The sequence below is a fragment of the Mobula hypostoma genome, chromosome 24 (assembly GCF_963921235.1).
Source record: "Mobula hypostoma chromosome 24, sMobHyp1.1, whole genome shotgun sequence".
In the NCBI taxonomy this organism is placed as follows: domain Eukaryota; kingdom Metazoa; phylum Chordata; class Chondrichthyes; order Myliobatiformes; family Myliobatidae; genus Mobula; species Mobula hypostoma.
Genome location: NC_086120.1, coordinates 9,453,267 through 9,597,445, shown reverse-complemented (window position 1 = coordinate 9,597,445; position 144,179 = coordinate 9,453,267). Strand labels below are relative to the sequence as shown.

At 43.1% G+C, this 144,179-nt stretch overlaps 2 protein-coding genes and 1 long non-coding RNA gene across 5 annotated transcripts; 1 reads left to right on the top strand and 2 right to left on the bottom strand.

Moving 5' to 3' along the window:
* Positions 1-31,975: 31,975 nt before the first annotated feature.
* LOC134337536 (protein fem-1 homolog C-like) lies at positions 31,976-35,529 on the bottom strand. The gene has a single exon (XM_063032640.1). It carries the CDS (start codon positions 35,349-35,351, stop codon positions 33,501-33,503), a length of 1,851 nt encoding a protein of 616 aa, XP_062888710.1. The 5' UTR covers positions 35,352-35,529; the 3' UTR covers positions 31,976-33,500.
* A 278-nt stretch (positions 35,530-35,807) lies between these two features.
* On the top strand, positions 35,808-83,342 carry LOC134337346 (uncharacterized). Of its 3 annotated transcripts, XR_010015969.1 has the most exons (5): positions 35,808-36,038; positions 54,350-54,675; positions 58,337-61,567; positions 66,291-68,518; positions 80,263-83,342. It is a non-coding gene; the product is annotated as an uncharacterized LOC134337346 (long non-coding RNA). The 3 variants fall into 3 exon arrangements; XR_010015970.1 differs by lacking the exon at positions 80,263-83,342 and having other exon boundaries at positions 58,342-61,567; positions 66,291-71,051; XR_010015968.1 differs by lacking the exon at positions 80,263-83,342 and having other exon boundaries at positions 66,291-71,051.
* On the bottom strand, positions 47,780-64,657 carry LOC134337344 (cysteine dioxygenase type 1-like). The gene is made up of 5 exons (XM_063032270.1): positions 64,283-64,657; positions 58,136-58,213; positions 57,186-57,346; positions 52,778-52,947; positions 47,780-48,779 (listed from the first exon to the last, which is right to left on the bottom strand). The coding sequence occupies exons 1-5, from the start codon at positions 64,450-64,452 to the stop codon at positions 48,750-48,752; spliced, it is 609 nt and encodes a 202-aa protein (XP_062888340.1). The 5' UTR covers positions 64,453-64,657; the 3' UTR covers positions 47,780-48,749.
* Positions 83,343-144,179: the final 60,837 nt, after the last annotated feature.

Below are 144,179 nucleotides of genomic sequence, written 5' to 3'. Positions count from 1 at the left end.
TCTTCCCGGACCTCCTGTCCCATGATCCTCTCGTATCCCCTTCTGCCTATCACCTGTCCAGCTCTCGGCTCCATCCCTCCCCCTCCTGTCTTCTCCTATCATTTTGCATCTCCCCCTCCCCCTCCAGCTTTCAAATCCCTTACTCACTCTTCCTTCAGTTAGTCCTGACGAAGGGTCTCGGCCTGAAACGTCGACTGCGCCTCTTCCTATAGATGCTGCCTGGCCTGCTGCGTTCACCAGCAACTTTGATGTATGTTGCTTGAATTTCCAGCATCTGCAGAATTCCTGTTGTTTAAGATCTATATCACCATTCTTTTGAATTTCTCTTTGCTATTGTGGAGTGAGTTGGAGATAGTTCCTTGAGGACGTTATGTGGCAGTTTTAAAAAAGCGAGCGGGGCCTTTCAAGATTTATCGATGGAGTGGGAGATCATGGAGTGAGTTGGAGGCAGTTCCTTGTGGACTTTACCTGCTAGTTTTAAAAAGAGAGCAGGGCCTGTTGGAACTTTTCTGCAAACAGGGAGATTGCTTGGGTTAATAGTAACTAGGGTCAGTAGCAAGAGCCAGTAAAAATAAGTGGGGGTTGGGTGGAGTGGACATTGTGGGACTGTCAGAGTGGTCAGGCTTTGGCTCAGCAGATTTGGGCAGGAACAGGTGCAGACTAGAACTTAAGTTTGAGAAGTTAGAGGCATAGCAAATATGGCAATTCCAGCAATGGAAAGCTCCTCCAGTGACATGTTCGAATCTCGGTACCTAATGGTGTCCCTGATGACCACATCTGCAGGAAATGCATCCAACTTCAGTTCCTGACTCACAAGCTCAAGGAACTGGAGCTGGAGCTGGATGAACTCAGGACTATCCAGAAGGCTGCAAACTTCATAGGCGATACTTTCACTGAGGTGGTCACACCCAGCGGGTAGGCTTCAGATAATAAATGGGTGACCACCAGGAGAAGTAAGGGGAGTGAGCAGTCAGTGCAGGGTTCCCCTGTGGCCATTCCCCTCAGCTTCAAGTATATCCCCTTGACACTGCTGGAAGGGATGACCTATCGGGGCACGGCAGCAGCAGCCAGGCCAATGGCACTGTAGCCAGCCCTGAGGCTCGGCAGGAAAGGGTAAGGTCAGACGGAGCGGTAGTGATAGGAGACTCGATACAGGGGACAGGCATGAGATCCTATTGCTATGAAAGAGAAGCCAGGATGGTGTGTTGCCTCCCAGGTGCTGAGGTCCAGGATGTCTCCGAGCAGCTGCAGAAGGTTCTGAAGAGGAAGGGAGGGTAGCCAGAGGTCATGGTGCACGTTGGTACTGGTGACATAGGCAGAAAGGGGGAAGAGGTTCTGCACAGTGAGCATAAAGAATTAGGGAAAAGGCTGAGGAACAGGACCTCCATGGATTACTCCCAGTGCCATGTGCTAGTCAGAGCAGGAATAGAATGATGGTACAGATGAATGAATGGCTGAGGAAGTGGTTATGGGGCAGGGTTTCAGATTTCTGGATCACTAGGATCTCTTCTAGGGAAGATATAACCTCTACAAAAAGAATGGTTTACACCTGAACTTGAGGGGGACCAATACCCTCGTGGGCAAGTTTGTAAGAGCTGTTGGGTTGGGCTTAAACTAAGTCGGCAGGGGGATGGGAACTGGAATGATAGGGCTGAGGATGGGCAGCTGGTATACAAGCCGATGCTGTAGTGAGACTGTGAGGATGGACAGGCAAATGATAGGGCAGAATCGCAGTCAGTGGGATGAGGTGAAGTCAAAATCGAAAAGGGTGATGAATACAGTACTGAAGGTGTTATATTTGAATGCACATTGCATACGGAATAATGTAGATGATCTTGTAGCACAGTTGGAGATTAACAGGTCGACATCACTGTGTCATGGTTGAAAGAAGATCATTGTTGGGGGCTTAACATTCAAGGATATACATTGTATTGAATGAACAGGCAGGTAGGCAGAGGGGGGTGTGGCCCTGCTAGTAAAAAAATTAAATCCTTGGAAAGAGGTGACATAGGATCAGAAGATGTAGAATCCTTGTGGGTAGAATTAAGAAACTGCAAGGGTGTAAAGACCATGATGGCAGTTATATACAGGCCTCTGAACGGTAGCCAGGATGTGAGATGTAAGCTTCAATGGGAAATAGAAAAGGCATGTAAAAAGGGCAATATTATGACAGAAATGAGAGATTTCAATATGGAGGTAGATTGGGAAAATCAGGTTGGTGCTGGATCTCAAGAGAGGGAATTTGTAGAATGCCTATGAGATGGCTTTTTAGAGCAGTTTGTGGTTGAGCCCACTAGAGGAAAGGCAATTCTGGATTGAGTATTGTGTAATGAACCAGATTTGATTAGGGAGCTTAAGGTAAAGGAACCCTTAGGAAACAGAGATCACAATATGATAGAGTACACCCTGTAGTTTGACAGGGAAAAGATAAGGCCAGATATACTGTATCAGTATTGCAGTGGAGTAAAGGGAATTGCAGAGACATGAGAGAAGAGGAAAGGTTCACCAGCAGGGATATCAGTGGAACAGCAACGGCTGGAGTTTCTGGGTGCAACTCGGAAGTGTCAGCATAGATACATCCCAAAGATGAAGAAACATTCTAAAGGAAGGATGAGGCAACTGTGGGTGACAAAGGAAGTCAAAACCAGCATAAAGGCAAAAGAGAGGGTATATAATATCGCAAAAATTAATGGAAAGTTAGAGGACTGGGTAGTTAGAGGAATGGCAGAGCAGACTCGATGGGTTGAATGGCTTAATTCTGCTCCTATGTCTTATGATGTTATGCATAGAAGATCGACTTTTTGGCAGGATGTAAAGAGTCAGAAGAAAGGGGGCCTTTTCTAGTTTGCTGCCGGTGACAAGTGATGTTGCGCAGGGGTTGGTATTGGAACCACTTCTTTTCATGTTATATGTCTATGATTTTGATGACAGAATTGATGGCTTTGTGGCCAAGTTTGCAGATGTTTCGAAGATAGGTGAAGAGGCAGGTAGTGTTGAGGAAGCAGGGAATCTGCGGAAGGATTTGGACAATCTGTGAGAATGGGCAAAGAAGTGACAGATGGAATATAGTGTAGGGAAGTACATGATCAGCACTTTGATAGAAGGAATAAATGCATAGACTGTTATGTCTGTGCAATGCAACTTCCTCTTCTTCATGTGTCTTGTGCGTTAGACGCTTCGGCGATCATGGCTTTCCACATCGGACGATCCCATGCAGCGTCAATGATATCTCGCACACTTAGGTCTGTTAGTTCTTTCACAGTGTCCATATATTTTCTTCTTTGCCTTCCTCTTCCGCGTTTCCCAGGCTTATGGCCTTGTATTGTAAGGCATTCTATTTCTCCCTTTCTGATGACATGGCCCAGGAATTTAAGTTTCCTCTCATTTAATGTTCTCATTCAAGATCTTTCTGTATGGGCACGTTGAAGTACTGTCTCATTAGTTACCCTATCTCTACATGATATTTTCAGCATTATTCTAAGACACCACATTTCTGTTGCTTCTAAGTTTCTTTGGAGTTCTAATGTTATAGTCGGAAGCATACAGCTAGATTGACCAGATGTAACACTTTAGTAGCCTAAGCCTTGTTTTCATAGAAAGTGTCTGTTGGTAAAAATGGGTTTCATTTTTTGGAAGTTGGTTTTGGTAATGGCAGTTCTTATCTTTATTTCTACTTTACTCAACTACATATCAATTAAATAAAAGCACACGTGGGAGATGGCTTCAACTGGTGTATTCACATTGCAGAGAGAGGGAGAGAACAATGTGTGTGCATAGACAACAGATCAATGCGTATATGTAGACAACAGTGCATATATTATGCTAAGGGGAGTCATTGCTCTAAAAGAAATGGATCCATACACTACACTTTCTCCCCTTTAGATAAATGCAACATAAAACTGTATATATACAATAAATTCAATTTCCTTTTCATAAACCATATTCCAAATAAACATGCTTTCACAATTATGGTCCATAACTAAATTCACCAAATATTCTGTCTTCTGGGTGGCACTCTCCTTCTTTCAGGACAGCACCTCTGGACGTGTGGAGTGGTATCAGGTGAGGTAGGTGTCTTGTCGAAGATAACATTCTCAGTTGCCAGTCTCACATTGCGGTCAGTGATATCATCATCTCTGAGAAGTGAGTCCGGTAGACACAGTGTGTACTTCCTCTTGGATGCATTCGACTCAGGAGTGTCCTTCGGTTGAGCATCCAGTATCTGGTCCACATGACGTCCCTGTGTCTGATCTCCAACATCCACTGTGTACGTCAGTGGTCCAGTTCTTGTAGCTGTCCTACCCGGTGTCCACTTGTCTTCTCGGTAACTGCCCGCTAGGACTTCCTGTCCAATCTCAAAGCTCCTTGCTGCTTTACTTGGCAACTGGCTGAACTGTTTATCCTGTATTTCCCTCTGGAGATCTGGTTTCATGAGGTCTATGCGAGATCTCAGATTCCTGCTCATGAACAGCACTGCAGGTGTTTGATTTGTCATCACATGAACAGAGTTCTGATACACAAAAAGGAAATTGTCCACCCTGTGCTGTAGGGAAATGTCCTCCTCGTCCACTGCTTTAATGGACTTCGTGAATGTTTGGATAAACCTTTCAGCTAACCCATTCATTGCTCAGTGGTGCAGAGCTGACCTGAAATGTCTGATGCTATTTTTCTTCATGAACAGCCTGAATTCTTCTGACGTGTATTCTGGGCAGAGCAGCAGCAGCCAGAGCATTAGCACTGTGGTTGGCTCTGAGCCTCAGAAGGGTAGGGTGAAGTCAGGCAGAGCAACATAGGGGGACAAATAGGAGATTCTGCAGCAGCAAAAGAGACGTCAGGATAGTGTGTTGCCTCTTGGGTGCTAGGGTCCAGGATGTCTTTGAGCAGACGCAGAATATTCTTGGGGTAGGGTGAGCAGCTGGAGGTTGTGGTACATATTGGTACCAATGACTTAGGCAGGAGAGGGGGAGAGGTCCTACGCAGTGAGATTAGGGAGATAGGAAGAAGGCTGAAGAGCAGGACCTCCAAGGCGGTAATCTCTGGATTACTCCCGGTGACACAAGCTGGGGAACGTCAGAACGGGAAGATAGTACAGATGAACTAGTGTGCAAGGGACAGGGTTTCAAGTTCTTCGGTCATTGGAACTTTTCTGGGGAAGGGATGACCTGTACGAATGGGATGGATTGCACCTGAACTGGAGGGGAACCGATATCCTGTGAGGGAGGTTTGCTAATGCTATTGGGGAGGGTTTAAACTAGATTTGCGGGGGGGGGTGGGAACCAAAGTGAAGAGGCAGAGGATGGGGTGGTTGGTGCACAAATGGAGACAGCTTGTAGGGAGTTTGTGAGGAAGGATAAGCAGAGAGCAAAAATGCTCTCAGCCAGATGGTTTGAGATGTGTCTATTTTAATGCAAGGAGTATCAGAAACAAGGCAGATGAACTTAGAGCATGGGTCTATATGTGGAACTGTGATGTTGTGGCCATTACAAAGACCTGGATGTCTCAGGGGCAGGAATGGCAGCTAAGTGTGCCAGTGGGGGGGGGGGGAGGCAAAAGAAGTGGGGGCGTGGCATTGCTAATCAGGGATAGTATCATGGCTGCAGAAAAGGAGGAAGTCATGGAGCATAAACTGGGAGCAGATCTTCTCAGGGAAATGTGGCAAATGTTCAAGGAACATTTGCATGGCGTTCTACTTCGGTATGTTCCATGGAGGCAGGGAAAGAATGGTAGGGTGAAAGAACAATGGTGTACAAAGGATGTAGAAAATCTAATGAAGAAGAAAAGAAAGGTTCAAGAAACTAGGTACTGTTAGAGCTCTAGAAAATTACAAGGTTGTCAGGAAGGAGTTTAAGAATGAAATTAGGAGAACTAGAAGAGGCCGTGAGAAGGCCTTGGCGAGCAGGATTAAGGAAAACCCCAAGGATTCTACAAGTATCTGAAGAGCAAGAGGACGAGCCGTGTGAGAATAAGACTAATCAGGTGTGATAGTGGAAACGTGTTCACGGAGTCGGAGGAGGTAGCGGAGGTATTTAATGAACACTTTGCTTCAGTATTCACCAGGAGAAAGGATCTTGGCAATTGTGGGATGACTTACAGCGGACTGAAACACTCGGGTATATAGACATTAAGAAAGAAGATGTGCTGGAGCTTTTGAAAGGTTTTAAGTTAGATAAGTCACTGGGACCATACGAGATATACCCCAGGCTACTGAGGGAAGCAAGGGAGGAGATGACTGAGCCTCTGGTGATGATCTTTGCATCATCAGTCGGGACGGGAGAAGTACCAGAGGATTGGAGGGTTGCAAATGTTGTTCTATTGTTCAAGAAAGGAAGTAGAGATAACCCAGGAAATTATAGACCAGTGAGTCTTATTTCAGTAGTGGGCAAGTTGTTGGAGAAGATCCTAAGAGGCAGGATTTATGAGCATTTGGAGAGACATAATCTGATTAGGGATAGTCAGCATGGCTTTGTCAAGGGCAGGTCATGCCTTACGAGCCTGGTTGAATTCTTTGAGGGTGTAACAGAACACATTGATGAAAGTAGAACAGTGGATGTAGTGTATATGGATTTCAGTAAGGCATTTCATAAGGTTCTCCGTGCAAGGCTTATTCAGAAAGTAATGAGGCATGGGATCCAAGGAGACGTTGCTTTGTGGATCCAGAACTGGCTTTCCCACAGAAGGCAAATGATGGTTGTAGATGGTTCATATTCTGCATGGTCGGTGACCAGTGGTGTTCCACAGGGATCTGTTTTGGGACCCCTCCTCTTTGTGATTTTTATAAATGACCTGGATGGGGAAGTAGAAGGGTGGGTCAGTAAGTTTACTGATAACACAAAGGTTGGGGGTGTTGTGGATAGTGTGGAGGGTTGTCAGAGGTTACAGCAGGACATCAATAGGATGCAGAACTGGGTTGAGGAGTGGCAGATGGAGTTCAACCCAGATAAGTGTGAAGAGATTCATTTTGGTAGGTCAAATTTGAAGACAGAATATAATATTAATGGTAAGACTCTTGGCAGTGCGGAGGATCAGAGAGATCTTGGGGTCTGCGTCTATAGGAAACTCAAAGCTGCTGTGTAGGTTGACAGTGTTGTGAAGAAGGCACATGGTGTGTTAGCCTTCATCAACCGTGGGATTGAGTTCAAGAGCCGTGAGATAATCTTACAGCAATATAAGACCTTAGTTAGACCCCACCTAGAGTACTATGTTCAGTTCAGTACTGCTTTCACCACACTACAGGAAGGGTGTGGATACTACAGAGAGAATGCAGAGGAGATTTACAAGGATGTTGCCTGGATTAGAGTGCGTGCCTTATGAGAATAGATTGAGTGAACTTGGAGCGACGAAGGATGAGAGGTGATAGAAGTGTATAAGGTGATAGAAACATAGAAACATAGAAAATAGGTGCAGGAGTAGGCCATTCGGCCCTTCGAGCCTGCACCGCCATTTATTATGATCATGGCTGATCATCCAACTCAGAACCCCGCCCCAGCCTTCCCTCCATACCCTCTGACCCCCGTAGCCACAAGGGCCATATCTAACTCCCTCTTAAATATAGCCAATGAACTGGCCTCAACAGTTTCCTGTGGCAGAGAATTCCACAGATTCACCACTCTCTGTATGAAGAAGTTTTTCCTAATCTCGGTCCTAAAAGGCTTCCCCTCTATCCTCAAACTGTGACCCCTCATTCTGGACTTCCCCAACATCGGGAACAATCTTCCTGCATCTAGCCTGTCCAATCCCTTTAGGATCTTATACGTTTCAATCAGATCCCCCCTCAATCTTCTAAATTCCAACGAGTACAAGCCCAGTTCATCCAGTCTTTCTTCATATGAAAGTCCTGCCATCACAGGAATCAATCTGGTGAACCTTCTTTGTACTCCCTCTATGGCAAAGATGTCTTTCCTCAGATTAGGGGACCAAAACTGCACACAATACTCCAGGTGTGGTCTCACCAAGGCCTTGTACAACTGCAGTAGTACCTCCCTGCTCCTGTACTCGAATCCTCTCGCTATAAATGCCAGCATACCATTCGCCTTTTTCACCGCCTGCTGTACCTGCATGCCCACTTTCAATGACTGGTGTATAAAGACACCCAGGTCTCGTTGCACCTCCCCTTTTCCTAATCGGCCACCATTCAGATAATAATCTGTTTTCCTATTTTTGCCACCAAAGTGGCAAATGATGAGAGGCATTGATTGTGTGGTTGTCTATGCATGCCACATACAAGCCTGTCCCTTAATGCATCATAAAGTCCATCTCTAAGTCACAGTACTGGGAAAGTTTGTGTAGTTCTGCAATGCATTCAGAAATATTCTCATCCTTTGACTGGTTCCTTTTGTAAAATCTAAATCTCTCAGCTATAACCAGTGGGTCAGGGTTCAAATGATTTTGTAAAATTGTAACAACTTCATTGAACATCTTGACTTTGCTAGTTACGTGACTTCCACTGTATACAATGCTGTCCTCACGCAGTCCTTCATTAGTGCCCATGACTGTTTACCTCTTTCCTCTCGCTGCCCGTAACTGGCAGTGTAGTTTGTGACATTTTTTGATATTTAGGTTCACTCACGTTGCCAATTTGTTGTGTCTGTGCAACTACACATCAATTAAATAAAAGCACACACGCAGGAGATGGCTTTAACTGGTGTATTCACTGCAGTGAGAGAGCAGTGCACATGTGTAGACAACAGATTAATGCACAGTGCTAAGGGGAGTCATTGCTGTAAAAGAAATAGATCCATACATTACTTAAGACTATATTGTAAGTGGGGAGAAGATTCAATAATCGGAGGTGCAAGGGAACTTGGGAGACCTTGCACAGGATTCCCTAAAGGTTAACTTGCAGGTTGAGTAGGTAAGGAAGGCAAATGCAATGTTAGCATTCATTTCAAGAGGACTAGAATATAAGAGCAAGGATGTAATGCTGAGCTTTCTAAGGCATTGTTCAAACTATACCTGGAGTAATTGTGAGTATTTTTGTGTCCCTAATCTAAGAAAAGATCTTGCTGGCATTGGAGAAGATCCAGAGGGGGGTTCACAGGAATTATATCGGGAATGAAAGGAATACATGAGGAATATTTGATGGCTCTGGGCTGTACCCGCTGGAGTTCAGAAGATTGGGGAGAGATCTCATTGAAACCTACCAAATATTGACAGGCCTAGACAGAGCAGATGTGGAAAGGATGTTTCCTATAGTAGGTGAGTCTATAACCAGAGGATATAGCCTCAGAATAGAGGGATATCCATTTAGAACAGAGATAAGAAGGGATTTCTTTACCCAGAGTGTGATGAATCTATGGAATTCATTGCCACAAGCACCTGTGGAGATCTAATCATTGAGGATAATTAAAGCTGAGGTTGATAGGTGCTTGGTTAGTCAGGTTAGTTATGGGGAGGAGGCAGGAGAATGGGGTTGAGAGGGATAATAAATAAGCCATGGAGCAGACTTGACGGGCTTAGTGGCCTGATTCTGCTCCTATCTCCTATGGTGTTCTGTCAATGCTTAATAAAACAATCATGGAGCAATAAGTTTTGTTTTTATTTCTTGACTTCTGAAAGAACCTTGGGTTAAAACATCAGAATCCAACAATTGACATAGTTAATAAGTAGGGTCTTGTGAAGTTTAAGGACTTGGAAGAATTGCAGACAGAGTGGGGTCTGTCCTAGATTTGTCTTATTTGTCCTAGAGAACAAATTAGTTCTGGTGTCAATACATCAGAGAGAAATAGGATTGAAGAACTACTGCATTGTTACTTTGAAAACAGATCTGTGAAAAAGAAATGCAAGCAGGTAGAGCCATGAGCTAGCTAGTAAAGTGCAGATTAAATATGAAAGCTGGTAGAGCATCAAAAATAAATTAAATAACATACAGGCAGTGGAGCACAGATCAAAAAAATTAAATGCATGCTAGCTAATAGAGTGTGTGAGAGAACTTAAATATGTGCAAGCTAGTAGAGCACAGAGAAAACTTTAAACTTTTGGTTGCAACCCATTAATATTTCAAGATAGCGATCAATAAAAGTATGTATGAATTAAGGTTGAATCAAAACAATGGCCAGAAGTTGTGAAACCTACAAAGAACTCTTACCTGAATAAAACATCTCAGTTTGATGAAATGAATGAATAGGTCTGGATGAAATACACCAACAATGCTAAGTTTATTAAGACTAAGCAGGCATGCAATGAATCCAGAGAATGCTTGGAGGGAGAGGAGAAACCTGTAATTTATGATTTAGAAATAAAACCTCTTGGTTGGTTTGGTCTAATGTGGGGGCAAATACAAGGGTTACAGAGGCAAATAAAGGATTTTACTCATCAAAAGATATGTGAAATGTACAATAAACTACAAAGACAGCATAATAGGGACAGTAAAAAAGTCTGAAGAGCAAATCTTTGCACTAACCAAACAAGCAAAGAAGAACAGTAATTCAATCTGAACTCTGAGCATCTGAACTCCGAAGAATTGCAACCTACATTGGACAGTCTTCCAAGACAGCGCCACCTTCTGAACTCCGAAGAATTACAGGATGCTCATGACAGAGATTCTACAGTGGCCCTGAGCGACTCAAGTGAGGCAAATCAAGTCACTTTTTATTGTCATTTCAACCTTAACTGCTGGTACAGAACATAGTGAAAATGAGACAATGTTTTCCAGGACCATGGTGCTACATGAAACAATACAAAAACCACACTGAATTATGTAAGAAAAAACACAAAAACTGCACTAGACTACAGTCCTATCCAGGACTGCATAAAGTGCACAAAACAGTGCAGGCACTACAATAAATAATAATAAATAATAAACAAGACAATAGGCACAGGAGAGGGCAGTAGGTTGGTGTCAGTCCAGGCTCTGGGTATTGAGGAGTCTGCTGGCTTGGGGGAAGAAACTGTTACATAGTCTGGTCATGAGAGCCCGAATGCTTTGGTGTCTTTTTCCAGATGGCAGGATTGAGAAGAGTTTGTATGAGGGGTGCGTGGGGTTCTTCATAATGCTGTTTGCTTTGCGGATGCAGCGTGTGGTGTAAATGTCTGTGATGGTGGGAAGAGAGACCCCGATGATCTTCTCAGCTGACCTCACTATCCGCTGCAGGGTCTTGCGAGGATGACTGATGAAACAAGAAGATTGACAGCTACGTCACAGCTTGCTCCAATTAAGACTGAGGGAGTGAAGACACACAGGACTGAAGATAAAACTACTGCTAATCAATGTATTGACAAGCTAGTGGCAGAGCCATCAACAATTGTGCAACCACTCAACAAGGCAGTAAATGCTGAAGCCACACTGTGACTCTTGATGAAGATCAAATAAAAGTGTTTCAAGTTCTAAAGGTGACATTGTGCGCTGCATCTGCGTTAAGAATCCTTGAAAAAGGTACCATGAAATACTTTGGTTATCAACAAAAAACACATCATGGCAGTCTTAACTCAAGAACATGGAGACCGACAGCGTCCTGTTGGCTATTAATCTGCCAAATGTCTATACCTCAGTGGCTCCTCAGTGATTGAGGGAGGATTTCAAATGATCATTTCTGGAACTGAAGTGCTAGTATCAGGAAGCATGATTGCTGTTCAGCAGGCAGACTGAGAACTTCGACTGAAGCCTGTACGTTGGCGGAAGGAAGATCAGCTAAGCTTTTGGAGTTGTTCATGATCTTGGAAGTTTATGGAGACAAAGAGGATGTCCTAGTGCTGTAGGAACCCCAGTCAAGAATGGCCAACTAGTACAAGAACTTATGTTGTCAGAAGTTTCTGTATTAAAATATAAAAGTTATGATATTAATGAGACGTAATATTAATGTATCAATTGAAAGGACTGGCGCCAACAATAAAGGACGTCTAGCTTTTTGCTGCGCATCCATTCAGGGTAAACAAGTTGCATTCATTAGCCTATATGCCCCAACTATATTCGAGGTTGAATTTTTTCCCTCAAGTGACTACCAACTATACGTTGGTTCAGACATGAATGCTTTAGTAAACATTAACCTCGATAAATCTTCCTCAACTATATCAAGCTCCCAAGAATCTGCTTCCAAAGCACTTAACCTTTTTCTAATGGATTTAAATTTAACTGATGTGTGGAGGGTGCATAATCCATCTGCATTCACGGATGAAATTGCAAAAAAGGCAGCATGAGAAGAAAAACAAGAAGTGAAAGAAATATCAAGAATATGTACAGTGAACCCAACAAATGGAATTATGGAAATGAAGTTGAAGCCTGTTTCACAGGCAAACATACAGGATATTTGAGAGATAGAAGCTGAATGCTCTAGCCAGAGAAAGTGGTTCTGGATGGAGAATGGTGGTGGTAAAACAGTGATGGAATATGGAGATACGGCATTAGTTATAGACTAGTATCTCCAACTATCTTTCTTTCTTATCTGGCCCAGCAGATACACTCCCTAGGACACATTGGAGTGGAAAAGATGATCAACAGATTCTCCCGACGGTGGTGGAGTCCAAAGTTCAGGGCACAAACTGAACTTACATTTGTAAGATGCATGACATGCAGAAAGCAAATCCAGGAGCAGTGGAGAAGTGATCCAGCCCCCGGTCCATTTATACACTTACTTACAAGCGGACTATGTTACTTTATCAAAGTTTCAAGAATACTCTGATGTACTGTTAATATTGGAGAAGTTTTCAAGATGGATGGAAGCTGTTCCAGCAAGGAAAGCCCTGGCCACACACACAGCAAAAACCTTGACCACGGAAGACCTTTCCCTTTGAGTGTTTGTCAGGATTTCTATTGATTGATGAACATTGAATGGTCTTTTCATTGTCCACATCACCCAGGGTCGTCAGGACAACTTGTACAAATGAATGGAACTATCAAACAGTGACTGAGTATCATGAGGAAGGCATACCACAGCCTTCGGCTTCCCCTACAGTCCTACTTAGCATCAGAGCAACCCCAAATAATGAAACTAAATTTATTCCATTCAGGGGAGTGGCGGGGTGCCCTCAGTCTCAGAGAAGCTGACATACACAGTATGGTAGACAGTTTAGTTAACTATTGTGTGAGATTAACTCAAGTTGTTCAATCTGCTGCTCAGGGGGTTTCTGCCAGTTGGAGTGATTCAACAGAAGGAGGGCCGACACTGATTCCTGGTGAGTGGGTCCTGATAAAGAAACCACTGGGAGCTTGAGGGGAAGCTCCTGTGCTGTTAATTACTCACAAAGTGGTGAAGGGAGAAGGTAAAAGCGAGTGAATATACTGTCCACCAGCCTCTGCGAGTGACTAGGACTGCTAGACTGGGTAATAGTTCCTTCCCTCAGGCTGTGAGACTAATGAATACCCGACCACCACCGAGGTCTCCTCACTAGGACAGCTGTTACTGTTTACTGTTTAACTGTGCAGTGCATTACATGCACTTTGAATTACTGTTTATTTTATTAACTTATTTATGGTAATATTTTGTTTATGTGCTGTGTGTGATGTGTTTTGTGGTCTGGAGGATAGCTGTTTTGTTAGGTTGTATATAGAAACATAGAAACATAGAAAATAGGTGCAGGAGTAGGCCATTCGGCCCTTCGAGCCTGCACCGCCATTTATTATGATCATGGCTGATCATCCAACTCAGAACCCCGCCCCAGCCTTCCCTCCATACCCCCTGACCCCCGTAGCCACAAGGGCCATATCTAACTCCCTCTTAAATATAGCCAATGAACTGGCCTCAACAGTTTCCTGTGGCAGAGAATTCCACAGATTCACCACTCTCTGTGTGAAGAAGTTTTTCCTAATCTCGGTCCTAAAAGGCTTCCCCTCTATCCTCAAACTGTGACCCCTCGTTCTGGACTTCCCCAACATCGGGAACAATCTTCCTGCATCTAGCCTGTCCAATCCCTTTAGGATCTTATACGTTTCAATCAGATCCCCCCTCAATCTTCTAAATTCCAACGAGTACAAGCCCAATTCTTCCAGTCTTTCTTCATATGAAAGTCCTGCCATCCCAGAAATCAATCTGGTGAACCTTCTTTGTACTCCCTCTATGGCATATATGTACAGTCAGATGGCAATAAACTTGAACGAGCACTAAAACTGCCGCTTGCCATAGAATATCCATGCTGTGTGCAATTGTGCTAAACCTACTTAACAGCACCTAGTACCCATGTCTTGGCGATTCAAGTGTTCATCTGCATACAAAAATGTGAGAATCTGCCTTCCACCACTCTCAAGCAGCTCCTTCCAGATTCCTCAAGCTGAAAAAAATGTTCCTTAGATTCCCTGACAGCTGAAACCAGTGCCCTCTAGTGGACACACACTGTAATCACAGGAGGAAATCGCAGTAGATCAGGCAGCATCTATGGAGGGAAATGAACAGTTGACGTTTTGGACGAAGAATCGTTGATCAGGAATCTTTGTGTTTTGTGTGTGTTACTCCAGATTTCCAGCAACTCCAGTCTTTATTGTGTATCCTCTAATGGTAGACACCTCTGTTGTAGGCAGCCTTCCTGCTCTTTGCCCTGTTTCTGCCCCTTGTATCTCCATCATCTCGGACAGCGCGCTAGACGCCGTGGAATGCCTGACTGTCGTGGAGGAACTTGATGCACTGCCGACTGCCAAAGAGCTGAGTAAAGCCATCGACAGCCTGCCCACTGGGAAGGCACCAGGATTGGATGGCATTCCACCAGAGGCCATCAAATGTGCAAAGGGCATCCTGCTAAACCACCTGCACGAACTACTGTGCCAGTGCTGGATAGAGGGGGCAGTGCCGCAAGGCATGAGAGACTGCAACACTGTCACCATATATAAGAACAGGGGGACAGAAGTGACTGTAACAGCTACAGGGGAATCTCCTTGCTGAGCATCGTTGGGAAGGTCTTCGCCCGCGTGGTCCTGAACAGACTGCAGAAAATAGCCGAAAGGGTCAGTGCGGTTTCAGGTCGGAACGCTCCGCAATCGACATGATCTTCTCCCTATGACAGCTACAAGAGGAATACAGAGAGCAAAGACAACCACTCTACGTCGCTTTCATTGACCTTACGAAGGCCTTCGACCTTGTGAGCAGAGATGCCCTGTTCAAAATCCTCATCAGGATTGGTTGTCCCCCGAGGCTCCTCAGGATAGTTCAGTCACTCCACACAGACATGAAGGGCGTCGTTCAGTTCGACGGCTCTTCTTCGGAGGCCTTCAACATCCACAGTGGTGTGAAGCAGGGCTGTGTGCTTGCCCCCACCCTGTTTGGCATCTTCTTCGCAGTCACGCCTTTGGAACATCAACTGATGGTGTCTACCTCCACACCAGATCGGACGGGAGGCTGTTCAGTCTGTCCCGGCTGAGGGCAAAACCCAAGGTTCATGAAGTACTCATCAGGGACATGTTGTTTGCAGACGATGTGGCACTGGCAACACACTCTGAAGAGCAACTGCAACGCCTCATGGACAGCTTCTCAAGAGCTGCCAGGACTTCAGCTTGACCATCAGCCTGAAGAAAACCAACGTGTTGGGCCAAGGCGTTGAGCACCCCCCAGCCATTACCATCAACAACTATGAGCTGGAGATAGTTCACGAGTTTACACACTTTGGCTCCACCATCACGGGCAGCCTCCCCCTAGACCCCGAGATCAACAGACAGATCGGACGAGCAGCCTCAACATTCGCCAGGCTGACAAAGAGAGTCTGGGAGAACAGAAAGCTGACAACGCACACCAAAGTTGCAGTCTACAGGGCCTGCGCCCTCAGCACACTGCTTTACGGCAGCGAGACCTGGAGCCTCTACTACAGACAAGAATGGAGTCTCAACGCCTTCCACCTTCGCAGCCTGAGACGCATCCTGGACATCACATGGACTGACTGAGTCACCAACAATGAGGTCCTGGCCCACGTCCAGATACCCAGCATCTTCACCCTGCTCCAACAACGCCGTCTCCGCTGGCTGGGCCACGTACACCGCATGTCAGATGGGAGGACCCTGAAAGACCTGCTGTACGGGGAACTGGCCTCCGGCAAGAGAGCTCAAGGGCGGCCCCATCTTCGTTTCAAAGACGTTTGCAAGAGAGACATGAAGTCACTGAAAATGAACGTCAGGAGGTGGGAGGACATCGCAAGCGATCGCTCTCACTGGAGGCTGGAACTACGCAGAGGTCTAAAAAGAGGAGAAGAGAAGCTGAGGCTTGCTGCTGAAGAAAAGCGCACTCGTCGGAAAAACAGCTCCAAGGTAACACTGGAGGACAGCGCCTTCAAGTGCATTTGATGCAGTTGAGACTGTCACTCCCGTGTGGGCCTCTACAGCCACAACAGGTGCTGCTCTAACACAGACTGAAACAAGACTTTCCAGGCACAGATCCATGGTCTCGCGAGACTAACGGATGCCACCACCATCTCCATCAGGTCTTCACTGAGTTTACTGTACTTCAAGAAAAACAAACCCAATCTGTCCAGACTCCTTCTATATTGGTAACGCTCCTTCTCAGGAACATCCTGGTGAATTTTCTCTCCACCCCCCTCCTGTGTAATCACATCCTTCCTACAGTGTAGTGTCCGGAACTGTACCCAGTATTCTGGCTCGCTTTTCCAACATTTGATAAAGTTATACCACCACTCCAGTGTTTTATGCTGGATAGGTTTTTGCATAGTTGGGGAATTAAGGGTTAAGGGGAAAAGGCAGGTAGGTGGAGATGAGTCCATTGTCAGATCAGCCAGGATCTAATTGAAGGGCAGAGCAGGCTCGGGAGGACAGAGCAGGCTCGGGAGGACAGATTGTTTACTCCTGCTTCTACTTCTTATGTTCTTGTGCTCTAGCCAGTGAAGACAAGTGGGCTCAGTGCCATCACCACTGCTCTACCTGCACTGCCATAGTGTTTACCAGCACTTGGCACATCAGCTTCAAAGCCTTGGCCAAGGGAGTGTTGTCAGAGTTCCTGTTTCCTCCATTGTGGTGTGGAGCAATCGGAAGGGTTTAGCAGGAGCTGGGGTCGTGGTAGAAATTACGGCATCTGTCTGACAACAGTTAGCAGAATAAAATCCTGCTCTAAATATCTCAAATATATGTACCTATAACAACTAACCAGGATACAGAGCACAGGTACGCATGCTATTGTCAAAGGCGCATGTATAATACAATTCTACTCACTGCAATATTCAGGGCCTCCACTGCTACCAGGTGGACCATTAACAGACTGTTCTGCACAGATCACTAAAATCTCTCCAACCGTCCCTGACAAACTGCTCAATCTGAGACAAGTGGATTTGGCTGGACATCGCTATCATAGTTCACTATCAATGGTTCAAAATTGCAGGGTGGCCACTTTCCTCAGAAGGACTACAGCAGTTCAGACAGGTGGGTCACCACTTTTCAAGGGTAGTCATGGATATTGAGTAATGAATATCGGCCTTGCCACAGATAGATGCCTGCAGCATGTAACAAACACTTAGTATTCACTTTATCAGGTACCAATGTTTGTAAACTTCTGCTGCTGTAGCCCATCCACTTCAAGGTTCAACGTGTTGTGCATTTAGAGATTCTCTCCTGCACACCATTATTGTAACATGTGGTTATTTAAGTTTCTGTCACATTCCTGTCAGCTTGAACCAGTCTGGCCATTCTCCTCTGACCTCTCTCATTAACAAGGCATTTTTGCCCATAAAACCGCCGCTCACTGGATGTTTTTCTGGCTTCTTCACACCATTCTCTGTAAACTCTCGAGATCGCTGTGTGTGAAAATCCCAGGAGATCAGCAGTTTCTGAGATACTCAAACCACCCCGTCTGGCACCAATAATCATTCCATGGTCAAAGTCACTTAGATCACATTGTTTCCCCACTCTGATGTTTGGTCTGAACAAGAACTGAACCTCTTGAACCTGTCTGCATCCTTTTACGCATTGAGTTGCTGACTCACAATTGATTAGAAGGTTGCATCAACAAGCAGGTGTACAGGTGTCCCTAACAAAGTGGTCACTGTGTGGATATGGAAATATCTGCTATTGTAGCAGTGAGAAGAATGGATCCAAGCTTCTACTTTAACTTTTTAAAGTCAAAACCAGTTGATAGCTAAAAGTAAAGTTAAATGAGAAACACAATTGTTCAATCGGATGTTAAAGAAAAAGGACAAGTTATTGTTTCAGGTAAAGGCATAAGAGACTGCAGAATCTGGAACAAACAAAGTGCTGGAGGAAGTCAGCGGATCAGGCAGTATCTGTGGAGGTAACATTCCAGATCAGGACCCTGCATCAGTTCTGAAAGACAGAGGGAAGATAACCAACACAGAAAAGTGAAGAAAGGTGCTGGAGAAAGTTATATGTGTGGTGAAGCACTGCTCCAATGCCAGATTTAAGTTTTTCTGATGACACCCCTGTTGTTAGCCAAATCAAAGGTGGTAATGCATCGGCTTATAGGAGGGAGCCTGAAAATCTGATTCCATCTAGACCGTGCTCTCTTTTCACTACTGCCATCAGGAAGGAGCTACAGAAGCATAAGGTCCCACATCACTAGGTTCAGGAACAGTTATTCAATGGTCAGGCTCCTGAACCAACATGGATAACTTCACTCATCCCAACACTGAACTGATTCCATAACCCACAGACTTACTTTCAAGATGTCCTTGAAACTGAGCCCATAGGTTGTGGAATCAGCACAAAGCTCAGTTGAGCGAAGTTATCCTTGGTCCTGTTCTCAGGATTATTTATTTATTTATTTTTTATTCACACAGTTTGTCTTTTTTTACATATTGGTTGTTCATCTGTCTTTGTGCATAGTTTTTCATTAATTATATTGTATTTCTTTGTTTTGCTGTGAATGCCTGCAAGAAAATGAATGTCAAGGTAGTACGTGGTGATATATATGTGCTTCAGAGCCCATGTCTACATTTTGTGCTCTCGGTCTGATTGAATGATCTGGCACTTTTCTGTCTCTGAGAGGATTCCGCGAGGCTTCAAGCAAAGTATTCTGCTTCAAGGACAAGAAGACTGGAGACAGGGCACGAGCCCATGATCGACTCTATTTCTCACAAATTAAAATCATCGATGTGAGTGAGGAAGGCGAGGGGGTGTTCGGGGGTGTCTACCAGCCTCTCGCTTGCTGCCCCTGGAGGAAGATCCCTGCATTCAGATGGTCTCTCTCTCTCAGTGCTGTTGGAGGATGGGTCTTGGGCAAGGTTTAATTGACAAAGTTTGTGGTTTGGACTCTGTAATTCACGTTATGATGTGTTTCGAGTTTCTGGGTGCTCTTTTTTTGTTGCTATTTTGGGTGATTTTGAATCAGGGCAGCCTGCAGGTAATGAACACTGAGCTGTACTGAATATGCCTGGAGACTCTTTCAATTTTATGTTTTATATTCTCTGGTTTTCACTTATTTTTTGTTGCTGTTTGTACAACATTTTTTTTTGCGTGTAGAGGAGAGCTGATGTTTTACTTTGAACGGGTTCCATGGTTTTCTTCGTTTCGTAGCTTTCTGTGGGGAAGATTCAGGGTTGAATATATTGATAATAAATGTATTTTGACTTTGACAATAAATTTGCTTTGAATTTGAGCTGGCAGATGATAGGCGGATCTGTATGAGGAGGCTTGACAGGCTGTTCAAGGAGGGAAGGGTGGAAACAGTGACAGAGGCTGGGAAGTCTTCAGTGGAGGGCACAAATAGCTGCAGATGATGGAATCTGATAGAGAACAAGATGGAGTTAAGGAGACAGGGAGGGCAGGTGGGAACCCTGCAATAGTACATGGACAGTAAATAAGTCAGCATGTTCTGCTGTGAGATACCTGCTCATTATATTTTGGTGAGAAAAGAGAGTGAAAAAAGCCTGCTAAGTATCTGGACGGGAAGGTCTGTCTGACCCAAGGAAGGAAGTTCAGTGCACAAGGCACTGGATAAACAGGTTCAGAGGAAGCTGGACGTCAGCTCCTGGGAATGAGAGTATTGTCTTGCCATGACTGAATAAAGAAATTAAGAAAACAAGATGTCAGGGGAGCTCATTGGGTTAGACACGATCTGTGCAGGGAAGGAGGCAATATTTCAGGTGTGGACGGGGTCACCTGTACTAAAAGACAACGGGGAGATATCCAATATAACAAGGTGAAGGGAACGGGTGGAACGGCAGCTGGCCAGTGATATGTGGATCTAGCTGAGGAAGGGTGACAGGCAGATGGGGGACGGGAGGGTGGGGTTATATAGCGACGGAGGCTGGGAGGTGATAGCTGGATGGAACTAAGGGCTGAAGGTATTGGAATCAGAAAGGAGAGGAGGTTGGGGCATGAATTCAAGTGAGGAAGGTGGGGAGGGCAGATGGGAACCAGTAGGAGTGTGTGAGTGATGGGCAGATGGAGTGGGTGGAGGAGGGGGAGAGAAACCATGTGATAGGGAGAGTGTAGGGAGAACAAGGTAGATCAGGGACAGGAGGGGACCAGTTTACTTGAAATTGGAGAATTTAATGTTCATGTTGTCAGTTTATAGACTACCCAGATGGAATTTGAGGTGCTGTTAATCCGCTTTGTGCTTGGCTTTATACTGGCAGTGAAGGACTGGGAAATAGGAGGTCAACAAGGCATTGGTGGAAGACTAGTCTGCCCCCCGGTCTCACATGTTGAGGAGGTCACATTGAGCACATGGAATGCAATAAGTTTTGAGGAGATGCATGTGAATCTCTGAAGGGCTGTGGATGGTGGTGTAGGAACAGGTGTTACACTTCTTATGTGCCTGGGGAAGGGAAGAGAAGGGAGTCACAGAGAAAGCAGTCCCAGCCGAAAGTAGAGAGGGGTGGGGAGGGGAAGATGTGGCTGGTGTTGGGATCAAGTTGCGGGTTTCTGTCTTGATTAATCTGCTCAAAAGTTAATCGAGAAAGTAGCTGGAAACCATTTGCACTTCAAATAGAACACTGCAGAGTGGGTGGTTTCTTTAAACACGGTGATTGGAAAGAACATCATAATCTTTAGGAAAAACTTCACCTTTCTTTTTCAAGTTATCTAATTATTCAGGATTGCAATCCCTGACCTCAAACTGACATGTGCCCTGTTCCATGTTAAAAGATTGCTGACTTACATTCCATTTCCTTGCAACTGGGATCAGATTAACTGTAGAAGTGTGCTGTTTTACATCAACTGACAATTTCACATAATCCCCTAGTTTGAAAGCTTTTATGTTACAATTTCAATTTGACTGTTAATGTTTACTAGAAATGAATTTTGACAATCCTGGTGAAGGGTCTTGGCCCAAAATGTCGAGTGTTCATTAATTTCCGTGGATGTGCCTGACTTGTTGAGTCTTTCAGCATTTTGTATCTTGCTTTTTTGACATTTGGCTGGTCTGTTTTTCAGTTATATTTTGTCTTTAGGTACTTAATCCATGATCACTTTCTGATGTTTCATGATCTGTTGTGAAATGGTGCTCGTCTTTAAAGCATCTGTCTCGACCTGTCCCTGCATTTTGTCACCAGTTGGTATTTTGCCTGCTCTGTCATCAGAGCTCATCCTAGAATCCAACAACGAGGGACTGAAACTGAGTACCAGCAAAACTGCTTTGGTTCCAGCAACTGGATGCCACCACATTACTGTACTGGCTTTGCTGTGTAAAACTCCCGCAGGCTCATTGGAGACACCAAGAGGTGTGATATCACCATTACTGCACTGATCTCAAAATGCTGTACTTTTAAATCAAATGTATTAATTTCAAAATCCCTATTGTGATTATTTTAGTTTGATGTTGTGATTCAGTACAAATTTTAGTAAAAATCATCATCAAAGCCACCTAAAGTCGGTTGCAGAGGAAGTTTGATACAGCCTGTTGTTCTGGGGCAAAATTGGAATCTCAGGCTGACGAGTAGAGATGTGAAACGACAGTAACAAAATTTCCCAAGTATGTAAAACACCATCAAGGATTAACGATTTTATTTGGGAAAGTTTTGTTCTTCCAGAGCTTGTGGATTCCTTTTTATATTAATACTTGATGAAGAGTTACAGGTGAGAAGATCTACTCTATTTCACCCATCCAGCAAAAGATGCAGTCAATCTCTTGATGAAAAATTGGTTGAGAGAGAGAAGCTTTTTAAAGTGTACAGAAATAGTAAACTCTCGACATGCAAAGGTTGCATTTAGTGCCTTGGCAACTCCAGAGCTCTTTACAGCCAATCAAAGGCTGAAGACGAATATCTGTTGTAACCGAGGAAACGTGACAGTCACCTTGCACATTGTAAGCTCTCCCTTTACAGCATATGAACAACCAATTTGTTTTGAAGATTGATGGATGTTTGAAACAGAAACATAACTTTGCAAACAAAAGTATAGTTTAAAACAAATGAATGGCATCCTCAGAGTTTACATGTGGAAGTTTTTCTTCATTTAATGAGCATCATTGCCCAGAGAATGTGAATTAAAAGGAAATATTTGCTTGTAAAACTTAGAAAACAATTAGTTGGAGCAAAATACTGCAGATACTGGAAATCCAAAACAACAGAAGAACACTCAGTAAGTTAGGCAGCATCTGTGTAGGCAGAAATAGAGTTAACATTTCAGGTTAATGGCCCTTCATTAGAACTGGAAAGCCATAAAACTAAGTGTACAGAAGGGGAAATTTGGAGACAGTGGAGAGACAGGAAGAATGTTTCTGGAAGGGTGGAAACCAAAGTTATCATGGTAATCATTATTTTAAATACCTGGAGACAAAAGAGAAGAAACAAATAGAAAGTGAGCAATCTAGCAAAATAAAAGTTGGTGATCTGAAATTGTTGAATTAAATTTAGAAAGTAGTTAAATCTACTTTGCAAGTTTGACAACTGAATTTGGACTTCCATTTTCTGAATTCTTACACAGTAAGGGCTAATTTTTTAAACTAAACTGAATTTACTGTGTTTTGTTGTTTTTACCCCTGATGTTTAGCATCACACCATTCTTAAACACAGATGGACAGTAGGACTACAGGGTTGTGCTGAGCTGGCCCAGACTGTCTAACTCCACTGAGTTCTCTTGATGTTTGGGGGTTACTTTTAACTCTCTGTGACCCAACAATTTGTTGTCAACTTGTTCTCTTTAGTGTGTTGGTCTCAGGGAGAAAAATCAGAAGTGGTATTGTTCTTTCAGTTAGAAAGCAACTATGTTCCATATCTCTGTATTCCTGAAAACCATACAGAGAACATAACATCCGTCATTTGTCACTTTGTATGCAGATTTATGTTTTAAACAATTAGGAAGAATATAGCTTACCTTATCGTGATTGGATGGAGTACTTTAAGATCTGTGAAGATTCGTGAGCAAATGCCAAATAGTGAACTGGTTATGTTCTCGTAGGTGAAGGGGAGTAATTAGTGGAAGTGTTGAAAGTAACTTGGAAATTGGATGCAAATGCTCATGTTTTTGTGTATTTGACACTTACCAGAGGAGTGATATTTTACCCAGCAGAAAATTGGGAAATTGGCCCAAGTATTCCCATTAAAATTCACCTCGGTGTTGCAAGACTGTTATCTCTTAGCTAATGTCATCCTAGCTCATCCTTTTTCCTACTCTATTCTTCTGCCTTCTCCCTTATCCACCTTAAATCCAAAAACCTATCTAGCTCTGCCTTAAATACACCCAATAACTTGGCCTCCATTGCCCTCTGTGGCAACAAGGTCCGGATTCACCACCCTCTGGCCAAAGAAATTCCTTATCCCAGTTTTAAAAAGACACTCCTTCATTCAGGGGCAGGACTGTGAGATTCCAAACTCTGCTACCAAGAGGCACATCCTCTCCATGAATATTCTGTCCAGGCCTTTTGGTACCTGGTAGGTTTAAATGAGAGTTCCTTCTCACTGACAACAGAAATCAGAGCTTTTGAATGCAATCTGTGGCTTTTAATTTTCAGGCCCGGGAAGAGCAAGTGTTCATTTGCAGGAACGACCACCTCTTTTGTGTTTGTTGCTGAGTGCAGAGTGTGTTGGAGAAGCTGCGATGATTGTCATTGTTTGATGAGATTAAAATCTCTACAAACATTTTCCAGAGGTTTTGCTGCTGAGATTGTAACTACACCCTCGACTGATGTATTCAACCATACCCTGTTCCTGATGGCTGTTGTACCCACCCTTCGAAATGATAAGGAGATGAGGGTCTTCGGATAGGTAATCTGCCTGAGGAGGGAGTAAAAAGAGGGAAGCAAACCTTGGGTCTCGGCCTGAAACGTCGACTGCACCTCTTCCTAGAGATGCTGCCTGGCCTGCTGCGTTCACCAGCAACTTTTATGTGGAAACAAACCTGGTTCATTTAGCTGTTTCCTTGAGTGCACCTCAAACATGAGCAATGTTTGCCGAGGCTTCTCCTCAGGAAGACCATGACCGTGATCCACTATTCATCTGCCACCAAGTATGGACGGCCTTATGCTCTGATCCTCGGGTTCTTTGCTTTGGCCTCTTTCTGGGGAAAACAGCAACACGTTGTAATATGTGGACCATTCTTGCATTCAGGATGTATTAGGGACTCACGTGCTTCGGGTAGAAAACAGCAGGTAATGCACGTGTTCACCAGGATTCCAGTGCCACTGGCTACATTCTCTTAAGGCTTTTTAAATGCATTGGCACTGCCATAGAGAGCATTTAGTCCGTGATCACACACAGTGACATTTACAATCAATGCTGGCCGCCTGGGGAGCAGTTCTACATCCCCTGTAGTTTTGTGCTTGCTAGCTTTTAGGTTTCACAGCAGACCAATGCTGGAGATAACAGCTACCTACCATCCAACTGGCTTTGATTCCACTACAGGCTCAGTTGCCGGCTGGTGGAGTAGAGGCATCAGAGGGACTGATGAGCAGGCAAGGAGATAAGATGAGAGAGGGAAATGGGGGTGGGAAATGGTGAAGCGCGGGTGGGTGACATTACTGGAAGTTCGAGAAATCCGTGTTCATGCCATCTGGTTGGAAGCTACCCAAACAGAATACAAAGTGTTGTCCTTCCAACTTAAGTGTGGCCTCATCATGACAATGGAGGGGGCCATAGATAGACATATCGGAGTGGGAATGGGAAGTGGAATTAAAATGGGTGGCCACTGGGAGATCCCACTTTTTCTGACAGATGGAGCCTAGGCTCTCGATGAAGCGATCTGCCAATCTACATCAGGTCTCACTAATAAACAGGAGGCCACACTGGGAGCACCAGGCACAGTATATGACCCCAACAGATTCACAGGAGAAGTGTCGCCTCACCTGGAAGGACTGTTTAGGGCCCTGAATGGTAGTGAGGGAGGAGGTGCAGGGGCAGGTGTAGCACTTGTTCTGCTTGCACACTTTGCCTCCTGCCAATTAGCCAATCCTCTATCCATGCTAGTATCTTTCCTGTAATAATATGGGCTCTTATCTTGTTAAGCAGCTTCATGTGTCGTACCGTGTAAAAAGGCCTTCTGAAAATCCAAGTACACAACATCCACTGGTTTATATCCTGCTTGTTATTTTCCAAAGAATACCAGCAGACTTGTCAAGCAAGATTTTCCCACAAGGGAAATACTGACTTTGGCCTACTTTATCATGTGGCTCCAAGTACCCTGAGATTTCAACCTTAACTATCGACTCACTGACATCAGGCTAACTGGCCTATAATTTCCTTTCTTCTGCCTCCCTTCTTGAAGGAGTGGAGTGACATTTGCAATTTTCCACTCTTCTTGAACCAAGCCAGAATCTGGTGACTCCTGAAAGATAATGACTAATGCCTCCACAATCTCTTCAAGCTACTTTCAGAACCCTGGCGTGTACTCTGTTAGGTCCAGGTGACTATCTTCAGTCCTTTCAGCTTCCCAAGCACCTTCTCCATAGAAATAGCAATTACACTCACTTCTGCCCCCTGACACTCTCAAATTTCTGGCATACTGCTAGTGTCTTCCACAGTGAAGACAGAGGCAAAATCCTTATTTAGTTTGCCCGTCATTTCCTTGTCCCCCATCACTACTTCTCTTTTTCTCTTTCTATATCTGAAAATAATTGGCATCTTCTTTGATATTATTGGCTAGTTTGACTTTATATTTCATCTTTCCTGCTTATGGCTTTTTAGTTGCCTTTTGTTGGTTTTAAAAGCTTCCCAATCCTCTAACTTCCCACTACTTTTTGCTCTATTATATGCCCTCTTGCTTTTATGTTGCTTTGACGTCTCTTGTCAGCTACAGTTGTGTCATCCTGTCTTTAGAATATTTCTTCTTCTTTGGAATTTATCTATCCTGTGTCTTCCAAATTTCTCCAAAAAATTGATTTTCTACCTTCATCCCTGTTAGAGTCCACTTTGTATCATCTTTGGCCAACTCTTCTCACGTGCCTCTGTAAGTCCCTTTGCTCCACCGTAATGCTGATGCATTTGTCTTTAGCTTCTCCTTCCCAAACTGCAGGGTGAATTCTATCATATTATGATCACTGCCTGCTAAGGGTTCCTTTACTTTAAGCTCCATAATCAAATCTGGTTCTGTCCTCTAGTAGGTTCAACCACAATCCGCTTTAAGAATCTATTTTGTAGGCATTCTACAAAATCTCTCTATTGGGATCCAGCACCAACCTGATTTACCCAATCTACTGGCATATTGAAATTCCATATATGACTACCATAACATTGCCCTTTTGACATACATTTTCTATCTCCTGTTGTAATTTATATCTCACTTCCAGGCTATTGTTTGGGGGCCTGCATACAATTCTCATCAAGGTCTTTTTACTCTACATCTTCCGATCCTATCTGACCTCTTACTACAGATGTCATTTTTTGCCAATAGACTATCCCACCCACTCTGCCTACCTGCCGGTCCTTTTGATACAATGTGTATCCTTGGATATTTGCTAGAGCTTTTGCTGAGGGTTTAAACTAATTTAACGTATAATCTTCTTTCAGCCGTGACTCAGTGACGACATATCTACCAATCTCTAACTGTGCTACAAGATCATCTACTTTATTCCATATACCGTCTACATTCATATAACACCTTCAGTCCTGTATTCACCACCCTTTTCAATTTTGTCCCAACTCATCCCACTAACTACAGTTTTGCCTGATCATTTGCTTGTCCTTCCTGACAGTCTCACTGCACTCTGCTTCTACTGCCGCATCCTTAACACTATAACTCTGGTTCCCACCGCCCCAACAAAAAAGTTTAAACCCTCTCTAAACTCCTCCCTTTTGTACAGGTTATATCTTCCCCTGAAGAGATCTCAATGATCCAGAAATCTGAAGCCCTGACCCCTGCACCAGTTCCTCAGCCTCATATTCATCTGCCAAATCATTTTATTTTGTCCTCACTGGAGTGTGACGCAGGCAACAATCCAGAGATTACTACCCTGGAAGTCCTGCTTTTCAACTTTCTACCCAGCTCTCTAAATACTCTCTTCAGGTCCTCTTCGCCTTTCCTATCCAATATGTACCAAATCTTCTGGCTGCTCATCCTCCCCCTTTCAAATGCTGTGGACCTGATCTGAGACATCCCTGACCCTGACACCTGAGAGGCAACATACCATCTAGGTGTCTCTTACACATCCAGAATCTTGAGTCTGATCCTCAAACTATGAAATCCCCTATCATTACTGCATTCCTCTTCTCCCCCCTTCCCTTCTGAGCCATAGTGCCAGACTCCGTGCCAGAGACCCAGTCGCTCTCCTCCCCAACAATATCAAAAGCGATATACTTTTTATTGAGGGGTACTCTGCCCTGCCCATTTTCTTTGCCTGTCCTAACAGACACCCTGCTACCTGCCTCCTGCAACGTGTGGGTGACTACCTCCCTTAGCTCCTAACCATTACCCCCCAAGTTCCCCGTATGAGCTGAAGGTTATGCAGCTCCAGTTCCTTAACACATTCTCTGAGGAGCTGCAGCTTGGAACACCTTGGTGCAGATATGGTTACCTGGGAGGCTAGAGGTCTCCCAGAGTTCCTATATCTTCCACGAAGAACACAGCCCTGCAACGCCTCTCACTACACCAACTATGAATGAAAAAACTTACCTCACCCTGGCCTGTTGAGCCAACGTCTCCCAACTCTAACACTGGTTCACTCACATAATGGCCTCTCCACTTGTCCTACCTTATATTTATTTGCCCTTGCTAATGAATTGATTTGATTTTGATGCTGGAAAAAGCTGAACGCCCATGAATGCAGCTTTTTATCACCCACCCTTACTTGTGTGTAGCTCCTCTCTCAATTCGATTGTGTTGCCTGAAAAGAGCTTGTGAATGCTCCTTTTTAAATTTCTCGCTCCAACCTGTGTGCAGCCTCCTCTCTTGATTCAATTAGGCAGCTGGAAAAAACTGACCACCACTACTGATAATTTTAGCTATCAGAGATTGAAGGACTTAAGAGGATGTGATCAAATTTTTGAATGTTTTATTGCCAATTATGAATGTGAAATAGTGTAAATATAGGTACATAGGGATGCTATAGGTTAGTAATTGGGGAAGGGGTCTGAAGTGATCGAACGTGAAGGGCATTTTTGCTGGTCTACTTAATCAGGTTCTCCTTAAAGTTTGGCTATCCTGGGGCAGATTTCTGTCCAGGAGCCAAGAGGAGGGTATATTAGGGAGTATTCTGGAGTTATGTAAATGTAGCAGATATTAATTCAAATATGAACCAGGCTTCAGCTCTTATTGTAAATGTAAATAAATTAAGGAAACTTGCAATTAGCCTTCAGGCTTTTTTTTAAATTGCAAGGATTAAATTGAAGTTACAAGCACAGGCTGCTCCAGAGACTAAGAAATTGCATATGCAATTCTGTATCACTGAAGCTGTATTAGCAGGTGACTTCAGTCACAGGGGCACCACACATACCTGGGCAGTTTACACATCATCATGAGAAGCCAGTGTGCGGCTGTACTGAAGTAACTTGGCCAGAGCGACAGATAGTTCAGCAGGCCAGAGAAAATCTGCAGATGGTGGAAATCAAAGTAATACACACAAAATACAGGAGGAACTCAGTAGGCCAGGCAGCATCTATGGAAAAGACTAAACAGTCAACTTTTCAGTTCAAGACCCATCATCAGGACTGATAATTCAGCAGCATGTTTTTAATCATTGTGGGGGCCCATAGACTTTGCTGTATCTGTCTCAGCTGTTTCTTTACATCACACGGAATGGTTGAGAACCAGCTTGTGTGATGGTAAGGGTCCCTGGGACAGGCTTAGAGAAATCCGCTTGGTGTTTCTAATGACACCACATTATGCCACCTTTAGAGCTGTGGACCTCCATGGAGCTCACCACCTACTGTTCAATCATCCAGCCCCATTCATGCCTTGAGGCGGTAGGACTGTTCAGTTTTGACCTGAATGTCCTGCACCCTGCTTCATTTCAGCCTTGTGCACAGCTGGGACTCTGGGCATAACAAATTCATGACACAGGGAGCCAGCCGGCCCATTATGTCACTGTAGTTGAAGAGTTGTCCAAGAATCCAGCACTGGGTCTTTTGCTCTGCAGATTGCAGCCCTTCAGGTATTTTTTCATGTTATTAGGGCTTCTACTCTTCCACTCTTTCAAGCCACAAGTTCCAGAAATTTGCACTTCCTCACTTCATTGGCCCTCTAATTCTTCTATGAATTACCTTGAATGGTTTATTATCTGTTAAGGAAAACAAATCCTTTATAGTGATCCTGAAAATTTTATATAAAGGTACCTTAACTAAATTTCCTATCATCCTTTTCCATTTCATTCCACTCCAAAGCAAACTGAACTTATCAAATCACACACACACACATTAATTTCAATGGAAATGAATAAGCAGTTGATGATTTGGGCCGAAGCACTTCTTCGCATTAGGACTGGAAAGAAAGAGGGAAGACACCAGAATAAAAAGGTGAGGGAAGGGGAAGAGGGATAGCTAGGTGATAGGTGAAGCCAGGTAGGCAGGACAAGTGCAAATTGATGACAATTTAGGAAGTTAAGACAGAGGACAAACACAGTAAATGACAGAGCCGTAGGAAATGTTTTAAAAACAGAGATACCTTGGGGTACACGTATATAGCTCCCTTAAAGCAGTAACACATGAAGAATAGGTAGGGAAGAAAGTGTATAGCATGCTTGTGTTTACTGGAGAGCGCACTGAGCTCATTGCAGCTGTACAGAACATTGTGAGGCTGCACTTGGGAGTATTGTGTGTAGCTCTGGTTGCCTAGCTATAGAAAAGACGCCATTAGTTGAAAAGGCTGCAGAAAACATTCACAAGAACATTGCCAGGACCAGAGGGTGTTATAAGGAGAGACAGGACAGGCTCACGGCTGTTTTCCCTCAGGAGACCATAGAGTGACCTTAGAGGTTTATAAAATCTTGCAGTCATTGATAAGGTGAATGGTCACAAGCTTTAAAAGGGACCTCAGTGCAAACTCTCCCCCACAGAGGCTGGTGGACATATGGAAAGAGCCGCCAGAGGTGTTGATAAAAGCTGCAGTGTTTAATACACGTGTATATGATTTTTTAAAAATTCATTTACGGCATGTGGGTATCATCAGCTAAGAGCATTGATTGTTCATCCCTAGTTGCCCTTGAGAGGGTGGTGATGAGCTGTCTTATTGAACCTCTGCATTAGAGAGGTTTAGAGGGATATGGGCCAATCCTAGGCAAACGGGACCAGTTCAGGTAGGCACAGACGGTTGGGCCAAGGGACTCATTCCCATGCTGTGTGGGTCTATAACCTCCTACAAGTTTCCTGCAGGAGTGGAGCTAATTTGCAGGACAAATAGAGAACTGTTCAGCCCATGTTATATTGCACTATTATAATGAGATGATCTGTATGGATAGCATGCACATTAGTATGTGTGAGACTAATAAACGAATGTACTGAAAAATGTAAGAGGCTGGGCATTGTACCCATCACACATCTCCCAAAATAAAGGGTCACAATGAGAGTGAGCCACATCTCACTGACACCCAATGACACTCACTTGGCTGTTGTGGGCATGCATGACTATACCAGAATTGGGAAATTTATTCTATTCTGAGCACTGTCATAGGAAAAGGTAACCAGGTGAACAGAGGAAAAAGCTTTAAAGAGGTTCTCAAGGCTTCCTTGGAAAAGCCCCATGTCCTCCAATCCCCCTAGCCACTGACCCCTGAGATTCTCTCTGGCCCTGACCACTCAGTGGACAAGGACGTTCAGATGGTACATGGACCACTCTTTGGGAGTAGACAGATTCCATATATTACTGTTGTTACGCTGCAAGAGGATGGTTCAGTTTACCTGACATGACACCATCCTTTTACCTAAAGAACTTAATTATCTGCAAATCCATTACTTTGACATAACCCCGTCATCAGGAGATTGTTTCTGCGACTCCTTGAGGCTCTTGGATATGAAGAAAAATCTATCCTTTCCAGATTTCTTTCAAAGTGATATTTTAAGTTAAATTATCATTCAACCCATACATGAATACAGCCAAATGAAACCGCATTCTTCTGGGGCCAAGGTGTAAAACACAATACCAACAGTCATACAGAAAAAATATAGAGCCCAAGTCCCTGAGTAACATCTCCTGTAACTGAAGGTGCAAAGTTGTTAGCAAGATCAAGCAGTTCCAGTCTGCAGACAAATATATATATACACACACATACACAGTCCAGCTTGTCTTCCATTGAGTGACCACTGGAGGGCAGCACCAATGGGCGGGACCACCCCAACCCAGCATGGACATCGTGCCACACTGCCCCTGGCTTCTCCCCTTCTGGACTGCTACAATAGGCAAGCCTGAGGCACAAGGCCTAGTCCTCACTACAACCAAAGCCCCCCCCACCTTCCCCACCGGTCTCACCAATAAACCAGTGAACTGGACTTGCAGTATTTTACATTCTCAATGTCCAACAGGGTATTGCAATCACAAGAAAATCACAAGGACGATCACTTGCTGTTAAACTGCACACTGACTCTGGTGCTGTTCTGTAGCAAGCAGCAACACGGTACTAAAGTCCTAAATATTGGCTTTCTTCTCCTGCATCTCAAATGATTTAAAGCAACGTGCACAATTGCTACCCCAATTTCCTTTTAGAGTATTAAAATTTTTTAATTTCTGCCCTCCCTTCCTCCTGCAATACGCTCCACCTCCGAAACAGATCAAGGGACTAAAGTGTTCAACAGTAGTCTGTTCTGAATGTATTGTTTTATTATAAGAGCCATTCGATAGATACATACAGCTTAGCAGCAATTTGCATTTAATATGCTTCAAACCAAACAGTGTAAACTCTAAACCGGCAAAGAATGTGGTAAAATAAATAGATTCAAAAGCCAGATTTCCAAACATAATTACGAAATGCTTCAAAAAAATGAGCATTCTTTTGCAGTGTGAAAACAAAGTTCCACTGCTGGCTTGCAAGTTGTTTTTTCTCCATTAAGTAAAACTCTAGTAAAACAAATTAGATCTATACATAGTGCCTTATTAAACAGTCCCAATATTTACAATAGAATTTGAAGTGTTTGTATTCCTTCAACCCAATATGCACTGCAGTTATACTTTAACAGTATATTTTAAAATGTTTTGCTTTTTCAGAGAACATGGACTTACAAGCTGTCTTGTGACTGAGCAGTGATCTTAAATGACACTTACAATAGCCAGTGTTAAGGGAAAAAATATTTTGGCAAATAAATGTGCAAGGTCCAAAATACATTTAATGCTCAAATGGGTTAATCTGCCCCTTTTCATATCTATGATGTATGATTGTTCTTTCCAGTACTTCAACCCTTTTACTGATCTACCAAATACCCTTTCAAGTTTCAAACAAAGGATGCAGGTCATGTAAAGATTTGGAATACAGGCTGCAATGTTTGTAGATATAATGTCCTCGTTGTTTGCAATTAAAAATGTAGTTTTACTAAACATTGTGCCCCAAAATGGTCAAGATCACCAAGCCTTTATTATGATCATGAAAAGACTCATTTAAACATGAAAGACTCATTTAAAATTGGGATAGTGAATGACAGAGAGCAGACTGGTTTGAACCTGCAAGGACAGATCTCATGCTCCCCAATTTTGAGAAATACTGTTTATTTGCTACATTTGTGGTTTTTGACTTTATCTTTGTCCCATTGAGGCTGTTATAAAGCTAGGTATTGAAATTTTAAATTTCACTTGGTAGCACTGTGTTAATCCACACGTCCGGTCGAGCGTACGTTTGCTGAATCCTAGAAAAGATGCCCGAGTAAGATAATCACTCACATTTAATCATCTTGGAAGCTCTAATTTTCCAACAGTTTTGAAGTAGTCTGGGGAAAATGCTTATAACTACCCAATTGAAATTTGGAATTCTGGTAGCAGTCACTGCGTTATGCCCTTATACAGGCAAGGTTAGAACAGTGGGAACAGAAGTAAATCAACTGGAGGAACAAAACAACAACAAAAATTATTTTAAGTGTTATTTAGCAGTCATACGCAAGAACTTGCCTTTCAACCTTAGCTCTAGCCCAACATTTAGCCTCCATGACAGAAAATACAGAATAATCTACAAACCTGATTGTTCTACCTTTAAGTCTTAGCCCTGCAATATATAAATAGCCCTTCAATAGACAGACTGATTTTAGTCTCACTCTGCTTTCTGGTATCTTTACATATCAAGTTTTTGAAGCTCCATTAGAAGCACCTTTGCATGCATCCAAATTTGTTGACACAATTTTGCACTTCAGTGTAGTTGAATGAAAGCATCCAGTTCTTCTGGAATTAATCCTTTATAAACCACCTTATGTTTTTCAATCGCACGAGCAGCAAGGCACTGGAGGGTGATGTGGTTGATGGGCTGAATCAAATTCTTGACCATCTTCTTCTCATCCAGCAAATCCCAAGCAGTTTTCTTGGAGGAATTAGTGGCATCAAAATGTGCACCAGTGTCAATTAGCATGTTCATGATATCGAGATTGTTGTTGAATGCAGCAATGTGCAAGGGAGTGTTGTTCTCATAATCTCTCGAGTCAATATCAGCACCACATTCCAGAAGAACAGAGGTCACTTGCAATGAAGGAAATTTGCAAACTGGATAGCGACCAACTGATGTTGTATCCTTATCAACCGCTAGATGTAGTGGGGTAAACCCACCTTTTCCTCTTGGGTTCAACTTCAAGAGCCTATAAATGGTTTGTTTCTTGTAGTGCTCCTGGTCAGGGCTACACTTTACCTTTTCCAACAAGGAGATCAAGTGCAAAATAATGGACAAAGCTTTGGTGAATTGTGCAACCTCTGGTGGGTTCTCTCGTTGGTTCACTGCCCGTTCTACTTCACGAACGCTTTTGCACAGGATACCCATAAGATCATTGAAAGACACCTTCATGGCCAGGTTACCCTTTGAACGGTCTTGCAGGACAAATGAAAAGAGCTCAGCGAACGATAGCAAGCTACTTGCAGTCATAGGGCTCAAGGGGTCTAAATTGTTCTGCTGCATATTTAGTGCATACTTCCACAAATTGATGCATCGTTCAAAGTTGCCAGAGTCAGCATAGACAGCACCTCGGTAACGGATGTAGTAAGAAGTGTCTGGATGGGATGGACCAAGAATTCTCTCTCTGATCAGTAAAGCCTGCATCCTCATTTCATCAGGGTCTGTTATCAGGGCTTCTAATTCTTCAGAAGTCACTACTTCCTTTGCATAATCGTAGGCCAGCACCAATTGTTCTACTTGTGGCTTCTTAACTATTTTAGTCCTATCACAGTGTCTCATCTCCATTGCTCGCTTCCAAAACTTCATAGCTCCAAGTAAATCCCTTTTCTTATCAATAAAAGTCGCACCCAGAAGCTCGAGCGCATCAATTCGATCTTCCTTCTTAGTCTGCGAGTGATTTATAAGAAACTCCACTATGTTCATGTGACCTGTGACACTGGCTGCCAGCAAGGGGCTCATTCCATAGCCATCCTTTTCCATCTTAGCTCCACACTTTAACAGCATCTTCATGATTTCCAGGCTTCCTGATTCTGCACAATCATGCAAAGCCGTGTTCCCCTTCACACTTTTCCTATTTACATCGGCCCCTTTCTCCAGCAGATACTTAGCAATCTCTTTGTGGCCTTTGTAGCAGGAAATCATAAGGCAGGTGTGGCCGTGCCTGTTGGCCACCTCCATGTCCGCCTTGTGCTCGATCAGGTACTTGACGATCTCCAGGTGGCCATCGAAGCATGCGGCCCGCAGAGGGGTGGAGTTGGTCAGGGTGGTATTGTTGACGGAGGCGCCGTGCTCCAGCAGGCTCCGCACCACCGACAGGTGCCCAGCGGCCGACGCCGCCCACAGTGGCGGGGCGCCCTCGATGGTCTCCCCGTCGAAGTTAACGGAGCCGCCGAGCTCCACCTTGGCCTTGCAGTGCTCCATCAGGTAGTCAACCACCTGCAGGTGTCCGTACCTGGAGGCGATGAGCAGCGGGGTGCCGCCGTTGGTCTTCTCCAGAGTCACCGCCTCCAGCTCCTCGGCGGTCCGGTTGCTGAGCAACTTTTGCATAAGTTTCAATTTGCCATCCCGAGCTGCGTTGAACACCGCCGTCTTGATGTCCATCTTCGGGCCGCCTCTGCCATTTAAACATTGACCGAGCCACCGAACCAGCAGCCGGGGTGGGGAGGTTGGAAAGGGAAGGCCGCCGCCAACCCCCTCAGACTTCGCCTCGGCCCAGACCCGGGTGCAAAATGGAGATCGTCCGGCCGAGGGCTCCAGCAGACCTCAGCGCGCATGCCTAGCCAGGCTTGCTGGGACATCATCCCGGCCATCTTGACATGTGACACATGGACTACAATGTCCAGAACACACCGCAATTTCATCTCGTCCAGCGATTGGCGGGGAGGCAGGGGACAGGATGTTGGCGGCACCTTTGATTGATGGCCATTCTGGCGAATGCGTTCGCCAGCTGATAAATTTAGCCAATCGATGCAGAGAAGAGGTGGGTTTATATCCCAAACAAGGCAGCTAGCCAGCCAATGGATGGAGTTGCAAGTTCTGGGTGTCCTGTATCAAATTCGTATAGTCTGTGCAGGGAAATGAACAGTCGACATTTCGGATCGAGTCCCTTCTACTGAACATGTCTTCATGCCTCTTCTCTTCCTTAGTAGAAGAAAAATCTGCAACATTTTAATTGACTGAGTAGTTAAGTCCGAAAACACGAGGAATTCTGCAGATGCTGGAAATTCAAGCAACATACATCAAAGTTGCTGATAAACGCAGCAGGCCAGGCAGCATCTCTAGGAAGAGGTACAGTCAACGTTTCGGGCCGAGACCCTTCGTCAGGACTAACTGAAGGAAGAGCTAGTAAGAGATTTGAAAGTGGGAGTGGGAGGGGGAGATCCAAAACGATAGGAGAAGACAGGAGGGGGAGGAATGGAGCCAAGCGCTGGACAGGTGATTGGCAAAAGGGATATGAGAGGATCATGGGACAGGAGGCCCAGGGAGGAGGAAAAGGGGGAGGGGGGAAACCCAGAGAATGGACAAGGGGTATAGTCAGAGGGACAGAGGGAGAAAAAAGGAGAGAGAGAGAGAGAGAAAATATATAATAAAAAAAATAACATGGGATACGAGGGGGAGGTGGGGCATTAGCGGAAGTTAGAGAAGTCAATGTTCACGCCATCAGGTTGGAGGCTACCCAGACAGAATATAAGGTGTTGTTCCTCCAACCTGAGTGTGGCTTCATCTTGACAGTAGACAATAGGTGCTATTCAGTAGGCTATTCAGCCCTTCGAGCTAGCACCGCCATTCACTGTGATCATGGCTGATCATCCACAATCAGTACCCTTTTCCTGCTTTCTCCCCATATCCCTTGACTCCACTATTTTTAAGAGCTCTATCTAACTCTTTCTTGAAAGAATCCAGAGAATTGGCCTCCACTGCCCTCTGAGGCAGAGCATTCCACAGAACCACAACCCTCTGTGTGGAAAAAAAAACCCTCCTCCAGTACAGGAGGCTGTGGTAGACATATCAGAATGGGAATGGGAGGTGGAATTAAAATGTGTGGGCCCCATTACATTTTTGTGAAATTTGTTGAAATGTTAATGGAATTTAGTAGCGGCTCAATTTTCTACACTCACTTTATTAATCCTTTTGTTCCCAAGTTGTGGAAGATATAACATGCATAAATTTGACTTCATCCTAATTTTCCCATTTTTTAAATGCAGACAGGAAAGTTCATTATGTAAATTCCAGCCTCTTCAGGAGTTGTAGGAAAGGGTTATCAGCTAGTAGCTAGTAGACTGCTAGTCTTCAAAACTAAGTGGTTTGCATGTAACTTATGCTGTAATTAAACATATACTTTGTTTTAAGTTTATATAAGTTGTAGCTGTCGGTTAGAAAGCTGCTAAGATATGGTTTGGAAACTGATGACAAATGTATTGATTATACTTCATCAAACAATGTAATAACCATTGATACTTTAAGGCCATGAAGACTGAATATGGGATACTATGATTCTAACACTTTCAATACACAGGCAATAACAAAGAGTTCATGTTACTTGACCCTCATTGAAATTGTTCACTTCTGATGTACAAGAAAATTGGTTTACTGGAACATAACCCTTATATAACCTGGATACTGTTTGTATTTATTTTTCACTGGATTTCGCTGACAAGGGCAGTATATATTACCCGTTCTTATTTGCCTTCAAGCAGGTGATGCCAGTTTCGTAGGTCCTTCCCCATGTCCTGATCACAAGTGCTTACAATACTGTTGTGCAGTGTCTTTAGACCCAACGAATAAACTCTTTTCAGGCTTCCAGACGAGTACAGCTATTGATTGTAACCGATGTTTTGATGACAAACTCTGCCATCTTCATCAGGGATGATGCCTGGGCTGCGGCTGCTTCTATTTCCGGCAGTTTAGAAGCATCTAAGTGTATTACTGCCCTCCGCAGGATGTCTAATTAATTACAGAATTTCAAGAAACTCAAATTCTCGAATATAAACTAGTCACACGTATAAACTGAATAATAAACTCTTCAATCAGATGGTAGTTCTCTTGGTGGTCAAACAAAGATTTAATAGAAAAACAAAATACATTTAAGTCAGACAGTCTCTTGAACAATATGCTTGTTTCAATTTTATATCGATTACAACTCAGCAAAACATGCTGGACTGTCTCTGGACTACCACAGTCACATAATCCAGTAGGATGTTTTCCTATTATCTTTAAATAATAGTTTAGCCCACAATGCCCCAACCTAAGTCTTGTTAATTTCACCATATCTCTACGATTTAAAAAGTAACAGTCTGAGAGCTTTTTAACTAGTGGGTGACTAGAAAAGAAATGCCTTCCCTTTAATTCATTTTTCCAATCTCCTGCCACTTCTTCTCTATACCTGCTTTTATCCTATTTCTCAATTCTGCTCTGCCTTGCCTGCTCTATAAGGAAGACTTTGCAATGCCATCCACAATTTCATTTCCCTCCACCCCAGCATGTCCAGGTATCCATGTAAATCTGACAGCACAACCCATCTTCCCTACACTAAACAATACTAAGAGAATCTCAATAACTACGTCAGGACGAGCTTTTGATTTATTCCCTTTTATAGCCTCTAAGGCAGCAGCAGAATCCGAACAGATGATAACCCTGCATGGTCGAGAGTCTTCTATCCACCATAAGGCCCAGAGGATTGCTAATAATTCTGTTGCAAAGACAGAATCACCATCTGAAACCCGGTGACCAATCTTAACTCCAAGTTGAGTCACGTACATCCCAAATCCTGTCTTACTGCTCTCTGGGTCCACTGAGCCATCAGTAAAAATCTTCAGATAAGATCCCCATTTGTTATTTAAGTATTCGTTTATGATTGATGCTGTTGAAATTGCTCTGCTTCCTTGAAGCACGTACTTCTGATGGGGACAGATGCCTGGGCTTGTCTGGTCTGGTGGTATTTATAACCCACCTTCCTGATTGGTTTGTCCTCATCCAATCAGGTTTCCACTTTCTAATCTTGTTTACAATCAAATTTCAGTTGTTACTTAGAGCAAGACCTTTGTCTTTGTTAAAATTCTTTTCCTCTAGTTTTATTTCAATGGCTCCCTTCACCAGACCAGGCGGTCCCAAGAGCCATTGGCACAGCGCAGTAGTTTTATGCCTTGAAGTCAATCCTATAGCCCTTGCCAATGCAATGTTCTGCTACTGCCAGTTCCTCCGGGTAACCCAAACGGATATGCCTCTTGTGCTCCTTGATGCAGATTTCCACCGTAGGTCCTGCCTGGCTGATATATACTGCTCCACATTCACAAGAATCCTGGAAACGCCAGCGGACCTAAATCCCAGGTCACCTTTGACCTGCATAAGCTGTGACTTAGGCTTCCTTATGAGTTTGTGGATGGTATTGATCCGGTATTTCTTCAGAATCCTGGTGATCCTTCCGGAAACTGTGGAAATAATGGGAAGACAGGCGATAGTAGAGCTACTAGGACTTGATGTTTCAATCCCTATGGTAAGGCAGCACTCTCGATGTTGGCAGTGGGCTTGGAGTGGTGACAAGGAGGGTAGGTACGTCATTGGGGTCATCAGGTGGGCACCCTCCATCTTTGACGTTTTGTTGATAAGCCCGTGACGTCTCCAGAGGGCTGTAGGTGGTAGTGACGTATTCCTCTTCATTGTTAGGTTTCCTGGTTTTTCCGCTGGCCCCTTTAAAGGCCTGATTGATTTACTTTGTCACGAACCCCGTGACGGGAATAAAGAACCAGCAGAAATAGAAACCACTTTGGAATCTAGTATTGCTATAAACTAACAATATTTATTAATAACTACACAATACAGTAAACTAAGTGAAGATAAATCAAACAGGTTAGTAAGAATTATATATATAAGTACGTAAATCAGTAAGTGTGGAAAAATAAGTATGAAAAACCAAGCTTCTTTAAGTCTAGGGGTAAAAAGATACAGTCTTACAATGTTGAGTAAAGTTCAGTTCAGTTCAGTTGGTATTTAGTTGAGTAGCGATGGGGGGAGAGAGAGAGAGAGTGATTTGAGTTTTCAGGTGAGCTGTTGCCATCAATCTTCTCGTCGTTCTCCAAAATCCTTCACAAGTCACTGACTGTGACTTAACAACAAAGGGGTCCATACTTCGGTGTGGTTGAGCTGTCTACCCAGGCTGGGGTCGGACACATGGACAGCTCCCCACTGGTCTTGCCTTTGAATTTTCACTGGCAGAGCAATTGGATCGATCTGCCTGATCGATCCTCCGAAACCCACTTTCTCTGCGGGCACAACAATGCTCATTCAGTGTCCCGATCATGTGTCTGAGGTCCGTATCATCTGACCTCCTATTTATCTCACCGTGCTGAGCATCACCTGTCATTCAAAGAGTCCCTCCTTCCTTTGTCTGTAAAGAAATGTAAGCAAGCAACAAGTCCTTGAAAGTAACATCAACAATGTGCTGTCGGTCACCATAGCAACCTTCGAGCGGCTTAGTGTTATCTCCAAAGTAAAACTCCAAAGTTACCTCCCGTGACAGTCCAACCGTCAATCTTCATCCCTCTGCAAAACAAACCATCGATGATAAATGACTCTCTCTGTTGCTCTTCAAACAGTTAATAGAGGGGCACTCCTGGATCTCCTCACAACTTCACCTTGTAGCCATTCTGTAGGAACATCGTGCATAATTGTCTTATTACCTTGGGGGGGAAATTTAGACCCAGTAATAATGAGAGACCAGCAATATATTTCTAAATGAAAACATGTGATATGATGCCTTTTGTTCCTGGTGGGAGAGATTTGTATCATATTAGGCTACGTCCATATTACGCCGGATAATTTAGAAAATGAAGCTTTTTCTCTTCGTTATGACTCTCTGTCCACACTGAAACGGCGTTTTCATCCCCCGAAAATGGAGATTTTCAGAAACGGTCTCCAGTGTGAATAAATCTGAAAATGCCTAATATCCGTTGCAGTGTGTACGGGGTAACCGGAGCTTTTTAAAACCGCTGTCATGACGTGCCGGAACAGATGGCGACAGCCCGGCATTTCATTGTTTTCTTCTTATTCTTCTTCTTCTTATTATTATTACTACTTTATTGTCGCCAAAGAATTGATGCCAGAGCGTACAATCATCACAGTGATATTTGATTCTGCGCTTTGCAGAACCTAACAATTTCAGAACAGACGGCAACGAGACTGAAGCCAGAAGGGTTAGAAATGTACTCACCAAATACTTTGACCCATAGCTTACTGAATAAATAAGTATACTCACTTCGCCCTGTTTTCTGTCCTTGTTTGTGTGAAGGTGGTTTACCTATTCATGCAAGTACTTCTCTGACAATAGATATGTAACAGTCTAATGTAACATTGTATGGAAATACAAAATAACACTGATGCAGACATGTATTATACATTTAACAAGGTGCTTTATTAATGCAACAGATTTAGTCAGTTTTTCAATGTTCGTCATCAGCCGGGTCATACTGTCCGTGAACTCCTTGTGGGTTGCCTCCATACGCTCCAGTATTTGTTTTAGTTTTAAGTCCTCCTGCACGAGAGCCAAGAGCAATTCCTTTTAAGTTTTTCTACTTGTAACTGGACAAACGCACACTAAGTATATCGTTTCCTCTTCGCTCGTTTTCTGTGTGTCCTGTGCGTGCCCAGTAGAGGAGATTCGCCCAAATATCCGTGTTAGTGTGGACAGAGATATTTTGAAAAACGCTTAGTGTGTGCGCCTGTCATTTTTACTGGAAACCGGCGTTTTCAAAATTATCCGGCATAGTGTGGACGTAGCCTCAGATTTTGTAAATCATTGAATGAATGTCTAGCAGATCAAGTGACGATCGGGCTCTTTCTGATCTTGTTGCATGTGGGGTCTGTTAGTGAGTAATGTTTGCAGAGTGTACAAAGTACTGTAGGTCTGTTAATGTCTGAAAAGTATTTGTTGATAGTAGCTGGATTCTTTCTTTGTCTCAGGCACCATTAAAATATGAATGTCTTGTCTTCATTTGGCCTCATTGTTTATGTACTGTATAGACTTTAATGTGCTTTTGAAAGCCCAAGGAATGCAAGAAGTAGTCATGACAGTGTTTAATTGATTTATTGGGACCGTGGTAATGGACGGAGTGTGTGTTGTGAGTGAACACACTGTAGTCAGTGAGCTTCTCCATTTCTGATGGAAGAAAGATCATCGGTGAAAATCAGTGAGCCTAGGACAATGCTCAAGGAAGAGATACCTCAGAGCTGTATGATCAACTTCCATCCATCAAAACATCTTACTCTGCCAATTGGATGCTTGTTTTGTAATGACCATTGACTTCATTTTTATCAGGGCTTCTAGATACTGTATCTGGTTCAATGCCATCTCGATCTCAAGGGCACTCACCTCACCTCACCTCGAATTCAGCTCTTTGGTTCAAGTATGTGATGGTGTCTGGGGTGGAGTGGTTGTAGTAGGTTTCTGCTGGATTCCCTCTCCAACCCCAGACACGCAGGCTGGCAGGTTAATGGACTGCTGTTAATTAGATCTGGTGTGTAAGTGAATGGTAGAATCCGGGGGGGGGGTGGAGGAGTCATAGAAAACCTACAGCACAATACAGGCCTCTTGGCCCACGATGCTGTGCCAAACAATAGACAATAAGTGCAGGAGTAGGCCATTCAGCCCTTCAAGCTGGCACCGCCATTCACTGTGATCATGGCTGATCATCCACAATCAGTACCCTTTTCCTGCCTTCTCCCCATATCCCTTCACTCCGCTGTCTTTAAGAGCTCTATCTAACTCTTTCTTGAAAGAATCCAGAGAATTGGCCTCCACTGCCTTCTGAGGCAGAGCATTCCACAGAACCACAACCGTCTGTGTGAAAAACTTTTTCTTCAACTCCGTTCTAAATGGTCTACCCCTTATTCTTAAACTGTGGCCTCTGGTTCTGGACTCCCCCAACATCGGAAACATGTTTCCTGCCTCTAGCGTGTCCAATCCCTTAATAATCTTATATGTTTCAATCAGATCCCCTCTCATCCTTCTAAATTCCAGTGTATACAAGCCCAGTCGCTCCAATCTTTCAACATATGACAGTCCCGCCATCCTGGGAATTAACCTCGTGAACCTACGCTGTACTCCCTCAATAGCAAGAATGTCCTTCCTCAAATTTGGAGACCAAAACTGCACACAATACTCTAGGTGTGTCCTCACCAGGGCCCTGTACAACTGCAGAAGGACCTCTTTGCTCCTATACTCAACTCCCCTTGTTATGAAGGCCAACATGCCATTAGCTTTCTTCACTGCCTGCTGTACCTACATGCTTACTTTTAGCGACTGATGAACAAGGACACCGAGATCTCGTTGTACTTCCCCTTTTCCTAACTTGACACCATTCAGATAGAAATTTGTCTTCCTGTTCTTGCCACTTATGCCACTTACAAACATGTACTTACTTTAGAAATTACCTGGGATTACCCATAGCCCTCTATTTTTCTAAACTCCATGTACCTATCCAGGACCCTCTTAAAAGACCCTATTGCATCCGCCTCCACCACCGTTGCCGGCAGCCCATTCCACCCACTCACCACCCTCTGCGTAAAAAAACTTACCCCTGACATCTGCTCTGTACCTACTTTCAAGCACCTTAAAACTGTGCCCTCGTGTGTTAACCATTTCAGCCCTGGGAAAAAGCTTCTGACTATCCACACGATCAATGCCTCTCATCATCTTATACACCTCTATCAGGTCACCTCTCATCCTCTGTAGCTCCAAGGAGAAAAGGCCAAGTTCACTCAACCTATTCTCATAGGAGGTGATGGGAGGGGTATGGAGGGATATGGTCCGTGTGCAGGTCAGTGGGACTAGGCAGAAAATGGTTCGGCACAGCCAAGAAGGGCCAAAAGGCCTGTTTCTGTGCTGTAGTTTCTATGGTTCTATGGCATGCTCCCCAATCCAGGAAACATCCCTGTAAATCTCCGCACCCTTTCCACATCCTTCCTGTAGTGAGGCAACCAGAGCTGAGCATAGTACTCCAAGTGGGGTCTGACCAGGGTCCCATAAAGCTGCAACATCACTTCTCGCTCTTCATTGCTAGAGGGATTGAATTTAAGAGCAGGGACGTTATGCAAAATATGCATAGGGTAATGGTGAGGCTAGATCGGGAGCACGGGGTGCAGTTCCGGTCTCCTCACTTCGATGGAGGATGTGAGGAGAGAAGAAAATGAAATTGATTTAGGATAGCATAAAAGGATGATTGTTATCTGAGAGGTCTCAATGGGTCAAAGTGCTATGTTTGTCTATGAATTTGTGTTTAACAGTGTAAGGCTGTCCTGTCAGAGTACCCATCATTTGGAATAGCTAGGACAGCAAGAATGTAGCAGGATGTGCTCCCTGTTCTATGGAAACTGGTCTATTTTGATCATGATGTGACCTCTAGTACTGATGGAATTGTTGGTGTTGTAAACTGTGTACCTGCCAGCTGGAGAAGGGCAGACCTACAGCTGTAGATTGTTACCAGAAGAGCCAAGTCTACTTTTGCAACTTGCACAATTTTACCTGAAAGTGATTGCTAATACAGTATCTTCTAGGTAAAACTTATATATATAGTGCTTAAAGCCCAGTGCTCTGTGATCCAGTTTCTAGTTGACTTACTGCCCATTACACCACTAGCGTTTAGGGCAACAATGAAGGTCCTCCATCTCTGGCAGGGTTCACAGACATCCCACCCTGCAAAAACTCATTTCAGGGAGGTAGCACCCCCGCCCCCCCCGCAACGCCATATCTCCCCCCCCCCCGCCACGTCGACCTCCAAGGATGTATGTAATACTTTGTTTAGTGGTTTTGTCTAATCTGTAAACGAAGTTGGGTATATGCAGAGAATGTGACATTAAAATATGTACTTATATTATCATGTTTACTCTATTACAACTTTAAGCAAGTCTACAGGGAGTTTGGCCTCATCACGTAGGACATCAATAGCGTAGCTCCTTAACAGCCAGCCAGCTAGTCTAAATAATATTAGCTATGCTAATGAACGAATGACACCTGTTAAACTCACCTCAACATGTCTTTTACATTTTAACCCACCATGGGCAATAGAAAAGTCACGGTTGCAAACAGGGCAGCGAGCAACACTCATTATTTTTGAGGTCGACTGTAAAGCCCGCCCACAGAGAAAACTGATAGGTCTACTTATCAGGGGTCCCCAACCCTTTTTTGCACCGCGGACCGGATTAATATTGACAATATTCTTGTGGACCGGCCAATCAGGGACGGGGGTGTTAATCACGACTGGAATATAGGCAATAAGTCAATTATAAGTCGATAGCATCATAACATTTTAAGTAACGTTTGGATATTAAACACACAGCGCATATTTTCCTCGTATGAACATATAAAATCATTGCAACACACCAATATCGCTGAATCAGTGGGAGCCCTGGGCTTGTTTCCCTGCAACATCGAGGGGTGATGGGAGACAGCGATACTCGAAGGGGGTTCCCTATGTCCAGTCTAGTCCGCAATTTAGTTTTCGTTGCATTCATTGCAGAAAACTCCGCTTTGCAGAGATATGTTGGAAGTGGAAGCAAGATTTTCAGTGCTTTTGTGGCTCTCTCAGGATATTTAGCCTTGAATTTGATCCAGAATGCCAGCAGAGATGTTATGTCAAACATACTTTTCAGCCCGTCATCATGTGCAAGCTTGAGTTGATATTCCCGCGCTGACATGGATGACACGTGTGTAATGACCTCGCGTGCGTTCAAGTTCAACAGTGGACAGGGAATGAGGAAAGGTGCAGCTGACTCATATTGTTTCATAACAATATAACAATATGAAGCCAGTGCTGTTGTGGGGATGGAACTGGACTCTCTGACGGTGGTGTCTGAAAAGAGGATGCTGTCCAAGTTGCATGCTGTCTTGGTCAATGTCTCCCATCCACTACATAATGTACTGGTTGGGCGCAGGAGTACATTCAGCCAGAGATGCAACACAGAGTGTCATAGGAAGTCATTCCTGCCTGTGGCCATCAAACTTTACAACTGCTCCCTTGGAGGGTCAGACACCCTGAATGGTCCTGGACTTATTTCCTGGCATAATTTACATATTACTATTTAACTATTTATGGTTTTATTACTATTTAATTATTTATGGTGTAACTGTAACGAAAACCAATTTCCTCTGGGATCAATAAAGTTTGACTATGACTATGACAAGGACTATATCGCCAAATCATATTGTTTCCTCGCGAATGGGGACCACTCTTAGCACGAAGAGAGACCAAGCAGTATGCTCGCTCTCCCTCTCCCTGTCAAAAAAATCGATTTCCGGGAAATTATAATTTCCAGGTGTCAGGGAGCCACCATCAATATGTGGGAGACTCCCGGAACTTCCGGGAGAGGTGGGATGTCTGGGTTCAGGATTTATTTTATCATGTCTGTAGCTTCTTCTTGGTTTTCACTACAGTCCCTCACGCAAGTCCTGGGTAGAGACTCAGGAATACCATCACACTCAGCTGTAGAAAGAATCTTCACTGCTGTTTCTGTAATAATTTTGTTTTACCGGTAAGGGTTGTTAGCCCTGAGCTGAACTCCCAAACTTGGAGGACAGTTGGACCACTATGAGTCTGACCTCTGGGTATGGGTGACCCTACCAAGAGCCAAAGCATGAAGTCCTGACTCCAGCCAGTTTCTAGTTTAGCTAAACCAGAATGATGATAACACAGTTTTTGCTAATGTTGAGCATGATAATAAGTGCCCCAAGGTCACAGAGCTGCTGTGGTGCTGAGAAAGGCGGGAGAAGGCGGGGGATTAGTCTGTCCTCCAAGTCCCAGCTTCATTCTACACAGAATGAGGGCCTCTGTGCCACATGCAGGAGCTTTAAGCCTCCAGGCATTGACATGTTCCACAAGCTGGCTGCTTAGCTCACTGTAAGAAGCAGTAAAACCAGAAAATAGAGCAAGGCAAATGCATATCCTGTCAAGATGAAAACTGACATTTCAACCACCCCTCATGTGTGCTACCATCCTGACACCTTAGACAGCAACCTGCACAACCTGACACTCAAAAACAGGCGGGCAGACACCAGTGCCGCTTGTCCTGAGCACTTCACTGTAACGTGTTGAAATCTTAGTGAAGGGATTTGATATAAAACTAGTGACTGCACAAATATATCAATGAAGGAGCAAGGAACCAATTGCACAAACAGACAAGCATGCACATACTTGTACTTGTGTACACGTTCAGTCACACTGTACTGTGCAAAAGTCTGAGGCGTGTAAAAAATTGTAAAGCAGAGATGCTTTCAAAAATAATGAAAAACTTCTAAATATTAAAAAGAAGATGAAGAGCAGTAAACAGTAAAAAACTAAATCAAATTTTGTGTGACCACGCCTTGCCTTTAAAAACTGCATCAATTCTCTTTAGAACACTGTTGTGCAGTTTTCTAAGAAAATTGGCTGGTAGGTTTTTTCAAGCATCTTGGAGACTTCGTCTCGATTTCCAGGTAATCCCAGACAGCCTCAATGGCGTTGAGATCAGAACTCTGTGGAGTCTGTACCATCTGAAAACATATACAAAAAAAAATCTGGAGTGCCTAATACTTTTGCACAGCACTGTACATGTACGTACACACACACACACACACACACACACACGTACACCCAAGGAGCTACTGGCTGGGGCATCAAGCAGGACGAGAACCATTTGAGCTCTGAGTCTAGCCCAGGTTTATGTCCTTTATCTTCACAGAGATGACACAAACCAAGGAGGTTGTGAAAAGGAGGAGGGGGAGGAATGATAATGAGAATAAAAAAGAGGTGGAAGACCATTTATGCAGGTTGCAGTTTTTTTTTGTCTTCTATGAACACTATTGTTTTTTGTCTTTTATGAACACTATTATTTTGTTTGCTTTTTTCTTATCATTTGTGTTTATAAATCATCTTTAGGATTACTTGCCGATTGAGTTGTCACTGAAGCAACATTTTAGTGTATCAAAAAAAAATAAATGCAGTAACAGGGCAGGTGCACCCCACACAATAATAGTAACAAAGTCATATAAAAGTCATGTAAACTTTATTTTTCACTTTTAGTAAATATCACAATAAAAGGAATGGTGAGTTTTGAAAGGTTTTTATGATGGCTTGTCAGATCAATTTAGAAATTGCTGTTTGATTATTAGCGAGTAAATAGCACACAGTTGTCCATACTTTTTATTGGGTGTTAGCCTGTTCATTTTAATGGTTATTAGCCAGGCTGAAATAATACTTTGGTAACATAGTATGTTACTGCAACTGACAACATTCAGATTGGTGCAAGAAAGAATTTTGGTAAAAAAGGTGAGCATAGCATCTAAAAAAAATCTCTGAAAAATCTTAAAAATAACTTGTATGTTCCTAACATTGATAAACTGGCAGAAAATCTGAATTGGCTGAAGATCTGTTTCCATTTCTCATTCAGCAGTTGAAAGGCCAATTTCTATGGTGCACAGCTCTATAACTGTATGTTGTTATGAGATGTAAGTCACTTATTTCTCACAGTGGATGCATTAACAAAAATGTGTTAATTTGTAAATATTACTGAATATTTGTTAATATTTCAGATCATGTCTGAAAGCAGAAACAGTTATTGATGGATGGTGGGTTGCAGTCCATATGATAGTAGAGAGAATCTTGCCTGTCTAGTTACTTGCACCAGGCAAGTAGTGGAAAATAAAAGACATCTGCATTAACATTTCAAAGCTTTAACTTTCCACTTACAAAGTGGCTCCGTCAGCTAGTTGTGAATACTCCAGTGATGAACACAACTGGAAAGATACCTTTTAGGTAAAATTAAAAGATCTAAAGCTAAAAAAAGTTATTTGAAGTGATAATGCAAGAGCTATTTGAAACTGATGTATATACAGATCATTGAAAAATAGGGTTCTGTCATTCATTTAAAGAAGGTAAGTCTATGTGGAGCAAACAAAATCACAAAATCACTCTGACTTCAGCCATAAGCACCAGTGATGATCCTTTATGCCACAGTTTATCTCAGTCCATTTTCTTAGTTGTTTTCCTTCGATTCTGCAGTTTCCTTGGAGTAATAGAAATGTTTTGTTATTGTTATGTTTGAGTACACTTTAACTTTGCAGTATGCTTTTAATCTGCCCTCCCACTGCAGCACAATTGTATCACAACATTCTCCAATATATTGAAACTTTTTTAGCACACAAACCCTGAGAAAGGCCCATTATGTATCCCATTTTGCTTTTATCCTCCTGCTCCACAGACATAATATATAATAATTCTCCATGTGATATTTCCTCCATCTCCTTGGAAAAATGTTGTCCCATTAAAATTGTTCTAGCCTCAGAGATTTAACTTGTATAACTGTATCACTTCCCAAGAGATAACATTACTTCAGCTTTAATTATGTATGTATGTGATCACTTTATCCCAATCCATTCTCAACATGTTGCAGGCCAAAAATGCGACACTTGGTATCCATGTCTCTCATTAGTGGGTGCTTTGGGCAAATAACTCTTCATGGTGATAGCTGTAATGCACTCCAACAGGGTTCTAAATGGTCACATCAACGCCCTGTGCTGTTGTGCTATGCTCATTCAATGCCACCATGTCCACGTCACTCCTGATTCCATCACAGCCCAACTTTACTCAGCATGACTTCTCTCAATCACACTAATCTAAATACAGATTGATACACCTTATCCAAAAACTTCTGAAATCCAAAACTGAAAATTCCACAAGCACTGGGAAGGTTCCCAGGTGATATGCAAGTCTCTGCACATCACAGACAGTTCTGAGAAGTGACCTCACATATGTAATGAACAGAATTTAATGAAAAATAGAAAAACATTGCATAAAGCAAAAAATGAAGATCTCAATTGTGTAGGGTGGATTTGAAAGAGTGGATTTGCCAATGTTGGAATGAACATATGCCGCTTTAAGGTTTGCTGATCATGAAACAAGCAAAGATCTATCATGATGAATTTAAAATTGAAGATTGCTGTGAATATTCAGCAGGCTGATTGCAGAAATTTAAGAAAAGACACAGAATTAATTTTTTAAAGATTTGTGGTGATAAAGCGTCTGCTGATTACGAAGCAGTAAAGAAATTCATTGATGAATTTGCCAAGACCGTTGCAGATGAAAATCTAACACACTGAATGGCTGCATCAGTATATATGTGATGAACAAATGTAAGAAAAAGAGTTGGAAATGATGGCGATCCCAAACTATCTCATTATATATTTCAAAATTTGAAAAAAAATTTGAAATCTGAAACACTTGTAGCCCCAAGCATTTCAGATAACGGGTACTCAATCTGTACCCAGCTATGTTGGGCTGTGTGTTTCAGTTCTCAAATGTGGGCTGAAGCCAAGCAATTCTTAGAATGTAGAATGTTTCAGCACAGGAATAGGCTCTTTAGCCCCCGATGTTGTGTTGAACTAATTCCGCTAATGATGCCTAATTGTACTAAACTTTTCTGCCTGAATATATCCCTCCATTCTCCGCACATTTATATGCCTAAGGGCCTCTTAAGCACCTATATTGTATTTGTCTCCACTACCACTACTGACAGTGCATTTCAAGCACCTAGTGCTGTGTTAAAAAAGCACTTGGCCCACACACCTCCTCTGGATTCCCCGCTCACATACTTCTTAAAATAGGAGACCTGAAATGAATGCAGATGTGGCCGGACAGGAGTTTTATGAAGTTGCAATACTTTGACTAATGCAAGGCAAGCATGCCATTTATCTCCTATACCAGTCTATCAACTTGTGTGGCCACATCCAGTAAGTTATGGATTGGGATCCCAAAATCCTTCTGTACATCAACGCTTAATAGTAACATAAGAGATTCTGTAGATGCTGGAAGACTTGAGCAACACACACACAAAGTGCTGGAGGAACTCGGCAAATCCAGCAGTATCTATGGAGGGAAATGGACGGATGACATTTCAGGCAGAGACTGTTCATCAGGACTGGAAAGGAAGGGGCCAGAATAAGAAGGTGAGGGAAGGGGAATAAATACAAGCTGGACTTTTGAACACCTGACGAGAAGATTTAAACTTCTTCATGGTGGGCGTAACCTGATTAGATAAAAAATATTTCACTTTATTTCACTGTGATCACATACATACTTTAAATGATGTATGTGATCACAGCTTTACCACAATCCATTCTCAATATGATCCAGGCCAAAAATGCCCTGTGGTATGCATGTTTCTCATTAGTGCAAGCTTAAATCTTCATGATGATACACTCCAGCAGTGCTCTATATAGTCATACCTATGGTCTGTGTTGTGTTGCTTAAGATTTCCGCATGTACAAAATCTTGCATTTATGAGTTGCTGCTTCACTGCGAAGTAACTTTCCCTCCACTGAAGTTTAAATCTTCTCTTTGACGGTAGTTCAATGAGATCCTCTCTCACTGCTCCCCATCTGTGATCTAGCTTTAACTTCTCCCCCACCCCCACCTTCTTATTCTGGATTCTGCCTCCTTCCTTTCCAGTTCTGATGAAGGGTCTTAGACCAAAACATCAACTGTTTATTCCACTCCACAGATGCTGCCAGAGTTGCTAAATTCCTCCAGTGTTTTGTGTGTGTTGTGTGTATTGTCCTTTAGCACTTGATCTCTCAAAGTGCCACACCTCACACTGGCCAGACTGAACTCCATCTGCCATTGTTCTACCCATATCTGCAATTGATCCATATCCTGCTGTGCCCTTTGGTAGCCTGCTACAGGATCCACAACATCATCAATACTTATGAAATCTGCAAACTTACGAACCCACCCTTGTTTTCATCCAAGTAATTTTTATGTATATCACAAACAGCAGATGTCCCAGCATAGATCCCTATAAAGCACCACTCGTTATGGACCTCCAACCAGCATGAGACCCATTGATGAATACCGTCTTCCTTCCACGGGCAAGTCAATTCTTGTGGTGACATCCATCCTACACCTGTTACAACCTAATAGCCATTATACCGTGTTGACAAAACAAATGCATATTCTATAAAAATGAAGCATGTGGTCTAGTCCCTCCACTTTTACAAAATAGGTTATTGACTGCAATTTCCAAAGAATTTCAGTCTCATACTGAGTGCAATTGCTATAGATAAATATAGTCAAGACTTAACAGAGTTCATATCTGCTTTCCCCTGCATGAAGTGATGAGAAGTGGCAATGCATTGAATTTGTAAGTAGTTAACTGTGGGACAATGGCTGGGAATGCATTCTGACATTAATCACCAATGCAAAACATTATGCAATACCAGTGAATGTTGGCAGGTGGTGGTATTGCACTGTGGTGTGGAGAACATTTCCAGTCGTCATACTGTAGAATGCCACTGTACGGATTCAACATTGTCTATCCATTGGGCATTGTTTCACTCACAATTCCTACATACAATGTTGAGTTTCTCCTTTTTGCTGTTCCTACATGAAGGTTAGATACTTTCTCAATGTCCCCCTCCAAAGGAAATCAAAATTAGATTTTATAGTGGGCAGCACAAAAGGATGTGAGACTCTGAATGGTAGCAAGGTTATATTTTTTTGTACAACTTGTGTTTCAATTACTTTTACTTTGCTCCTGAATGTGCTAAGACTTGTTGGAGAACAGTTTGTCTAAATGGTTTAAATGTCATCGAACATCACTGCAGAAGGAAAGCTTGGAGAACATCACGGCTGTCTTGTCTCATTCTCACCTTAAAACCTTGCATATTGTACTCTAAGTAAAAGTCACTGAATAACTGGGAATGGGGTACTACATCCAGTGTTTTGTCTCCAATGAAAAGGGAAATGAGGGCCATTTTAGGATCTATACCACCAACCTGGCTAAGAATGCAGTGTGGAAAAGGAACCTTTTTAGAGCTACCAGGGAGAGACTGAGTTACTTATCTTATATCACTGTTCTAAGAAATAGGTCAATGGAGAAGAAACCATAGTTGCAGTTATAAAATTTGCATGGGACTTCTTAGGTGTAAGTGTGCAGAGAACTCTAGAACTGTACATCTCACATTTTATCTGCCGGTTCTTCATCCCAATTTCTTTGTTAAAACTTACCGAAGGAATTATTTCACCATATCGGCTCCAGAAAGTCATTTTGACCTTTTGCTTGTGGCCTGTTTTTTCATCAAAACAATGGCAGCTGTCAAATGGTGGACTGTACAGGTGAAGACTGATAGCACCCTCTGTGTGACTCTCATTCTCCACACGGTGCAGTCCAATCTTGTCTGTGATTGGTGGCGATCGGGGAGTGGACGTGAAGAGAAAGCACATATCAGTTAGTTTAGTGGAATACTTTGCAGTTTACCAAATATTTTGTTTTCTGTTTAACCTGGAATGCAAGTCTTGATGAACCCTTGACATCCTGCACAAGTGATATTGATTGTCACCAGCAGCCGTTCAGTTTCAAATAGATTCGCGGGCAATTGAAACAGTGCTATCACCCATTCACAGTGGATAGGATGTGCTAACCTTCACAAACCCAAAGGCATTCAGTCCATCCCTGCTGCCCTGGCTTTGTCATTAGTGCTCTACCACCCAATCTGATATCATCTTAGTTTCTGGGAACTATTACCCTGACATCTGTTTACATTGGGGGACTTGACATTGAAAGACAAGGAGTTAAAGCATGATGTCAGCCATCAAAAGTGAAGTTGGCGAAAGACAGGCAGCAAATTGTGACTGTGAATGTGACTGTCTAACTCCTGCTTTATAAGTCTTGAGCTGCGAAGTAAGGAACGGTAGGGTAGCTCAGCCAAGCGCAGTTTGCGTTCCTGTGCCATGTTGAAAGTGGTGGACATCTCCAGTGACCTCGATGGCCAATATGTGCAAGAATAGTCTCCAGCTCAAGTCCTGGTTATGAAGGAGCAGCTGGGGTCATTGTAGTGCATCTACAGCTTGAGAGCTTTGTAGACAGCAGGTTTGGGTCACATTGCAGCTTAACAACAGGTAGGCAGATACGGAATAGGTGACCACTGTGCAGATCTGAAGGAGCAGACAGATCCTCTTTTTGGATATTAGTGAGGCCATGGCTGCTCAGGAGTCAGAGCTGGAGGTTGGCAGCATGTGGCTCACCTACAGGAAGTAGGATGAAAACAGTAACAGGGTTTATAAGTTAGAGGGAAATGTCTGTCATTTCTGTGGTCATAGATGTGACCCACCTCCTCCCCCAGTGTTGGTATGCTGCCTCGCTGCTGCAGCTGGGGTCAAGGATATGACTGAATAATGACAGAGCAAGCTGGATGTGGGGTATGAGTGACCAGAAGTTGTGGTCCACATGAATTCCAATGACATCGGTTGAAAAAGGGATTTGGTCTTGCAAGCAAATTTAAAGGAATTTAAAGAGTTAGGCCACAACAGGTTATACTTTTAGGCTTCTCCCCACTGCCATGTGACAACTGGTATAGAAGAAGGAATACTGCAACTGGATAATTATCTGGCGGGATGGTACTGGAGGGCAGAGCTTTAGATATGAGACATCAGAACCTTTTCTAGAGTAGGTGAGGACCAATACAACCGAATTGGAAAGGTAAAGCGAAGTCAAGGTGGCGCTAAATGGTGACTCCTTTGCTCGCATCTTCGGAAACAGCTCTATTTCTATCTTTGTTATCTCTTTTTTCCACTTTAAAGGTTCTTTTGAAGACCCTGACCGAGAGATACACTCTGACTTCGGTTCTTTGCGGGAATGGGATCCACTTTCAAGGCCTCACGATTGGTCGCTTTTTGATATCCTAAGGATGCGGCCTGGAAGGGTATTGGATTTTCGTGGCTGTGGAGACGGCCTGATTCTAGGCCGGGGCCCCTGCCTGGAGCGTCGTGGGAGAACATGGAACATCAGGAGCAGCGGGTTAGCTGCCAGAGGTTGTGTGCCCAGAGAGCTGCGCCTTTCTGGTGCTGACTCTCTGGGCACGGAGCTCAGTAAAAGCAACGCAACAGACTTCTAACATCGTAAATCAGTGAGTTGTCTGTTATGTCTCTCCTCTCACTGTGAAACAGGGATACCTCTTTTTCCCTTTTTAGGGAGAAAGAGAGCCTGTGGTATGTCGAATACTGGGTGAACGGGTAGTTTTTGGGGTACTGCAAGTCTGTGTCTTTATTGAAACTTTGCTGCACGCTTGAGTGTTCTTTTTTGCTGGTGGGAGGGGGTCACTGCCTTGCTGCTGCTTGTTCTTGGGGGGCGGGTAGCTAGGGCTGCTTTGAGGTTCTAACATTTTAACTGTCATTCATTCTTTGGGGCACTCCACTGTTTTTCTGGATGTTTGCGAAGAAAAAGAATTTCAGGATGTATATTGTATACATTTCTCTGACATTAAATGTACCTATTGAAACTTATTGAACCTATTCTACCTTGGCAGGGTGGGTTTGATATCCTTACAGGGGTGGGAGTGGGGGCTGCTAGATTACTGGAGTGGTTTGGATAGGTTTAAACTAATTAGTAAGAGGTGGGGTGGTAGGAATCTTAAGGGAAGTGCAGGAAGGAGAGAACTAAAGCAGGAATTGGTAGGTTAGATAAGTAATAAGGGAAATAAATAGGCAAAGGTAAGCAGTACAATGAATCAAATGAAAAATGTTGAAAGAAACTAAACTAAAAAATACTATTTCTAGATGCATGTAGCAGCCATGAATTAATGGCAGAAATAAATGAACGGGAATGATCCAGTTGTCAATACTGTCAGAGTTCTTATTGATCTGTAAAGATGATTTACTAGCAAGAACAGATTTGGGTTTCCTACAGATAGAGTTGTTAGAATTTATAACGGCAGAGAAGGAAATGCAGATGAATGAAACAAATATATTATGGCTGCCTTCACAAAACTCTGCCAGAAGTACTAGAGAACTAAAAGTCTGAGAACTGAAGGAAATTAGAACTGACATACACAGTATAAAAAAGAAACTACCGAAAAGGTTGGTGAAACTGAAAGCTGATAAATCCCAAGGACCCGATGATTTACATTTCAGAATTCTAAAATAACTGACTTTAGAGATAGTAAATGTATTGCTTATTAACTTTGGAAGTTTTCCTGATTTTGGAATGGTTGAGATTAGAGAACAGAAAATTTGACTCCACTGTTCATAAAAAGAAGTACCACCCTGACTGACTGATAATAGTAATAAATTAATAATGTTCTGACGGAGCACCCAGACCTGCAGTGTTAACTGCTTCCCTTTCCACTAATGCTGCCGGACCTGCTGAGTGTTTCCAGCATTTGCTGCCTTTATTTGAGGCTAATAAGAGTGGAAGGGAAAACGCAGGAATTTATAATGAAGTTATAACAGGTCATCTGGAAAAGAATAACCGGATTGAGCAGAGTCAGCACAGGTCTATAAAAGGGAACTCACTTTTACTATTGGAATGGAGTTTGTGGAGGCTGTGACCATTAGAACAGATAAGGAAGAAACCTATGGATATGGTTAACTGGATCTTCCGATAAGGAGGTTGATCAACCAGGTAACAGTATGTGGAACTACTCTGGCAAGGAGTGACAATTGGTTAGCAGAGAAAAAAAAAGAAAAGAAAGGAAATAAATGGTCCTTTTCTGGTGGGCAGGTTGTGACTAGTAGGTTACTGAGAGATTGGTGCTTGTGCCCCACAGACATCTGTATCAATAATTGGGATGAAAGACCAATTACATACTTTACAAGTTGCTGATGATACAAAATGATGTGGTGTTGTAAGTAGGGAGGAGGATGTAAAGAGGTTTCAAGGGGAAAATAGCCAAGCTGAGAGAATGGAGGAAGAACACGGCAGATCGAATGTAATGGGAAAGAATATGTGTTTATGCACATGGGTGCATAAAATTGGTGGGCAAAGGCCTATGACATCATGACTGTGGGGTATCATTGGTTGCAGGTTAGCAATAAAAATGTCTGTTATTAGAAAACCTTCCATGCAAATAGTCAACGTGTCAAAACCTCCTCAAAAAAGCAGGGAAAAGAATGCTGCTTAACAACTCTTAATTTTTCTGCAATTAATACTGGCAGTAATCATTTTAAGACTAATATGTCTCAACTAAATGTTTCCTCACCACCTTAATGGGCATGTGTATATACAGCATTTGCTGAAATACATACAAGGTGCTAACATAATGTATCATGTGACATTCCACAGACCAGCTAGCTGATGAGAAATATTGACAGTATATAGAGGTTTGTGAAGGTTAAATCATTATTCTATACATGTTAGTTTTGCTGAGAATGCAAAAATGCAAGTACTCTTACTGAATTTCATTCAACTTCCTGAACTTTTATGCTTCTTCTTAATTTAAGATCTGCTACAAGGGTTTTGATTTATGAAATATGAAATATGGGTGTTTCTTTAATTATTCTGTTAGTGCTACTCACATAACTGACCACTCAAGCCAGGGACTGCAGGCAGTGAGCAAGTTGTTGTTAATACGACTGTGTGTACAATTCTTGTCACTTTGGGCATATCAGAAGTGATACTTGATATAGTGGAGAAGCTTACCACTGATGTAGGTACACTGATTTTCATGAAAGGTTTTCGACCATTTCTTGGTCAGCTCTTGGTTCTCTTGATTAGCATCTGGGAAATTAAACTGTGTTTCTTTCAGCTCTCCTTTAAGTAGCTTCAGGAAGCAATGTGCATTGGAGTGGTCATGGACACTGCTGCGAATAAACCAGAAGGGAGGTACTCAGAAAAGTAACACAGTGGCTGGCATGGTTACATTTCATTGGAACAGACAAAAGTATGAGTAGAGATAGGCCTGCCCCACTCTTCAATATAATTATTGCCTCAAGGCCTCAATTTCTCTTCTGCGCCAGTTCCCATAGTGAGAGAGTATTTACTTCTTCTGTAAGTACCTCCAATCCAGCCTCCATTGCTATGTTTTTAAACTGCAGCCCCTAACAGTAAAGGTAAATATGCTGTTTTCCTTTTTAATTACAACACTTACAGATCGATTCTTGGTGTTTTATGGACAAAATCACCCACAGATCTCTCTGCATTCCATTCATTCCCAGTCTCTCTCCAGTTAGATAAGAAGCTGCCTTTTGATTCCGCTGACCAAAGGGCATTGCATCACACTTCCCAATATTAAATTCCATGTGCCAAATTTTCATCTACTCACTCAACCTATTAATATCCTGTTCAAGTTCCAAGTGTTCTCACTGCAACATGTCCAGCCATCTGTTTTCCTCACATCAGCAAATCTGAATTCCTATAGCCTGTCCCCTCCTTTCTGCTGTTTCATGAAAATAGCCAACATAACCAAGCCTCCAACCCTGATCTTTTTATTTCCTGTTGGACAGAAGAAACAAAAGCTTAAAGACATGTACCGCCAGAGTCAAGCACAGTTTCTATACACTTAAAAATTACTTGACCCCAAAAGAGAAAATATATTAAAGTAAGAGTTCTATTGAAAGGTGATACCAATCTTCTCTTTGGCTTTCATGTACCTGCCATGGCCTTCTCCCCAGCATAGGATCAACAGGTTAAACTTTCCATTGCCTTCATCCACCAGGTTGCGAGTATATCTGCAAAAAGAACATCGATTTCATTTAATTATGGAGATTAGCTAAAAGTGGATCTTTAAAAAAATGACAATCTTCCTCCGTTGAAAGATCATGGGCCTGAAAGATTAACTTTGTTTCTTTCAGCACAGATGCTACCTGACCTCCTGAACATCTCCATTCCCAACTCCTGATTCCTCCAACTTGGATGTATTTGCTCCTGTTTCAAGTCCGCATAGTGCATTGCAGAATAATGGCTTCGTGGATCACCCAGCCCAATCCATCAACAGGAGGTGCTGCCTCAAGAAGGCAGTATCTGCCATCATGGATCCCTGCCATCTGGGTCACGCCCTGTTCTTGCTGCTTCCATCAGGCAGGAGGTAAAGAAGCCTGAAGTCCATCGCCGCTAGGTTCAGGAACAGCTTCGTTCCTACAATCATCAGGTTCTTGAACTGACTTGCACAACCTTCTGACCATGACAGTAAAGCTGAACTTGACTTTCCTGTTGCCAAAGTGAACTGAACCTTTGACTGCACCTCACCAAGTTCCTGCACCTCAATGCACTTAACCCCACTCCCTGGCTCTTGCCCCCTGCCATCTCCACCAGCTTCCATGTTCAACAGATCGTCCTTTGCAATTTCAGCCAGCTCCAGGAAGATCTTACCACTCAACTGATATTCCCCTCTCCTGCCCTGTCGGCATTTCAAAGGGATTACTTTCTCTGTGATTCTGTCATCCACTATTCTCCCTCCATCAAGTGCTTCCTATTGTGTAGCGCTTTCCCGTGCAACTGCAGGAGATGTAACACTGGTCCCTTCACCCCTTCCCTTCCCACCATCCAAGGGCCAAAACATTATTTACAGGGCAAACAGGGACTCACTTGCATTTCTCCCAACCAAGTAAACAGCATTTGGAATTTAGCAGGTGAGATTGGATAGGCTGGATTTGATTTCTCTGGAGTGAAGAGGCTGGGGATGACTTGACAGAGGCACACATAATTATGAGAGGCAAAGAGAAGATTAATAGTAGAAATGTTTTTCTACATGGTGGATATATATATATATATAAAAGAGTTTTAAGAAGAGTTTAAGATGAGAGACAGGGGGTTTAGAGGCGATCAAAAGGAAGTTTTTTCACACAGCATTGTTTTCTGTCTGGAATGCATTGCCAGAGGTGATGTAGTCAGAACCAATCCCAACATTTAAGAGGTACCTAGACTGGCACTTGTTCAGTCTCAGCACAGAAGGCTACAGATACAATGTGCATTAATGTAGATATGTGCAATGGTTGGCTGGATATGATGAACCAAATGGTACATTTCTCTGGTCTGCTGCAGGACTCTATATTAATAAATGTGGAAGACAGTGCAGAGGTGATTTTGTAAATCTGCTCTCCTATTGGGGACGTATGAATAACACGTAGTTGCAGTGCTGGCTGAGAGAAGGTAAAAGCTTTTTAATTACAGCTGACCACTCTGGAGTTAATGCAGGAAAAGATTTGTGAAAAGAAATGTAGGGGCCGGCTGGTGGCGCAATAACAGCGGGTTCGAAACCAGTCGCGTCCGCTCCCGAGTCATCCGTGCTGGGTTGAGTATCGAGAAATATAAAAGGGAAAAATAAAATAAAAGGTTAAAATACTGCGAAAATGTCTGTTTGAAGAGTGGCGCAGTCTCTCTTTCGAAAGACATCATCACGGACGCACAAGATAAACAAAGTACATGCTGCTTATCGATGACTCATTCATAGCCAGAAGCCTCACCCACTCAGAACTGATTTAAGCTTTGAAGAGTATATTCAACGTTCAAGTGAATTAATTATCACCATATACAAGCCTGAGATTTGTTTTCTTGTGGGCATACTCAGTAAATCAGAGAACCATGATAGAAGCCGGCGCACAACGGGACAGACAAACAGCCAGGTGTGCAAAAGACAACAAATGTGCAAATGCAATAGTAAAATAATAATAATGATAATAATAATCCAGAATGTGAGACAAAAAGCCTTTGAAAATGAGTCCATAGGTTGTGGGAACAGTTTAGTGATAGGGCAAATGAAGTTGCGTGAAGTTATCCACTCTGGTTGAAGAGCCTGATGGTTGAGGGGTAGTAACTGTTCCTGAACCTGGTGGTGCGAGTCCTGAGACTCCAGGTACCTTCTTCCTGACGGCAGCAACGAGAAGGGAGCATGACCCAGGTGATGGGGTTCCCGATGATGGATGCTCCTTTCCTGTGACAGAGCTCCATATAGATGAGCTCACTGGCGGGGAGCGGAGGGCTTTGCCCATGATGGACTGGGCTGTATCCTCAACTTTTGTAGGATTTTCGTTCACAGGAATTGGCATTTCCATACCAGGCTGTGATGCCCCCGCCACCGGTTACAGTCATTTCCCCCGCGCATGATTTTGTTTACAAATGTAATATATATGTAGTTGTGCACAAACAACAGGGGGCACTCCTGATACAGCAGGCATCATTCATCCTTAACCAATTGTATGAGATCTTCCACACTTTGCTATCATGTTTATAGAGTTATAAAAACAACGAGACAACTCTCAACATGCGGAGTTAAGGCCATAAAGCTTATCAAAGTCACTTTAGCCTTCTTGGCAAATGGCTGGAGTGTATCACCCTTTTCAAATGTTTCTTTCATCTTCCGGAACAGAGTAACACCATAAGTAGCTTTTTCAGTGTCTTTCACGGAATTGTTCCTGCAATCTTGATGGTTTCATGGCTTCATTGGACAGCATAGTATTACAAAATGATTCTTGTGATGCGTCTAATGTGGTAGTATAGTGGTTAGTGCTTGTCGCTCTCACTTTCAGCTGAATGTGTAAATCTCTCCCTGCCAGTCCATAGGCTCTGCAACAGCCAGCCCCATGTAGTGCCTCCTTGCTGGTGACACACGGAAACTGAACTCAGGCTGACCTACGGAGGAGGGAGAAGGAGATCTGGCCATGCACACATAGCATGCAGACCCACCGGTGGGTGGACACACCCTTGTGCCCGAGAACCAGGTCCCCAGCTGTGGGTAAATAGCCCCACTACATTGTAGGCAGGCTCGCGAGAGACGAAGGCTACGGGAATGGACCCAGACTGCAAATCCGGAATGGGGCGCTAGGGCGGCTGGATGTCATTGAACATGCTTCCGGCTGCTCCTGCAGCCCAGTTGGTGCCGAAGTTTCCTTTGTACCAAACGTTTGAGGCCGAGAGGGGGATCTTGATGACTGGGGGCATCTCAAGATCTCCAAACCTTACACCCAAGCTTGTGATGATGATCGTCATCACCCACTGTCCTTCGAGAAAGGCAGATGTCAACCATTAACAACCGGACACATGGGGCGTCGCTGACCTGACGGGAACGGAATAAAACCGTACTCCAGGTATGTAACATCGTTTTGACGCACTTTCTGGAGTTACTGTTTCTTAGCAGGATTAGAATTCAAGGCTCCACCGCCTTCACCCACCGAGATCACGCTGTACGTATGTATGCATCATTAACAGGGCTAAATTAAAATAAAAACAATGACGCAACTGGGGAATGTTGACGAAGTCAGCGAGTTGACACGGCCGGTCATGTCTTGTGCATCAAGTTAGGGTGCCGCTTACTGCCCCCCCCCCGAAGAATCTTGAACGCCGCCTGCGGACTTCTATTTCCCCTAACGCCCCTTAGGGACACGTAACCGCCTCCGTGGGAATCACTGGCCTAGCGTTTATTGTCTCCCCCTCCTTTAAATTCTGCAACAGTTTTCATTAAAGTCGGTGACTGTTGTCTCGCTTCAGCGTCCTGCTCGGAACTTGGGCCACATCCGAACGTTTTGACACTTTCAGTTTGTCTCAGATTTCCAATTTTTTAAAATTAAAAGGAAGTACCTCAGTCGGATATTTCAAGCAGGTTTAAAACAATAATTTCCTTTAAACAAAATCTGACTACTTAGTTGTTGCGCAGATGACTGACACCGTGTGACTAGCTCGTTGGGCGAGAGATGAGATGGGAAATAGAACTACATGATCCCTGATGTAGTTATTACGCATTCTGTTGCTGAGTATTCTGTTACCGCAACAAGACTTTGACGCTGTAATTTTCATAAGGTACTTAAATTTATCTTTGACGAAGTGTCGGTATTAGGGTAATGCTAGACAACGGGGTGACCCGTTGGGGCACCCTTTGAGAGAAGGGTAGTGAGTCTGATGTGACCAGAATGAACATTAAATTTTCCTGAATGCTATTGGTATAGCTTTGCTTTGGAAACTGAAGTAGAAAACCTCAGTTTATTAAAGAAGAACTACCGTAGCAAAGCAAATATAGCTGTTCCTCATTTAATGAAGGGCACTTGATGGCATCATTTCTGGTTTATCTGCCACCCTTGTGCCTCTCATTGTCATTCTGGAGAAGTGCAGCCCTTTCATCCCCCGTCTCTTCATCTCTTCTGCTGTTTGTTGTTTGTCTCTGATCCTGGAGACGTGCATGCCTCTCCTCCTCTGTCTCATCTTCTCTCATCTTTTTTTGTCCTGGCTCTTTGATCCTGGAGTCGTGCAGCCCTGGCCTCATCTGATTCTTGTTCTCTCCCTCTCCTTGCCGCTTCCCGACGACGTTTGGCGCCACCTCTTGACCATAATGTTCCCCTTCCCTTTCCACGCGGCATAATTAGGCTGACCATTTTTTTTACCCTAATGCTGGATAGAAGATACGAAGCACTGACACCAAAGGATGCTGATTATTCTTGATAATGTGGTTGGTGCTCTCCTAAATGGATGTGATATAGTCACCGCTGTCCTTTGACTGCAGCAAAGGGTTTTATGGGTGTCTCGGAGTACGTACGTCATTACAATAAGATTTAATTATCTCTTACTGGTGGGTGGCAGCTAGATCAGTCCCAATCCTGCACATGCTGATGGTGATCAGCAGAATGTGACCTGACCCCTCGAAATAGAGCTGCCCTGCCCTTTTGGTCCGGTAGGTGTCTCTGCTGAGGCTGGCCGTGCGCATGCGTCGGGCTGTCGCGTACGGATTTCCATGATGGCCGATGGGGTCTCGGGTGAAAGCCAGCCTGTCTATTTTTGGCGAATGAGCAATTTTATACGAATATATAACCCTGAACTTTGCCTGCATTCTGTAAGATAGCGCATTTTAATTCGATTGAACAAAAAAAGTGCCGCTGTAATGCACCGTTTGCGCTAATTGGAGGTCACTAACAGACAGACAGAGCATGAGAGTAGTATACTGAGTAGATGTCTTGCTCCAAAAGAGCAATTTAAAACCGTGGATTCCTCTAACTTCGTTTTCAACGCCTGGAATTATAATGCAAAATCTCTAAATCCTGCATTGCTCCATTACAGTGTTTGGAGAATGCAAAATGCGTGGTTTGTTTAAGACGAAGAACACTTGACGGGTGTGCACATATTCGGCATCTCTTGCTTTCATTTACTCTAATACCAGTTACTAAAATAAATGCCATACCATATTATATCCCGACGATGAATGCAGCCCTTTCTCCTTAAACAACATAAACAGCTTCAGGATTTTTCAAGTGGGATTAGTGATTTCTTTTTAAAAGTACCTCTTTCGAATGGTATCACCTGTGCTTCAAATATAATGAGGTTTTATTAATAATAAAAATGTAATGTTGCGCCAAAATTATTAGTCCCACTCGCAAAGCCAATGTAGTAGGCACTTTAACAAACTTTGATTGTTACGCTTAACCTTGGATTAGTCAACCAATCTAGATTTCACCCATAAGCAAACGGACGTGTGAGCTGGGACAACAGAAAGAAGCCGATTATAAACTGCTGTTACATATGACTGTGAAATTCAATCAATTCATAACAAGGAAAAGAAAATGTTTCGAAATTCATTTTCAGGAAACAAGCATACACAGCCCAGTGTTCCTGATTCTAACCCAGGTTCCGAAGTCTAACTCTAGAGAACTTTTGAACTGAAACAAAAACATTGCAACATCCTCACACCAGATTTCTTCTTTCTAATTTATGATCTATCTGTGCAGTTTCTGAAATTCCAAGACAGGTTTCCGAGGCACTGTTGAGACTACCGCTCTGCAGAATACCTTCTGCCTATTTCTATTAATTTAAATTGTTACCTGTGTTTGTCGAATTTTGCGTATTTGGACCAGTCTGCGGGGTTACTTTTATAAGATTCCATCAGCGTCTTCACCTCCTCCACATTGATTTTATCGCTGGAGAATATAATATGGAGTTGTTTGATCAGGGCTTCAAGAGTCTGAGGTACCTGGAGTTCTACCTGAGACATATTGCTGTCTTCTTGATTCTTGTCCTCTCGGTGGGCAGATCTGATTCAAAAACGAAATGTGAGACGAAGGAGCTGCAGAAACGTTTATAAACAGTTTGGGCAAAGGTATGGGCGGGCCTTAGAAAAGAGGGCGGAGCCGGAATGCATTAAATTGGCTCCTGTTACTTAATCGCCGGCAACAATTGACTCATGGAACCTGCATTCTGAGCCATTGACTCAAAATATGGTCCGCAGGTTCGCTGAAATATGTCTTTGTATCAAAGTAATCTCAAATTATGCTAAAAGCGCTTTGAATTTGTGACTGTCAACACATCCTCGATGACGTAGTGAAATTGTATAAATTATTTACATTCTCCAGGTTCTAGGATATGGAATGCATTCCACAGCTACGGCAATGACTATATTATTTCACTTTTAAGGGATTGTAGGATTCGCCTTCCCGTAATTTATTCTGTTTAATGGAAAAGGAAATCGGCACGTCCCAGTCTCTGGACTTTGGACTTGCTTCATCTGCAGAGCGTGTGCATCACGATCACTATCAGTTAACCATGCGAAGCATCTGGTCTGCAGGTTGACAGAAACATGTTTTTGTATCAAAGTATCTTAAATTGCGCTAAAAAGCGCTTTAATTTTTTGTTGTTTTTAACGAGCCTGACGGACACAGTGACATTTTATAGTTGAATTGCATTGTCCAGGCTCTTGAGAGAGATACTGCTGAAGAGCCACTGCGCAGCAATGATACTCAGCGAAATGTAACATGTAGTCTCACTAATCTAATCTATTAATGGATTGTAAGATTCGCTTTCCCATAATTTACTCTGGCTGATGCAAAAAGAAACCAGCATCTCCCAGGCACCAACGATTTGGATTTCCTTTATTTCTGGTGCGCTAAATAATTGACATGAATACCACAAACACCATCCGTTATCCAAGCATGAAAAAAGTAATTTGACTTCAAGCACTTTATTTTATTTACGGATTGCCTTGCACCCAGAATCACCCATTAAAAGGGGACTTTTTGTTTCCCGAATTACACCTTCCCACTCTGCATCGCTGCTGATGATTAGCTGCTCATCACTCCAACACGGCCCCCGCCTGAAGGCACACTCCCGATCGCATGCAAACAGCAGGAACGCGTATTGGGATTGCTAGAGTGAAACAGAGGCTTAGAGGCGAAGGTCAGAGATGGGCTGGATTCAGGAAATATAACACTACTTTGTGGTTACTGAGGAAGGGTGTTGGTGCAAGAATCTGACAAGACTGTATGTTGCAAAGTATGGGTGCAGATGGCTGGGATTTTGCCTTAGCAAGAGAGACCCAACCAATTAAATCTTGGATGTCACCATTTGACCAGGTACGTCATGGAGATCTGTACATATATGCTGACATATATGTATATTCTTGTGTCACAGAATGACGCAACTTGGAAACAGACCCTTTGATCATCTCAACTGAATTAGTCCCGTTTCGAGTCATAGGGTCATAGTCATTTGCCTGTATTTGACCCATATCCCTCTAAACCTTTTCTATTCATGTATCTGTCCAAGTGCCTTTTAAATAACATCACTGTAATTGGCCCTACAGCTTTATCCAGCAGCTTGTTTCATCTACCCGCGCAGCTTCTGTGTGAAAAAGTTACCCTTTAGTCCTTTATAATGGCTCCCCCTTAAAAGAATGCCCTTTACTTTTAGACTCCACTACCTTGGGAAAAAATTGCAGTCATCGGAATTATCTGCACAGCTCATGATTTTATCTCGCTCTGTAGGGTCACAGACCTTATATAAGAGAATGCTGTCCTTGGACTACAGTGTAACATTCAACTCCATAATTCCCTGCAGGCTTGACAAGAAGCTCAGAAACCTCATCCTTGACGCTGCCTTGTGCAGCTGGGTCCTGGACTTCCTGCAGATCACCGGCAGCTGGTAAGAGTGGGCCCCGTCACCTCTGCCCTCCGACACAGGAGCCCCCAGGGCTGTGTCCCAAGCCCCTCCTTTACTCTCTGTACAACCATGATTGTGACACCACTCACAGCTCCAATCTGCTAATTCAATTTGCAGATGATGCTAGATTCATTGGCCTTATCTCAAAAATCATGAGGCAGCCTGCACAGAAGAATTCATCACCTTGACACAGAGGTGTCAAGAAAACAACCTCTCCTGCAATGTCTCAAAAAGAAAGGAGCTGGTTGTGGACTACAGCAGGAATGGAGATTGGCTCATCCCTATTGACATCACTGGATCTGGGGTTGAGACGGTGAACAGTTTCAAGTTCCTTGGTACACACATCACCGAGGATCTCACTCGGTCTGGATGTATGGGCTGTGTGGTGAAAAAAGCACAACAGCACCTCTTTCACCTCAGACGGATGAAGAAGTTTGGCATGAGTCCCCAAATCCTAAGGACTTTCTGCAGGGCTACAATTAAGAGCACCATGACTGTCTGTATCACTGCCTGTGCTTCCCTCAATCGCAGGGTTCTGCAGAGAGTGACGCAGACAGCCCAGCCCATCTGTAGATGTGAACTTCCTACTATTCAGGACATTTATAGTGACAAGTGCATAAAAAGGGCCCAAAGGTTCATTGGGGACCCGAGTTACCCCAACTACAAACTGTTCCAACTGCTACTATCCGGAAACAGTACTGCAGCGTTAAAGCCAGGAGCACCAGGTTACGGGACAGTTTCATTCACCAGGCCATCAGACCGATTAATTCACGCTGACATAATTGCACTTCTAACCTACATTGACTGATCTGTTGTATAACTTACTGAACATAATATTTATCAGAAATGACTATAATTTACACATTGCACATTGAGACGGAGATGTAATGTAAAGATTTTTACTCCTCACATATGTGAAGGATATAAGAAATAAAGTCAATTCAATTGACATATCCATTTTGGGAAAAAGTGTCTGACATTTAACTCTCATATGCTTCTCATAATGTTTTTCGAGGTCACCCCCTCTGCTTCCAATGCTCCAAAGAAAACAATCAAAGTTTGACGAACCTCTCCTTATAGCGAATGCACACAAATCCATGGAACTTCCTCGTGAATTTCTTCTGCACTGTGTGGTGGTCACAATTGTCCCTGTTACTGCACCTGTGGCCTGACCAAAGCTTTCTACAGCTGCAATATTATTCCCAAATTTTACACCCATTAATTACTCCAACTGCTGAAGGCAAGCAGGCCACATTCCCTCCTTACCAACCAAACTACTTACGTTGACACTTTCAGAGAATTATGGCCTTGCACCACAATATCCCTCTGTACCGCAATCTTCATGCTATTTACTCACACTTTCCTCTTGCATTTGAACTCCTTTCATATTTCTCAGAGTTAAGCTACATCTGTCATTTCTCTGCTGAAAATATCGACTTATCTATATCATGCTGTATCCTTTGACAGCCTTGTTTTTTAATCCATAAATCCACAAGTGTTGGAGTTATCTGTGGACTTACTCAAGTCATGTCAAGGTTATTGTCATTTATGTCATGGTCCGATCCATGAAGTCTGCATTCCAGATCACCATCCAGTCCATTGATTCCTTATCCAGGTTTTCCTGTTTTCCCTTGTTCCATTGGGTGCCTTAATTGAGGCACCTGATTCTTCTTGTGGGCTGGCACATAAATACCTCTCAAACCAAGGATTCCCTGCTGGACTGTTCCCTTCCCTTCTCCTTCCTTCTGAACGTTCGCCTGCCACCTCGTCAGTATCCCCATCAAGTTCAATTGCCGGAGTGAGACCAGAGCCTTGCCATGCCAAAAGAAGAAACTATCTATGGTTGAGTTTGGAATTGTCTCTTTGTGTCTCCGTGTTTAGTGTACGTGTTCTGTGTACGAGTCCCGGCCCTACAGCCCTGTCCAGAGAACATCTTCAGTTTACCCGGGGCAGCGTTTCAAAACGTCCCCCATGGGAAAGAGCTTGTCGTGGTTCATCAAAGCCAGTTGTGAGAAGATAAAGAGAAGTGGAACTGCCTTCATGGAAGGAGACAATAGACAACCGTGGACTTGCTCTTCAGGGCTAAGATTTGTAAGCCCGCTGATAAATGGCGAAGCACAGAGATAGTAAGGAGTTTAGTTTTAATAGAAATTGCTGCTTAATACTTACACGTGAATTTGTCTGTTATTGTTATGAAGCTCTTAGAATATTCCTGCCCTTTTGAAGTGCTCGATCTGATTGAATCTGTGATCTTTGAATTTTTGTTGTCAGCAAGTCCTCAATAACAAAGTGAAATCTTATAAATGATTTACGCCTTCCAGTTTGTATTATATCAGTAATGTTGTTTCACTATTTAGGGATTGTAGGTTTCACTTTATGGTAAGTCACTCTGGTTATCAGAAAAGGAAATTAGCAGGCCCAGGCACCTGGTATTGTGATTTCATGCATCTCTGGTGCACTGGATCCAGAATCACCCATTAACAGGGGACTTTTTGTTTCCCAAAATTACATCTTTCAACTTTGCATCGCTGCTGATGCTTTGCTGCTCATCACTCCAACAGGGGTCCCGCCTGAAGGCACACTCCCGATGGCATGCAAACAGCAGGAATGCGTATAGGAGCTGCTAAAATGAAAGAGAGGCTTCCAGGTGAAGGCCAGAGATGTGCTGGGTTCAGTTAATATAACACTACTTTGTGGTTACTGAGGAAGGGTGTTGGTGCAAGAATCTGCAAAAGACTGTATGTTGCAAAGTATGGGTGTAGATGGCTGGGATTTTGCTTTAGCAAGAGAGACCCAACCAAGTAAATCTTGGATGTCACCATTTAACCAGGTACATCATGGAGATCTGTACATATATGCTGCCACATATGTATATCCTTGTGTCACAGAATTATACAACTTGGAAACAGACCCTTTGACCATGTCAACTGAATTAGTCCCGTTTCGAGTCACAGGGTCATAGTCATTTGCGAGTATTTGACCCATATCCCTCTAAACCTTTTCTATTCATGTATCTGTCCAAGTGCCTTTTAAGCAACATCATTGTACTTGGCCCTACAGCTTTATCCAGCAGCTTGTTTCATATACCCGCACCCCCTGTGCGAAAAAGTTACCCTTTAGTCATCCAAATTATCTGCACAGCTCATGACTTTAGAAACCTGTATAAGGTGACTGACCTTCTATAAGAGAACATTGTTCTGCATTCAACACCATAATTCCCTCCAGGCTTGACAAGAAGCTCAGAGACCTCAGCCTTCACCCTGTCTTGGGCAACTGGCCCCTGGACTTACTGTCAGATCACCGGCAGGTGGTAAGAGTGGGCTCCCCCACCTCTGCCCCCGACCCTCAACACAGGAGCCCCTAGGGCTGTTTCACCACTCACGGCTCCAATCTACTAATTAAATTTGCAGATGATACTACATTCATTGGCCTTATCTCAAATAATAATGAGGCAGCCTATAGAGACGAAGTCATCACCTTTATACAGTGGTGTCAAGAAAACAACCTGTCCCTCAATGTCTCAAAAACAAAGGAGCTGGTTGTGGACTGCAGGAGGAATGGAGATAGACTCATACCCACTGACGCCAATGATCTCGGTTGGAAGGGTGAACAGCTTCAAGTTCCTTGGAGTTCCACCGAGGATCTCACTGGGTCTGTATAACGGCGCCTCTTTCACCTCGGTTGGTTGAAGAAGTTTGGCATGAGTTCCCAGATCTTTAGGACTTTCTATAGGGGCACAGTTGAGAGTATTGTGACTGTCTGTATCACTGCCTAGTATGGGTACTGTACATCCCTCAATCGCAGGGTTCTGCAGATAGTGGTGTGGACAGCCCAGCTCATCTGTGTATCTGAACTTTGCACTGTTCAAGACATTTACAATGACAGGTACATACAAGGGGCTCAAAGGATCATTGAGGACCTGTGTCCCCAACTACAAACTGTTCCAACTGCTACCATCTGGGAAATGGTACCACAGCATTAAAGCCAGGACCAACAGTCTCCAGGACAGTTTCTTCCAGCAGGCCATCAGACTAATTAACTCATGCTAACACATTTGCATTTCTAAACTATATTGACTGTTCTGTTGTATATCTTACTGTACATAATATTTATTAAAAATTACTGTAATTTGCACATTGCACATTCAGACGGAGATGTAATATAAAGACTTTTACTCCTCAAGTATGTGAAGGATATAAGAAATAAAGTCAATTCAATTCAATTCACCCCAGAATCTTGTATACTCCAGGTAGAAAGGTCTCAATCTGTTAAGTCTCTGCTGGTAAGCCAAGCTCTCCAGCACCAATAACATACTCTGAATCTTTTAAATACCCTTTCCAGGTTAAAAGACGTCCTTCCAAAATGCACATCTACATGCGCACATGCATTCAGACCTGTATACACACATCCGTATATGTAGAAGTTCACGTGCACATATTTACACAAGAGTGTGACTTCATTCACACTCCTCACTTCCTCCCACACAAGTTTACTCTCATCTCACTATTGCCAACCCACCTCTGACATCACCCCACACAGAAGTTAAAGGGAAACACAACGACGTTTGTACGTTACTTCCTCTGTTATTACAAAAGTTATTAGTAACTGAAGGGAGGCTAGCTGCATTGAAGCCATCCCCTGCCACGACCCCTTCTGCCCAGAGGTCAGTGTCTCATTTGAACTGATGGTCAGAGAAGCCACCAAGTTTCCACCGGAACTGCAGTAGCTACCCAAAACCTACCAGATATTTCCTTAACAACCCCCCACCGATCGGATCTGCAGATCCTCATTGTCCTCAGAGAATTAAGGCAGAGCAATGTATCGCCTTGCAGGAGAGTCAATGGCGGGAGGTGAGAAACAAGAGTGTGAAGAAGATCGGGGATGATTACACCGTGTCCTTAAGCCTGAAACAGTAGCCTGCTGTCCAATCTCGGCCACATGGGTACAGTTTTGTGTTCTGTGGCGGAACATCGAATACAGAAAAATGCAAGACAGGAGCAGGCAGTTCAGCCCATCATGTCTGCACCAACCACGATGTCAATCTAACTCATCCCATCAGCCCACACATCCTTCTATTTCCTCCCTATTCTTACGCCTGTCTGAATGCCTCTTAGAAGCTGTTATGCATCAGCTTTTACTACTCTCCTGTCAGCACGTTTCAGTAACCTACCACCTTCTGTGTAAACAAAGGAATGTCTCATAAATCTCCTTCAAAAATTTGCTTTCTTAATTTGACCTATGTCCTCTATTTTTTGATATATCCATTTTGGGAAAAGGTCTCTGACATTTGACACTTTTCATAATGTTATACCAGGTCAGCCCCAGCTGCTTCCAATGCTGCAAAAAAAACAATCAAAGTTTCACCAACACCTCCTTATAGCTAATGCACTCAAATCCATGGAACTTCCTGGTGACTTTCTACTGCATTCTCGCTGAAGATTACACATCGTTCCGATAGTGTGGTTGTCAGAATTGTCCGCATTTCTCCATCTGTGGCCTGACCAAAGCTTTCTACAGCTACAATATTATTTCCAAATTTGATACCCATTAATTACTCCAACTGATGAAGGCAAGCATGTCACATTCCCTCCTTCCCACCCAAACTACTTACGTTGACACTTTCAGAGAACTATGGCCTTGCACCACAATATCCCTCTGTACCGCAATCTTCCTGCTATTTGCTGCACTCTTTCCTCTTGCATTTGAACTCCTTTGACATCTCACCCTTCTCTGGATTAAGCTACATCTGTCATTTCTCTGCTGAAGATATCCACTTAATCTATATCCTGCTGTATCCTTTGACAGCCTTGTTTCTTATCCATAAGTCCACAAGTGTTGGTGTAATCTGTGGACTTACTCAAGTCACTTCAAGTTTATTGTCATTTCTGTCATGGTCCGATCTGTGAAGTCCGCATTTTGGATCACGGTCCGGTGTGTTGATTCTCTATTCTGGGTTTTCCTGCTTTCTCTTGTTCCATTGGGTGCCTTAATTGAGGCACCTGATTCTTGATGTGGACTGGCACATAAATACCTCTCAAACCAACATTTCCCTGCTGGACTGTTCCCTTCCCTTCTGCTCCCTTCTGAACCTCCGTCTGCAACCTCATCAGTATCCGCATCAAGTTCACCCGCTGGAGTGAGACTGGAGCCTTGCCACGCCAAGATAAGGAACCATTTATCATTGAGTTTGGAACTGTTTATTTGTGTCCCCGTGTTTAGTGTCTGTGTTCTGTGTATGAGCCCCGACCCTATGTCCTGTGTCTCGCAAGGAGGGGTCCCGGCTCTGTGTTCTGAGTTCCTGTGCTCAAGTCCAAGGCTCTGTGTTCCTGTGTTCTAAGACCAAGTCCAGGTGCCGTGTTCCAGCCCTGTCCATGTCTGAGCTTCATGTTCTCGTCCAGCCCAGGATTACCTCACCCAGCCCGGTGCTGGAGATTCCTCGTCTTGTGCTAGATCATCCCCATCTGAATTCTTGGCAGTTTACCTCAGCAGTCATCCCGGTCCTGTGTCCTAGAAAGGGTCCCGGCCCTGCATTCCAAGGAGGAGTCCTGGCCCCGTACCCAAGAGCCTAACCAATCCGAGTCAAAGAGCCACATCCTGCGCTGGAGGTTCCTCGTCCTGTCCTGCAGCCTCGTCCTGTCCTGTAGCCATGTCCTGTCCTTGCCAAGATCCTAGTCCCGGGTCCTAGCCCAGGCCCGGGTTCCCAGTCCCAACCAAGACCCAGGTTCCTGGTCCTTGTCCAGACTCTGGTTCCGGAGTTCCGAGTTTCTCGTCCAGGCTCCTTGTTCCCAGTTGCATGTCCGGGTCCCGTGCTTCTAGCCCAGGCCCTGAATCCTAGTCTCGTCCAGGGCCTGTGTCAATGTCCAGCGTCGTTTCTTCCTGACTCCGTTTGCTTTCTTGACAAACATAGAAACATAGAAACATAGAAAATAGGTGCAGGAGTAGGCCATTCGGCCCTTCGAGCCTGCACCGCCATTTATTATGATCATGGCTGATCATCCAACTCAGAATCCCGCCCCAGCCTTCCCTCCATACCCCCTGACCCCTGTAGCCAAAAGGGCCATATCTAACTCCCTCTTAAACATAGCCAATGAACTGGCCTCAACAGTTTGCTGTGGCAGAGAATTCCACAGATTCACCACTCTCTGTGTGAAGAAGTTTTTCCTAATCTCGGTCCTAAAAGGCTTCCCCTCTATCCTCAGACTGTAACCCCTCGTTCTGGACTTCCCCAACATCGGGAACAATCTTCCTGTATCTAGCCTGTCCAATCCCTTTAGGATCTTATACGTTTCAATCAGATCCCCCCTCAATCTTCTAAATTCCAACGAATACAAGCCCAGTTCATCCAGTCTTTCTTCATATGAAAGTCCTGCCATCCCAGGAATCAATCTGGTGAACCTTCTTTGTACTCCCTCTATGGCAAAGATGTCTTTCCTCAGATTAGGGGACCAAAACTGCACACAATACTCCAGGTGTGGTCTCACCAAGGCCTTGTACAACTGCAGTAGTACCTCCCTGCTCCTGTACTCGAATCCTCTCGCTATAAATGCCAGCATACCATTCGCCTTTTTCACCGCCTGCTGTACCTGCATGCCCACTTTCAATGACTGGTGTATAATGACACCCAGGTCTCGTTGCACCTCCCCTTTTCCTAATCGGCCACCATTCAGATAATAATCTGTTTTCCTATTTTTGCCACCAAAGTGGATAACTTCACATTTATCCACATTAAATTGCATCTGCCATGAGTTTGCCCACTCACCCAACCTATCCAAGTCACCCTGCATCCTCTTAGCATCCTCCTCACTGCTAACACTGCCGCCCAGCTTCGTGTCATCCGCAAACTTGGAGATGCTGCATTTAATTCCCTTATCCAAGTCATTAATATATATTGTAAACAACTGGGGTCCCAGCACTGAGCCTTGCGGTACCCCACTAGTCACCGCCTGCCATTCTGAAAAGGTCCCGTTTATTCCCACTCTTTGCTTCCTGTCTGCTAACCAATTCTCCACCCACACCAATACCTTACCCCCAATACCGTGTGCTTTAAGTTTGCACACTAATCTCCTGTGTGGGACCTTGTCAAAAGCCTTTTGAAAATCCAAATATACCACATCCACTGGTTCTCCCCTATCCACTCTACTAGTTACATCCTCAAAAAATTCTATGAGATTCGTCAGACATGATTTTCCTTTCACAAATCCATGCTGACTTTGTCCGATCATTTCTCCGCTTTCCAAATGTGCTGTTATCACATCCTTGATAACTGACTCCAGCAGTTTCCCCACCACCGATGTTAGGCTAACTGGTCTATAATTCCCCGGTTTCTCTCTCCCTCCTTTTTTAAAAATTGGGGTTACATTAGCCACCCTCCAATCCTCAGGAACTAGTCCAGAATCTAACGAGTTTTGAAAAATTATCACTAATGCATCCACTATTTCTTGGGCTACTTCCTTAAGCACTCTAGGATGCAGACCATCTGGCCCTGGGGATTTATCTGCCTTCAATCCCTTCAATTTACCTAACACCACTTCCCTACTAACATGTATTTCACTCAGTTCCTCCATCTCACTGGACCCTCTGTCCCTTACTATTTCTGGAAGATTATTTATGTCCTCCTTAGTGAAGACAGAACCAAAGTAATTATTCAATTGGTCTGCCATGTCCTTGCTCCCCATAATCAATTCACCTGTTTCTGTCTGCAGGGGACCTACATTTGTCTTTACCAGTCTTTTCCTTTTTACATATCTATAAAAGCTTTTACAGTCCGATTTATGTTCTCTGTCAGTTTTCTCTCATAATCTTTTTTCCCCTTCCTAATTAAGCCCTTTGTCCTCCTCTGCTGAACTCTGAATTTCTCCCAGTCCTCATGTGAGCCACTTTCTCTGGCTAATTTGTATGCTACTTCTTTGGAATTGATACTATCCCTAATTTCTCTTGTCAGCCACGGGTGCACTACCTTCCTTGATTTATTCTTTTGGCAAACTGGGATGAACAATTGTTGTAGTTCATCCATGCGATCTTTAAATGCCTGCCATTGCATATCCACCGTCAATCCTTGAAGTGTCATTTGCCAGTCTATCTTAGCTAATTCACGTCTCATACCTTCAAAGTTACCCCTCTTTAAGTTCAGAACCTTTGTTTCTGAATTAACTATGTCACTCTCCATATTAATGAAGAATTCCACCATATTATGGTCACTCTTACCCAAGGGGCCTGTCACGACAAGATCGCTAATTAACCCTTCCTCATTGCTCAAAACCCAGTCCAGAATAGCCTGCTCTCTAGTTGGTTCCTCGACATGTTGGTTCAAAAAACCATCCCGCATACATTCCAAGAAATCCTCTTCCTCAGCACCTTTACCAATTTGGTTCACCCAGTCTACATGTAGATTGAAGTCACCCATTATAACTGCTGTTCCTTTATTGCACACATTTCTAATTTCCTGTTTAATACCATCTCCGACCTCACTACTACTGTTAGGTGGCCTGTACACAACTCCCACCAGCGTCTTCTGCCCCTTAGTGTTACGCAGCTCTACCCATATCGATTCCGCATCTTCCCGGCTTATGTCCTTCCTTTCTATTGCGTTAATCTCTTCTTTGACCAGCAACGCCACCCCACCTCCCCTTCCTTCATGTCTATCTCTCCTGAATATTGAATATCCCTGAACGTTGAGCTCCCATCCCTGGTCACCCTGGAGCCATGTCTCTGTGATCCCAACTATATCATAATCATTAATAACAATCTGCACTTTCAATTCATCCACCTTATTATGAATGCTCCTTGCATTGACACATAAAGCCTTCAGGCGCTCTTTTACAACTCTCTTAGCCATTGTACAATTATGTTGAAAAGTGGCCCTTTTTAATGCTTGCCCTGGATTTGTCGGCCTGCCACTTTTACTTTTCTCCTTTGTACTTTTTGCTTCTACGCTCACTTTACACCCCTCTGTCTCTCTGCACTGGTTCCCATCCCTCTGTTGTGAACTAACCTCCTCACGCCTAGCCTCTTTAATTTGATTCCCACCCCCCAACCATTCTAGTTTAAAGTCACCTCAGTAGCCCTCGCTAATCTCCCCGCCAGGATATTGGTCCCCCTAGGATTCAAGTGTAACCCGTCCTTTTTGTACAGGTCACGCCTGCACCAAAAGAGGTCCCAATGATCCAAAAACTTGAATCCCTGCCCCCTGCTCCAATCCCTCAGCCATGCATTTATCCTCCACCTCATCGCATTCCTACTCTCACTGTCGCGTGGCACAGGCAGTAATCCCGAGATTACTACCTTTGCGGTCCTTTTTCTCAACTCCCTTCCTAGCTCCCTATATTCTCCTTTCAGGACCTCATCCCTTTTCCTACCTATGTCATTGGTACCTATATGTACCACGACCTCTGGCTCCTCACCCTCCCACTTCAGGATATCTTGGACACGATCAGAAATATCCCGGACCCTGGCACCAGGGAAGCAAACTACCATCCGGGTCTCTGGACTGCGTCCACAGAATCGCCTATCTGACCCCCTTACTATCGAGTCCCCTATCACAACTGCCCTCCTCTTCCTTGCCCTACCCTTCTGAGCTACAGGGCCAGACTCTGTGCCGGAGGCACGGCCACTGTCGCTTCCCCCGGGTAAGCTGTCCCCCCCAACAGTACTCAAACAGGAGTACCTGTTGTTAAGGGGCACAGCTACCGGGGTACTCCCCATCACCTGCCTTTTCCCCTTCCCCCTCCTAACCGTGACCCACTTGTCTGCCTCCCATGGCCCCGGCGTGACCACCTGCCTTCCACTCCTCTCTATCACCTCCTCGCTCTCCCTGACCAGACGAAGGTCATCGAGCTGCAGCTCCAGTTCCGTAACGCGGTCCCTTAGGAACCTAGTCCTGTTTCTAGAACTGCAATGTCTGTGTCTTGCATTTGGGTCGGCTGCCAGCGCCCCCTTATAACAATTTGAACTGAAAGCTGCTGCTATAATGCACAGTAAAAATGAAACAACGTTCCTCCCGGACCCATATGCTCCATGAAACAATTCAGAACTACACTAAACCTTGTGAGACAGCACAAGGCTACAGTAGACTACGTAAAAGAACATAAAAACTGCACTGGACTACAGCCCTGCACAGGACTACATAAAGTGCACAAAACAGTGCAGGGCAGTACAATAATTAATAACCAAGACAATAGGCACAGTAGAGGACAAGCTACAATATAATAATAAATGATGTAGATGTCAGTCTAGACTCTGAGTATTGAGGAGTCTGATGGCTTGGGGGAAGAAACTGTTGTGCAGTCTGGTTGTGAGAGCCCGAATGCTTCAGTACCTTTTGTCAGATGGCCGGAGGGAGAAGAGTTTGTGTGAGGGTGTGTGGGATCCTTCACAATACTGTTAGCTTTGCGGGTGCAGCGTGTGGTGTAAATTTCACTAATAGCGGAAGAGCGACCCCGATAATCTTCTCAGCTGACCTCACTATCCGCTGCAGGGTCTTGCAATTAGAGACAGTGCAATTCCCGAACCAGGCTGTGATGAAGCTGTTCAGGATGCTCTTGAGACATCCTCTGTAGAATGTGATGAGGATGGGGACTGGGAGATGAACTTCTCTCAGCCTTTGCAGAAAGTAGAGATGCTGCTGGGCTTTCTTGGCTATGTAGCTGGTGTTGAGGGACCAGGTGAGATTTTCTGCCAGGTGAACACGAAGAAATTTGGTGCCCTTAATGATCTCAACGGATCAGCCAACATATACTTTCCTCCATATCCTCAGCATACAACTAAGAAACAACGTGATATCTGGAGAAATTGAACCCAGATTGCTGGTGCTGTAATACCTTTGTGCTAACCGTTAAGCAAATGCAACACCTCAGGAAATTGCTTCTCCCAGAACAGTGAGCTGCCAATCCTGAGCAACACACATAAAACGATGGAGGAAATTGGCAGGTCAGAATTTCTTGTGTTTATGATTAACTGCCAATCCTGATGAGGTTGTTGCTGTCAGTGGACAGCAGCAGTGTACAGTGCTCAAAAAGCAAAAAGATAACTTTTCTGTATGAGCAGAGAGATGCTACATGTCATTAGATCACTCTCATAGAGGGGAAAGGCAATGACATTCCGTAACTGAGTTGTGCACCCTTCTGGGCACATATCCTTGACTACACACGGAGCTGTCTTTGAGGAGAGTAGGCTCAGATCCCGGTCTAGTGGAGCAATCTGAAAGCCATTATTTCCTCTGTCCTGTCCTCCATGCAGTGGTCTGGTGTGCAGTATCAACATACCAATATCTCATCTCAAGTCAAATGGCACCATAATCTCCCAGGCATCATGCTCTGCAGCCTGTCAATACAGAGAACATCTTCAGTTTACCCAGGGCAGTGTTTCATAATGTCCCCCATGGGAAAGAGCTTGTTGTGGTTCATCAAAGCCAGTTGTGAGAAGATAAAGAGAAGTGGAGCTGCCTTCATGGAAGGAGACAGTACATAACCGTGGACTTGCTCTTCAGGGCAAAGATTTGTAAGCCCGCTGATAAATGGCAAAGCACGAGGGACAGTAAGGTGTTTAGTTTTAATAGAAATGGTTACTTAATACGTACATTTGAATTTGTCTGTTATCGGTACGTCCCAGGCACTGAGGATTTGAGTTTCCTTCATTTCTGGTGCACTAAAAGATTGACATGTGCTCCATGAACACCATCAGTTATCCATGCGAAACATCTTGTCTGCAGGTTGGCAGAAGTAAGTGTTTTAATCGATGTGCTTTAAAGTTGTGAACAAGGATGTAGTGAACTTTTACATGTGAATAACATTCTCCAGGTTCTTGAGATACCAGTGAATTAGCACATGACAGCTCTGTTACTGTGCTGAATGTAGCATGTTGTTTCACTATTCAGGGTGTGTAGGTTTCACTTTACAGTAATTCACTCTGGTTAATAGAAAAGGGAATCAGCACGTCCCAGGCAATTAGAAGTGTGATTTCAAGGAATTCTGATGCAATATATCATTGTGTAAAATAAAGCTGACCAAAAACATTTTTTTCAAATTTACAGGCTGCACTGGATCCAGAATCACCCAATAAAAGGGACTTTTTGTTTCCCAACTTGCACTTTTGAACTCTGCATCACTGCTGATGATTATCCGCTCATCACTCCAACAGGGCTCCCGCCTGAAGGCACACTCCCAATTGCATGCATACAGCAGGAACGCGTATTGGGACTGCTGGAGTGAAACAGAGACTTCGGGCTGAGTGTCAGAGATAGATTCAGTTAATGTGGTTACTGGGAAAGAGTGTTGGTCCAAAAACCTGCCAACACTGTACACTGCAGAGTATGGGAGGAGATGGCTGGGATTTTGTCTCAGCAAGAGATACCCAACAAATTATAAATCTTGGATGTCACCATTTGACCAGAAACATCATGGAGATCTCTACATATATGCTGACATATATGTATATTCTTGTGTCACAGAATGATGCAACTTGGAAACAGACCCTTTGATCATCTGAACTGAATTAGTCCCGTTTCGAGTCATAGGGTCATAGTCATTTGCCTGTATTTGACCCATATCCCTCTAAACCATTTTTATCCATGTATCTGTCCAAGTGTCTTTTAAACAACATCATTGTACTTGGCCCTACAGTTTCCTCCGGCAGCTTGTTTCATCTACCCTCACCTTCTGTGTGAAAAAAATTACCCCTTAGGTCCTTTATAATGGTTCCCCCTTAAAAGAATGCCCTTTAGATTTAGACTCCACTACCCTGGGAAAAAACTGCAGTCATCCGAATTATCTGCACAGCTCATGATTTTATCTCGCTCTGTAGGGTCACAGACCTTATATAAGAGAATGCTGTCCTTGGACTACAGTCTAACATTCAACTCCATAATTCCCTGCAGGCTTGACAAGAAGCTCAGAAACCTCATCCTTGACACTGCCTTGTGCAGCTGGGTCCTGGACTTCCTGCAGATCACCGGCAGCTGGTAAGAGTGGGCCCCGTCACCTCTGCCCTCCGACACAGGAGCCCCCAGGGCTGTGTCCCAAGCCCCTCCTTTACTCTCTGTACAACCATGATTGTGACACCACTCACAGCTCCAATCTGCTAATTCAATTTGCAGATGATGCTAGATTTATTGGCCTTATCTCAAAAATCATGAGGCAGCCTGCACAGAAGAATTCATCACCTTGACACAGAGGTGTCAAGAAAACAACCTCTCCTGCAATGTCTCAAAAAGAAAGGAGCTGGTTGTGGACTACAGCAGGAATGGAGATTGGCTCATCCCTATTGACATCACTGGATCTGGGGTTGAGACGGTGAACAGTTTCAAGTTCCTTGGTACACACATCACCGAGGATCTCACTCGGTCTGTATGTATGGGCTGTGTGGTGAAAAAAGCACAACAGCACCTCTTTCACCTCAGACGGATGAAGAAGTTTGGCATGAGTCCCCAAATCCTAAGGACTTTCTACAGGGCTACAATTCAGAGCACCATGACTGTCTGTATCACTGCCTGTGCTTCCCTCAATCGCAGGGTTCTGCAGAGAGTGACGCAGACAGCCCAGCCCATCTGTAGATGTGAACTTCCTACTATTCAGGACATTTATAGTGACAGGTGCATAAAAAGGGCCCAAAGGTTCATTGGGGACCCGAGTTACCCCAAACACAAACTGTTCCAACTGCTACTATCCGGAAACAGTACTGCAGCGTTAAAGCCAGGAGCACCAGGTTATGGGACAGTTTCATTCACCAGGCCATCAGACCGATTAATTCACGCTGACATAATTGCACTTCTAACCTATTTTGACTGTTCTGTTGTATAACTTACTGTACATAATATTTATCACAAATGAGTATAATTTACACATTGCACATTCAGACAGAGATGCAATGTAAAGATTTTTACTCCTCCCATATGTGAAGGATATAAGAAACAAAGTCAATTCAATTGACATATCCATTTCGGGAAAGGATGCCTGACACTTAACTCTCATATGCTTCTCATAATGTTATACGAGGTCACCCCCTCTGCTTCCAATGCTCCAAAGAAAACAATCAAAGTTTGATGAACCTCTCCTTATAGCGAATGCACACAAATCCATGGAACTTCCTCGTGAATTTCTTCTGCACTGTGTGGTGGTCACAATTGTCCCTGTTACTGCACCTGTGGCCTGACCAAAGCTTTCTACAGCTACAATATTATTCCCAAATTTTACACCCATTAATTACTCCAACTGCTGAAGGCAAGCAGGCCACATTCCCTCCTTACCAACCAAACTACTTACGTTGACAGTAGTGTTTGTTATCCACTGGTGTTGGTGTTGGTGTTTGTTATCCACTAGTATTAGTGGGAGGAGATGTTGGTGGTGCGACTCGGTGCGTGCAGCTCTCCGGTGAAATGATATCGTATTTGTAAGTAGGATGCCATGCACAATTCTGATTTGATGGAGACAGACGTGAGAAGACACAGAGGAACATCTTGAGATATTTCTGAACGCTGGTTCGCTGCCGCTGTTACTGGGTGATCGAGAATCTTCCGGAGGGAAGGCCCCAAACTCCCCGGCTTTGCCTGCTGCTGGCGACAGAGGCTGAGGTCGAAGCGTTCGGCAGAGATGGTGCTCGGTACTCTGTGTGGGAGGGCTGATCGGAGGCTCGAAGTTTTTGGACTACTCAGAGTGGGACTGTGGTCAGGCATGGCAGGGGGAGTTTTCTGCCTTCTCCCATCTGCCTGAGATGTGGGACTTTCGAGAGACCTTTAACTTTTTTACTGTGCCTATGGCCTCTTCTTCATCAAGTTATGGCTTGACTACACACGGAGCTGTCTTTGAGGAGAGTACGCTCAGATCCCGGTCTAGTGGAGCAATCTGAAAGCCATTATTTCCTCTGTCCTGTCCTCCATGCAGTGGTCTGGTGTGCAGTATCAACATACCAATATCTCATCTCAAGTCAAATGGCACCATAATCTCCCAGGCATCATGCTCTGCAGCCTGTCAATACAGAGAACATCTTCAGTTTACCCAGGGCAGTGTTTCACAACGTCCCTCATGGGCAAGAGCTTGTTGTGGTTCATCAAAGCCAGTTGTGAGAAGATAAGGAGAAGTGGAACTGCCTTCATGGAAGGAGACAGTACATAACCGTGGACTTGCTTTTCTGGGGAAAGAGTTGTAAGCCCGCTGATAAATGGCGAAGCACGAGGGACAGTAAGGAGTTTAGTTTTAATAGAAATTGCTGCTTAACACTTACACGTGAATTTGTCTGTTATTGTTATGAAGCTCTGAGAATATTCCTGCCCTTTTGAAGTGCTTGATCTGATTGGATCTGTGATCTTTGAATTTTTGTTGTCGGCAAGTCCTTAATAGCAAAGTGAAACCTTATAAATAACTTACGTCTTCCAGTTGCACGACATCAGTAATGTTGTTTCACTATTTAGGGATTGTAGGTTCCACTTTACAGTAATTCACTCTGGTCATTAGAAAAGGAAATTAGCAGGCCCAGGCATGTGGTATTGTGATTTCATGCATCTCTGGTGCACTGGATCCAGAATCACCCATTAACAGGGGACTTTTTATTTCCCAAATTACATCTTTCCACTTTTCATCGCTACTGATGCTTTGCTGCTCATCACTCCAACAAGGCTCCCGCCTGAAGGCACACTCCCGATGGCATGCAAACAGCAGGAATGCGTATAGGAGCTGCTAAAGTGAATGAGAGGCTTCGAGGCGAAGGTCAGAGATGGGCTGGATTCAGTAAATATAACACTACATTGTGGTTACTGAGGAAGGGTGTTGGCGCAAGAATCTGCCAGGACTGTATGTTGCAGAGTATGGGTGTAGATGGCTGGGATTTTGCCTTAGCAAGAGAGACCCAACCAATTAAATCTTGGTTCTCATCATTTGACCAGAAATATCATGGAGATATGTATATATATGCTGCCCCATATGTATATTCATGTGTCATAGAGTTATACAACTTGGAAACAGACTGGGGTGCAGTGCTGCCAGAGCTGACTGGAGCACTGCTCCGGCACCTCTGTTAAAAAAAGTCAAAATAAACATCGGGGAATTTAACAGCGGCCGCATATTAAATAGAGGGAATTTTACAGAAGTGGGGGTTGGGGAGAGGGTGGTGGCTGGTAGGGAAAATACCACTAATAACATTGGGATATTTGATCGTTGTTGGTGAAATCCTGGAACTGTGACTGTTCTGTAAAATTCCTCCTCGCTCGACCCGTTGTCCCAGCATACCCTGCTGTACCCTCCCGCCATTTCGCAGATCCTCAGTCTTTCTCCAGCACTCGTTGTTTGATCATTATTCGCATAGAAAATGAAAATCTTAGATCTTTTGAAAAGTGGCATGTTGCTTGCTGAAGTGGGCCGTAAGGTCGGTAAGAACGGATCGAGCGTTTGCACAATACAACAGAAAGAAGCTAGAATTCATGGAAGTTTTAGTGCTATCCCTTCAACGGCAAAAATGGTCTCTCTGGTTCGTGATAAAGCGCTTTCAAAGACTGAGAAAGCATTAAGTATGTGGCTAGAGGACATGTCACCGAAGCATATCCCTGTTGATGGCAAAAGTATGCGTGAAAAGCACTTAGCTTCTATAAGTACTACTGTGAGGGGGTTGAGGAGAGCGAGAGGAAGGAGTTTATGGCTAGTAAGAGATGGCTGGCTAGCTATGTAAAGTGCTACAGCCTCAGGAACTTAAAGATCACGGGAGAATCCGCATGGCTGATGTACGAAGTATTGTATTATGGAGTCGATCGAAGTACACGCTTGAAGTCTCTCAGAAAAAAAACTATCAAAAGCTCACACTGCTGCTCTAAGTGTTGAAAATATAGCTGGTGAAGAAGCTGTTGGAAAATTGTGTGACACCATGAATACTTTGCATCTAAAGGCAACTTGTTCAATTTTTCATTCTGCATATTATTTAGCTCAGAATGACAGACCATACTCTGATCACTTTGGCTTATTGGAACATCAGAAAAAATGGTATTGACATTGGAATTGGACTGTATTCCGACACTTGTGCTACAAAGATAATTAATCACATAGCCATTGATATGAAAAAGAAAATTTGCCAATATATCAAGCAGATAAATGGCAAATTTTCTGTTGTCATTGATGAATCAACAAGCCCGAGCATTAAGGCCACCCTAATAGTTTATTTGAAATGTAAAAGTGATAAGGAAGATGATCCCCATTTTATGTTTTTAGATCTAGTTGAACTGCCTGATCAGAAAGCTGCAACTATTGCTAAGCATCTATTGAACTGTCTCAATAACCATGGGTTTGATGACTCTTACTTGAAACAGAACCTTGTAGCATTTGCTAGTGATGGGGCGAGCGTAATGCTTGGTGTCAAATCTGGTGTTGCTACAATTCTCGATGAACATTACCCTGATGTGATAATCTGGCACTGCCTTAATCACAGATTAGAATTTGCAGTAGGTGATTCGGTGAGAGAAGTCCATGGAATAAATCATTTTCAATCATTTATGGACAAATTGTACACTGTTGACAGTAGATCACCTCTAAATCAAAAGGAACTGTCTGAATGTGCCTCACAACTAGAACAACAAATGTGCAAAATAGGCCGTGTTCTGGGTACCAGGTGGGTAGCTAGATCGTTTTGAAAAACATTTCAGCAGTGTGGCAAAATTATGAAGCACTGTGTTTTCATTTCGAAAAAACAATGAAGGAAGAAACAAGATCTGGGAGTGACAGAAAAACCCATGAAGGTTTGCTGAAAAGACACTCTCCAGAACAGTTTGCATTGGACTTAGCTCTAACGTATAACACGTTGCATGAACTTGGCTTACTGTCAGAGTGTTTACAGAAACACACTACTACGATTGTTTGTGCAGACAAACTGATCCAATAAGATCACTGCATGGACTGAAAGAGCAACCTGGTACAAAAACTCTAGAAGCTCAAGAGGCAGTTTGAAAAAGGGAACTTTGGAGAAATTACCTTAACAAGCAACAACAAAATTGTCTCCATTAATTATCTACAGTTTCGTTACTAGTCATATAAACAATTTGCAGCACCGTTTCTTCACGGCAATATCTTTGAAAGGTTCTCAAACTTCTAAACCTCAAAGTATGTATAAATCCCTGCTAAATGAAATGTGTGTCCTTGATAAAGATAATTGGCCTGCTGAAATACTGCCTAATTATGGAGAAGCTGCAATATCATCTCTCGGTAAGAGGTTTAAGCTTTTTTCTTCCTCTGTAATAAATGCCTTCAAGGATTACGTGGAGGATTGTGGACGCCGCATCCCTCAAGATTTTCGCCCATTACTGAGCTGTTCACAAGTTATTCCTATTAGTACTGTTGTGTGTGAGAGAGAGTTCAGTCACAGGAACTTGATAATAACAACAACACGCTCAAGAATTCTCATAAATCATGTATCTTCACTTACGTTTGTTAAACTATGCGGACCTCCTCTAGTTCAGTGGAATCCTGAGCCGTATGTCACATCATGGCTGCGGTAGCACAAATCGACAGATGACACCAGGACAAGAGATGCTTCAGACCCCCGAACACATATTACGCCTGACCCTTTGTGGAAACTATTGTGAAACTTCTCATTGGTGGCATTTGGTAAGTAGGTAATTTCTTTTAAGTTGGTAAAATACATGATTACTGTCTTTTTTTTACTTGCTTGATAATTATATTTTATGATAATTAGTGAGTGCAACTGTGTAATACTTTGTCATATTATTAAATTAAGTATTATATGTTTTATTGTACCAGTTATACACTGAAATGTAGTGATAGGCTATAATGTTGTTAATGTCTTAACCATCACTATATTTCTGTGGAGCTCTGGAATTCATGTATTTCTTTCATCTTGGTTTACTGCTTGACATTATAAGAAGCCCTATTCATATATATATATATATGTCACACCCAGTTTGTGTACCCGCTCATTACATGAATGGGACAAGGAAGTTGCCTAGTACATGAAATGAGCAGCTACAGAAATTGGGTGTGACGTATATATAGAGAGGATATAGGTAATGGCAGGCATTTTGTCAGGTTCGGCACCTAACAACTTAGTACTGCACCCTGGAAACAGACCCTTTGACCGAACTCATCCATGTCAACTGACAGACACAAAATGCTGGAGTAACTCAGCAGGCCAGGCAGCATCGATGGAAAAGAGTACAGTTGATGATTTCAGGACTCTGCTGAAGGGTCTAGGCCCCAAAATGTCGACTGTACTCTTTTCAATAGATGCTCCCTGGCCTGCTGAGTTTCTGCAACATTTTGTGTGTTGCTTGGATTTCCAGCATCTGCAGATATTCTCTTGTCCATGTCAATTGAATTACTCCTATTTGAGTCATCGGGTCAAGGTCATTTTCTGTATTTGACCCATATTCTTCTGAATCTTTTCTATCCATGTATCTCTTGACGTGCCTTCTAAACATTATCATTGAACTCAGCACGACAGCTTCCTCCAGCAGCTTGTTCCATACACCCCCACCTCTGTATGTAAAAGTTATCCATAAGGTCCTTTACAATGGTTCTCTTCATACTTTAAAACAATGCCCTTTTGTTTTATACTTTCCCACCCTGTGAAAAGACTGCAGTCATCCAAATTATTTGCACAGCCTCATGATTTTATATATACCTCTATAAGGTCACACCTCACCAAACTCCCCCACCATGCTCCAGGGAAAAAGGTCTCAAGCTATTGAGTCTCTCCTTGTAAGCCAGGCTCCCCATTCCCGATAACATACTCTGAATCCTTTCTGCACCCTTTCCAGCTTAAATGACATCCTTTCCATACCTAGGTGACCAGGACCGTACATGTGTGGTCTCACCAACAACCTGTAGAGCTGCAACATGACATCCCGACTCCTGTACCCAACGTACTGAATGTTGACAGCGAGCACACCAAGCACTTCCTTCTCCAGACTGTCTCGCTGTGTCACCACTTTCATGGAACTTGGACCCTCTGCTACTGGTGTCTCATTTGAACTGATGGTCAGAGAAGCCACCAAGTTTCCACCAGAACTGCAGCAGCAACCCAAAACCTACCAGATATTTCCTTAACAACCCCCCACCGATGGGATCTGCAAATCCTCATTACCCTTAGCTTTGCTGCATAAATATGAAAGAGTTTTTATTTTGTCTCAGCAGAGAATTAAGGCAGAGCAGTGTATTGGAGAGTCAATGGCGGGGGGTGAGAAACAGGAGTGTGAAGAAGATCGGGGATGATTACACCGTGTACTTAAGCCCGAAACAATAGCCTGCTGTCCAATCTTGGCCACATGGGTACAGTTTTGTGTTCTGTTGGGGAGCATCGAATACAGAAAAATGCAAGACAGGAGCAGGCAATTCAGCCCATCATGTCTGCACCAACCACGATGTTAATCTAACTCATCCCATCAGCCTGCACATTCTTCTATTCCCTCCCTATTCATACGCCTGTCTGAATGCCTCTTAGAAGATGTTATGCATCAGCTTTTACTACTCTCCTGTCAGCACGTTTCAGGAATGTACCACCTTCTGTTTAAACAAAGGAGTGTCTCATAAATGCCCTTTAAAAATTTGCTTTCTTAATTTGACCTATGCCCTCTAGTTTGTGATATATCCATTTTGGAAAAGGTCTCTGACATTTAACACTTTTCATAATGTTATACCAGGTCAGCCCCAGCTGCTTCCAATGCTGCAAAGAAAACAATCAAAGTTTCACCAACACCTCCTTATAGCTAATGCACTCAAATCCATGGAACTTCCTGGTGACTTTCTTCTGCATTCTCTCTGAAGTTTACACATCCTCCCGATAGTGTGGTGGTCACAATTGTCCGCATTTCTCCATCTGTGGCCTGACCAAAGCTTTCTACAGCTACAATATTATTTCTAAATTTTACACCCATTAATTACTCCAACTGATGAAGGCAAGCATGTCACATTCCCTCCTTCCCACCCAAACTACTTACGTTGACACTTTCAGAGAACTATGGCCTTGCACCACAATATCCCTCTGTACCGCAATCTTCCTGCTATTTACTGCACTCTTTCCTCTTGCATTTGAACTCGTTTGACATCTCACACTTCTGTGGATTAAGCTACATCTGTCACTTCTCTGCTGAAATCTATGTCCTGCTGTATCCTTTGACAGCCTTGTTTTTTATCCATAAATCCACAAGTGTTGGTGTTATCTGTGGACTTATTCAAGTCAAGTCAAGTCAAGTTTATTGTCATTTCTGTCATGCTCCGGTCTGTACAATCCACATTCCGGTTCATGGTCCAGTCCATTGATTCCTTATTCTGGGTTTTACTGCTTTTCCTTGTCCCATTGGGTGCCTTAATTGAGGCAGCTGATTCTCGTTGTGGGCTGGTACATAAATACCTCTCAAACCAAGGATTCCCTGCTGGACTGTTCCGTTCTGCACCGCCGCATGCAACCTCATCAGTATCCGCATCAAGTTCAACCACTGGAGTGAGACCGGAGCCTTGTCACGCCAAGAGAAGGAACTATATATCGTTGAGTTTGGAACTGTCTCTTTGTGTCCCCGTGGTTAGTGTCCGTGTTCTGTGTATGAGCCCCGGCCCTACGTCCTATGCTCCCCAAGAAGGGGTCCCGGATCTGTGTTCTGTGTTCCTGTGTTCCAGGACCAAGTCCAGGTGCCGTATTCCAGCCCTGTCCATGTCTGAGCTTCATGTCCTTGTCCAGCCCAGGAGTACCTCGCCCAGCCCGGTGCTGGAGATTCCTCGTCCTGTGCCGGATCGTCCCCATCTGAATCCTCGGCAGTCTACCTCGGCAGTCATTCCGGCCCTGCGTCCTAAAAAGGGTCCTGGCCCCATACCCACGTGTCTAACCAAGCTGAGTCCAAGAGCCTCGCCCTGTGCTGGAGGCTCCATGTTCTGTCCTGTCCTTTGCAAGATCCTAGTCGCGGGTCCCGGGTCCCGGGTCCTGGTCTCCTAGAATCCTAGTCTCGTCCAGGGCCTGTGTCAATGTCCAGCATCGTTTCTTCCTGACTCCGTTTGCTTTCTTGACAAACCTAGTCCTGTTTCTAGAACTGCAGTGTCTGTGTCTTGCATTTGGGTCGGCTGCCAGAGCCCCCTAATAACAATCTCATCCAAAAGCTGCTGGTACAGTACACAGTAAAAATGAAACAACGGTCCTCCAGGACCCTGATGCTACATGAAACAACACAAAACTACACTAAACTATGTGAGACAGCACAAGGCTACAGCAGACTACGTAAAAGAACATAAAAACTGCACTGGACTACAGCCCTGCACAGGACTACATAAAGTGCACAAAACAGTGCAGGGCAGTACAATAATTATTGAACAAGCAACAGGCACAGTAGAGGACAAATTACAATATAATAATAAAGGATGTAGATGTCAGTCTAGACTCTCAGTATTGAGGAGTCTGATGGCTTGGGGGAAGAAACTGTTGCGCAGTCTGGTTGTGAGAGCCCGAATGCTTCAGTACCTTTTGTCAGATGGCCGGAGGGAGAAGGGTTTGTGTGAGGGGTGTGTGGGGTCCTTCACAATACTGTTAGCTTTGTGGGTGCAGTGTGTGGTGTAAATGTCTCTAATAGCGGAACAGCGACCCTGATGATCTTCTCAGCCGACCTCACTATCTGCTGCAAGGTCTTGCAATTCGAGACAGTGCAATTCCTGAACCAGGCAGTGATGAAGCTGTTCAGGATGCTCTTGAGACATCCTCTGTAGAATGTGGTGAGGATGGGGACTGGGAGATGAACTTCTCTCAGCCTTTGCAGAAAGTAGAGATGCTGCTGGGCTTTCTTGGCTATGTAGCTGGTGTTGAGGGACCAGGTGAAATTCTCTGCCAGGTGAACACTAAGAAATTTGGTGCTCTTAATGATCTCAACGGATCAGCCAACATATACTTTCCTCCATATCCTCAGCATACAAATAAGAAACAACGTGATATCTGGAGAAATTGAACCCAGATTGCTGGTGCTGTAATACCTTTGTGCTAACCGTTAAGCAAATGCAACACCTCAGGAAATTGCTTCTCCCAGAACAGTGAGCTGCCAATCCTGAGCAACACACATAAAACGATGGAGGAAATTGGCAGGTCAGAATTTCTTGTGTTTATGATTAACTGCCAATCCTGATGAGGTTGTTGCTGTCAGTGGACAGCAGCAGTGTGCCGTGCTCAAAAAGCAAAAAGATAACTTTTCTGTATGAGCAGAGGGATGCTACATGTCATTAGATCACTCTCATAGAGGGGAAAGGCAATGACATTCCGTAACAGAGTTGTGCACCCTTCTGGGCACATATCCTTGACTACACACGGAGCTGTCTTTGAGGAGAGTAGGCTCAGATCCTGGTCTAGTGGAGCAATCTGAAAGCCATTATTTCCTCTGTCCTGTCCTCCATGCAGTGGCCTGGTGTGCAGTATCAACATACCAATATCTCATCTCAAGTCAAATGGCACCATAATCTCCCAGGCATCATGCTCTGCCGCCTGTCAATACAGAGAACATCTTCAGTTTACCCAGGGCAGTGTTTCACAATGTCCCCCATGGGCAAGAGCTTGTTGTGGTTCATCAAAGCCAGTTGTGAGAAGATAAAGAGAAGTGGAACTGCCTTCATGGAAGGAGTCAGTACACAACCATGGACTTGCCCTTCAGGGGAAAGAGTTGTAAGCCCGCTGATAAATGGTGAAGCACGAGGGACAGTAAGGTGTTTAGTTTTAATAGAAATGGTTACTTAACACATACATTTGAATTTGTCTGTTATCGGTACGTCCCAGGCACTGAGGATTTGAGTTTCCTTCATTTCTGGTGCACTAAACGATTAACATGTGCTCCATGAACACCATCAGTTATCCATGCGAAACATCTTGTCTGCAGGTTGGCAGAAGTAAGTGTTTTAATCGATGTGCTTTAAAGTTGTGAACAAGTCTTCAGGGATGTAGTGAACTTTTCCACGTGAATAACATTCTCCAGGTTCTTGAGATACCAGTGAATTAGCACATGACAGCTCTGTCACTGTGCTGAATGTAGCATGTTGTTTCACTATTCAGGGTGTGTGGGTTTCACTTTACAGTAATTCACTCTGGTTAATAGAAAAGGAAATCAGCAGGTCCCAGGCAATTAGAAGTGTAGTTTCCTGCATTTCTGATGCAATATATAATTGGCCGGTTAACCACAAACACCATTGCTTATCATTGTGTAAACTAAAGGTGATCAAAAACATCTTTTCAAACTTACAGGCTGCACTGGATCCAGAATCACCCAATAAAAGGGGACTTTTTGTTTCCCAACTTACACCTTTCAACTTTGCATCGCTGCTGATGCTTTGCTGCTCATCACTCCAACAGGGCCCCCGCCTAAAGGCACACTCCCGATCGCATGCACACAGCAGGAACGCGTATTGGCACTGCTAGAGTGAAGCAGAGACTTTGGGCTGAGTGTCAGAGATAGATTCAGTTAATGTGGTTACTGGGAAAGAGTGTTGGTCCAAATACCTGCCAACACTGTATATTGCAGAGTATGGGAGGAGATGGCTGGAATTTTGCCTCAGCAAGAGATACCCAACAAATTATAAATCTTGGATGTTACCATTTGACCAGAAACATCATGGAGACCTGTACATATATGCTGACATATATGTATATTCTTGTGTCACGGAATGATGCAACTTGGAAACAGACCCTTTGACCATCTTAATTGAATCAGTCTCGTTTCGAGTCATAGGGTCATAGTCATTTGCCTGTAATTGACCCATATCCCTCTAAACCTTTTCTATCCATGTATCTGTCCAAGTGTCTTTTAAACAACATCATTGTACTTGGCCCTACAGCTTCCTCCGGCAGTTTGTTTCATCTACCCTCACCTTCTGTGCAAAAAAGTTACCCTTTAGGTCCTTTATAATGGTTCCCCCTTAAAAGAATGCCCTTTAGTTTCAGACTCCACTACTCTGGGGGAAAAAACTGTAGTTATCCAAATTATCTGCACAGCTCATGATTTTATCTCGCTCTGTAGGGTCACAGACCTTATATAAGAGAATGCTGTCCTTGGACTACAGTGTAACATTCAACTCCATAATTCCCTGCAGGCTTGACAAGAAGCTCAGAAACCTCATCCTTGATCCTGCCTTGTGCAGCTGGGTCCTGGACTTCCTGCAGATCACTGGCAGCTGGTAAGAGTGGGCCCCGTCACCTCTGCCCCTTGACACATGAGCCCCCAGGGCTGTGTCCTAAACCCTGTCCTTTACTCTCTGTACAACCATGATTGTGTCACCACTCACAGCTCCAATCTGCTAATTCAATTTGCAGATGATGCTAGATTCATTGGCCTTATCTCAAAAATAATGAGGCAGCCTGTACAGAAGAAGTCATCACCTTGACACAGAGTTGTCAAGAAAACAACCTCTCCTGCAATGTCTCAAAAAGAAAGGAGCTGGTTGTGGACTACAGCAGGAATGGAGATTGGCTCATCCCTATTGACATCACTGGATCTGGGGTTGAGACGGTGAACAGTTTCAAGTTCCTTGGTACACACATCACCGAGGATCTCACTCGGTCTGTATGTATGGGCTGTGTGGTGAAAAAAGCACAACAGCACCTCTTTCACCTCAGACGGATGAAGAAGTTTGGCATGAGTCCCCAAATCCTAAGGACTTTCTACAGGGCTACAATTCAGAGCACCATGACTGTCTGTATCACTGCCTGTGCTTCCCTCAATCGCAGGGTTCTGCAGAGAGTGACGCAGACAGCCCAGCCCATCTGTAGATGTGAACTTCCTACTATTCAGGACATTTATAGTGACAGGTGCATAAAAAGGGCCCAAAGGTTCATTGGGGACCCGAGTTACCCCAAACACAAACTGTTCCAACTGCTACTATCCGGAAATGGTACTGCAGCGTTAAAGCCAGGAGCACCAGGTTACGGGACAGTTTCATTCACCAGGCCATCAGACTGATTAATTCATGGTGAACCAATTGCCCTTCTAACCTACATTGACTGATCTGTTGTATAACTTACTGAACATAATATTTATCAAAAATGACTATAATTTACACATTGCACATTGAGACGGAGATGTAATGTAAAGATTTTTACTCCTCACATATGTGAAGGATATAAGAAATAAAGTCAATTCAATTGACAATATCCATTTCGGGAAAGGATGCCTGACACTTAACTCTCATATGCTTCTCATAATGTTATACGAGGTCACCCCCTCTGCTTCCAATGCTCCAAAGAAAACAATCAAAGTTTGACGAAGCTCTCCTTATAGCGAATGCACACAAATCCATGGAACTTCCTCGTGAATTTCTTCTGCACTGTGTGGTGGTCACAATTGTCCCTGTTACTGCACCTGTGGCCTGACCAAAGCTTTCTACAGCTGCAATATTATTCCCAAATTTTACACCCATTAATTACTCCAACTGCTGAAGGCAAGCAGGCCACATTCCCTCCTTACCAACCAAACTACTTACGTTGACACTTTCAGAAAATTATGGCCTTGCACCACAATATCCCTCTGTACCGCAATCTTCATGCTATTTACTCACACTTTCCTCTTGCATTCGAACTCCTTTCATATTTCTCAGAGTTAAGCTACATCTGTCATTTCTCTGCTGAAAATATCCACTTATCTATATCATGCTGTATCCTTTGACAGCCTTGTTTTTTAATCCATAAATCCACAAGTGTTGGAGTTATCTGTGGACTTACTCAAGTCATGTCAAGGTTATTGTCATTTCTGTCATGGTCCGATCCGTGAAGTCTGCATTCCGGATCACCATCCGGTCCATTGATGCCTTATCCAGGTTTTCCTGTTTTCCCTTGTTCCATTGGGTGCCTTAATTGAGGCACCTGATTCTTCTTGTGGGCTGGCACATAAATACCTCTCAAACCAAGGATTCCCTGCTGGACTGTTCCCTTCCCTTCTCCTTCCTTCTGAACGTTTGCCTGCCACCTCGTCAGTATCCCCATCAAGTTCAATTGCCGGAGTGAGACCAGAGCCTTGCCATGCCAAAAGAAGAAACTATCTATGGTTGAGTTTGGAATTGTCTCTTTGTGTCTCCGTGTTTAGTGTACGTGTTCTGTGTACGAGTCCTGGCCCTACAGCCCTGTCCAGAGAACATCTTCAGTTTACCCGGGGCAGCGTTTCAAAACGTCCCCCATGGGAAAGAGCTTGTCGTGGTTCATCAAAGCCAGTTCTGAGAAGATAAAGAGATGCGGAACTGCCTTCATGGGAGGAGACGGTAGACAACTGTGGACTTGCTTTTCTGGGCTAAGATTTGTAAGCCCGCTGATAATTGGTGAAGCACAAGGGACAGTAAGGTGTTTTGTTTTAATAGAAATGGTTACTTAACATGTACATTTGAATTTGTCTGTTACCGGTGCGTACCAGGCACTGAGGATTTCAATTTCCTTCATTTCTGGTGCACTGTGTGATTGACATGTGCTCCACAAACACCATCATATTATCCATGCGAAACATCTTGTCTGCAGGTTGGCAGAAGTAAGTGTTTTAATCGATGTGCTTTAAAGTTGTGAACAAGTCTTCAGGGATGTAGTGAACTTTTACACGTGAATAACATTCTCCAGGTTCTTGAGATACCAGTGAATTAGCACATGACAGCTCTGTCACTGTGCTGAATGTAGCATGTTGTTTCACTATTCAGGGTGTGTAGGTTTCACTTTACAGTAATTCACTCTGGTTAATAGAAAAGGGAATCAGCAGGCCCCAGACTTTTTGTTTCCCAACTTACACCTTTCAACTTTGCATCGCTGCTGATGCTTTGCTGCTCATCACTCCAAAAGGGCCCCCGCCTGAAGACCCACTCCCAATCGCATGCAAAAAACTGGAACATGTATTGGGACTGCTAGAGTGAAACAGAGGCTTCGGGCTGAGTGTCAGAGATAGATTCAGTTAATGTGGTTACTGGGAAAGAGTGTTGGGCCAAAAACCTGCCAACACTGTACATTGCAGAGTATGGGAGGAGATGGCTGGGATTTTGTCTCAGCAAGAGATACCCAACAAATTATAAATCTTGGATGTCACCATTTGACCAGAAACATCATGGAGATCTCTACATATATGCTGACATATATGTATATTCTTGTGTCACAGAATGATGCAACTTGGAAACAGACCCTTTGATCATCTGAACTGAATTAGTCCCGTTTCGAGTCATAGGGTCATAGTCATTTGCCTGTATTTGACCCATATCCCTCTAAACCATTTTTATCCATGTATCTGTCCAAGTGTCTTTTAAACAACATCATTGTACTTGGCCCTACAGTTTCCTCCGGCAGCTTGTTTCATCTACCCTCACCTTCTGTGTGAAAAAAATTACCCCTTAGGTCCTTTATAATGGTTCCCCCTTAAAAGAATGCCCTTTAGATTTAGACTCCACTACCCTGGGAAAAAACTGCAGTCATCGGAATTATCTGCACAGCTCATGATTTTATCTCGCTCTGTAGGGTCACAGACCTTATATAAGAGAATGCTGTCCTTGGACTACAGTGCAACATTCAATGCCACAATTCCTTCTTGGCTTGCCAAGAAGCTCAGAAACCTCAGCCTTGATGCTGCCTTGTGCAGCTGGGTCCTGGACTTCCTGCAGATCGCCGGCAGGTGGTAAGAGTGGGCCCCGTCACCTCTGCCCCTCGACACATGAGCCCCCAGGGCTGTGTCCTAAACCCTGTCCTTTACTCTCTGTACAACCATGATTGTGTCACCACCCACAGCTCCAATCTGCTAATTCAATTTGCAGATGATGCTAGATTCATTGGCCTTATCTTAAAAATAATGAGGCCACCTACACAGAAGAAGTCATCACCTTGACACAGAGGTGTCATGAAAACAACCTCTCTTTCAATGTCTCAAAAACAAAGGAGCTGGTTGTGGACTACAGCAGGAATGGAGATTGGCTCATCCCTATTGACATCACTGGATCTGGGGTTGAGACGGTGAACAGTTTCAAGTTCCTTGGTACACACATCAATGAGGATCTCACTGGGTCTGTATGTATGGGCTGTGTGGTGAAAAAAGCATCCTTTCACCTCAGACGGGTGAAGAAGTTTGGCATGAGTCCCCAAATCCTAAGGACTTTCTACAAGGGCACAATTCAGAGCACCATGACTGTCTGTATCACTGCCTGTGCTTCCCTCAATCGCAGGGTTCTGCAGAGAGTGACGCAGACAGCCCAGCCCATCTGTAGATGTGAACTTCCTACTCTTCAGGACATTTATAGTGACAGGTGCATAAAAAGGGCCCAAAGGTTCATTGTGGACTCGAGTGACCCCAAACACAAACTGTTCCAACTGCTACTATCCTGAAACGGTACTGCAGCGTTAAAGCCAGGATCACCAGGTTACGGGACAGTTTCATTCACCAGGCCATCAGACTGATTAATTCACGCTGATATAATTGTATTTTAAAGCAATATTGACTGTTCTGTTGCATACCTTACTGTACATAATATCTATTACAAATTAATATAATTTGCACATTGCACATTCAGGTGGAGATGTAATGTAAAGATTTTTACTCCTCCCATATGTGAAGGATATAAGAAATAAAGTCAATTAAATTGACAGATCCATTTTGGGAAAGGGTATCTGACATGTAACTCTCATATGCTTCTCATAATGTTATACGAGGTCACCCCTTCTGCTTCCAATGCTGCAAAGAAAACAATCAAATTTTGACCAACCTCTCCTTATAGCGAATGCACACAAATCCATGGAACTTCCTCGTGAATTTCTTCTGCACCCTCTCTGATGTTTACATAACCTTTTGATAGTGTGGTGGTCAGAACTGTACATGTTACTCCGAAGTTACTAAAGTTTTTTTTTACAGCTGCAACATTATTTCCAACTTTTATTCTCATTACTCCAACCAATGAAGGCAAGCATGCCAGATGTCATCATTACCACTGCAACAGAGAGCAATGGACTTGTACCACAAGATTCCTCTGTTCATGAATGTTTCTGCTATTTACTGCATATTTTTCCTCTTGCATTTGACCTCCTTTGAAATCTCACTCTTGTCTGGGTTAAACTTCATCCGTTATTTCTCTGCTGAAATCTATATCCTGCTGTATGCTTTGACAGGCTTGTTTGTTATTCACTACTGTTGGTGTTATCTGTGAATTTGCTGATTAGCCAACACATACTTTCATCCAAATCTTCAGCATGCAACTAGGAAACAGCTTGATATCTGGAGAAATTGAACCCCGGTTGCTGGTGTTGTAAATCCTTGGCGTTAACCGTTAAGCAAATGCAACACACAAGCAAATGGCTTCTCCTGGAACAGTGAGCTGCCAATCCTGAGCAACACACACTAAAAGCTGGAGGGAAATCAGCAGGTCAGAATTCCTAGTTTATGATTAACTGCCAATCCGAATGAGATAGCTGCTGTCAGTGGACACTGGATTGCAAACCAGGAGCAACACACACAAAATGATGGACAAACTCAGTGGCCAGGCAGCATCTACTGAAAAGAGTACAGTCAACGTTTGGGGCCTAGTCCCTTTCAGCAGAAAACATCAACTGTACTCTCTTCCATCGATGCTGCCTGGCCTGCTGAGTTGCTCCAGCATTTTGTGTGTGTCTGTTGACATGGATGAGTTTGGTCAAAGGGTCTGTTTCCAGGGGTGCAGAGCTAATTTTTTAGGAGCCGGAGCTGACAAAATGCCTGCCATTTCCTACATCCTCTCTATATACAGGTATATGTCACACCGAATTTCTGTACCTGCTCATTTCATGTACTGGGCAACTTCCTTGTCCCATTCATGTAATGAGCAGGTACAGAAATTGGGTGTGACATATATATATATGAATAGGGCTTCTTATAATGTTAAGCACTAAACCAAGATGAAAGAAATATTTGAATTCCAGAGCTCCACAGAAATATAGTGATAGTTAAAACATTAACAAGATTATAGCCTATCACTACATTCCAGTGTATAACTGGTACAATAAAACATATAATACTTAATTTAATAATATGACAAAGTATTACACGGTTGCACTCACTAATTATCATAAAATATAATTATCAAGCAAGTAAAAAAAAGACGGTAATCATGTATTTTACCAATTTAAAAGTAATTACCTACTTACCAAATGCCACCAATGAGAAGTTTCACAATAATTTCCACAAAGGGTCAGGCGTAATATGTGTTCGGGGGTTTGAAGCATCTCTTGTCCTGGTGTCATCTGTCGATTTGTGCTACCGCAGCCATGATGTGACATACGGCTCGGGATTCCACTGAACTAGAGGAAGTCCGTGTAGTTTAACAAACATAAGCGCTGATACATGATTTATGAGAATTCTTGAGCGTGTTGTTGTTATCATCAAGTTCATGTGACTGAACTCTCTCTCACACTCATCAGTACTAATAGGAATAAATTGTGATCAGCTCAGTAATGGGCGTAAATCTTGGGGGATGCGGCGTCCACGATCTTTCACATAATCTCTGAAGGCATTTATTACAGAGGAAGAAGAAAGCTTAAACCTCTTACAGAGAGATGATATTGCAGCTTCTCCATAATTCAGCAATATTTCAGCAGGCCAATTATCTTTATCAAGGACACACATTTCATTTAGCAGGGATTTATACATACTTTGAGGTTTAGAAGTTTGAGAACCTTTCAAAGATATTGCCATGAACAAACGGTGCTGCAAATTGTTTATAAGACCAGTAAGAAACTGTAGATAATTAATGGAGACAATTTTGTTGTTGCTTGTTCAGGTAATTTCTCCAAACTTCCCCTTTCCAACTGCCTCTTGAGCTTCTAGAGTTTTTGTACTCGGTTGCTCTTTCAGTCCATGCAGTAATCTTATTTTCATTTTAAAATATTTTTTATTAATTATTATTGAAGATCAAGAAAAAATACATTAAAGTAATCAAGTCAACATGTCAATATGTACAATGAGGAATTAAATTACCAAATAGCTGATTAACAAAGCTAAACAATATATCAATAATAATAAGAAAAAAAAACCCTGTTAACAAGAAAAAACGAAAAAAAAAACATTGGGAGCACAACCCTGGAGCTATACAAGCTTCCATAAAAGAAAAACATCAATCTGCCAACTCAAATCCATTTAAACAAGGATCAGAAGGAAACCATATTAATTAACTCAAATCAGATGATAGTAGCGGGCAAAAGAACCCCAACTTTTCTCAAAGTCAAATCGAGGATCAAAAGTTCGACTTCTGATTTTAGATTACATTAGATTATGAGGACACGCAGTCCTCTTTTATTGTCATTTAGTAATGCATGCGTTAAGAAATGATACAATATTTCCTCTGGTGTGATATCACAAAACACAGGAGAGACCAAGACTGAAAAAAACTAACAAAACCACATAATTATAACATATAGTTACAACAGTGCGACAATACCATAACTTGATGAAGAACAGTCCATGGCACAGTAAAAGAGTTCAAAGTTTCAAAAGTCCCACATCTCACACAGAGAGGAGAAGGAAGAAACCTCTCCCTGCCATGCCCGACCACAGTCCGACTCTGAGTTGTCCGAAAACTTCGAGCCTCTGATCAGCCCTCCGACACCGAGTACCGAGCAGCATCTCTATCTGAACGATTCGACCTCAGTCTCAGTCGCCAGCAGCAGGCAAAGCTGGGGATTTTGAAGCCTTCCCTCTGGAAGATTCTTGATCACGCAGTAACAACGGCAGCGAACTGGCATTTGAGAAATTTCTCCAGATGTTCCTCTGTGCTTTGACGTTCGTCTCCATCAAATCAGAATTGTCCACGGCCCTTATTTAATGGATACAATATCATTTCCACCGGAGAGCTGCGCACGGAAACGGAGAGCTCCAAACTAAGACGTAGCATCACCTGAGAGAACCATTGTATCAAAGAGGGAGCAGAGGCATCTTTCCATTTCAATAAAATAGCCCTTCTGGCCAATAATGTAACAAATAATGTAACATGTTGATCTGATATAGAAATACCATGAACATATTGAGAGATTATACCAAACAAAACTGTCAATTTATTAGGTTGTAAATTAATTTTTAAAGCTTTAGAAATGATAGAGAAAATAGATTTCCAAAACTGTTTCAATACAGAACACGACCAAAAATACGTGTCAATGTAGCTGTCTCGGTCTTACATCTGTCACACTGACTATCAACATTAGGAAACATTTTAGACAGTCTCTCCTTTGTCAAATAGTAACGATGAACAATTTTAAATTGAATTAAAGAGTGACTGGCACAAATCGAAGAAGAGTTAACCAACTTCAAAATTTGCAACCAATCCTCTGTTATCCGGGTCATGTTAAGCTCTCTTTCCCAATCTTGCTTAATCTTAAGTGAAGGGTAATTGTACTGTGGTAACAGTAAATTATAAGTTTTCCAATAAAACCTTTCACTAAAGGATTCATTTTAAAAATAAATGTCTAGCAGGTCAGAATCCTGTGTACATGGAAAATTACTGAAATATTCTTGTATTTACAAGAATAGTTAAGTGAACCTATGCTCCGTTAGATCAGTTTGTCTGCATAAACAATCGTAGTAGCGCGTTTCTATAAACACTCTGACAGTAAACCAAGTTCATGCAACGTGTCATACATTAGAGCTAAGTCCAATAGAAACTGTTCTGGAGAGTGTCTTTTCAGCAAACCTTCATAGGTTTTTCTGTCACTCCCAGATCTTGTTTCTTCCTTCATTGCTTTTTCGAAATGAAAACACAGCGCTTCATAATTTTGCCACACTGCTGAAACGTTTTTCAAAACGAGCTAACTACCCACCTGGTGCCCAGAACACGGCCTATTTTGCAAATTTGTTGTTCTAGTTGAGAGGCACATTCAGACAGTTCCTTTTGATTTAGAGGGGATCTACTGTAAGCAGTGTACAATTTGTCCATAAATGATTGAAAATAATTTATTCCATGGACTTCTCTCACCGAATCACCTACTGCAAGTTCTAATCTGTGATTAAGACAGTGCCAAATTATCACATCACGTTCCTTGAGAATTCATGTTCCTTGAGAATTGTAGCAACACCAGATTCCAATAGAAACTGTTCTGAAGAGAGTCTTTTCAACAGACCTTCATAGGTTTTTCTGTCACTCCCAGATCTTGTTTCTTCCTTCATTGCTTTTTCGAAATGAAAACACAGTGCTTCATAATTTTGCCACACTGCTGAAACGTTTTTCAAAACGATCTAGCTACCCACCTGGTGCCCAGAACACAGCCTATTTTGCAAATTTGTTGTTCTAGTTGAGAGGCACATTCAGACAGTTCCTTTTGATTTAGAGGGGATCTACTGTAAGCAGTGTACAATTTGTCCATAAATGATTGAAAATAATTTATTCCATGGACTTCTCTCACCGAATCACCTACTGCAAGTTCTAATCTGTGATTAAGACAGTGCCAAATTATCACATCACGTTCCTTGAGAATTCATGTTCCTTGAGAATTGTAGCAACACCAGATTCCAATAGAAACTGTTCTGAAGAGAGTCTTTTCAACAGACCTTCATAGGTTTTTCTGTCACTCCCAGATCTTGTTTCTTCCTTCGTTGCTTTTTCGAAATGAAAACACAGTGCTTCATAATTTTGCCACACTGCTGAAACGTTTTTCAAAACGATCTAGCTACCCACCTGGTGCCCAGAACACAGCCTATTTTGCAAATTTGTTGTTCTAGTTGAGAGGCACATTCAGACAGTTCCTTTTGATTTAGAGGTGATCTACTGTAAACAGTGTACAATTTGTCCATAAATGATTGAAAATGATTTATTCCATGGACTTCTCTCACCGAATCACTGACTGCAAGTTCTAATCTGTGATTCAGGCAGTGCCAAATTATCACATCAGGGTAATGTTCATTGAGAATTGTAGCAACACCAGATTTGACACCAAGCATTACGCTCGCCCCATCACTAGAAAATGCTACAAGGTTCTGTTTCAAGTAAGAGGTCATCAAACCCATAGTTATTGAGACAGTTCAATAGATGCTTAACAATAGTTGCAGCTTTCCGATCAGGCAGTTCAATTAGATCTAAAAACATAAAATGGGGATCATCTTCCTTCTCACTTTTACATTTCAAATAAACTATTAGGGTGGTCTTAATGCTCAGGCTTGTTGATTCATCAATGAGAACAGAAAATTTTCCATTTATTTGGTTGATATACTGGCAAATTTTCTTTTTCATATCAATTGCTATGTGATTAATTATCTTTGTAGCACTAGTCTCAGAATGCAGTCCAATTCCAATGTCAATACCATTTTTTTTTGCTGTTCCAATAAGCCAAAGTGATCAGAGTATGGTCTGTCATTCTGAGCTGAATAATATGCAGAATGAAAAGCTGAACAAGTTGCCTTTAGATGCAAAGTATTCATGCTGTCACACAATTTTCCAAGAGCATCCTCACCAGCTATATTTTCAACACCTAGAGCAGCAGTGTGAGCTTTTCATAGTTTGTGATCAACAATGTTTTTTCTGAGAGACTTCAAGCGTGTCCTTCGATCGGCTCCACAATAGGATACTTGGTACATCGGCCATGCTGTTTCTCCCGCGATCTTTAAGTTCTTGAGGCTGTAGCACTTTACACAGCTAGCCAGCCATCCCTTACTAGCCGTAAACTCCTTCCTCTCGCTGTCCTCAACCCCCTCACTGTAGTACTCATAGAGGCTAAGTGCTTTTTCACGCATAATTTTGCCATCAACAGGGATATGCTTCGGTGACATGTCCTCTAGCCACACACTTAATGCTTTCTCAGTCTTTGCAAGCACTTTATCATGAACCAGAGAGATCATTTTTGCCGTTGTAGGGGTAGCACTAAAACTTCCGTGAATTCCAGCTTCTTTCTGCTTTATTGTGCGAACTCTCCATTCGTTCTTACTGAACTTAGGCCAACTTCGGCAAGCAACATGCCACTTTTCAAAAGATTTAAGATTTTTATTTTCTCGGCGAACAATGATCAAACAACGAGTGCTGGAGAGAGACTGAGGATCTGCAAAATGGCGGGAGGCTACAGCAGGGTATGCTGGGACAACGGGTCGAGCAAGGAGGAATTTCACAAAACAGTCACACTTCCAGGATTTCACCAAAAACGATCAAATATCCCAATGTTATAAGTGGTATTTTTACTGTTCGAAATGAACTAGCTACTCACCTGGTGCCTAAAATATGGCCTATTTTGCAAATTTGTTGTTCTAGTTGAGAGGCACATTCAGACAGTTCCTTTTGATTTAGAGGGGATCTACTGTAAACAGAGTACAATTTGTCCATAAATGATTGAAAATGATTTATTCCATGGACTTCTCTCACCGAATCACTGACTGCAAGTTCTAATCTGTGATTCAGGCAGTGCCAAATTATCACATCAGGGTAATGTTCATTGAGAATTGTAGCAACACCAGATTTGACACCAAGCATTACGCTCGCCCCATCACTAGAAAATGCTACAAGGTTCTGTTTCAAGTAAGAGGTCATCAAACCCATAGTTATTGAGACAGTTCAGTAGATGCTTAGCAATAGTTGCAGCTTTCTGATCAGGCAGTTCAATTAGATCTAAAAACATAAAATGGGGATCACCTTCCAGGATGAGGGAAATGTCCTCCTTTTTTAAAGAAAGGGGCTTCCCTTCCTCCACCATCAACTCTGCTCTCAAAAGCAACTCCCCCATTTCACACACATCTGCTCTCACTCCATCCTCCCAACACCCCACTAGGAATAGGGTTCCCCTGGTTGTCACCTACCACCCCACCAGCCTTCGGGTCCAATATATTATTCTCCGTAACTTCCGCCACCTCCAATGGGATCCCACCACTAAGCACATCTTTCCTTCCCCGCCCCCCCCCCGGGCTTTCCACAGGGATTGCTCCCAACGCAACTCCCTTGTCCATTCGTTCCCCCCATCCCTCCCTACTGATCTCCCTCCTGGCACTTATCTGTGTAAGCGGAACAAGTGCTACACATGCCCTTACACTTCCTCCCTTACCACCATTCAGGGCCCCAGACAGTCCTTCCAGGTGAGGCAACACTTCTCCTGTGAGTCGACTGGGGTGATATACTGTGTCCAGTGCTCCCGATATGGCCTTCTATATATTAGCGAGACCCGACGCAGACTGGGAGATTGTTTTGCTGAACACCTACGCTCTGTCCGCCAGAGAAAGCAGGATCTCCCAGTGGCCACACATTTTAATTCCACATCCCATTCCCATTCTGATATGTCTGTCCACGGCCTCCTCTACTGTGAAGATGAAGCCACACTCAGGTTGGAGGAACAACACCTTATATTCCGTCTGGGTAGCCTCCAACCTGGTGGCATGAACATTGACTTCTCTAACTTCCGCTAATGCCCCACCTCCCCCTCATACCCCATCCGTTTTTTTTATAGACACACATTCTTTCTCTCTCTCCACTTTTTCTCCCTCTGTCCCTCTGACTATACCCCTTACCCATCCTCTGGGTTTCCCCCCCTCCCCCTTTTCCTTCTCCCTGGGCCTCCTGTACCATGATCCTCTCATATCCCTTTTGCCATTCACCTGTCCAGCTCTTGGCTCCATCTCTCCCCCTCCTGTCTTCTCCTATCATTTTGGATCTCCCCCTCCCCTTCCCACTTTCAAATCTCTTACTAGCTCTTCCTTCGTTTAGTCCTGACGAAGGGTCTCGGCCCGAAAGGTCGACTGTACCTCTTCCTAGAGATGCTGCCTGGCCTGCTGCGTTCACCAGCAACTTTGATGTGTGTTGCTTGAATTTCCAGCATCTGCAGAATTCCTCATGATCACCTTCTTTATCACTTTTACATTTGAAATAAACTATTAGGGTGGTCTTAATGCTCAGGCTTGCTGATTCATCAACGAGAACAGAAAATTTGGCATTTATCTGCTTGATATGCTGGCAACGTTTCTTTTTCATATTAATGGCTATGTGATTAATTATCTCTGTAGCACTAGTGTCAGAATGCAGTCCAATTCCAATGTCAATACCATTTTTTTTTGAAGTTCCAATAAGCCAAAGTGATTAAAGTATGGTCTGTCATTCTGAGCTAAATAATATGCAGAATGAAAAATTGAACAAGTTGCCTTGAGGTGCAAAGCATTCATGGTGTCACATAATTTTCCAAGAGCATCCTCACCCGCTATATTTTCAACACCTAGAGCAGCAGTGTGAGCTTTTGATAGTTTGTGAACAACGATTTTTTTTCTGAGAGACTTCAAGCGTGTACTTCGATGGGCTCCAAAATAGGATACTTGGTACATCAGCCACGCCGTTTCTCCCGCGATCTTTAAGTTCTTGAGGCTGTAGCGCTTTACATAGCTAGCCAGCCATCTCTTACTAGCCTTAAACTTCTCCCTCACAGTAGTACTCATAGAGACTAAGTGCTTTTTCACGCATAATTTTGCCATCAACAGGGATATGCTTCAGTGACATGTCCTCTAGCCACACACTTAATGCTTTCTCAGTCTTTGCAAGCACTTTATCATGAACCAGAGAGATTATTTTTGCCGTTGTAGGGATAGCACTAACACTTCCATGAATTCCAGCTTCTTTCTGCTTTATTGTGCGAACTCTCCATTCGTTCTTACCGAACTTAGGCCAACTTCGGCAAGCAACATGCCACTTTTCAAAAGATTTAAGATTTTTATTTTCTCGGCGAACAATGATCAAACAACGAGTGCTGGAGAGAGACTGAGGATCTGTGAAATGGCGGGAGGCTACAGCAGGGTACGCTGGGACAACGGGTCGAGCGAGGAGGAGTTTCACAAAACAGTCACAGTTCCAGGATTTCACCAAAAACGATCAAATATCCCAATGTTATAAGTGGTATTTTTCCCACCAGCCACCACCCCCTCTCCCCAACACCCACTTCCGTAAAATTCCCTCTATTTAATATGTGGCCGCTGTTAAATTCCCTGATGTTTATTTTGACTTTTTTTAACAGAGGTGCCGGAGCAGTGCTCTGGTGAGCTCTGGCAGCACTGCACCCCAGTCTGTTTCCAAGTTGTATAATTCTATGACACAAGATTTAATTGAAGCTGCAGAAGATCATGAACACAGCCCAGCACATCATACAAACCAATCTTCTGTCCGTGGACTCACTTTACACCGCACGCTGACGGAGCAGTGCTGCCAGGATAATCAAGGACACGTCCTACCCAGCCAACACACTTTTCGTCTCTCTTCCCTCTGGGAGAAGGCTCAAGAGCTTGAAGACTCGTACGGCCAGACTTGGGAACAGCTTCTTTCCAACTGTGATAAGACTGCTGAACAGATCCTGACCCGGATCTCGGCTGTACCCTCCAAATGTCTGGACCTGCCTCTTGGTTTTTTTGCACTACCTTACTTTAACTTTTCTATTTTCTATTTATGATTTATAATTTAAATTTTTAATATTTACTATGGATTTATACTCCAGGGAGCGCAAAGCACAGAATCAAATATCGCTGTGATGATTGTACGTTCTAGTATCAGTTGTTTGGCGACAATAAAGTATAAAGTATAATTGGTTGGGTATCTCTTGCTAAGGCAACATCCCAGCCTTCTAAACCCATACTCTGCAACCTACAACGTTGGCAGATTCTTGCACCAACACCGTTTCTCAGTAACCACAAAGGAAGTAGTGTTATATTAACTTAATCTGCCCATCTCTGAATCTCACCTCTCAGCCTCTGTTTCACTTTAGCAGCTACACTACACGATTCTGCTGTTTGCATGTGATTGGGAGTGTGCCTTCAGGCGGGAGCCCTGTTGGAGTGACGAGCAGCAAAGCATGATGCAATGATGCAAAGTTGAAAGATGTAATTTGGGAAACAAAAAGTCCCCTGTTAATGGGTGATTCTGGACCCAGTGCACCAGAGATGCTTGAAATCACAATTCCAGATGCCTGGGCCTGCTAATTTCCTTTTCTCCAACTGATGAACTGATTAAGCTTCATCTGTAATTTCTCTGCTGAAAATATCTACTTATCTATATCCTGCTGTATCCTTTGACAGCCTTGTTTGTTATCCATAAATCCACCAGTGTTGGTGTTATCTGTGGACTTACTAATCAGCCAACATTTATTTTCCTCCAAATCCTCAGCATGCAACTAAGAAACAACTTGATATCTGGAGAAATAGTCATAGTCATAGTCATACTTTATTGATCCCGGGGGAAACTGGTTTTCGTTACAGTTGCACCATAAATACTAAATAGTAATAGAACCATAAATAGTTAAATAGTAATATGTAAGTTATCCCAGTAAATTATGAAATAAGTCCAGGACCAGCCTATTGGCTCAGGCTGTCTGACCCTCCAAGGCAGGAGTTGTAAAGTTTGTTGGCCACAGGCAGGAATGACTTCCTATGACACTCTGTGCTGCATCTCGGTGGGATGAGTCTCTGGCTGAATGTACTCCTTTGCCCAACCAGTACATTATGTAGTGGATGGGAGACATTGACCAAGATGGCATGCAACTTCGACAGCATCCTCTTTTTAGACACCACCATGAGAGAGTCCAGTTCCATCCCCACAACATCACTGGCCTTACGAATGAGGTTTTTGATTCTGTTGATGTCTGCTACCCTCAGTCTGCTGACCCAGCACACACAGCAAACATGATAGCACTGGCCACCACAGACTCGTAGAACATCCTCAGGATCGTCCGGCAGATGTTAAAGGACCTCAGTCTCCTCAGGAAATAGAGACGGCTCTGACCCTTCTTGTAGATAGCCTCAGTGTTCTCTGACCAGTCCAGTTTATTGTCAATTCATATCCCCAGGTATTTGTAATCCTCCAACATGTCCACACTGACCCCCTGGATGGAAACAGGGGTCACCGGTACCTTAGCTCTTCTCAGGTCTACCACTAGCTCCTTAGTTTCAATCACATTAAGCTGCAGATAATTCTGTTCACACCATCTGACAAAGTTTCCTACCATAGCCCTGTACTCAGCCTCATCTCCCTTGCTGATGCATTCAACTATGGTAGAGTTATCCGAAAACTTCTGAAGATGACAAGACTCTGTGCAGTAGTTGAAGTCCGAGGTGTAAATGGTGAAGAGAAAGGGAGACAAGACAGTCCTCTGTGGAGCCCCAGAGCTGCTGATCACTCTGTCACAGTGTTGCAAGCACACGTACTGTGGTCTGACCGTCAGGTAATCAAGAATCCATGATACCAGGGAAGCATCCACCTGCATCGCTGTCAGCTTCTCCCCCAGCAGAGCATTGAACCCAGGTTGCTGGTGCTGTAATACCTTTGTGCTAACCGTTAAGCAAATGCAACACATAAGCAAATTGCTTCTCCTAGAACAGTGAGCTGCCAATCGTGAGCAACACACATAAAACGATGGAGGAAATTGGCAGGTCAGAATTTCTTGTGTTTATGATTAACTGCCAATCCTGATGAGGTTGTTGCTGTCAGTGGACAGCAGCAGTGTGCTGTGCTCAAAAAGCAAAAAGATAACTTTTCTGTATGAGCAGAGGGATGCTACATGTCATTAGATCACTCTCATAGAGGGGAAAGGCAATGACATTCCGTAACAGAGTTGTGCACCCTTCTGGGCACATATGCTTGGCTACACATGGAGCTGTCTTTGAGGAGAGTAGGCTCAGATCCTGGTCTAGTGGAGCAATCTGAAAGCCATTATTTCCTCTGTTCTGTCCTCCATGCAGTGGCCTGGTGTGCAGTATCAACATACCAATATCTCATCTCAAGTCAAATGGCACCATAATCTCCCAGGCATCATGCTCTGCAGCCTGTCAATACAGAGAACATCTTCAGTTTACCTAGGGCAATGTTTCAAAATGTCCCCCACGGGAAAGAGCTTGTTGTGGTTCACCAAAACCAGTTGTGAGAAGATAAAGAGATGTGGAACTGCCTTCATGGAAGGAGACAATAGACAACCGTGGACTTGCTCTTCAGGGCTAAGATTTGTAAGCCCGCTGATAAATGGAAAAGCATGAGGGACAGTAAGGAGTTTAATTTTAATAGAAATTGTTACTTAATACTTACATTTGAATTTGTCTGTTATTGTTATGAAGCTCTGAGAATATTCCTGATCTTTTGAAGTGCTTGATCTGATTGGATCTGTGACCTTTGAATTTTTGTTACTGTCGGCAAGTCCTCAGTAACAAAGTGAAACCTTATAAATGATTTACATCTTCCAGTTTGTTGAACATTGGTAACGAAGCATTCCATGACAATAACAGCTGCTAAATATAGCATGGTTTCACTTTTCATGGATTGTACAATTCAGTTTCCTGTAATTCATTCTATTTAATGGAAAAGGAAATCGGCACGTCCAGGCACTGAGGATTTGGATTTCCTTTATTTCCGGTGCACTAAATGATTGACATGTACTCCACGAACACCATCAGTTATCCATGCGAAACATCTAGTCTGCAGGTTGGCAGAAGTAAGTTTTTTAATTGATACTCTTTATAATTTTGTTCTTGTTGCTAACAAGTCTTTAGGTACGTAGTGAAATTTTGCACGTGAATTACATTCTCCAGTTTCTGGAGATACCGCTGAGTTTTCTCTCATAGGAGCTGCTAAAGTCAAAGAGAGGCTTAGAGGCAAAGGTCAGAGATGGGCTGATTCAGTAAATGTAACACTACTTTGTGGTTACTGAGGAAGGATGTTGGTGCAAGAATCTGCCAGCACTGTATGTTGCAGAGTATGGGTGTAGATGGCGGTGTTTTGCTTTAGGAACAGATACTCACCCAGTTAAATCTTTGATGTCACCATTTGACAAGAAACATCATGGAGATCTCCCACATATGTATATTCATATGTCACAGAATTATACAACTTGGAAACAGACCCTTTGACCAAACTCATCCATGTCAACTGACAGACACAAAATGCTGGAGTAACTCAGCAGGCCAGGCAGCATCGATGAAAAAGAGTACAGTTGATGATTTCAGGACTCTGCTGAAGGGTCGAGGCCCCAAACGTCGACTGTACTCTTTTCAATAGATGCTCCCTGGCCTGCTGAGTTCCTCCAGCATTTTGTGTGTGTTGCTTGGATTTCCAGCATCTGCATATAATCTCTTGTCCATGTCAACTGAATTAGTCCTATTTTGAGTCATAGGGTCAACGTCATTTTCTGTATTTGACCCATATCCTTCTGAACCTTTTCTATCCATGTATCTCTCAACGTGCCTTCTAAACATCATCATTGAACTCAGCACGACAGCTTCCTCCAGCAGCTTGTTCCATACACCCCCACCTCTGTATGAAAGAGTTACCCATAAGATCCTTTACAATGGTTCTCCTCATACTTTAAAAAAATGCCCTTTAGTTTTATACGTACTTCCCCACCCAGTGAAAAGACTGCAGTCATCCAAATTATTTGCACAGCCTCATGATTTTATATATACCTCTATAAGGTCACACCTCACCAACCTCCCCCACCATGCTCCAGGGAAAAAGGTCTCAAGCTATTGAGTCTCTCCTTGTAAGCCAGACTCCCCATTCCCGATAACATACTCTGAATCCTTTCTGCACCCTTTCCAGCTTAAATGACATCCTTTCCATACCTAGGTGACCAGGACTGTACATGTGTGGTCTCACCAACAACCTGTAGAGTTGCAACATGACATCCCGACTCCTGTACCCAACGTACTGAATGTTGACAGCGAGCACACCAAGCACTTCCTTCTCCAGACTGTCTCGCTGTGTCACCACTTTCATGGAACTTAGAGCCTGTACAGAAAGCAGAACGTCATGGTGGAAGGAGTACGTTCGGACTGGAGGGGTGTGACTAGTGGTGTCCCACAAGGATCGGTTTAGGACCGCTGCTTTTCGTGATTTTTATGAACGACTTGGATATCGGGGTAAAAGGATGGGTTGGCAGGTTTGCTGATGACACAAAGGTTGGTGGTGTTGTAGATAGTGTCGAGGATTGTCGAAGATTGCAGAGAGACATCGATAGGATGCAGAAGTGGGCTGAGAAGTGGCAGATGGAGTTCAACCTGGAGAAGTGTGAGGTGGTACACTTTGGAAGGACAAACTCCAAGGCAGAGTACAAAGTAAATAGTAGGATACTTGGTAGTGTGGAGGAGCAGAGGGATCTGGGGGTACATGTTCACAGATCCCTGAAAGTTGCCTCGCAGGTAGATAGGGTAGTTAAGAAAGCTTATGGGGTGTTAGCCTTTGTAAGTTGAGGGATAGAGTTTAAGAGTCCCGGGGTAATGATGCTGCTTTATAAAACTCTGGTTCGGCCACACTTGGAGTACTGTGTCCATTTCTGGTCTCCTCACTATAGGAAGGATGTGGAAGCATTGGAAAGGGTACAGAGGAGATTTACCAGGATGTTGCCTGGTTTAGAGAGTATGCATTCTGATCAGAGATTAAGGGAGCTCGGGCTTTACTCTTTGGAGAGAAGTAGGATGAGAGGAGACATGATAGAGGTGTACAAGATATTAAGAGGAATAGATAGAGTGGATAGCCAGTGCCTCTTCCCCAGGGCACCACTGCTCAATACAAGAGGACATGGCTTTAAGGTAAGGGGTGGGAAGTTCAAGGGGGATATTAGAGGAAGGTTTTTTACTCAGAGAGTGGTTGGTGCGTGGAATGCACTGCCTGAGTCAGTGGTGGAGGCAGTTACACTAGTGAAATTTAACAGACTACTAGACAGGTATATGGAGGAATTTAAGGTGGGGGTTATATGGGAGATAGGGTTTAAGGGTCAGCACAACATTGTGGGCTGAAGGGCCTGTACTGTGCTGTACTATTCTATGTTCTATGTACTACTGGTCTGTCTGAGGATGACTGTCCACAGTCACAGATTATACATGCACACTTGCATTCAGGCCTGTTTACACACATCCTTATGTGTAGACATTCACACATATATGTACACAAAGTGTGACTTCATTCACATTCCTCACTTCCTCCTACACAACTTTACCCTCATCTCACTATTACCAACTCATCTCTGACATCACCCCACACAAAAATCAAAGGGAAACAAAATATTTGTCCTTTACCTCATCTATTAATACCGAAGTAGTTAGTAACAGAAGGTAGTCTATCTGTACTGAAGCCATCCCCTGCCACGACCCCTTCTGCCCGGAGGTCAGTGTCTCATTTGAACTGATGGTCAGAGAAGCCACCAAGTTTCCACCGGAACTGCAGCAGCAACCCAAAACCTACCAGATATTTCCTTAACAACCCCCCACCGATCAGATCTGCAGATCCTCATTGTCCTCAGAGAATTAAGGCAGAGCAGTGTATTGAAGAGTCAGTGGTGGGAGGTGAGAAACAGGAGTGTGAAGAAGATCGGGGATGATTACACCGTGTCCTTAAGCCTGAAACAGTAGCCTGCTGTCCAATCTCGGCCACATGGGTACAGTTTTGTGTTCTGTGGGGGAGCATCGAATACAGAAAAATGCAACACAGGAGCAGGCAGTTCAGCCCATCATGTCTGCACCAACCACGATGTCAATCTAACTCATCCCAGCAGCCCGCACATCCTTCTATTTCCTCCCTATTCTTATGCTTGTCTGAATGCCTCTTAGAAGATGTTATGCATCAGCTTTTACTACTCTCCTGTCAGCACATTTCAGGAATGTACCACCTTCTGTGTAAACAAAAGGGTGTCTCATAAATCCCTTTAAAAATTTACTTTCTTACTTTAACCTATGCCCTCTATTTTGTGATATATCCATTTTGGGAAAAGGTCTCTGACACTTCATACTTTTCATAATGTTATACCAGGTCAGCCCCATCTGCTTCCAATGCCGCAAAGAAAACAATCAAAGTTTCACCAACACCTCGTTATAGCTAATGCACTCAAATCCATGGAACTTCCTGGTGACTTTCTTCTGCATCCTCTCTGAGGTTTACACATCCTCCCGATAGTGTGGTTGTCCGAATTTCACATGTTACTCCATTTGTGGCCTGACTAAAGGTTCCTACAGCTACAATATTATTTCTAAATTTTATACCCATTAATTACTCCAACCGATGCCACATTCCCTCCTTACCACCCAAACTACTTACGTTGACACTTTCAGAGAACTATGGCCTTGCACCACAATATCCCTCTGTACCGCAATCTTCCTGCTATTTACTGCACACTTTCCTCTTGCATTTGAACTCCTTTGACATCTCACACTTGTCTGGATTAAGCTACATCTGTCACTTCTCTGCTGAAGATATCCACTTGTATCTACATCCTGCTGTATCCTTTGACAGCCTTGCTGGTTATCCATAAATCCACTGGTGTTGGTGTTGGACTTACTAATCAGCCAACACACATTTTCCTCCAAATCCTCAGCATACAACTAAGAAGCAACCTGATATCTGGAGAAATTGAACCCAGATTGCTGGTGCTGTAATACCTTTGTGCTAACCGTTAAGCAAATGCAACGTCCAAGCAAATTGCTTCTCCCAGAACAGTGAGCTGCCAATCCTGAGCAACTCACAAAAAATGATGGAGGAAATTGGCAGGTCAGAATTTCTTGTGTTTATGATTAACTGCCAATCCTGATGAGGTTGTTGCTGTCAGTGGACAGCAGCAGTGTGCCGTGCTCAAAAAGCAAAAAGATAACTTTTCTGTATGAGCAGAGAGATCCTATATGTCATTAGATCACTCTCAGAGAGGGGAAAGGCAATGACATTCCGTAACAGAGTTGTGCACCCTTCTGGACACATATGCTTGACTACACACGGAGCTGTCTTTGAGGAGAGTAGGCTCAGATCCTGGTCTAGTGGAGCAATCTGAAAGCCATTATTTCCTCTGTCCTGTCCTCCATGCAGTGGCCTGGTGTGCAGTATCAACATACCAATATCTCATCTCAATTCAAATGGCACCATAATCTCCCAGGCATCATGCTCTGCCGCCTGTCAATACAGAGAACATCTTCAGTTTACCCAGGGCAGTGTTTCACAACGTCCCCCATGGGAAAGAGCTTGTTGTGGTTCATCAAAGCCAGTTGTGAGAAGATAAAGAGAAGTGGAACTGCCTTCATGGAAGGAGTCAGTACACAACCATGGACTTGCCCTTCAGGGCAAAGATTTGTAAGCCCGCTGATAAATGGTGAAGCATGAGGGACAGTAAGGTGTTTTGTTTTAATAGAAATGGTTACTTAATACGTACATTTGAATTTGTCTGTTATCGGTACGTCCCAGGCACTGAGGATTTGAGTTTCCTTCATTTCTGGTGCACTAAATGATTGACATGACCCATACAGTTTCCAGGTCCTTTAAAAGAATAGAATCGCTGTACACTGCCACGCATGTTGTAAAAGGCAACTAAGGAGGGTTGGGCATTGGGTTAGCTGCCCTATCCTGTAAAAATAATTATTGCTACAGAAACATCAGCAGCATCAAAACCAAGCCAGCCGGTCTTGGGAGAGGTAGGGCCTCTTCTGGAGAACCGTATGATGTGGGGAAGTGAAAGCCAAAAGGAAGCTCCTTCACCGAAAAACCTACTGTCAACCAAGCAGACCTCCAGAATTGGCATCTGGAATGTGAGGACCATGTATGAAGCTGGGAAAACCCTACAAGTAGCAAAAGAATTTCAGAACAATAAATTAGATATTTTGGGACTCTAAGAAAGGAAGTGGTGCTGAATAGCACATAAATTGAGGAAGCCCCCGAATAGTATCACCAGACAAGCTCTCACATGGAATCCTCAGGGCAAGCGAAATCGAGGTAGGCCCAAGTCCACATGCAGGAGGGAAGTGTTAACTGATGCCAGGAGAGTGGGAATGACATGGTCACAGCTGGAGAGATATGCATAAAACAGGTTGATCTGGAAAGAGGTTGTTGATGACTATGCTCACTAGTGAGCTGAAAGACAGAAGGAGAAGAAGAAAAAACGATTGACATATGCACCACAAACACCATCAGTTATCCACGCAAAACATCTAGTCTGCAGGTTGGCAGAAGTAAGTTTTTTAATTGATGTGCTTTAAAGTTGTTAACAGGTCTTCAGGGCTGTAGTCAAGTCAAGTCAAGTCAAACTTATTTATAAAGCGCATTTAAAAACAACCCATGTTGACCAAAGTGCTGTACAAACCATAACAGGTAGTTAAGATCACAAATACAAGAAACACAGATATGAAAAAACAGGCACACAGCTTATAGGCACAAAATAAACAACACATGAGCCTAGGCACAAGCCAAAAATCAGCCACATCAGGAAGATTCAAATGCTAGTGAATAAAGGTAAGTTTTGAGCCTGGATTTAAAAGAGTCAATGGAGGGGGCAGATCTGATAGGGAGGGGAATGCTGTTCCGTAGTCTAGGGGCTCCAACAGCAAAGGCGTGATCACCCCTGAACTTAAATTTAGATCGTGGGACAGCCAGGATCCCCAAGTCAGCCGACCTGAGGGACCTGGAAGTAGAATAAGGGGTTAGAAAGTCTGTGATATAGAAGGGGGCCAGCCCACTTAGGGCTATAAAAACAAACAGGAGAATCTTACGATCAAATCTGAACCGTACTGGTAGGCAGTGGAGAGAGGCCAGGACAGGAGTAATATGGTCCCTCTTCCGGGCACCTGTTAGGAGCCTGGCTGCAGCGTTCTGGACCAGTTGCAGACGGGACAGGGACGACTGACTAATCCCAGTATACAGGGAGTTGGAGTAGTCCAAGCGGGAGGGTATAAGGGCGTGGATGACTTTCTCGAGATCTTTGAAAGAGAGAAGCTGCTTGATTTTGGCAATAGTACGAAGCTGGAAAAAACTGGGTTTTACTACAACATTAACTTGCTTGTCAAACTTAAAGTCGAAATCAAATATCATACCAAAGTTTTTGACATGGGGTTTGACAAGGGTGGACAGGTTACCAAGACTGTTGGTAATCACTTTGATGGAGTCAGGGGGGCCAAATAGGACAACTTCAGATTTGCCTTCATTCAGCTGTAGGAGGTTTTGTGCCATCCAACACTTTATGTCCTCAAGGCAGTTCATGAGGCTGACTAGATTTGACTGGTCGTTTAGTTTCAAGGGGAGGTGAAGCTGTGTGTTGTCAGCATAACAATGGAAAGAAATGTCGTGTTGTGTAATTTTGTAGTACTTTTGTTGTGCAGTGAACTTTTACACGTGAATTACATTCTCCAGGTTCTTGAGATAACAGTGAATTAGCACATCATAGCTTTGTCACTGTGCTGAATGTAGTATGTTGTTTCATAGGGATTGTAGGTTTCATTTTACAGTAATTCACTCTGGTTAATAGAAAAGGAAATCAGCAGGTCCCAGGCAACAAGAAGTGTATTTCATGCATTTCTGGTGCAATATATAATTGGCCTGTGAACCACAAACACCATCACTTATCATTGTGTAAAATAAAGATGACCAAAAACATTTTTTTAACCTTAATTGGATCCAGAATCACCCATTAACAGGGACTTTTTGTTTCCCAAATTACATCTTTCACCTTTGCATTGCTGCTGATGCTTTGCTGCTCATCACTCCAACAGGGTCCCCGCCTGAAGGCACACTCCCGATCGCATGCAAACAGCAGGAACGCGTATTGGGACTGCTAGAGTGAAAGAGAGGCTTAGAGGAGAGGTTCAGAGATGGGCTAGATTCAGTTAATATAACACTACTTTGTGGTTACTGAAGAAGGGTATTGGTGCAAGAATCTGCCAACATTGTACGTTACAAACATAGAAAACCTACAGCACATTACAGGACCTTCAGCCCTCAGTGCTATGCCGAACATGTACTTACTTTAGAAATTACCTAGGGTTAGCTATAGCCCTGTATTTTTCCATGTATTTTTCCAAGTTCCATGTACCTATCCAGGAGTCTCTTAAAAGACGCTATTGTATCCGCCTTCACCACCGTCGCCGGCAGCCCATTCCATGTACTCACCACTCTGCGTAAAAAACTTACCCTTGACATCCCCTCTGTACCTACTTCCAAGCACCTTAAAACTGTGCCCCCTCATGTTAGCCATTTCAGCCCTGGGAAAAAGCCTCTGACTATCCACACGATCAATGCCTCTCATCATCTTATACACCTCTATCAGGTCACCTCTCATCCTTCATCGCTCCAAGGAGTAAAGACCAAGTTCATTCAACCTATTCTCATAAAGCATGCTCCACAATCTAGGCAACATCCTTGTAAATCTCCTCTGCAGTATTTCTATAGTTTCCACATCCTTCCTGTAGTGAGGTGGCCAGAACTGAGTACAGTACTCCAGGTGGGGTCTCACCAGGGTCCTGTATAGCTGTAACATTAACTCTCAGCTCTTGAATTCAATCCCATGGTTGATGAAGGCCATTACATTGTATGTCTTCTTAACCACACAGTCAAACTTAGCAGCAGCTTAGAGTGTCCTATGGACTCAGACCCAAGATCCCTCTGATCCTCCACACTGCCAGGAATCTTACCATTAATACTATCTTCTGCCATCATATTTGGCCTACCAAAATGAAGCACCTCACACTTATCTGGGTTGAACTCCATCTGCCACTTCTCAGCCCAGTTTTGCATCCTATCAATGTCCCGCTGTAACCTCTGACAGCCCTCCACACACTGCCCACAACACCCCCAACCTTTGTGTCATCAGCAAATCTACTAACCCGTTCCTCCACTTTCTCATCCAGGTCATTTATAAAAATCACGAAGTGAAGGGGTCCCAGAGCAGATCCCTGAGGCACACCACTGGTCACCAACCTCCATGCAGAATTTGACCCGTCAGAACCACTCTTTGCCTTCTGTGGGCAAGCCAATTTTGGATCCACAAAGCAATATCCCCTTGGATACCATGCCTCCTTACTTTCTCAATAAACCTTGCCTGGGCTACTTTATCAAATGCCTTGCTGTAATCCATATGCACTACATCTTCTGCTCTACCTTCATCAATGTGTTTAGTCACATCCTCAAAAAATTCAATCAGGCTCGTAAGGCACGAACCGCCTTTGACAAAGCTATGCAATCAACTTACCAACCACTGAAGTAAGACTCACTAGTCTATAACTTCCTGGGCTATCACTTCTCCCTTTCTTGAATAAGGGATGTTACGTACCCCGTAACTGGGTTGCCAAACCAGCAGAAATGGATCACTCAGTTGCAGTCTGGAGTACTAGAACTAAGAAAGTTTTATTAAAGAAATAAGCAACACAGTAATCGAAAGGATAATAAATGCAACAGTTCAGCAATGATAAACACACATGTGCACAGAATTAAGATAACAGCATCAATCAAGCTCTATCGTTGTCTAGGGGTAAATGACCAAATTTCAAAGTGACTCAAAGTTCAGTCCAGTTTAGTAGTTCAGTTCGCAGTAATTGTTGCCATGGCAATGGACAATGTGGGGGGGGGGAGAGAGAGAGAGAACAGGAACAACTGATCATTCAGACACGGCTTCACTCACAGACCGGCGATATGGCTCACAAGCAGCTTTTGGGCGGGTCCTTGGTGATGTCACCTGAGGTCACCGACTGTGACCCCTCCTCCAGATGCGGTCGATCCTCTGCAGTGAACCCGGCACCCAGGCAAGGGCGGACACACACCGGGTTCCCGCTGATCGTACCTTTCCACCCTGGCCGTTGTCTGATACTTCTCACCGACTCGTGAGAGGTGTACCGCTTCCAGGGTCTCGTTACCTCGGGTGGCGTGTGTGTCCTGCCTTAGAGAACCGGTCCCTTTTTATCCCCCTGCTGGGGTATCGCCTGTCCATCACTTCAAACAGTTCAAGGTTCAAAGGGGGGAGCTGCTCCAGACAGCTCTCTCTCCCCCATCCCTTTATTACACATCTCCAGATGCTGCTCCATTGTTCCTTATCTCTCCTTCCCCTGGGGACAGGTGGCAGACCACTTGCTGATGTCACTGATGCTAACCCAGGCCAGCAAACATCTTAATTTTATGTGTATTCTCGTCACAGGGAACAATATCTTTAACCCTCCAATCCTTTGGAACCTCTACTGTCCACATTGATGATGCAAAGATCATTGCCAGAGGCTCAGCAATCTCCTCCCTTACCTCCCACAGTAGCCTGGGGTATATCTCATCCGGTCCTGGTGACTTTCCAACTTGATGCTTTCCAAAAGCTCCAGCACATCCTCTTTCTTAATATCTATCTGCTCAAGCTTTTCAGTCCACTGTAAGTCATCCCTACAATTGCCAAGGTCCTTTTCCGTAGTGAATACTGAAGCAAAGTATTCATTAAGTACCTCTGCTACCTTCTCCAGTTCCATTCACACTTTTCCACTGTCACACTTGATTGGTCATATTCTCTCACATCTTATCCTCTTGCTCTTCACACACTTGTAGAATGCCTTGGGATTTTCCTTAATCCTGCTCGCGAAGGCCTTCCCATGGCCCCTTCTGGCTCTCCTAATTTCATTCTTAAGCTCCTTCCTGCTAGCCTTACAATTTTCTAGATTTCTATCAGTACCTAGTTTTTGGAACCTGTTGTGTGCTTTTCTTTTCTTCTTGACTAGACTTTTAACAGCCTTTGTACACCATGGTTCCTGTACCATACCATCCTTTCCCTGTCTCTGCAGAACTCCATGCAAATATCCACTGAACATTTGCCACATTTCTGCCATACATTTCCCTGAGAACATCTGCTCCCAATTTATGCTTCCAAGTTCCTGCCTAATAGCTTCATATTTCTCCTTATTCCAATCAAACGTTTTCCTAACTTGTCTGCTCCTATCCCTCTCCAATGCGTATGGTAAAGGAAATAGAATGATATCACTAACTCCAAAATGCTCTCCTACTGAGAGACCCGACACCTGACCAGGTTCATTTCTCAATACCAGATCAAGTACAGCCTCTTCTCTGGTAATCTTATCTACACATTGTGTCAGGAAACCTTCCTGAACACACCTAACAAACTCCACCCCATCTAAATCCCTTGCTCTAGGGAGATGCCAATCAATACTGGGGAAATTAAAATCGTCCATCATGACAACCCTGTTATTATTGCACCATTCCAGAATCTGTCTCCCTATCTGCTCCTTGATGTCCCTGTTACTATTGGGTGGTCTATAAAAAAAAACACCCAGTACAGTTATTGACCCCTTCCTGTTTCTAACTTCCACCCACAGAGACTCAGTAGACAAACCTTCCATGACTTCCTCCTTTTCTGCAGCTGTGACAATATTTCTGATTGGCAGTGCCATGCCCTCACCTCTTTTGCCCCCCCCCCATCCTTTTGAAACATCTAAACCCTGGCACTCTAAGTAGCCATTCCTGCCGCTGAGTCATCCAAGTCTCTGTAATGGCCACAACATCATAGCTCCAAGTACTGATCCACGCTCTAAGTTCATCCGCTTTGTTCATAATACTCTTGCATTAAAATAGACATATTTCAAACCATCAGTCTGAGCGCATCCCTTCTCTATCACCTGCCTATCCTCCCTCTCACACTGTCTAAATGCTTTCTCTATTTGATACCAACCGCCCCTTCCTCCGTCTCTTCAGTTCGGTACCCCCCCCCCTTAGCAAACCTCCCCGCCAGAATATTCGTCCCCTCAGATTCAAGTGCAACCCATCCTTATTGTACAGGTCACGCCTGCCCAAAAGAGTTCCCAATGATTCAGAAATCTGAAACCCTGCCCCCTGCTCCAATCCCTCAGCCACATATTTATCTTCCACCTCACTCTATTCCTATACTCACTGCTGCGTGGAACAGGCAGTAATCCTAAGATTACTACCCTTGTGGTTCTGCTTCTCATCTTCTTTCCTAACTCCCCATAGTCTGTTTTCAGGACCTCCTCCCTTTTCCTATCTATGTTGTTGGTACCAATATATACCACAACCTCTGGCTGTTTACTTTCCCACTTCAAGATATAGCAGGCGCGATCAGAAACATCCCGGACCCTGGCACCTGGGAGGCAAACTACCATCCAAATTTCTTTCCTGCAGCCTGTCTAACCCCCTAACTATAGAGTCCCCTATCTCTGCTGCCATCCTCTTCCTTTCCCTACCCTTCTGATCCACAGGGCCAGACTCTGTGCCAGAGATGCAGCCACTGTTGTTTCCCCCAGGTAGGTCGTTCCCCCCCCCCCCAACAGTACTCAAACAGGAGTACTTATTGTTAAGGGGGACAGCCCCTGGGATGCTGTCTAGTACCTTGAGAGACTTTGAACTTTTTACTGTGCTTATGGACTGTTCTTCATCAAGTTATGGTATTATTGCACTGCTGTAACTACATGTTATAATTATGTGGTTTTGTTAGTTTTTTCAGTCTTGGTCTGTCCTGTGTTTTATGATATCACACCGGAGGAAATATTGTATCATTTCGTAATGCATGCATTACTAAATGACAATAAAAGAGGACTGCGTGTCTTCATAATCTAAACCTTTCTATCCACGTATCTGTCCAAGTGCCTTCTAAATGAAACACTTTGGTTTCCTTGGCTGCGTAAGCCTAGGGAAGGCAATCTCCAGCACTGCCAAACGTGTGAGACTGAGGTGCAAGCCCACCCCAAAACCCCCCGTTTGTGTGGATGCTGTGTAATTCACTACCTTGTTAGCAATTAGTGCCACAAAACAACAGACAGCACACTGCATACAATTAAAATATATAGCTTTATAATTCTTCTTTTCTTTTTAAATCTTTTTATTGAATTAGTCCACAAAGAGTAAAACATATAGCAACCAATACGTTGTTAGGATATAAATATAAAAGTAATATTAATACAAAAAAAACAATACAAACAATGTATGTTAATTATAGAATAACAAGGTAATATAATTGTATACTAATATTTCATATATACCTAATAGAACGGAAAAAAAACCCCAGAAAAATAAACCTACTGTGCAACTAACCTAATAAAGCAAAGCAATGGGCTAACTAGGTATATACTAGACTCTGAACAATTAAACAATCGCGTCCTCAAATCTGACCTCCGCTAATAACAGATAAAATCCACGAAGGAAATGTATATATGGTCAGAGAGAAAAAAATAGTTACATTAAATGAAAATATTGAATAAATGATCTCCAGGTCTGTTCAAATTTAACTGAAGTATCATAAAGATTACTTCTGATTTTTTTTTTCCAAATTTAAACACAGTATCGTTTGAGAGAACCAAAAAAACGTAGTTGGGGCGTTAATCTCCTTCCAATGTTGTAGAATACATCTTTTCGCCATTAAAGTAAGAAATGCAATCATTCTACGAGCTGAGAGGGGTAAATTACTAGAAGTTTTAGATAATCCAAAGATAGCAGTAATAGGATGGGGAGAAATATCACTATTCAAAACCTTTGAAATAATATTAAAAATTCTTTCCAAAAAGTTTCCAGAGTAGGCCAAGACCAAAACATGTGGGTCAAGGAAGCTATCTCCCCATGACATCTATCACAAAGAGGGTTAATATGAGAATAATAGCGAGCGAATTTATCTTTAGACATATGTGCTCTATGGACAAATTTAAATTGAATTAAAGAGTGTTTGGAACAGACAGAGGAAGTATTAACAAGTTGTAAAATATAGGCCCAGTCCTCAGCCAGGATAGTGAGGCCCAATTCCCTTTCCCAGTCAGTCCTAATCTTGTCGAATGGAGCTTTCCTAAATTTCATGATCATCTTATAAATAGTAACCGTTACACCTTTCTGAAATGTGTTAAGGTTAATGATAGCGTCTAAAATATGTGTGGGGGGTAACGCCGGAAAGGAACAGAGTATGGTATTTAGGAAATTTCTAACTTGCAAATATCTAAAAAAATGTGTACTTGGTAAATTGTATTTATTAAATAACAGTTCAAAAGACATAAGGGAGTCATCTGAAAATAAGTCAGAAAACTGTGATATACCATTAGTCTTCTAAATTTGAAAGGCACGGTCCTTAGAGGAGGGGAGAAAAAAATGTATTACCAATAATAGGAATCGCTAGCACAAATTGATTAACATGAAAAAATTTTCGGAATTGTAACCAGATACGTAAGGTATGTTTAACTATCGGGTTGCAACCCTGCTTATACCGTTTCAAATTGGAAGGAAGAGAAGATCCTAATATAGAGCCAAGGGCATAGCCTTGAACAGATTGTAATTCCAATACTACCCATTTAGGAATGGATAGTGTATCATGGTCAAGTAACCAAAATTTTATGTGTCGAATATTAATTGCCCAGTAATAAAATCTAAAGTTAGGTAATGCCAAGCCTCCATCTCTCTTAGCTTTCTGTAGATGTATTTTACCCAAACTCAGGTTTTCATTTTGCCAAATAAATGAAGAGATTTTAGAGTCTACTGTATCAAAAAAGGATTTTGGAACAAAAATTGGTAATGCCTGAAATATATATAAAAATTTTGGCGGAATAAACATCTTAACAGCATTAATACAACCAGTCAAAGTTAAATAAAGTGGAGACCATTTAAAGGAAAGTTGTGTGATATGGTCAATTAAGGGTAAATAATTAGCCTTAAATAAATCCTTATCTTTACAGGTAATTTTAATCCCAAGATATGAAAAATGATTATTAACCAATCTAAATGGCAGGTTCTGATATAAGGGAACTTGCTTATCAACAGGGAAAAGTTCACTCTTATTAAGATTTAACTTGTATCCTGAAAAAAGACTAAATTGGGCTAATAAATCTAGAGCTGCTGGGATAGATTTTTGAGGATTGGAAATATTTAAGAGTAAGTCATCAGCGTGAAGTGATACTTTATGAGACTTTAACCCACGAGTTATACCAATAATGTTAGGAGATTCTTGAATAGCAATTGCTAGTGGTTCTAACGCTATATCAAATAATAAAGGGCTAAGAGGACACCCTTGTCTGGTACCTCGAAATAGAAGAAAAAAAGGTGAGTTTTGAGTATTAGTACAAACTGCCGCCATAGGAGAATGGTATAACAATTTAATCCAGGATATAAATTTCGGACTGGTTAAACTTTTCAAGCACCTTAAATAAATAGGGCCATTCAACCCTGTCAAAGGCTTTTTCAGTGTCTAGGGAAATGACGCATTCAGAATCGGTTTGTGACGGGGTATAGACAATATTTAAAAGTGTACTAATATTATAAAAAGAATAGCGGTTCTTAATAAAACCCGTTTGATCTTCCGAAATAATATAAGGAAGTGCTTTTTCTAGTCTATTTGCTAATAATTTAGAAAAAATCTTGGAGTCAACATTTAACAAGGATATTGGTCTATAAGATGCGCATCGAGCGGGGTCTTTATCCTTCTTTAATATTAAAGAAATTGATGCTGTATAAAAGGATTCTGGTAGTTTACCAAGTTTTAATGAGGCCTCCAGAACCCTGTATAACCAGGGGACTAATGAGGGTGCAAAAGATTTTAAAAACTCCACGGTAAACCCATCAGGGCCAGGAGCTTACCCCGAGTTCAAGGAAAAAATAACATTCTTAATCTCATCAGCAGTAAAGGAAGTTTCTAACATAGAACATATATCGTGTGATATCTTAGGGAAGATCTAAAAAGTCACACATATGTTTAGAATCTCGTGGAGATTCTGATTGATATAAAGAGAAATAAAAATCAAAGAAGGATTGATTAATCTCAGCTTGATCAAACATCAGTTGATCTTCTTGATTATAAATCTGATTAATTTGAAGTTTAGCAGAGTTAGTCGTCAACCGATTAGCCAATAGTTTGCCAACTTTTTCACTATGTATATAAAATTCACTTCTTGTCTTCATTAATTGATTTGCAATAGAGGACGAAAGTAATAAACTGTGTTCCATTTGAAGTTCAGTTCTTTGTTTATACAGCTTCTCAGAAGGAGCTGTAGCATATTTCTTATCTATTTCCTTAATCTTGTCCACAAGAGCAAGCTCTTCCTTCTTCAACCTTTTCCTCAAAGCAGCAGAGTACGAAATAATCTGGCCATGAATATAAGCTTTGAAGGTATCCCAAAGGATGTTCATGGATATATCCTCCGTACTGTTAATTGTAAAAAAAAGATCAATCTGTTCATTCATGAAGTTAACAAAATCCAAGTCCTGAAGCAACAGCGAATTAAAACACCATTGTCTATTGTTATGAGCATTGGCCAATAATTTGATTGAAAGCTTAAGTGGAGCATGGTCCGAAATGGTTATAGAGTCATATTCACTTTTAACTACTGAAGAAATAAGACATAGAAACATAGAAACATAGAAAATAGGTGCAGGAGTAGGCCATTCGGCCCTTCGAGCCTGCACCGCCATTTATTATGATCATGGCTGATCATCCAACTCAGAACCCCGCCCCAGCCTTCCCTCCATACCCCCTGACCCCTGTAGCCACAAGGGCCATATCTAACTCCCTCTTAAACATAGCCAATGAACTGGCCTCAACAGTTTGCTGTGGCAGAGAATTCCACAGATTCACCACTCTCTGTGTGAAGAAGTTTTTCCTAATCTCGGTCCTAAAAGGCTTCCCCTCTATCCTCAAACTGTGACCCCTCGTTCTGGACTTCCCCAACATCGGGAACAATCTTCCTGCATCTAGCCTGTCCAATCCCTTTAGGATCTTATATGTTTCAATCATATCCCCCCTCAATCTTCTAAATTCCAACGAGTACAAGCCCAGTTCATCCAGTCTTTCTTCATATGAAAGTCCTGCCATCCCAGGAATCAATCTGGTGAACCTTCTTTGTACTCCCTCTATGGCAAAGATGTCTTTCCTCAGATTAGGGGACCAAAACTGCACACAATACTCCAGGTGTGGTCTCACCAAGGCCTTGTACAACTTCAGTAGTACCTCCCTGCTCCTGTACTCGAATCCTCTCGCTATAAATGCCAGCATACCATTCGCCTTTTTCACCGCCTGCTGTACCTGCATGCCCACTTTCAATGACTGGTGTATAATGACACCCAGGTCTCGTTGCACCTCCCCTTTTCCTAATCGGCCACCATTCAGATAATAATCTGTTTTCCTATTTTTGCCACCAAAGTGGATAACTTCACATTTATCCACATTAAATTGCATCTGCCATGAATCTGCCCACTCACCCAACCTATCCAAGTCACCCTGCATCCTCTTAGCATCCTCCTCACTGCTAACACTGCCACCCAGCTTCGTGTCATCCGCAAACTTGGAGATGCTGCATTTAATTCCCTCATCCAAGCCATTAATATATATTGTAAACAACTGGGGTCCCAGCACTGAGCCTTGCGGTACCCCACTAGTCACCGCCTGCCATTCTGAAAAGGTCCCGTTTATTCCCACTCTTTGCTTCCTGTCTGCTAACCAATTCTCCACCCACACCAATACCTTACCCCCAATACCGTGTGCTTTAAGTTTGCACACTAATCTCCTGTGTGGGACCTTGTCAAAAGCCTTTTGAAAATCCAAATATACCACATCCACTGGTTCTCCCCTATCCACTCTACTAGTTACATCCTCAAAAAATTCTATGAGATTCGTCAGACATGATTTTCCTTTCACAAATCCATGCTGACTTTGTCCGATCATTTCACCGCTTTCCAAATGTGCTGTTATCACATCCTTGATAACTGACTCCAGCAGTTTCCCCACCACCGACGTTAGGCTAACCGGTCTATAATTCCCCGGTTTCTCTCTCCCTCCTTTTTTAAAAAGTGGGGTTACATTAGCCACCCTCCAATCCTCAGGAACTAGTCCAGAATCTAACGAGTTTTGAAAAATTATCACTAATGCATCCACTATTTCTTGGGCTACTTCCTTAAGCACTCTAGGATGCAGACCATCTGGCCCTGGGGATTTATCTGCCTTCAATCCCTTCAATTTACCTAACACCACTTCCCTACTAACATGTATTTCACTCAGTTCCTCCATCTCACTGGACCCTCTGTCCCTTACTATTTCTGGAAGATTATTTATGTCCTCCTTAGTGAAGACAGAACCAAAGTAATTATTCAATTGGTCTGCCATGTCCTTGCTCCCCATAGTCAATTCACCTGTTTCTGTCTGCAGGGGACCTACATTTGTCTTTACCAGCCTTTTCCTTTTTACATATCTATAAAAGCTTTTACAGTCCGTTTTTATGTTCTCTGCCAGTTTTCTCTCATAATCTTTTTTCCCCTTCCTAATTAAGCCCTTTGTCCTCCTCTGCTGAACTCTGAATTTCTCCCAGTCCTCAGGTGAGCCACTTTCTCTGGCTAATTTGTATGCTACTTCTTTGGAATTGATACTATCCCTAATTTCTCTTGTCAGCCACGGGTGCACTACCTTCCTTGATTTATTCTTTTGCATGACGAGAGTCAATAAAAAAATAATTCTTGAGTAAGAGTGATGAACATGTGAAAAAAAAGAGAAGTCTTTTTCCTGGGGATATAAAAACTGCCAAATATCTGTCGACCCCGAATCTGAGAGAAATGAATTAATCAAGGTTGCAGATTTATTGGGTGCAGTCCATATAGGGGCCAAACGGTCCAATAGTGGGGATAAACAAGTATTAAGATCTCCGCCCCAGATTAGTGTAAACTCATTCAAATTTGGAAACATATTAAATAAAGATTTATAAAATTCTGGACAGTCTGAGTTTGGAGCATAAACGTTTACCAGAACTACCTTTTTATTAAAAAGTAAACCACTAACCAGTAAAAATCTACCATTTGGATCAGAGATAATATCCCGTTGCACAAATGTAATTGAAGGATCTATGAAAATAGAAACTCCTCTAACTTTGGCATTGTCATTAGAATTCGAATGGCATTATTGTTCCCTCCAGAACTTAAAAAAAAACATAATCTGTCCCCCCTCCGCACATAGGTCTCTTGTACAAATAAAATAAGTGCTTTAAGTCTTTGGAATACTTTGAAGATTTTTTCCTTTTAATTGGATGATTAAGACCGTTAGTATTCCAAGAGACAAAATTAATAGTAGAATCCATAACCCCTAAAGTCAAGCCTCAAATAAAGGGAGGATTGACAATAGATTCAACCCACGAACCTGGAAAGGGAACAGAGTAAACAGGAGATAACGAGAACGACGACGTGAAAAATACTTCAATAATATGAGTAGCCCAAGAAGAAAAAAAAACTAAAAAGTGAAGCCCCCCCCACCCGCCCCATAACCTCAAAGCTAAATCTAAAATAGACTAGCCAGATAGAAGCAAGCACTAAATCTACCCCCATGACTTCCGATAAACGCTCAATAAAAAAGTGTATATTTAAAAAGATCAACTAAAGTTGAAAAACAGTAATCAAGAGATACAACAGAAAAATCAAGAAGTACACCAACTAAAACGGAAAAGATATAATACGAAGAAAAAATAGATATATAAAAAAAACCGTTGACATTCACCAAATGGTATAGTTAGGAAAAGAGATGAAATACCTGCATACACTAGCAAAAAGATTACTAAGTTTAAGGCCTCCAGGTATGTACGAAAAATGCTGTGGGAGTGGCCACCCAGAATCCCCAGGGAAGAAGAAGAAATGACGCAATTAAAAAAGTTTGGCAGCCATATTAATTAAACAAAAAAAATTCTGCCCTCAGATAGAGCAAAAAAAAGAAAAAAGAAAATAAAAGCAGACAAATTAACACCCTCCAATCAGACACTGATAATTTAACGGTGCGATTAGGATGTTGAAGGCGAGAGTTGATCCAGGTAGTTCTGGGCATCCAACAAAGAGTTGAAAAAACGGGGAGACCCATTAGACATTCGGATCCTCGAACGTGAGGGATATAGCAGAACTGGTTTTAAATTCATCTTGTAGAATTCCGCCATCACAGATCTATAACGAACATGTTGGTCGCGAACCTGTTTACTAAAGTCCTTCACCGATCGAAAGCGGAGATCCAAAAAATCAATGTAGCCTTTAGGTCGAGCAAAACGGAGCAACTTTTCCTTTTCTTGAAAATAATGAAATCCTATAACAACATGCTGAGGCTTCTCTGACATAGATGAATACGATGGGACTCTATGAGCCCCGTCCAACAGTGGTGGTTGATCAGGAAACACGGTGGAGAATGAATCTTTTAAAAGTTGAGAGAAAATCTTAATCGGGTCTCCAGATTCCACGCCTTCTTTGAGACCGATAATTCTTATATTCTGACGACGCATTCTAAGTCAGAATTTTTAAAGGTAAGGAATTCAAGTTGTTTCATCATTGTACTAATTGTTTCTTCAATTTTTCCCATTTTAAGTTCATTCTGTTGCGTATAAACTTGGAACTTAGATATGGCAGTCTGATGTTCCGTGATAGTTGTTTTCAGCTTATCAATGTCGTCGATTATTCTCTCCAGTTTAGACGAAATCTCTGCACGGATCAAATCAGATATAGCTTGCATAGTTACTGCTGGGCCAACAACAGGAGCGAGGTCGGTAACTTTCGGTTTGACAGGAGGTTTGCCGTTTTTCCCATTCTTAGACATACCGGACCTTAAAAGCATCCAAATATATAATGACAATCAACTCCGAAATATTGTAAAGGTCGGCGCCTTAAAAGTCAGTTTAAATGTAACTGATCATAGGGTAAAGATCAGAGGTAATGGAGCGGATCTAAAACACGACCTCACACTATGAGCACCACCGGAAGTGTCAGCTTTATAATTCTTAATTTAACTGAAGGGTTAGTAACAAAAAGAACAAAAAAAAGGGAAAGGGCCCAGTTTAATGAAACAGTATCATGTGCACAAGTTGGAGCTCACTGTTTCCCCAAGTCACCGATCCTCAATCGATCTCACCCCGAGCTTCGTCAAATCATGGTCTTGCTCCGGGTCAAATCCTATGACCTCTTCTCTCTTCATCTATCTTGAACCGCGCAATAAAAACCTATGCCCAACCTTAGTGTCCTTCACTAGTGAAACCTCCCCTTCAATTCGACCATCCTAATTTGATGGCAGACATGTCTCCTCTCTCTTATCTTCAACAATAACCCAAACATAAGCTGAAAATAAGCAGCTCGCACAGAATAGCACAAAATGAAATACATACAGCATAACAGTAAAAAAAATTAATGAGGGCATTAAATAAGCAACTTTGAACTCAACACTACAGCTTCTTCTAGCAGCTTGTTCCATGTACCCCCACCCTCTGTGTGAAAAAGTTACACACAAGTTCCTTTATAATGGTTCCTCTTACACCTTAAAACATTGCCCTTTAGTTTTAGATTCCCCCAACTCCTTCACCACTTTCACGGAGCTTGGTCCCTGTACTACTGGTCTCTCTGGGGATCACTGTCCACAGTCACACATATGCACATACAGAACACATGCATTCAGGCCTGTATACATACATCCATTTGTGTAGGCATTCACACACACAGATTTACACATTTTTAGATTATGAAGACACGCAGTCCTCTTTTATTGTCATTTAGTAATGCATGCATTAAGAAATGATACAATATTTCCTCCAGTGTGATATCACAAAACACAGGACAGACCAAGACTGAAAAAACTGACAAAACCACATAATTATAACATATAGTTACAACAGTACAACAATACCATAACTTGATGAAGAAGTCCATGAGCACAGTAAAAAGTTCAAAGTCTCTCAAATGTCCCACACCTCACGCAGATGGGAGAAGGAAGAAAAACTCTCCCTGCCATGCCCGACCACAATCCATCTCTGAGTCATCCGAAAACTTCGAGCCTCCGAATCAGCTCTCCGACACCAAGTACTGAGTGCCATCTCTGTCTGAACGATTCGACCTCAATCTCGGTCGCCAACAGCAGGCAAAGCCGGGGATTTTGAGGCCTTCCCTCCAGAAGATTCCGGACCGCGCAGTAACAACAGCAGTGAACGAGCATTTCAGAAATTTCTCCAGATGTTCCTCTGCGCTTTCACGTCTGTCTCCATCAAATCAGAATTGTCCACGGCCCTGTGTCACATTTACACAGAAGGTGACTTCATTCACACTCCTGACTTCCTCTGGCACAACTTCTACCCCGATCTCACTGTTACCAACTCACCTGAGTTCACCCAGAGGGCCATTTCAAAACCAGCCCCCCCCATGGGCAAGAGCTTGTTGTGGTTCACTCAAGGCAGGTGTATGGACTCAGAGAGATGTGGAGCTGCCTTCCAGGAGGAAGGCAGTAGGCAAGTAAAGACATTGTGATTCAGGGCTAAGATTTGTAAGCCAATATAAAAAATAGTGAAGCATAAGAGGCAGTAAGGTGTTTCATTATAAAACAAATTGTTACTTAATATTTATATTTGATTTTGTCTGTTATTGTTATGAAGTTCTATGAATATTCCCACCCTGTTGAAGTGCTTGATCTGATTGCATCTGTAATATTTAACGATAACTAAAAATATTGTGTCATGTGCTAGGAAGCTCATTCATTTAATAGTGCCATGTGAACATAGTCTCCGGTTGATCTTGATGTGACCGATGTCTTTATATCATTCAGATCAAGAATATACCCTGTCCGAACCAAGAGGCAGTTCATGTTGTTGGCATATCCCAACACCAAACCAGCAAAGGACACCTCAGATTCTTGCACTGGCGAGGATTACCAGAGGTACAGATGAAAAAATTCAAGGATATTCTCTAAGTTGGAAAAGTGCAACATCCTCTCTGATTGAGAATCCCTGGCTCCTGAGTGTTCAACGGAGAAGGAGCTTTTGGGATTGGTATTGATATTAGTTTACTATTGTCACATGTACCAATTTACCATGAAAAACTTGTTTTGCGTACTCTTCCTACAGATGAAATCAATGTATAGTGCATTGGGGTAGAACAAAGTAAAACAATAACAATGCAGAATAGAGAGTTAAATCTACAGAGAATCTGCAGAGCAGGTAAACAATAAAGTGAAAAATCAGAAAGAGGTAGATTGTGAGGTCAAGAAACCATTTCATTATACAGGAGGTCCATTCAAGGGTCTGATTACAGCTATCCTTGAGTCTGTTGGTACCTTATATGCTTTTGTACTTACTGCCCAATGGGAGGGAAAGGAGAGAAAATGTCTGGGGTGCATGAGATCTTTGATCATGTTGGCTACTTTACTAGGGCAATGAGAAGTATAGACACAGCCCATAGAGGAGGAGGCTGATACCCATGATGTTCTGAGCTGTGTGCACAATGGTTCTCCAGGTTCTGCAGACGTGCAGAGCAGTTGACATAACAAGCTGTTATGCATCCAGATAGGATGCTTTCTATTGTATGGAGGAGCCATGCATCCGTCTGTTGGTATTGTATTTTTGTATTGTGTGTTTGCTATTGGTAATTTGTCACGTGGGTTGGGGCGTGGTAGTGCAAATGTGTAGCGTTACGTACTCATGCTTTGTCTAAGTCAATTTAGTCTAGATGGAGCCAGGCGGCAACTGGGGTGATATTTTTTGTTGACTGCTTAAATATGCTTAGTAACATTAATTTCTCTACCATGCTTAAAACTGCGAAGATTGCTAACGCTACCACTTAGACAGCTTATTTCATGAGATTTTACCGGTAAAAGATTGTTTGTCTTTGCTGGTTTCTTAATAAAGGATGGAATGTACTTTCTTTAACTTAGAACTTTGTTATTGTAGATAGTACGTCATACAGTGTCAACCACTGTGCTTAGCACTGAGCAGTTTTGGTTTGTTTTCAAATAACCGCGACATGGTGCATTGATACAAGTCAGTAAGAGTGGATAGGGACATGCCAATTTTTTTTTAACCTTCTGAGGAAGTTCTTGCATTGTGACCATGCACAAGACTCCTGTGTGAAGGAACACACCACCTACAAATGATTAGTTCCACCAACCCCCTGTCAGACACCTCCTGCTATCCAGTGACAGTCAGTACATCCAACATTGGATTCATCAGTCATCTCAGAACCCACAATGAAAGCAAATCATGCTCAGATCGAAGAGAAAGCACAAGAGCGAAGAAAAGACAAGGTCTAGTGCTCAGTGTCTTGCTTTTTGTAATACTGCATATGTTGATAACTCAGACTTAAATGTAAGGGGCACGTTAAAGAATTTTGCAGATGATACAAAAATTGACCATGTGCTTGACAGTGAGTAAGAAAGTTTGGTTTGATGGTCAGTGCGGTGCCAATTAGAATTCACTCGGAAGAACTGTGAGATAATGCATTTAAGCTGATGCAACAAAACGGAATAGCAATAAATGAGATTATTGAAAAATACATGCCTATTGATAGTATTATATAGGACAGGTTAATAAAATAGTTTAAAATGCATATAAAATAAATTGCTAAATCAACTGTGATATAGAATATACAAGAGCAAAAAGTTTATGCTACAACTGGTTTTACAAGTTTGCTCACAGCTTGAGTACTGTGTATAGTTGTGGTCACCACATTACAATGAAAATGTGGTTGCACTGGAGAGCGTGCAGAGGAGGGCTATGAAGATGTTGCCAGGGCAGGAAAATGGTCGTCAGAAGGGAATTATTTTCTTTGCAACTTGGGAAGCTTGAATGAAATATACGAAATAATAAGGTTATTATTATTTAACTTATATAAGGTTATTAGTTAAGTTGTAAGGACCAATTATCCTGCACAAGGGTATCACAAAACAAGCAGCATTCATTTAATTGGTCAAAGGGCAAAGAGGGGATGGAGAAAACCCTTTTCACGTAGAGGGAAGTAGTCTGGAATTCATTACTTGAAAGGATGGTATTGACAGGAAACCTCCCTATAAATCTTTGAGCACAGCATTTACACCAGCCTCTGAGGAAAGTATATTTTGTGCAGAGGTCAGAGTTCTGTAAATGTTGGGACCGCTTCTTTTCACGTTGTCGATGATTTAGATGAAGGAATTGATAGCTTTGTGGCCAAGTTTGCAGATAATACGAAGATAGGTGGAGGGGCAGGTAGTGTTGAGGAAGCAGGGTGAAGGCATTAGGTCAGACAGACTGGGAGAATAGGCTAAGAAGTGGAGGATGAAATTTAGTGTAAGGAAGTGCCTGGTCATTCACTTTGATAGAAAGAATAAAGGCGTGGACTAGTTTCTAAATGGGGAGAAAATTCAAAAATCAGAGCAGGCCTGGGCAAGGTTGTATGGAAGACCAGCAGTTGCCCATGCTGCAAGTCTCCCCTCTCCACGACACCAAGGGAAGGGCATTAGGACCCATACAGCTCGGCACCAGTGTCGTTGTAGAGCAATGTGTGATTAAGTGCCTTGCTCAAGGACACAACACGTTGCCTCGGCTGGGGCTCGAACTCATGACCTTCAGGTTGCTAGTCCAATGCCTTAACCACTTGGCCACGTGCCCACAAGGAAGGCAAATACAATGTTAACATTCATTTTGAGAGGACGAGAATACAAAAGCAAGGCTATATACTGAGGTTTTATAAGGCATTGGTCAGACTGCACTTGTGAGTATTGTGAGCAGTTTTGGGCCCCTTATCCAAGGAAATATGTGCTGGTATTGGAGAGAGTCCTGAGGAGATTCATGAGAATGATCCCAGGAACAAAAAGGTTAACATTGGAGGACTGTTTGATGGCTCTGGGCCTGTGTTCACTGGAGTTTAGAAGAATGAAGGAGGATCTCATTGAAACCTCTTGAATATTGAAACGCCTAGATAAAGTGGACATGGAGAGAATGTTTCCTATAGTGGGGGAGTCTCGGATCAGAGGGCACAGCCTCAGAATAAAGAGGCATTCATTTAGAACAGAGATGAGGAAAAATTTCTTCAGCCAGAGAGTGGTGAATCTGTGGAATTCATTGCCATAGACAGTTATGCATGCCAAGTTATTGGGTTTATTCACGGCAGGGTCTGATGGGTTCTTGATTAATCAGGGTGTCAAAGGGTACAGAGAAGGCAGGAGAATGGATTTGAGAGGAGAAATCAATCATCCATGTTGAAATGGCAGAGCAGACTTGATGGGCTGAATGGCCTAATTCTGCTCCTATGTCTTACGGTCTAATGTTATATTCGCTTTCTCATCAGGAATACAAGTGCAACAGTCCCAACCTATGACAGCACAGATACCACTTTCTTTTGGCAAAATGTAATCCAATGTCATTCTGTTTTGAAGGGACACCGTTCACATAGCTACCATCTCAGCAGAAGGTTGTTATCAACGTTCACTTTGTTCAAACGCTTCCATGGCTGCCGTCATTTAGATGACCGCTCCGGATAATCGACCGGTACCCTGTGCGGGAAATTCTACCATCCAGAAGTGATCGGCCTCCGTAAGAGCCCTTTTCTAATGCTTCAATTTGTGTGTTGGGTGCTCAGGCAGATCATCAGTGCGATACACATACAACATACCCCAGGTTGCAGCAACCTGATCGTCCCATGGTAAGCCATGGAGCGCTCAACTACCACACACCCGCTAGACGCCATTCCATGCGGGGAACAGCCCCACCTCAAAGCAGAGTATTCCCACAGGAGCAGTACTGCACTGCTTTGTGCCATTGAGCTGCACAGAGGCACATTAGCTACTTCAAACAGAAATAACAACAATGGCAATATTAGGAAATATTTTGGATAGCCTCTCCTTTGTTAAATAATAGCGATGAACAATTTTAAACTGAATTAAACAATGATTGGCACATATCGAAGAAGAATTAACCATTTTCAAAACTCGTGACCAGTCTTCATTAACAAAAGTCATATTAAGTTCTCTCTCCCAGTCTTGTTTAATCTTTAGTGAGAGGTTATCTTTTTGTAGTAAAAATAAATTATAAATTCTACCAATGGAACCTCTCACTAAGGGATTCATATTCAAAATAGTGTCCAACAAATCAGATAATCATAGTCATAGTCATACTTTATTGATTCTTGCATATATGGAAACATAGAAACATACTTTTGTAAAAAATGTCTGACCTTTCCTAATATAGATAATTACTGTGATAGGTGCAAAAATGAAGTAGCTACTTTGTTACATATGTTCTGGTCATGTCCCTTGTTGAAATCTTTTTGGAAATCTTTATTTTCTACAATTTCTAAAGCTTTGAAAATTAATTTACAACCTAATACATTGACTGTTCTATTTGGAATAGTTCCGCATCATATTCAGGGTATTTCATTTTCAAACCAACATGTAATTGCATTCGTTACATTGTTGGCAAGAAGAGCTATTTTATTGAAGTGGAAAGATACCTCTGCTCCTACACTAACTCAATGGCTTTCCCCAAGTGATGTTATGTCTTAGTTTGGAAAAAATTAGAAGTAGAACTTTTGATCCCCGATTTGATTTTGAGAGAAGGTGGGGCTCTTTTGCTAAATATTATCATTTAATTTGAATCAATTTACATGGTTTCCTTCCAGTTTTATGTTATATAAATGTGATTTGGTGTTTGTTGTTTTCTTTTTCTTTTATATATAAAAAGATGATTGTAAGATGTATCGCTCCGGGAGTTGGCTCCTAATGGTTTTTTTTCCCTCTTTTTTTTTGTTTTATAGTTAGTGGGTTTTTTTTTAGTTAGCTAGGGTTCTCTTTTTTCCTTCTTTTTCTCTTACAAATTTTTTTTCATTAGCATATATATAGTTTTTTTTCTTCAGCTTTATTAATTATATATATACTAATTTGTTGAATCGCTGTATTTTATAGCTGTAGAAGATTATATTAATAAAAAGATTTAAAAATGAATAACAACAATGGCAAAATTCCTTGTTGTGATATTACATTTGGCACGAGTATTTTGGTTTTCCTCCAGTTATATGATGTACATACCACAACAACCCCCTTAACAGATCCATCGGTGGTCATGGCTGACAGATTCATGACAGCTTTGTTCCGTGTCCAGTACTCAGTATCACTCAGAGGAGACGGAATCAGCGCTCCCATACCTGAGTGCATTGGGACTCAGTAGTCAGCCCTTATGCTCAATTGATAGGCATATTCATATGACATTCGGAGTTGGACGTTAGATAAGGAGGTGTAGTGGGTCACTAGCACCAGCTCCAATCTCCAGCCATCAGGCTTCAACTTCCCGACTCGCAACTCACCTTCAGGCTTTGATATTTGGTGTCGGCCCAGGATTAGCTGATGATGGGTTCCTGGACTCCAGGCACACTGACTCACCAGCCCTGGCGCCTCCTCATGTCACCTGCTCACATGGACATCTAATCCTAGGACCCACTAACTTGGGGCATTCACGGATGTCCTTTTGTCACTGGTCTTTGAGTGTGGAGTGGAGGCCTAGGATCCAGATGTCCTTTGTCACCCATCCACATCACTGGCCTTTAAATGCAGAGTGCTGGCGAGGCCTAGACCTCTGAGGTCCTTCATCACCTGTCCATGTTGACCACGGAGCAGAGGCCTGGCCTCTAACCCCTCCACATCCCTGTCCCCAAACCATAATTCCTCTCTCTGTCCGCAAAACCATCGCTGCAAACTTAAATAAACAAGTAAATCAACCACGATCTTGATGGAGCCAACAGCTCGAGAAGTTGTTCCACAAAGAAAAACCTCAAAGTAAGGTAAATGGATATAACACCAATGGATATACAGTACATAAAGCATGTCATGACTGATAATCGTAACTAATAGATACTTACTGTGTTCTATATGAGTTACAACAATATACCCCTTATCTGAACCTCCGAAACACCACCTTCAGGTGCCTCATGCGACCTGTGCCAGTTGTGTTTCTCCTTTGGGCTTTCACACTCCAGTTATCTACAAAACAGACAGAAAGGTAACTACCGGCTTTTAGGCAACAATGGTCTGTGCAAAATGAAATAGAAACCGTTGTCCTACAGGCCAACGGACCCAACAGACTCTTGTTATCTTCCAGCTCCTTTCACATCACAAAGTAATTAAAAGCAGATTAACCTGTTGCATGTGATGTGAGGAGTAATACTTAAGGTGGTACAGCTTTCTTCCTGACCGCATGGCTAAGGAAACAGTACTGAGGTCATCAAGCAAGGGTGGCGTGAAGGGCACAAATAATAGAAAATGAGAGGGAATCTCATGGAAACATAAAAAATTTTGAAAAGATCTCACAGACTGGGTTGATCATACCTAATTTTCCGAGTGTTCAGATGTGATAATAGGTATACAAGCCCAACAAAGTAACTTAAGACAAGTTTATTAACATAAAATAGATGGCATAAATAAACTACACAAAATACTACATAGCAAGTCACAAAGATTTCTGGGCTGACGATTCCTAGTCACCACTCGGTTGTTGTCGGGGGAACCCCAATTCTGACTCATGAAACCACCCCTTGGTCCCAGACACTGATCGTGATTCTGGTCTGGGTGAAATTCCAATGAAGACTTGGAAGGCATCCTTATAAATATGAGTTTCACCAGTACAGAGTCATCAAGATGCAGACAAATCCTCTGTTCTCGTCCACTAGTGAATCTGGTTTCATTCATTCAAACAATACATCATGTTCATGAACACAGTCTCAGAAATGAATTAGACATTTTAATCACAAACAAAAGGAAATCTGCAGATGCTGGAAATCCTGCTGAAGGGTTTTGGTCCGAAATGTCGACTGTACTCTTTTCTGTAGATGTTGCCTGACCTGCTGAGTTCCTCCAGCATTTTGTGTGTGTTGTACATTTTAATGGTCACTCCTTTTTATCTCATTTCTTAATCTCACAATATCAGTGACACACAACATTCCTTGGGCTTTCACAGTACATTTTGTTTTACAGATAAGTGATAAACTTGGATTCCAAAAGAATCCAGCTATTAATCCCACTTGACAGACGTTCTCACTAATAGATCTCCAGGCTCCACATGCTACAAGTTCAGAAAGAGTTAAGCTTTCATCTGACCCAACAGATATTCTATCATTATTCTACAAATTCCATATGCTACATCCCACCCCTTGAATATCTGATCAGATTAGACAAACAGAACTCATCTTTCTGCTTAAGATATTTAATATGATGTTGAAAAATACATATCAATATCCCTTGGATGATTAAAAACAAGTATTATCACAATTATTATGATTTGAGAAATTATATGATTCAAAGGTTAACCTCAACATTCACATTAAACAGTATCTCCTCATCCTTGGGGAACTGTAACAACATCTTGTCACTAATTCAAATGAGATAAGTAAGATTTACCAAGACTACATTGTGAATGGGGATGCAAGAGTCAAATCACAATCAAATTAGCACTTTACTTGTTTCAAAAAAGTTGTATGGGGTATGTCACCCTTGGTGTGGCCCACCGTACCCCCAATTAGCATATCACATAACGTACAACTTTTCCCTGAATAATAATATCATTTTCACAAATCACAAGGTTAGCAGTGGCTTGTTGGGTCTCAACAGAAGTCTGACATCCAACAAAACACAAGACAAGCATTGAAACATAACAAAGCAATATTCCCAAGGGAACCTTAGAAAATAAAAGGAGAAAGATAGTTAGAAAAATGTTTTTATTCTCTCTTAGTCGGTTTACCCTCATCCACACACACAGGATGGGCCTATTCTCATACCATCACCCACTGTGTATTTCCTTGTCCATCGGCTATAACCTCACCCTCCACTGGAGGGTAAGATGGGGATGTCCCTAATACTTTACCCCTTACAGAACTGAATCGGCTCTCTATCAGCTTATTCAGTTGTGCCATCAGGAACAAAAAGGGAGTGCTTTCTGTCAATATGTGGTTGTTCAAATTATAAAAGCACAAGGAAGGACAGGTAACCATCCAGATAAGGTATGAGCAGAAGTAAGTAAACAAAACTGCTGTTTTAAAAGGCCATTCACTTGTTCAATTAGTCCACTGGCTTGAGGAGAATAGGGGACATGGAAGAACATGAACACCATTAGTGACAGCCCACTCTCGTACCCTGGAACCCAAAAAGTGCAGCCCATTATCAGATTGAATTTCAAGGGAATCACCGAATGCAAGAGCAAGATGCTCTAATCCCCAAAGGGTACCACCCTGATTAGCTTTAACAGTAAGGACTGCCATCATAAATCTAGAATAAATGTCTACCATAGTGAGGAGGTACTGGAATTGCTTCTATAAAGGAAGGGGACCAACATAATCTATTTGCCAAATCTGAGCAGAGGCACACCCACAGCAATTAGCAGCCAAGGGTTGTTTTGGAATCTGGTGGTCCTTAATCTGTAAACGTAGCCCACAATTCCCAACCATTGTATAAACTCTGTCAATGGGAAGGAGTAATCCCCACTGCCTAGACTACTCCACAGTACCCTGTATCCTCAAATGAGCACAAGACTCATGGTCCTACTGAGTAAGTGGCAATAACATTTTTTGAGGTTGAGGGCTCGATGTCACTGTGACAACACAAGCTCTTTGTCAGCAATGTTGTCAAATATGGTTATCAGCAAATCATTTTTAAAATGGGCATCAACATGGTAAACAGTAAAGGTAATGTGATAATGGGCTCCAAATATCCCTCCATAACTCTGTTCCCCATATTGGATGCTCCATAACTGTATAAGACTGCTGGTTCCATCAGGACAACCAGACAGCAAGTCCATTAGCAACAGCCCAAGAATCAGTCTAAATATAAGCTTTTTTCGGTTTCATGCACAATGACATGATGTACTGCTATGACCTCTGACCCATCAGAACCTTCCTTCTTCAAAACCTGTTGGGTAAGAGGGTTAAGGACATCAGTCCTCCAACAACAATGACCAGTCTCCCATACTGCCGAGCCACTGGTAAACTAAACGTACCGCTGCTGATCAGGAGTTAGCAGGTCAAGGGGAACGCCCCATGCAACAGGCAAGGCTTTGACTGGAGTAGCCTCAAGTGTAGGTGATGTAGCCTGAGGGGACTCAGCAACCAATTCATGTATTTTACTAGTTCTGCCTGATCCGTTTGATGCTTGTTCAGAAATATACCATTTCCACTTGACAATAGAGATCTGTTGTGCACGCCCTATCTTATGGGTGAATGCATCAGGAAGTACCTATCCCATAATGGGAAGGTCAGGATGGAGAGAGACATGGGAAACCCCCGTATTTCAGTCTCTACTAAAGCCCAGTAGCAGGCAAGAAGTTATTTCTCAAACTTAACGTGTCTGATGGCAGCATCAGGAAGTTTTTGGGACCAGAAACCCAGAGGCATATTCCTTCGTCCATACCTCTATCACAGGTTCCAGACAACCACATGGTTTTTATCAGAAACTTACAGCTCAGAGGAGATGCCCACTTGATGAGGGGACGGGTAAGGTCGTGGTGAAGGCCTCCTTTGCAGCCTCTAAAGCTGATCGTTGCTCAGGGCCCCATACAAAACTAAATTTCTTTTTGGTCACAGTGTACAAGTGTTGAAGGAGCATGATCAAACAGGGTGTGTTGTGCTGCCATTATCCCAGAAGCCCAACAAAGTGTTGGGCCTATTGTTTTGACAATAAAAAGCTGTTGTGCATGCCCTACCTTGTGGGTGAGTGCGTCAGGGGGTGCTATGTCTCGGATCTTTTTTCTGATCTTATTGGGAATTATCCTATCATCTTCAGTCTATTGTATTTCCAGAAAATGAACAGTTGCAACTGGGCCCTCCACTTTATTTGGGTTAATTTCCCATCCCCTCGATCGCATGTGTTCAATCAAATTATTAAGGGCTTTGGGAACCTCCTCGTCAGAGGATCCCTGCAGTAACACGTTAGCTATTTAGTGAGCTACTTTAGTGCTGGGGGATAGGACACATTCACACAAATCCCATGCCACCACACTATGGTATATAGTAGGACTATGGACATATCCCTAGGGAAGCTGTGTAAAGGTGTACTGAAGGCCGTTGCATGGGAAAGCAAACTGATCTTGGGAGTTCTCTGCAATAAGGATGGAGAAGAAAGCATTAGCCAAATCAATAACAGTCAGTCCCACTAGAAAGGTCCTCAATCAGAGTCACAATGTCTGGAACAGCTGTAGCCAAAGGAAGACAAACCAATTTAACCGGCCATAATCAATGGTCATGCACCATGAACCATCAGGTTTCCAACTTGCCAAACAGGGCTATTATAAATAGTCAGATCTAGCCAGCCTCATGAACTGCCTTGAGGACATAGAGTGTTGGATGGCACAAAACCTCTCACAGCTCAATGAAGGCAAGTCTGAAGTTGTCCTACTTGGCCCCCCTGACTCCATCAAAGTGATTACCAAGACTCTTGGTAACTTGTCCACCCTTGTCAAACCCCATGTTAAATCCCTTGGTGTGATAGTTGATTCCACCTTTAAGTTTGACAAGCAAGTTAATGCAGTAGTAAAAGCCACTTTTTTCCAGCTTCGTACTATTGCCAAAATCAAGCAGTTTCTCTCTTTCAAAGATCTCGAGAAAGTCTTCCACGCCCTTATATCCTCCCACTTGGACTACTCCAACTCCCTGTATACTGGAATTAGTCAGTCATCCCTGTCCCGTCTGCAACTGGTCTAGAATGCCGCAGCCAGGCTCCTGACAGGTGCCTGGAAGAGGGACCATATTACTCCTATCCTGGCCTCCCTCCACTGCCTACCAGTACGGTTCAGAATTGATTTTAAGTTTCTCCTGTTTGTTTATAAAGCCCTAAATGGGCTAGCCCGCACCCCCCATATCACATACCTTCTAACCCCTTATTCCAGATCCCTCAGGTCGGCTGACTTGGAGCTCCTGGCTGTCCCGCGGTCTAAACTTAAGCTCAGAGGTGACTGCACCTTTGCTATTGTAGCCCCTAGACTGTGGAACAGCATTCCCCTCCCTATCAGATTTCCCCCTCCATCGACTCTTTTAAATCCAGGCTCAAAACTTACTTTTATTCACTAGCGTTTGAATCCTCCTGATGTGGCTGATTTTTGGCTTGTGCCTAGGCCCTTGTGTCATTTCTTTTGTGCCTATAAGCTGTTTGCCTTGTTGGTTATGTCTGTGTTTCTTGTACTTGTGATTTTAGCTATCTGCTCTGATCTGTACAGCACTTTGGTCAATGTAAAATAAATCTGACTTGACATGACTTGACTTACAAGGGGACAAGGCAGGACAAAGAACACCAAAATTTAAAACGGACTTGACTGTATCATCAATTTCCTTCTGCCCATTTTCCAATTGCACAGGTTCTCATTTTGCTTTTCCAACCAGAATGAACATCTTCCTAAAACCAAAAGCAAATTTGCCAAAGGGTGTCACGATAGAGGTTCCCATTAAACAACCACTTCCCAAAATGGTTTCAGGTACCTGGGAGATGAGATGAGGACAGACCAAGGAGGTCCCTTGCCAACAGTGAGATGGATCTTTGTATAGCATCTGTAACCAATCCCCCAAATCCCTGAGTACACACTCGCTACCCTGTTTATAGATCCAAATTCCCATGTAATAAGGTAACCTCGGCCTCAGTGTCCACCAGAGCAATTTGCCGCTGCTTATTGCGGTGTGACCCCAAAGGGTAATAGGTATGTATGGTATCAGGTCTCCTTCTAGGACGCCGGGAATACGAATTACCATAGAGATCCTGTTTATGGATCTCAGATAAGAGAAGTGGGCAGTCTGCAGCTGGAAGTTCTGGTGGGCAGTTATCTTGACGTGATGAGATCTGTAATGATCTGGGTAATGTGGTCTGGTGTTTATTAGTGGAATCATAGTTCAGAAAGCTCTAGAGATCAGAGCACAAGACAACAATGGCTGTCCTCTTATCTGGTGGTTTGTTGATCAGACCAGGATTGGTCTGAAATGAATGGAGAGTTGCACTTTGGAGTGGGTGAGGAAAGTGGCGAGGTCAAGGCAGTCCATTTCATGTAAAAAGAGGGTAAAAGTCCAGAATGGAGAGACCAAGTGGTAAGAGTATGCTGGAGACTGGAAAAAGGGTAATCACTGAGGAGTGGGGAAGGTGAGGAATCCCCATTGAAATAATATGGAAATAATGGAAGAGGAGCTCAGCATTGTGCTGGTCTAGAACTCACTGACATGCAGATGCAGGGGGACAAAGGTGAAGCTTCTGCTTAGGATAGACCACTCAGCATCAGAACAGATTCTATTTGGGGGATATGGTGAAGACAGCTGGGGTTGGAACTGGGGTAAGGTGAATGGTCAGAAGAGGGAAAGGGGAGAGAGGACATAGAAACATAGAAAACCTACAGCACAATACAGGCCCTTCAGCCCACAAAGCTGTGCCAACCATGTCCTTACCTTAGAAATTATCCAGGGTTACCCATAGCCCTCTATTTTTCTGAGCTCCATGTATCTGTCCAGGAGTCTCTAAAAA

Excerpts from the sequence above, each read along its gene's own strand:
- LOC134337344 (XM_063032270.1), bottom strand. The coding sequence starts at position 64,452 with ATGTCTCAGGTAGAACTCCAGGTACCTCAGACTCTTGAAGCCCTGATC. Across the intron at positions 57,347-58,135 it reads TGGGGAGAAGGCCATGGCAG|CAGTGTCCATGACCACTCCA; the intron begins GTACATGAAAGC and ends GTTTATTCGCAG. Across the intron at positions 48,780-52,777 it reads ATGGTGAAATAATTCCTTCG|GAAACTGCAGAATCGAAGGA; the intron begins GTAAGTTTTAAC and ends TATTACTCCAAG.
- LOC134337536 (XM_063032640.1), bottom strand. The coding sequence starts at position 35,351 with ATGGACATCAAGACGGCGGTGTTCAACGCAGCTCGGGATGGCAAATTG.